Source organism: Nuphar pumila, chromosome 2, assembly GCF_984573655.1.
Source record: "Nuphar pumila chromosome 2, dmNupPumi1.hap1.1, whole genome shotgun sequence".
Taxonomy (NCBI): Eukaryota; Viridiplantae; Streptophyta; class Magnoliopsida; order Nymphaeales; family Nymphaeaceae; genus Nuphar; species Nuphar pumila.
The window spans coordinates 69,468,844-69,613,022 of NC_143250.1; the positions used below are offsets into that span (position 1 = coordinate 69,468,844).

Genomic DNA, 144,179 nt, shown 5'->3' on the forward strand with positions numbered 1-144,179 from the left:
TTGGTTATTCAGATGCAAATCTGGGAGGTTATCTTGACAGTAGAAAGTTTGTCACAGGATACATATTTCTGCTAGTCGGTGGTGCGATTTCTTGGAGGAGTGAAAAGTAGTCCACTACTGCTGCCCATACCATGGAAGCTGAGTTCATAGCTCTATTCGAGACAACTTCACAAACCATTTGGTTGCGAAATTTTATCTCAGAACTTCAGGTGGTTGAATCCATTGGGAGACCACTGAAGGTATTTTGTGATAATGAAGAAATTGTATCCTTCTCCAATAACAACAAAAGTACTACGTCTTGTAAGCATATGGAGTTGAAGTATTCTATTATAAAGGAGAGGACAAAGAATCTTTTGGTGTATATTGATAACATAAGGACTAAGAAAATGGTAGTTGATCCTCTTACTAAGGGTTTGACCCTGGGATTATATGCCGAACATGTTAAGAGAATGAGCTTGTTTGAAATCCTGTAATCATGTATACTAATTTTTTTTATGCGATCGCATTTTGGTAATAAAGATATGATTCTCTCTTTCTTTCTTTTGTTGGTTATGCATCAAGTTTGCTCATAATATTTAAGAGTTTAGCATAACAACAAATTTGGACTGATAAAGTGGACTTAAGACCTATCCACATGAACTTTCACATATTGGGGTCAAGTGGCAGAATGTTAGAAAATAAGGTGCCCCTTCGTATATGCCTATTCTCATGCATCATACCTTTTGGTATGATGCATGGTAACCCTTCGGAGGTATCCCTTTGATACCTATATATATACATCACATGATGGGCAGTGGGGTAGAAGTGAATTTTGAAGGCTTACAGAGATCGGTCTCTGCTCATCCATTGCTTGAAGGTCTGTACTCATCATCAGGAGCAGTTCGACTGAGGAAATCATCCGTCTCTCGCATCAGCGCAATGGCAGGGATAAGTATGTAACCATATCCCTCCAATTATGTGTTATACACAATGTGTATGCTCTTCTGATAATCCACATATTCCACTTCTCATATATATATATATATATATACACACATATATAAGCTTATATACAATACATATATATATATATATAAAATTACTATCAAATAAATGAAACTACACGAGGATCCGCAATTGGATCCAACCTACGGATCCATTTCATAAAGATGCCATAGATCCAAAATCTAGACCGCATCTGGATCCCAGATCCCGAACCCGGCCCGTGCCCTGTGAAACAAACAAAAAAAAAACTTTCGGACCCGGGTCAGATCCTACCCAGATCCAATAACCCATTAGGGTTATAATGCTCGATGCAGGGGGAGAGGGTTTTATTTTACCCTCTTCTCCCCTCCCTCGTGTTGCTTCCCCCTTTCCCCCTCGATTGAAAAGGGAAACCCTTCGAGGGTTTCCCCAATCACCGCTCCCCTGAGCCCTCTTTAAAAACCGCAGAGAGGAGGGAGGGTTTTCTCCTCCTCCCCTATCGACTCTGCCCTCTCCACTTGCGACGCTGGTCGCCGCCTCCCTCATGTCCTACTCGTCGCTGTTGTTGCCGCCACCGACTTCCCAGGTACGCCCCCTTTTGTCTCTATCCCTACTAACCCCCTTCGCCGACCATCAACAGGCAACTCTGCCACTCTTTTCCTCCCACATTTGTCTCCCTCTTTCCTCCGATCGTGTCTCCCTCTGTGCAAGCCATCGGTGATGCCCTGTAGCTCCGACGCTAGACACTGATGCATGCCGACCCTTGCTGCTCGCCGGAGCCTCGACGCTACGACCGACCATCGTTGTCGACCCTCCTCTGCTTCTCTTGTCGGCACCCTTCTTGCTACCCCGAGTTCACCTCCTTGTCTCTCTGTCCCTCTCGACCCGAGCTCGACAGCAGAGCAACCGATGTCAACAACCCATTGTCGGTCGTCTTCACAGCTGGCACAACAGAGTATGTTTGCCTCTGCGTGGGTTCTGAGGTACAGGTTCTTCTCTTGATCTGAATGAGAAAAAGGATACAGATTCATTTTTCATACAGTATTTTAGCGAATCCGGTGAAAAAAATAGTTATTATATGCTTGCACCATGAAAATTTCTTTTATTATACAACTGTATATATATATGTATATCGTGGACCAATATTCTTGATCAAATGGTTAAGTACATAACCTTATCTACTTTTGTACTTAACCATTTGTGTGGTGTTTTAACTGAGTCATTATACAGGCTTAAAAATTGATCCTAACAATCAAACTTGCATCATGGTAGTATCACTTGCATAGAAACAAAGGCATTTTCAATGTTAAAGTTAACGAGTTTAACAGATCAAATGGTCTGGCGTATTATTGAAAATGAACATGTTGGTTAGAAAATTTTCTTACGAAATTTTAATAGGTGAATAAATGAGAGAGAATGATCAGATGGTCCTCGAACAAACTTCTTCTAGGGCAGAGGGCCAATGCCCCATCTTTTGGCGGTAATTGATACATTGAAGGCCACTAACAGTCGATTTGATATGTGGGGTGATTTGATCATGAAATGGCAATGTAGATGTAAAATGGCATTTCAGCCAGAAGAAAGCTTGACAAATAAGTTTAGGCTTTCTGGATTCTATTGTGCGTCCATGGGTATATGCAACTTGATGTGTGAGTCCTTTCACTTTTTAGATAAAAAGCTTCTTTTTGATTACTGAACTTTGTGCTTTCATGTGCCACTTGTTAATGGTATTTTGACTGTTGAAATGTGGCCTTGTGCAAATATCATGGCATTTTTAAGTGGCACGACGTGAAGTAAAAGACAAGATCTGATTTTTGAACTTGGCCTAGTAAAATAGTTTTTGATGGTGATTTTTGGCTTTCTATTTTGAGAAACTTACTTCAATGCATTGTAATGCATGCATCGGGTAGATCAATCTGAAGGTTCACAATCAGCTCCAGCAGCTATATAATTAGTTTAATTGTTTTTTTTTTTTTAGTTTTAAATGTTTGTTATCATTGTCATCATCAAGAAGCTTCATTCTAAAGTTGTCGTTGTCTTCTTATTTTTGTTTGATGCTATAGCCTAAGCAACCAGCATTCTTTCTTGTTCTCTTTTCTGGCCAACTCAACTCTTAGTTGGCCTACTTTTCCTCGTGTTTTAACCTGAATAAGATGCCACTTATATCCTAGTGCAGTCTCATTCCTCTTGGTGACAATAAATTCATCTTAAATGAAATTTGTTATGTCATCTCTTATTAGTGCTGCCCTAAACATCCAGCAATGCTCTTATTGTCGATTCTGTTATGTTTTTATTAGCACATTCTTCGTGTTGTCTGTCAACACTATTCATTATACCCCAAATTCCTCTCTCTCTCATGCAAGATTTCACCACTAGTGAGAGTTTAACCAGTATGCCTATGTCATCTCATTGTGTTCCATCTTTTGAAGCAGATTTTCATTATTGTTCATGGTACCAAACATAAAATAATTAATCAAATATGTGGATTTAACAAATTCATGTCTTATCTGTGTGTTTTGTGGCTTTGACAGGCATAGCTTAAATGTTCCCATTTTTAATGCTTTGAAACTCTAGACACATTTTATCTTTAAGGCTTAAGCTCATGTTATCCGTGTTTGAGGAATGAGGTTGTTATATTGGTTTCAAATATTTAATGGCACGTGTTAGCATGCTTTATAGTTTGTAACATGTGCATTATTTGATTTATGTTAGTACATTATTGCAAAGTTTGTTTGGTACAGGTGCATACATGATATGAATGTGTGCAGCCCTGAAATTTAAATTTCTAGATCTGGGTTATGTTCATGTGTGCGGATGTTAACACATGTTATGAATGAAAATTTTCATGTGTCTACATTTATGGGACATGTTTAATTATCATGCATTTATGATTTGGTTTCAAGTGCATGTGTATACATGGAATCGATGTGTATTTGGCATGTACAATATTGCATAAATGTTCTCATGTACTTATGAATCATGAATGAATGCATGTGTGTTAAGTGATTTCACGAAAGTAATTTCACATGGATGGTGAACACATGCATATGACTGTGGTAGCTCATGCACATTGTTAAATTGGTATGAATGAATGTGCATTTGGAATCATGTTGGTATCATTGCATAAATTGCAAATTGTTATGATTTTTGCATACGATGCATCGATGGTTTAAATGAATCATCACAGGCCTGGAGAGCCTTGAGCCTTGGTTTGCTCTTTCTTTAATTGTTTAAATCCATCACAAAAATCATATTTATATTATGGTTTTAATTATATTGTTCTATGTGTTGCCACAACTGTTGTCCCGTGAAGAGCTTGACTTGCTGTTTTGCAAGCTTATGTTTGCATGTTGATTTGCAAATTTATGAAATTGATATTATTGTCTTATTGCATTGTTCTCTTGTTACCATGGGTAGTAGACCATGAAGAGCTGCACATGTTGATTTGCGAGCTTATGATTGCATGCTGATGTGCAAGCCGATGTTATTAACTTTGCATGTTGATTAGCAAATATAATCTTATTATTTTATATTGCACTGTTCTATGTGGTTCCACGGGTAGGAGTCCCGTGATGGTTCTCGCAGGGATAGATGCGAGCTTTTTGCATGTTAAATTGCAAAACTCAATAATTGGTTTTTAATAACAAGATAATGAATAAGAACAGTGTAATATACATTCTAGAATCTCTTATCTAGAGAATAAGGATCTTAGAGTTTCGGTCTTGGGGAGACTGTGAGGATATAAAAACTCTGTGTGCTTTACTTTTAGCCCCTGAACCCGATATTGAGGTTGTTTCTCCTGACCACGGTTTTAGGGAGAGTCTGCCGCTTTGCCTGGGGGTGGTGTGTTTGACGCAACTGTTGTTATTTTGGTACCAAGAAAGTGGGACTTGTGGGCGTGGGGTGTCCCTGGTATCTCTCACATTAGATGTGGAGGTCTAATGTTCCGATGGATGGTGTCGTTTCTTGATATCGGTCGAGGGCTAAGTTTAAAACCCAGTAATAAAATACAAATTATGTGTTAAGCTACCCTGGGGACCTAACTTAACCTCGGGGATTATACCCGTTTGGTGTATCCACGGGCAATGGTAATTAAAAAGGGAAACTTAAAGTTGTATGCATTTAATAGGACATGCATATGAAAAAGAGAAACTTAAATGAAAGATAATAAAATGTTTCATGCATTGTACATAAGCCATGCATAATCCTGCTATGCATTAGAACATGCATATTTTACCTGTTTCCTTTAATTGTGATGCATGTTGTTAAACTTATGATGTATGTTAAATGTCTTGCTTACTTAAATGGTAATCCCTACTGTTGATTAATGATCTTTCATGCTTAATAAATGTTTCATATTGCATGAATGCTAAATTGAATTATGAAATTGTCATAATTGCTTTCTTCTAAATTATTACATGAGATTTTATTTGTATTCTTTAGCTCACTTGTTTCATTAGAAGTACCTGTGCTCAGGATTTCGGTTCTGACACCCTACTTTTATGGTTTTTCGCAAAGACAAAAAATCAGTTAAGTGACTGGCTCCTGAGAGAGTTACGAGTGTCACATTCTTACTAGACGGTTCACAGAGGGACAGCGTGGCTCAGTTTTTGTTAATTACTTTTATGTCACTTAAACAACTCTGATATGTTTTTTACAATTATTGCTTAAACATTTTTTCTTTCAAATAAATGAATAATGGTTTGGCTTGGTATGGATGATAAGTGTAAGCTCTATTGTGATGTGTGGTTATCCAATTGTGAGGGGAACTATAAAGGCCCCGGATCTTTGGGAATATTACTGCAACTTATAAAAAAAAATCTGCATTTTCAAAGGGTATGATTTGAGGTCGTTACAATTAAACACTTTATAAGTGTTCTGCCTTGAACACTGGATTTGCTTCCTCCATTTTGTATCCCCTTATATGCTAGTCATATTAAAGACTTTATAAAAAATGTCATTTCTCTATATCCACACATGCATCCATGTGATAATATAGGATACAAGTGGGTTGAGTTCCTTACTCTTTTCTATGAAGCCGAGTGTCTTTGAACAAATGGACCAAGTTGACCCAAGTGCACAGTTAACTGTTTTTGCTTCTGACGAAATTAAACATGTGATGTTGAATAGTTTAGATTGTTGAGAGCCCATAAACGGAATTACTGAAATATTGATAAGCTATTTGGTGAATGGTCATTTTTATTCCTTTGACAATCTCAATCAACAAACCTAAAGATTCATGGTAGTTTTCATTAAAAAATTTGGTACATTATAAATGGTTATGAATGCAATGGTGCCTTAAACTGTTCATTTCCATCCATAATTACATCTATAAACCCCTTTCTCAATCCATTTGTATAAAGGAGAAAAAATAAGTCATGATCATCATCTTCTATTTTTTTTCATTCTTGGTCCTTTTTTGGCAGATAAGTATGGAGAGCGCGATCTTTCGGAATTGTCAGTCTTTTTTTATCTATGCCTGATACAAGCCAAGGCCCAAGTCAAGTCAACTACATTAGTTTAGTTTGGGAGACCAGCTAAGGGGGAATGAGCCTAGGCAGGTTCATAAGGATTTGGGTTGGGAAATTATGACGTATGAAGTTTAATTGGGTCATTGTACATGGGCTGAGGTGGCGAGGGTAGTTAGATGGTTGATGTGGTTATGGGTATAAACCCAAGCCACTCTCATTTGTACTCAGGATGCAATCTCTTCGATTTGGTCTTTAAGCCTCATTGACTAGAGAAGTGTCAAGAGTTTGTTAGATATTCCCATCTCTCTTACTTCTCCCCCGTAACTTCTTTACCTTGGCCAACTCTCTCTCTCTCTCTCTCTCTCTCTCTCTCTCTCAAAGTTGCTCCTCACCTTCTCTCTCCCTTAACCCATTCCCCCAAGCTAGTTGTACTCTTCCCTCTCTTCTCTCTTTCATCAACTTTATGCTACCACCCTTATCACACTTTCCCTAAGGTTTGTAACAACTTGGTATCAAAGCTACAGATCCCAATAGAAGTTTATCTCTAAACACCATCAAGAAGGCCATTTGAATGATTAAGACTTGGGTGCAATTGCACCATTAGTATCATGAACTGGTTGAGCATTCTAGTGGCTCTTGGAAGACTTCCAGTGAGTCCAGCACAAATTTCAGCCATTACAAGCCTTCATCAACAAGATAAGCACCACAGATTCTCATCTTGAAGAAAGAAGCCAACCCAATTACAAAAGTACCTGAGTTGATTTAGAACCGTGGGAGAGCTTGGTTTGCATGAAGTTGACTAGATCGACCCTTGGCACGTGTAAACAATGAGTTTGATCTTTCACTACTGTTTGGGTCATGAGTTTGGTGATTTTTTTTTTTGAATGAAATCAAAGAAATTGATTTTGTTGAGATTCATGATGAACTCATTAAAAATTCACGTGAAAGTTCAAGAATTTCCACTTGGGTGGCAAATTTTTTAACCTTGGTAAAGAATCATTGCAAATTAGTCTGTGGGTCTGATATATGTTGATTAGTTGATTGAATTTCATGTTTAAGAGTTGTTAAAAGTAGACTTTTTTGATCTGAAGCTTCTTGGGTTGAATCTGGTTAAGATTCATGTGAAAAAAAATACACTCACGATACTCCAAGATCCCCATGCAAGGTAGTGAAAGAATTGGTATTTGAAACATATTTTGTTTTCACTTTGATTTAAGTTTCATTTATGATGAAGATCTTGGCATGAAGCATTCTTGGATGTTGTTAGAAGTAATGAATTGCATGAGTAGCAGTCTTGGGTGAGATTCTTGTTGAATTCACGTGAACTATGCTTCTTGTTCATGTTGGAGTTCCAAGAAATTATAGATTTAGAAATTTTACAAAAAACAGTTTTGATAATCTATCTTGTTTTGATCACTGCAGGCTCATCTGGGGTCTGATCGGCACCATTCTTCTTCCATTGGATTCTTTGGAGTGTCTGCTACATTTTAGAACTAAGAAACATAAAAAATGACTCAAAATTGAGAGAGGGACAGTTGAATCTTGCGCAGTATATAGAGAATTTTTTTTACAGAACAGAATAATACATTCCTGAATTTTTGTGCCTATTGGGAAAATCTTCTCTCCTAACTACAACAAATTTGATCCTCAAATTTTATGATATTACATCAACCGATGAACTTCCATTTCACCAAATTTGTCCTTCATTAGAGTTTTGAACCAAGAGAAATGAATTTTTTGGTACAACCTGTTTTACCATCCCATATTTTCTTGCATTATGTAATTTCTGACAGACTCGACTTGTTCAACCTGGTTGCTCCACCTAAACTCATTTTCTTGACCTAAAATTTTGATTGAACCTAGCCAAGACATTCTATTTTAAGGTCATAATATATAAGTCATAGCCGGACCCTTTTCCTACAAAGCCCACATTACCCTACCAAAATTCAGACCAATTGTCTCTAAATTTGGTTATTCTGTCTTGAAGATAAACTCAGCACCGTGACTACTAGAGCCACCAAGAATTGGCTGGAGTGAGAGCTGTGCTAATGATTGAACTCCAACAAAGATTAAAAACTTTAGAAGCGAAATTTGAAGAGAGATTTGCAGAGATGATGCAGTTGTTACATAGCCTTGAGAGTACATAAGGCCAAGAGTCCCAAGGACCCTCTCCACAAGTCCCAAACATGCAAGTAAATAATAAAGACAACTCATTAGCCGGTAGGACTCCCTCCACCGGTGTCATTTACACTAGACAATCCAACTTAGACTTCTCCAAGTTTAGTGGAAAGGACACTACAAGCCGGTTATTCAAGGTGGAACAATATTTCAAAATTGGGAATGTACCTGAGTCATGGTATGAGTCTCAAATTGGGTCTCCATGATCCTTTGGTACTTGACATCAAGGATTTGGGGAGATTATGATACTTTCTAGGCATCAATGTCCGCCACTCTAAGAAAGGCTTGTTCTTCTCTCAAAAGAAATATGCCCTAGACCTCCACAAAGAGACTGGTAAGATCAAAGTCAAGCCCATCAACACCCTCGTTGAACCTAATCCAAACTCATCTATCTTACCTGATATCACTCATATCGTGTCTTGTGAGTCAGTTCATGTATGCCCGTTAATTGCACTACATGAATGTAGTGAAATGTATACTAAGATATATTAAAAGGACTCCTAAGTGGATGAATAGAAATGGACACTACGAAGTAGAGGGGTACTCATATGCAGATTGGGTTGTACAAAAAATCCACCATTTGGTATTGCATATTGGTAGTTGAAAATCTAACTACGTGAAAAAGCAAGAAGTAAAATGTCAACTTTCACTCCAACATGGAAGCAAAATATCGTGCAATGACTATAAAAACTTGCAAAGTTATATGGACGAAGTATAGAGATAGCTGTCAATTCAATTTTTCGCAAAAGAACCAAGCTCAGAGAAATAGACGGTTACTATATCATAGAGAAAGTTCAAGCTAAGGAGATATGCACTCCATTCACTAAAAGCTCAGACCAACTTGCAGATATCTTCACAAAGATGGTTCCTAATGCTCAATTTTATGATGTCCTAACCAAGTTGGGTTCAGTCTATCTTCTCTCCAACTTGAAAGGGACTGTTGAATAGCTCAAGCATTGCTCCCTATGGCAGCTATCCTCTCACTTTGGCAGGTGATTCCCTACAACAAAAAATCCTCCTCAGCTTATACTCTATTCAAGAAAGACGCCATGCTAGGAAAGAGAATATCCTCTATCCCAGGCAAATCTCCACTAAGGAAAGTGCCATCCCAGGCAATTCTACATTCAAAGAAGGTGTTGCCATGGCTTGCATCCTCAATGACTCATTTTAAGAAAAAATTGTAATGCAATCCTATCCAGTTGAGGCTATATGTATTTTCAACCATTGTTTTTCATTTTTTCCAGCTGCTTAAGGTGTTTGGGTTCCTACAGTGGACGTAAGCTATAATGGCCGAACCATGTTAAATGTCTTCTTCCCCTTCCTTCTTCCTTATCACCTCTCTCCTCACTCTAATCTTAATCTTAACACACTGGAAACAATTAACAATAGTTGTGTGCATGACTTGTCATCTTTAATTATGCAAGCATCACCATTGTCCCATTAGAAGAACTAGATGCTTTATGGGCCTTCACTGAAGAGCACTTCTGTCTGATGTTAGTGAAGGATGTCCTGAGCCTGTCAATATCCTTCTCTTGCATCCACCTCGCTACCTCCTATCAAGTTGGTGCTTGGGAGTTCGAAGGAGCGGAATCCCAGGAAGAAGGAATGGAGTTGTTAAATGTTTCTATGGGTGTTCAATTTTTCTCTCTTGTTAGTGAGAACTATCTATTTGTCATTGGTTGGGTGTCTCTACTTTTTGTATTTTAGTAATATTCTCCTTTCTTTTGCTTCGAAATTGAGAACAAAAAAAGAGTTGTCAAGCGGGTGCTTCATATGTTGGTGGTATCCAAGCAGGTACATTTAGAGTATAATACATGTACCTGCTTGGATACGTGGTGGAACATGGATATGTCATGGATCTGACTCTTTTTTTTTGAAGAATGATTAAATATTTTTTTTTAGATGGCGTAGCCAATATGAGATCCATAAGGGTGTCTCATTCCATTTATTTTTTGATGACTTTGCTTTTAACTTGTTTTTGTTTGGCTGGTGAATAGTTCCTACTTTTCCTTTTGAATTAAATTCTTTTTGTTCTGGTGAATGAAACTTTCTTTCCTTTCCTTTCCCTTCCTTTCTTTGGAAACAAAGGATGGCAGAGCATGCAATTGAGGTTACACTTGCTGATGTCGACCTTGTCAGCATTGTGTGTCTAGATTGTTTTAAGGTAGCCTGTTTTCAAAATAATCTTGATATTTTTCTTGTTGTTCAGTACATGAGAGTCGAGAAGCTGTGGCTAGCAAGCTCTTGGAGTATTTCAGATGTTTTTTTCTGATTAACATTGCTTTTATGTTATTACTTTTTTACATTTTCTTCCTGATCATCTGATATCTAGACATAAAAGTTATTTCATATGAAAAGGCTTTAAGGTTTTGTTGTTTATTTTAAATTGTTAATTGTTCCTCTTTTGGTTCAAGTTTCATTTTCATTTAAAAAAAGGGTCCACAAGAGTCATATTTTTTGTCTTTGAGTATGGTTCAATGAGCAATGCAACTCTCATTGTGAGCCGTTACTAAATCTTCTTCGTTGCTTCTAACATTCAATATTTGTACCTTCAAGTTTTTTGTAAGATCTTATATGCTTGCAACAGGAGAGGGGCATAGAGGGATTTTAGCACTGCAATTATGGAGCGTAAAAAGGCTCCCAATAGGCTTATTGTTGATGAAGTTGTGAATGATGATAATTCCAATTGTTTTAATGAACTCTGTGACAATGGATAAACTTCAATTTTTGAGGGGAGATAGCATTTTGATTAAGGTATTAAGTTTGATCTTTCTATTGCTGTAAAATTCGTCACTATGCTCCTTACATGCAATCTCCTTTACAGGATAAAAAGAGGAGGCGCACAGTGTGCATTGTTCTTGTTGATGACACTTGTGCGGAACCCAAGATTAGAATGAAGTAGTTCATGCCAACCTAAGGGCATGTTTGAAGCCTTGTCTAGGATTGGATGAACAAAACAAACAAAATATACAGAATACTTGTTATGTTTGTTCTGTAACAATTGTACCAAGTTCAACGTTTATTTGGAGTGTTTACGGAGGTTGTGTTCCTTATGTTCATTATTTGATTTAAGTTGTGTGAACAACTTGAGAGCACATGGATAATGGGTCGAACAACTTTGTTTTAGATCGTACGACCCGATCCGCCCACCAATATTCATGTTTTAACATATTTGTTATAGATTTTAACCCTAGATATTGATCTTGAATCGGATCCAAATATCAAAACAATATAAAACTTGTATAAAAACAATATAAAACTTATGCTGATGCCATTTTTTCAATATCATAATGTTATAATTGTATCATATTGGATCCAATTATGAATGTTTGTCAAAAGTCATGGTTTCTTCGAATTGGATTCCAATACCAAAACAGTATAAAAACTTGTGTAAAAACAAATACGCAACCATTTTTTTGATATCCCAATGTTATAATTGGTATTATATTTGATCCATTTATGAATGTTAGTCAAAAGTCATGGATTTTTGCCCTGAATATGGATCTCAAATTGGATCCAAATACCAAAACAATGTAAAATTTGTGTAAAAACAAATACACAACCATTTTTGTATATCCCAATGCTATAATTGGTATCATATTGGATCCAATTATGAATGTTTGTTAAAAGTCATAGATTTTTGCTCTGAATATGGATTCAAAATTGGATCTAAATACCAAAATAATATAAAACTTGTCTGAAAACAAATACACAACCATTTTTTTGATATCCCAATATTATAATTGGTGTCATATTGGATCCAATTATGAATGTTTGTGATGAAAGTATTTCTTGCTTTTGCTAAATTCATCTAGTGATCTACGTCTACAAAAAAAAATACAAAAAAAGTTGTCACAAGAGATGGATGAAAGAATGGCACGTTGTGAAGCAGGCATTTGTATAACAAGAATGATACAAGATGAATCATGAAAATTCCACCTAGAGTGTTGCAAATGTCAACCAAGCCCCACAACAAATATGACAACAGTTTATTCACAAGAAATGAATGAAAAGTCCTTTTGTACCGCTTAAAATTACATTTGTTGCAAACTTGAACAAGAAACTTTACAGTCAATTTTTCTCTCTCTTCTTGAAATTTGAACAAAAGGAACTAATTGCGTAACAAATCCATAGCAGTGGACCAATAATGTAACATCTATGAATTATGTTTATTTTAATTTTTAAATTTGAGCAAAATTTAAGTTAAATTCAGGTTAAACTCGAGTGAAATTTAAGAGTTCTAATTGAACTAGGATTCTAGTTAGATTTGTTATGAGCCATAGATCTCGTAGGAGATCTGATTTAGTAATTTTGGATTTGTGTTGGTTCAAAAAATATATTTTTCAAAATGAATCGACATCCATTTTGGGTTTTTAAACTTGGATCTGGATCCAATCCCTAGTATTTGGATCTAATGTCGGTTTAGATAAGCTTTTGGGATTGGATTTTTAATTTAAGGAGTTTGGTTTGGATTTGATTAGGGCTTATGGATTCAATGTTGATTGGATTTGGACCATAAGGTGGGATGACCCATGTGGGACCCACTTGATGCCTTAGAGTCCATATAGATGAGAGAGGGTGGGTCATCCCTACCTCTCTAGCTCTCCTAATTAATTATGTAATTAGTTATTTAAAAACAAAGCTAATTAGAAGACTTAGTTTAATAGGAGTTTTAAAACAACTAAAAAGCTTAATTAAGTCAAAATCTTAAACTTATTGGACTCTCTTCCAAACCACATGGTTTTGGAAGAGAGAGGCCAAACCAAGTGGGAAGGAAGGAGGTGTGGGCATGTATAAAACCTCCCACATGCCCTCACTTTTCCCATTTCATTCAAAATTCCCCCCTCTCTCTCTCTTCTCCATCTTCTATCTTTTCTTCTTCTTCCCTAACTCATGACCATAGGAGAAAATGTCTGGTCTTGTGGCAGCCATTAGAGCTCCCTTATGAAGGTGGTGAAGTTCCTAATCAATACCGAACATATGATGATTTTTTGATCTATGTGATTCAGGTAGGATTCTTCTCACCCATAGTTATAGATCGACTGCAAGCGCATAGATCATGAGTCTTGTTGATTCTATGGGCTGATCCATGGTAGATAAGACTTGAAACAAGTTAGAAAAGTGTTATAAAAGTTTTTTGAATCAATATCATACTTTGAAAAGGATTGAAAAACATGTTTTTGGTAGAACTATGCCCGAAAGCCCAAAAATAGAAATTTGGGTCGTGTTCCTACATAAATTTACATTGGTTTTTATATAAACCTCGATGTATTCAACATGCATTAGGTTCAATAAATTATTGTTTGTGATTTATTGTGTTCTTGCATGATTAAAATGTGAAAATTACATGTTTTTTCTTGAAAAACTACATATTCATGCCTAGTTTATGTTATATCTTGACATAGAATGATAGATCTCATTTTGGTTCAGCATGATCAAATGAGTATCTGTTATATTTCATGTGTTTACAACATGAATCTTGGTTCTGCAAGTTTATTTCATGCATTCTATAATGACCATGCTAGCATCTTAAACTATGTATTTTATGCACAAATAATGAGTTATATAAATAGTTTATGATTTGTTGCATGTTTTATGATCATGTGATGATTGTCGTGAGCCAAATCGTGAGTAGGTACTATTTATAAGGTTGTTGCTTGAATGTCAACTAGTAAGAGAAAGGGAGAGAAGTGGGACCCATTAAAAATAAAAGTTTGGATGAGATGAACAGATGGAGGGAAAGATACACATATCATAGACTTGTAATTATTACAACTCGTGCAAATTTTTTAGCTTAGTATTTTGTTATCTTAGAAATAAAATTATTTTGTTATCCTATAAATAAAAATTATGAGATGTTTTTTTTAGGTCAAAGGAAAAACTCATCAGTGTCTGCACAATGGCAATCCAGTGGTTGGTAAAACCCTTGAGGTCCTCTGCTCATAGGGAGTGCATCAAGCTTTGATCTTGCACCAAGAGATGCTACACTAAGTTTTGAACCATGATTTTCCCATGTCAGGTGACATTATGATTGACCTTAATTAGGAAGGCAAAACTCTTGTGGGCAACAATTAGCAATTTTGAGTTTATGCGCTTTTGTATATATATTTTTAAGCAAGTTGGAGTATAGAGATTCAAACATGAGGACCCTAGTTATCATATAGCAACTTAAACATCTAATTATCACATTTGATAGTGTGGTTTTTGTACTCATATTCACAAAAACTCATAAAATTAGTATTTTCTCAATCTTACTCCAAGTTACAAGAGAGTTATAAGGATTTCATGCTTGAATCTTCTTGTGGGAGCCCAACCACAAACCTGGTTTTAGGCATTTCTTCATAAGAAAATAGTTCACAAAATTTAAATTCTTAAAAATTAAAGATCTTAGGGATGAACAAAATACATGTACATAGGGATGCACAACGAGCCGAGCTGGCACGAGTTCAGGCTTGGCTTGGTTAAGCTCGGCTCGAATCATTAATGAGTCGAGCTTGTATAAACTTTTAGGCTCAGACCGAGCAAATGAGTCGAGCCTAATTGACTTACTGAGCTTGACAAAGCTCCGACGTATTTCAAATCCGCCTTGCCTCTCTAGCCCAGTCCCTGCCCCTCGAGTCTAGTCCTTGCTCCACTCCTTCTCTCTCTCTCTCTCTCTCTCTCTCTCTCTCTCTCTCAATTGAGCCCGAGCCAACTCGGTCAGTTGTGATCAAAAGTACGAAACACTGAGTGACTCGGGCTTGGTTCAGTTAAGCTTGATCCGATTAAGGCTCGGCTTGGTTCAGAAATAGGCTGAACTCGAACTAAGCCTGTACACCAGTTCACTAGGGTGAGTGTCTGGTTAAGCTTGGCTTGTTTAAGGCTCGGCTCGGTTCAGGATTAGGCCGAACTCAAGCTGAGCATGTACACCAGTTCACTTGGGTGAGCTGAGCTTGAGCGTGTGCATCCCTACATGCATGTCTGGGTTAGATAGATCATCATAGTCGAAAGATCTTGAGTTCGAATCTCATAATGGTTAACCCCCGGCTTGCTCATACAAAAAATCATTGTATAATTGAAAATAATAAATAACAGTATCAAAAATATGAAACATATACATCAAACTGGAACTCATTAATATTACAATAAAATCTTGTTATTTTGAATTTATCATGACTTTTAAAAAAGATTCTCATTTTGTAAAGTTCTTACAATAAAATCATGTCAATTGAAAATAACGGTGAAGGTTTCAAATCCAACTCATTTGGGGAACTGCAAATCCATGTTTTATTGTGTGTGAACCCTTTTTTTTTCAGTTGGAGAGATCTCAAATGTCCACAAGATTCAAATTTCAAATAGATGATTAAAACACCCTCTTTAATACTTATGCTAATGGAAATAAGTCAAGAATAGCGTATCCCTTGTCCTCCTTTATGTCATATCCTTGGGACATAGATAACGTGTTTGTGCAAACCAAGCAGAGTCCATAGTGACAAAAGTTGGAAATGGCAAAATCTCGGGAGTCAAAAACTCAGAAGATTATTAAAAGTCTAATATCGTTTTTGGCTCATCTAGTATTCCTTTTCTCAATGGTTCTAACTTCTCAGAATGGAAAGAAACAATTTTATTTACCTTAGGGTACATGGATTTAGACCTAGCCCTCAAGAAGAAAGAACCTGCTAAACTAACACCTACTAGCACTCCAAAACAGAAATTCGATTTTAAAAAGTGAGAGCATTCTAACCGCCTCAGTCTGCTTTTGTTGCGGTCTAGGGTGGCTAAGAACATAAGAAACGTCATTCTCACATGTAAGACTTTCCTTTGCTAATCTGTCGCTAATTAGTGACTAATTTTGCTGCGATAATATTTCATCGCTAATTTTTTATTTTAACGATGGATAGTTTTTTCTCGCTAATCTGTCACCAATTTGCGACGGAAAAAATTCATCATAAATTTCCATCGCTACTTAGCATTTTTCTTGTAGTGATAATTGATTGATCCAATTACGATATTTGTAATGAAGACCGCTTTGATTCTATGATGACATGATTGGTCCCCAAACCATATATAATAGTTATCTTCTTTTGGTTCCTCGTCATCATCAAAAGAAAATTGTCCCTCTCTTATTAGATTTAGAGAAGAAGGCAAAGCCACATATAGAAGTTTTAAAAGATCATACCCATGAAAATAAATCTATCTGCTAATTCATGGAATTAGTTTAGAATTAGTATGTTCCCTACTAATTTTCATTTAAATATTGGTTTCATTTTAGCATTCGTATTGTATTTGAGGCGTTTTCATTTTATTCGATCTAGACAAGTAGAAATAGTTTTTGTTTTGTCAATATTGATTAGATTTTTGTTTTAACAACATGTTAGCAATAGTTTCATCACTAATTAATGAATTAATCTAGTGTGTCGCTAATTCATCGCTAAATAACAATAGATTAGTGAAGGAAAAAATCGGTCTGAAACTTCGTCGTAACTTAGCGATGGATTAGCGACAGAATTTTTCTGTCGCTAAATAGTGATGGATTTTTCTATCGCTAAGTCGTCGCTACTTTTTGATATAAAATGGCCCATCTAGGGCACAAAATTTTTTCCCTGCTCTCTCTCTCTCCCCTCTTCCGCCGATTCATCGCCTTTTCTCCACCATCGCTCGATCCTCCTCTTTGTCGGTCATCCTTCGAGCAGACTCCAGCTACCAAAGTTGCCAAACACCACCATCGCCTCCTTCTTCTTTGCTACCACCGACGACACCGACCGTCGGTCACCCCGCATCGCTCCCTCTCACCGCTTCATTTTTCAGCCAATCAAACGTCAGCAGCCACATCGCCGCTACTTTCCTCTCTCCCTTTTGCTCGTGTTTTGACACTCAACGTCAGCGACCACAAGAACACCCTTTTCATCACTTGCTCCTGCGAGTTCCAGTGACGATACCCTCCTACTTCTCTCGCAGGTAACCGCTACCCCTCATTGTCTTCTTCTTCTTCGTTCCTTCCTTTTTTGGCAGGTCGGCAGAGGCGATTTCCCCCTGTCGCCTGTCTCTTTCCAGCAAGGGCAACGCCCCTACCATGTGTCCCTTGTCGGTAGGGGCTTTTGCCCATGCCTTTTTTCCCCTATAATAGGCAGGCAGGGCAAGGCCCTGCCTACCCTCACTCTGTCAGGCAGGGGCTTCGACCCTTGCTGCTCATTTTTCTGACAACAGGGCAAGGACAGCGCCTATGCTCTTTGTGTCTTTTCCGATAGGCAAAGGCAAGGCCTCTGTCGCCTTTGAATTTGTCGGTAGGGGTGATTCCTCTGCCATCATTGGGGTTACTTCAGCAGGGGCTCTGCCCCTGCCCTTCTTTTTTCCTCGATAGACAGGGGTTCGCCCCCCTTGCCATTGTGTTTAAGCAACAGCGGCAGGGGGATCCTCCCCCTCTGTCGTTGTGTTTGCTCGGCCGGCCCTGCTGCTGGTATTTTTTGGTAGGAGGAGTGGAAGAACCGAAGGTAAACCAAGGATGTGGTAGCATGAAGCAACCAAAAAAACACCAACGGTAGAGTGAGGCCAGAAGGGTGAGTCAACTAGATCTTCCGGTTTAAGGTGACTGACCAAATCCATAAGAGTCAACCATTGATCAAGAACAATGGATGAAGGATTTATTCTAAATTGAATATCCCACCCAATTTCATTTTTTCAAAATTGACATATCATACCCTCCTTCCCTTTGGCTGCCCAATACAAGCTATGAAACATGTCTTTGAAACACCTCAAGATACAATAATTGTTTTTCCAAAATATAGTTTTGGCCTCATTACCCAATTTTACATGAAATGACTCTAAAAATAATGGTATCAACTTAGTCCATCCCTTCCAAATACTGGAACCATTAATCCACTTAGAGCCACCCATTCATGCCTAACGCCAATGCTTCAAATTGTATTTTTGAGAGACTAGATTGACCCAAGCCTTATTAACATTTAGCAATAGCCCAACCCACTTGAGAAGGAGAGCCTTATTCCAACCCCCAATTTCCCTAATACCCAAACCATCACCTTCTTTAGGTCTAGAAATAAGATCCCAAGAAACCAAGTGGATTTTTTCCTTATGATCCTTCCTAGGCCAAAGAAAGAATTGAAGTGCTCTATTGATTCTCTTCCTAGTTTTGAAGGGGATGGAAAATTTTTGGATGAAATGAAGCAAAGTAGGATAAGACATGCTTAATAAGGGTTACCTTCCCTACTAGAGCTAGGTTAAAGCCAATCCAGGAGCTAATTTTCTTGGCAACTTTAGCTTCAACCTCATTCCAATAATTATCTTTAGAGACCCCAAGGTGTAAAGGTAGTCAAAGGTATTTAGTAGGAAGAGAACATGTTTGACATCCAAAGAGTTTAGAGGGAAACAATGGCTCCCTATTTGATTTAGCTAGTGGGATGTAGCATGATTTTTAGACGTTAATGGATAACACCGAAATTTTCAAAAAGAGGCGAAACAATGTCCACAAATTTAGTATGTTGAGCATGGATGCTAGCCCAAATATGAGGATATCATTTGCAAAAAGGACATGAGTGAGATAAGGATAACTCGGTAAGTTGGCACCAACAAAAAGACCACGAGAGGAAGCAACACATGGCATAGAGGATAGGACCTCCATCACCATAAGAAATAGTAAGGGAGACAAGGGGTCACCTTGACATAGCTCCTATGTAAATCAAAGTTCATACCTTGGGAACCATTGATACAAATGAACATATTTGAGATTCACAGTAGTTCCCTTATCTATTGACACCACTTGTTACCAAAATTGAGTCTCTCTAAACAAGCAAGGAGAAATTTCCATCGCACTATATCAACGGCTTTAGAGAGGTCCAACTTGAGTAGGAGGAATTTACCTTTCATGTGGTGCATAGAATGAATTGCTTCATGTGCAATAATGAACCCCTCATTCACTCTTCTCCCTTTAATGAAGGCATGCTGGTTGGATGATATAATTTCATCCAAAACCTTTTGTAACCTTGCTGCCATAATCTTGGAGATGAGCTTGTATATGGTACCACTAAGAGCTATGAGCCTGAAATTGTCAAAGGAGCTTCTAATCTATTGTTTAGGATAAGCATTGTCATAGATCTCCCCAATACTTTTGGTAAGGAGGCATATGAGTAAAATTCTTGAAGAAGGTTGCACAGGTCATTCTTGCATACATCCCACAATGCTTTAAAGAACTCAATTGAAAATTCATCCAGACCCTCCACTTTGCCTGTAGGCATGGACCACAATACAAGACGAATCTCTTCTAAGGCAAACAACATACTGAGTAAGGTTTGTTGTTTATCATTTAGGGCAGTTAGCAAAAATTCAGTCAATGTTTATTATGATTGTTGATACACTACTATATCTTTTCTTGAATATGCTAGAGAAGTATAGTAGTAGTAAGTCGCCTTGAAGATGCAATTTTTTATGAGTGACATAAGAGATGTGGTTGAACCTTCTTCTATTGGATGCATATGAATGAAAGTATCTTGTATTTTGATCTCCATCTTTAAGCTAAGAGACCCTTGCACGCTGCCTTCATCTAATTTCATGCCTTTTGCGCCACTCCTTTAACAAGAAAGCAATGCGGACATGCTCTGTGACAAGGATTAAAGCTTGAGATAAATTTTTTGTATTGGCCATAGAGACTTGAAGTGCAGCTAATTGTTCCCTCCAATAATGCATGTCTTTGAATTTGGCTTGGCCTTGTTCTTTTGTCCAAGCAATGATACCCCTTCTCACATAATCAATCTTTTTGAGACTGCGTTGAGCGGCCCATTTTCCTTCATGGTCCTCCCACTACCAAGAGAAAATCATGTAAATAAATCTCGGTACACGAAGCCACCAAAGCTCAAATCTGAATCTGTTTCTCTGAGATGGCCATTCATTATTAAACTTCAATATGATGAGGACATGATCTGAAATTGTGAAGTTACCAATACAAGAGTGCACATCATGTGAATAGTTGAGGAAGTCTTTAGAGAGCAAAAACCGTTCTAACTTCCTCATGATTGGGGGGCACTGCTTGTTTGTCTATGTGAATGGACCGCCTTTCATGTTGATTGCATGCAGATTATTGGCAAGAATAAACTCATTAAATTTTCTTGTAAATCTAGATAAGAGTTGCATTTGATTTGAGTCCTCACTTGACAAAAATAGCATTAAAATTACCTCCAATAACCCAAGGTAGGGTAGATTGAAGTGCTAGGCTATCCAACTCTTTTCAAATCTTCTTTTTAAAATTGCAAGTAATGAGACCATAAAAAAATGTAAGCCTGAAAGTAGTAAAACCTTTTGGTGTTCTGAAATCAAGGTGATTGAGAATTCATTGTACAAGACGTTTTCCACCATCACATTCTCCTTCTACATAATAAGTAAAACCTCTGAACGCCCCTTATGAGAGAAAGAGAATCTGGCTCCTCTCCAAACTGAGCATATAAAGGCTTCCTCAATAGTCTCCATCTTTGTTCACATAGCCCAACAATATTGAAACCCTTTAATTATATCCAATTGGCTAGGAAAGCTTATTTCGCCTGACTCCCTAGCCCTCTGATGTTCCATAATACCACCCAGGCAAGAAGACACTAAATCTAGGACTTGCGAGATGCCCAACTTTGGGCCAGAAGACACAATGTGAGTAACAAAAGAAGTAGGTATATTGGCATCCTCCAATGTCGAGCTGCAATTGTGGTGGGGGGTCCCTTGCTGCAGAGAGACAAATTTGGATTAGGATGTCCCTGCCTTCATTACCATTGTGGGTTGTAGACAACACTAGTTTGTTGCAGCCAATTTTTCCATGGAAACATCCCCCACGCCTTGACTGCAAAAGCCCTTCTCACTTGTCGAGATCCAGATACTTCCTACCTTGAAGGCTTGAATATGTTCCGACCCTGGTTATGCCATTGAAGAAAACATGTCCTGCAAGTTTCTGGCTTTCCACGGTAACGACAATTGGAGATCCCAGACAAGGCTCTCTGCTTCTGTCTTGGGTACCTTATTCAACTCATAGGGACTCTTCAATTGGAGCATCAACAAAATTATGGTTTTGTGAGTTGGGATGCAGGTCGTGTTTCCGCCTTTCTCCGACTCGAGTTGAAGGCTTGACTTGATACTCATGCTCTGAGTCCTTCCTATCCATGTTCCCCGTCGTCTTCCACTTGCTTTCTAATCTTCAGTGTGTTTGGGAAGGGGTTTCCGACGTACTATGCCACCAATGACTTTGAGTCTCGCTCCTTGCCACCCGCAGCTTATTGACGTTTAGGATCCTGGTTCGAGCTTTTAAGCCCATGCTCCTTCCTTCTCAACAGATGGTTTTATATTTATGAAATCAAGAGATCCATGAATCTCTTCTTTTATAAGTCTTTGAAGTCTTTTTTAAGATGTATCCTAACGTTTGATGACAAAGCAAATAGGATTGATGATCCTTTAGGCTACATTTATTATTAATCATTATCTTCTCAATAAAGTGAGATTCTCGAATTTTAAATTTTGTTTTCAAATGATATCAATCATCACACATAAATGCAGAACCTATAAGAATAAATTTTTTAACAATAATAAGCTTAGAGTTTTCAAACTCAAAAGCAAAACCAAACTTATCAATTTTTGAAATAGAAATAAGGTTTCAACTATAGGATAAAATATAAAAAGTATAATCCAAATCCAAACTCCAACACAACTTTGCAGGTCTCAACATTCTTGACATATGAACACATCTTATTTCTTGAGGATATGCTTCTTTCATGCTTTGTTGATTCTTTTATTTTTTTTAAATGTCTGCAAAGAGTTGACAATATGCACTGTAACACCAAAATCAATCTAGCAACTATGCAATAGAATATGGATTAAATTGTACTCATGTCAAATGAATGACTCATTACCTCTATTCTCGAGTCATTTCTTATGCTTCAGGCAATCCACCTTCTTGTGTTCCTTCTTCTTGTAGAAGAAACACTTTATAAAAGAACCTCTTGTTTAGGATATGGCTTTCGCATGAGAGTTGAAACTTTTCCTAGAGGTTTTCTTCTTGTTCTTTTTTTTGAATGAACCGTTCTTTGCCTTCGACCTATATTTTTCCTAATAAGAAGTCATATATATACTTGACATCTTTTTACCCTTCAATCTTTCTTCCTCTTCAACATACTTGGTCAATAGATCATTAAAGGACCACTCATCATTATGTGTGTTATAAGAGATTTTGAAGGGTTTGTATTCAATAGGCAACAAAATCAGAATTAGATGAACTAGAAAAGAGTGAAATGGTGAACTTTATATCATTCAACTGAGATGCAATGTTTCTCATTTCCAAGATGTGTTGTCGGATGTGACTATCACTAGAATATTTTATAGACACTAAATTTGAATATCAGGATTTTTCATCACAAATTTTCATCGCTAATTAACATTTTTCTTGTAGTGGTACTGACCCTAGCCTTACTAGAACTGACAAACTGAGCATCAATAACTCCAATGAATTCCTTCATTGTCCTACACTAAGGGATGATGTCTTAAATGTTTTTAGCCACTCTTAATTGCAAAAACAATAGGTTAAGTCTATTTGAGTGCTCCTACTTTTCAGAGGTACCCTTTTGTTTTGTTGTACTCTACTCTGTAAGAGCAGGATATTCATCAATTTTAAGAGTTAAATGTAGGTCTATGTAACCCAGAGTGAATAACACTATTTTTTAAATCCAAAAAAACAGATTCATCTAAGATATAGATATTATTAAAACCATCAATAATCAAAGAACTTGGTACTGCAAGAACGAAAGGAAAAGACCTTATAAATGTTCAAACGAGACTCATATTGAAAATGTAAAATTGATACTTTTATTATTCACTTTTTCTAAGACAAACATAATTGAGTCATTATCATTCCACTATGGTGAAAATGATAATACTCAAAGTTGTTTCGTCTCCTCAATTCTCAAAAAATTGACTTCAATTGGTAAAACTAGCAGATTATTTAACCAAAGACAATTCAACAGTGTACCTTTGGGTACAAATATGCTTCATGGGCTAGTATATACATTTACTATTACATATTGTGTGAATTTAGACCTACCTTTAGGTAAAATCATTGTTTCATAAAATCACACACAATAATAATATTGAATTTTAACATGGTCCAAACAATCCTCAATCAACACAACTCAAATCACTTTGGTGATTGTATGAGTTAGTTAATCGAGTTCTTTTGCCGTAAACATATTCGTATTATAGAGCATGCCCATGCACACATGATAATGCATGTCTGTTTATGATAAACTATACATTATATCATCAAAAACATAAATTCATGCTTCATCTCGTATGCATAAATAAAATTTTGATTAAACACATCACATATGTCATAAATTTAGTCATAATTCATGTTTAAATATCACAAATAACTTAAAATAACATAAAATGCATGCATGAGACATGCAAAAGTCATACATCTATGATAATAAATACACATAAAATATAAAAAAATGATAAAAACATGCTTTTATAGGTAATACCCAGACTTCTTATATAAGAACCGACCAAAAAGTACTCTGAACTGGTTTAAAACGACCTCAAACCACTCAACCCAAACCCTGAACTGGTCTTGGAATAGTTGAACAAGTCCAAAACATGTACTAAAGCCTATAAACCCTTAAAATTGAATGAGAAAACTCATGTTCCTTCATAAAATCATGAAAACATGGTCTCTACTTATAAGAACCGGTGAAAACTGATTGGAATCGATAAAAAAGGTCTTCAAACCGATTCTAGAATACCCTGTATCGGTCACATAACCAATTCAGTTATTTAAAGGAGTAAATAGTGTTTGGACCCAATTTCAGACCAGATTCGATCTAGTTTGGATCTTGATCCTGATTCAATGGATCCAAGGCCAGATCTCAAGATCCAAATATGATCTGGACCTAGGCTCGATAAAAAATGAGTACCTGGTTGGATCTCACAATCCAAGCTTGATTCGGATCCCAGGTTGGATCTAACGATCAAAACCCAATCTAAATCCAGACCTGGTGGATCATGAATTGGATCTCATGACCTAAACTCGATCCACTCAAAGGATCTGGATAGTTCGAGTCCTTCCTGGGTGGGCGTAGACACGATCCACCTAGACCCGAGAAATAGTTTCGGGTTTTGATCGGGTCCCCGACCGCCACCCACTCTACTTTTTTTTTATAGGCGACCTCCGCTGATTGCAGTCGCTATCGACGGTCGGGCTCTAAAGCTGACAACGACTAGAACCACCATCGTCGCTAGCTGTCGATCCTGGATGCTGTTGGCAATGGCCAGCCAACGACAGCGCCAGCCATCGATGCCCTTGGCCAACCATTGGCGGCTGCGATGGTAGAAGGCTGTAAAAGATGGGGTTGATGCCTCCCAGCTAGGGATGGCAGTGGACCGGGGGACAACGGGGCTCCGCCCCACCTCACCTCGTTTGGACCAGGGATGAAGGGCATGAAATGGGGATGGAGGCGGGGATGAAGGTTAAAATCTATCCCCGTGCGGGGATGGACTTACGCTTTCCCCTGCCCTGCCCCGCCATGCCCCGTCCCCGTCTCAATCCCCGCCCCGTTCCCAATTCTTTAAGGAATAACTATAGACCGAGGGGAAACGGGCCCCCGCCCCGCCTCACACCCGTTTGGACCGGGGATGGAGGACATGAAACGGGGGTGGAGAATGAAATCCATCCCCGTGCAGGGATGGAGGTGGGGTTGAAGGTTCAGATTTTGAAACGGGGCGGGGGTGGAGACCTTGTTCCCCGCCCCCGCCCCGGTCCACTGCCATCCCTACTCCCAGCTGCAACCAAACAACGGCGGCAGTGGAGGGCTGTAAAAGATGGGGTCAAGGATTGTTTGAATTAGTGAGTTCCGAACCTACATCACCTAAGTATCAGGTACCTAGTGTAGCTGGATTGGGCTCTTTCGTTAACTTATTGGAGGATGATGTTATAGATTTTGGTGGATATGCATGTTAGTCGTCCACAAGTGTATAAGGAGTCATGACATGAGCATCTTTGGGCTGAGAGCATCAAGAAAAGCCTAATCCCTGACATTAAACAAGCATGTTGCAAACGCCTACACTCAATGACAACACCCAGCAGCATGGAACTGAATAAAGCCCTTTCAAGTGTAAATAAAAAACACTCCAACAACTTCGCATTATTAACACTTTTCTTAAGGTCTAATATATATATATATATATATATATATATATATATATATATATATATATATATATAATCATTCTTGCTCATGCAGTTTCCACTTTACTTATATAAGCTATGACCCAGAAGAAGAGGCTACAGAAGACTTGAGAAAATATTTTCTGGGCTTTTATAGTGTGATGACATTTCCTCTCAATATTTCTGGCATTGCTTTCCACAGATCTTTAAAGGTAGGGGTGGCAATCGGGTCGGGTTGGCGTGTCAGCATACCTCAACCAGAACCGGACCCGTTTATTAAACGGGTCAGCTGTGGCAAACACGAACCCGACCCGTTTAATAAACGGGTAACCCAACACGACCCGCCAACCCATTTAATAAATGGGTTGGGTCGGGTAAACGGGTTTTCAGGTTCGCGGGTCGGGTTGGCGGGTTGACGGATCGGGTTGGCAGGTAGGCAGGTTGGTGGGTCGGGTTGACGGATCGGGTTGGCAGGTAGGCAGGTTGGTGGGTCGGGTTGACGGGTCAGGCAGGCGGGTTGGTGGGTCGGGTTGGCGGGTTGACCCACCCGCCTAACCCGTTTATTAAACGGGTTGGCGGGTTAGCATACCCCCAACCCGAACCCGACCTGTTTAATAAACGGGTTACACGGGTCGACCCGTTTATTAAACGGGTTGGATTAAGCCCAACCCGAACCCGCCTAAGAGGCGGGTTGGCGGGTCGTGTCAGAAATTGCCACCCCTATTTAAAGGTGAGGTTGAAATCGTTGCTTTAAGACACACACCCCACTGCGGTGGTTACCATGTGGTGAGGGGGGTCCTGTGTCAAGCTAAAGGCCCAGGATCAAATCCTGCTGGCGCATAACCGGGACTCCTGCTTGTAAAACGAGCCCGTACAAGCGGAGTTACTTGTACGGATCACCTATAATAAATCAAATTTTATAGGAGAACATCTCAAGGATGAGAGCCAATCCGAGGATTTTTCCTCTCAATACAACGAGTCATGACTACGTAACAAAAGTAAAATATAATCTATGGGGTCCGGATATAGTTATAAATAAGAAGACCCAATTAAGACCCGGATCCAGACCTGAAGGTCTTTATAGTTTGTGAAATTTTATACCAGACCCAGGCCCGACCCAAGTTTCGATTAAGACCTGCAATTTTCAATGTAAAACTGATAAAAAATAGTATTTTACCAGGTACGGCCTTGATCTGGTTGATTTAGTTCTTATCGGGTATGGTTTCTCTTACAATGGATCCCATTAGACCCAATACCATACCCAAAAATTGGGTCCAAGTCTGGTTCCACCTAAGTCAGAACCAAACCCAACCCATTGGCTCCCCTAATTGAGACTCATCGCTGCCTCCAACGTCCTTTCAAGGAAATCTACTTGTTGCCTGTAATAAGCACCTCAGAATCCTTTGGTAGGTCATCAGCAAAAATCTGCCAATAGCAAAACTAGGGATGGCAGTGGACCGGGGCGGGGGACAAGGTCTCTACCCTTGTCCCCTCTCAAAATCCTACCCTCTATTCCCGCCTCCATCCTCGCACAGGTTTTGATTTTAACCTCCATCCCCGTTTCATGCCCTTCATCCCCGGTCCAAATGGGGCAAGACGTGGTGGAGCCCCATTTTTCCTTCGTCCACTGCCATCTCTAAAGAAGGATCAGGGACGGGATGAGGCGGGAGAAAGCATAAGTCCATCCCCACACGGGTTTTGATTTTAACCACTATCCTGCCTCCATCCCTGTTTCATGCCATCCATCCCTAGTCCATACGGGGCAAGGTCGGGGTGGGGCCCCATTTCCTTCTAGTCGACTGCCATCCCTACGCAAAACACTTTTGAAGCTTACAATACAAAGAATCGAATAAATATGCAGTGAAGGCCACCTAGGAGTCTGTCCATAAGTATAGATCCTGAGTCTTCATACAGAACTAGTCCAGTGGCGTAGGTAGGATTCATGTGAGGGGGGGGGGGAGGCAAACTGGGGTGTAGCAAAAAAAAAAAGGCCCCCGATTTTTTTTTTTGAGATAAAATAAAAAATGGCTATAACTATTAATAAAAAACTATTTCATATGGACGAATCAAACTATTTGCTGTAGTCAGGGCTGGGCTACAAAAATGGATAAAAATCTATTTCATATGGAATCAGGGCTGGGCTAGGACTGGGCTTTTAAAAAATATATATATATTTTTTTAACTGTTTCGGGAGGCAGGCCCCCCAAGCTACGCCTTTGAACTTGTCCCACAATAGGACCACCTGCAGCAAGTAGTTTTATCATAGGGATCAACTCTAAGGGCCAATTGTGGGTCATAAAGCCTTTAGCACAGGCATGCCACACACTACTAATAACCTGCTCCTTTGAGAACACTATGTTGATATGCCGAACCCCAAATCTTTTACAAAATAATGTGAAAGATTGTGTCCCAGCATCTTTGGACCCATGGCTGACCATAGGAAATGGATGCTCACCACCAGGGCTCTGAAAATAGAAGAGTGGGGAACTCTTCTCCATCTAAATCTGCTGCAAACAAATCACTATATTGCTTGCAAAATATGATATGAAAAAAAATAGATACCTGTGATTTTTTTTCCTTTTTACAACACAAATAGGGAAAGATTACCTCAAATCTTCATAGGTCAATGAAATTATTGAGCTCTCTCACTATTCCTGCATAGGCAAGAGCTGAAATACTTATCCTCTCTTGGGTAGCCATTACATCATGGCATCTCATTGAATTCTCAGACATACCATGAATTCAATGTGATTGTGAAGCCCACCAATATCTTAATCTTAATGATTAATGACCCACTATCATTAGATTCTTGACCCACTAGGGATCATTGAATTTAATACTTATATCCATATTTTAAATCCACTGTTTGGATCCAACTTTAAATTCAACATATGAGTTCCATGTGCTATACTCAATGACCCCACAAGATCCAACATTGTGCACATGTTCTGCCAGCATATAAAACAAAGGGAGAGAAGAACTTTTATGTGCACTTTTGCAAACTTATTTTGATATATAAAACAAGGAGAGAAGAAACTTACGAAAGAGGTAATCCATAGGAGAGAGATATAAAGAGACTTGGGGAGTAGGCAACCTACCGAACCAAAAGGGAGAAAAAGTGGGACCTCCTCCTCACCCCCACCCATAATGTTCGGTTCGAACCATAGACATCCAAACCCAACCTAGATCTGAACCGATCACAGACCCGGCAGGCCGATCTCTAAGCGGAGTTCAATGTAAGGCAAGTCTAGCAACACGCGCTTGGGCAAGATTTGGGTCCGGCCCAACGACAGCCCTTAGTAAACTCACCACAAAACGTTTTCGGGCTATATTACGGTCCGATCCACGAAGATACTTTTCCCGCTTGGTAGGTAAGGGCAGGCACCGCGGTATCTCTTTCCGCGCCTAATAAATGCATGCCCTCTCCTGCCGCTGCGGATCTTCTTCTGTTCCCTTCGTTGCTTCCTGTTGTACTCCTTTCTCTCCCTTCGTTCTGGTCTTTAGGGCTTTGGTTGAAGCCCTAGAGATTGTCATCCATGGCGGAATCGAGCTCTGACGCGGCGGGCCCTTCATCCGAACCGTGAGTAGCTCGATCTCTCCTCTCCTCTCCTCTCTTTGCTTTCTCGAGCCCTAGATCGCTCTACCGGTGCTTTTGAATATCTGTGAGTCGTGGAGAGTAGGGACGATTCATGAAGTGTGTAATTAGGGGTTTCGATCTCCGTGACTACCTGTTTTTTATGTGAATTGGGATCGACAAGGGCGCTATGTGTTGAATTTTGTGAAGTTTTCTTATGCGTGTGATGTTCTGTTTTGTTTGTTTGAACTTTTCTCGTTATGCCTATTTTTTTTCGTGTTTCTTCTGTTTTTTTTTTTTGCGTTTAAAGCTTGGTGTTTTATCTCTATGTGTTGGTGGATTGGGTTGGGAGGGGAGGGGGAGATGACAATGAAAGTAAGTGGAGAATGGTTAATGTTGCAACCGGAAATTCTGCCTTCAATTTAGGGGAATCATGTTGTTTCTAGGAAGAGATAGGGAAAAGAAGAAAAGTGACTCATGCACATGGAAGTTGTCATTGTAATTACAGTAATGCAACTATGGAATTCATGGGAGATGCTTGAGTGATCGTTTGATGTTAGGTAACAAAGCATTAAAGCCAGTTTTTTTTTGTTCCTGTCGGCCCTGGATGCCCCTTCTTCCTAATGAGATTCTGAATCTTGGTGTTAAATTCATCCAATTGCTTACTCAGGAGGTTTTCTTGGTGTTGCTAATTACTTTCTGGGGATGGTTCATTGTAGTGAATGGAGACACGTAAAACGAGTAACTTGTATTTTATGGTATTATGTTGGTTGATAATTTTAGTTTTCGTAAGTGTGGGTCTGATTTGTCGCATCTATATGACTAGATGTTTTCTTTTCTATTCTTATGCAATTACATCCCTGATTCAAAATCCAGTTTACATTGCTTTATTGCGGCTGACTGTATGAGCTTGTTCCTCATAGCCCACCTGCTTTGAGGCTTTGAGCCCAAGAGGGTGTTTTTCTACACGTCTTGTTTTTTGAATTCATAACTACCCATTCAGCTATCACGTGTAATTTTACTTTTCATTTGAATTTTTTAGATGTAACAAGAGGCTTTTATATGCGTTGACTTATGTCATATTGGTACTTCGTTTATCATGCATGTCTTGTGTGAGCATAATAGAACATTAACATAGACACGGCGCACCTCAATGCTTAGTGGATGCACATAAATCTGGCTTGATTACCGTAACTTTATTTTCTTATGTTTTTATCTGTTAATTTGGACTTTCTTGCTTTTTGCTTTTTGCTTTTTAAAATGCCTTTAGTATGAGTACATTTGTATTTATTAATAGTATTCGATTTTGACGGCAACTTGTAATTTTGCATTAAGAATATATGTGTGTGTGTGTGTGTGTGTGTGTGTGTGTGTGTGTGTGTGTGCATACTTTTGTTTGTGTGTGTGCACGCTCAGTGTGTTGTATGTCATCTACCTATCTGTACCTACCTGACACAGTTAGCAGCCAACAAGTTTCTCTTCCTATCAAGTCCTTGATCCAAAGATCATTATGCTTCCTGGTTTTAATCTGATTTAAGTGCAATCCATTTATGCATATCCAAGCACTATATTCTAACTTAGAAACCATGACTCCAATCATGCATATCCAAATTCTGAACGCTATCTTCTAACTCAGAAACCATGCATATCCCGGTTTTATTTTTGGTGTTGTTATTGGGTCAGGGTTAGCCGTTGAGGTGAGTTATGTGTGCAACTTATGTTATCTTACCAGTGTAGATTCCCAAGGGTTATGAGTGACATATTTTCACTTATTTTGGGTCTGATTGGCCTCTTGGTTCATGTTGGCTCGGATTCAACCAAAGATGTTTGTTGGGGTGAGTTTGTGCACCTCATTTTTTGTCAGTTTAGATTATTGACTTATAATTCGGATCTAATTGACAATTGTTGTATCACTCATTTGTTTATTTGGCTATTATTATTATTATGTTGGATGCTTATAATTATGTTTATCTGTGATGGCTATTTACTATTTATTTTTGAAACCATGATGTTTCAAAATATTGTTAAAATTGATATCTTTATTCTTCTTTGTGACATTAGTTTGTTTTCATTATAAACTCTCTTACCTCATGTGTTTTCTCCTATCATGCCTCTTCTTTAAGTGTCATTTTATGTAGACAAGAGATGATTTTCACTATGGTGAGTTATGTGCACCTATTGGTTATTCACACTTTTTGTGTGTTTGTTTGGCCCATAAGTGTAAGGAAATGACACAGATCTAGAAAAAATTACATAAGTTCCTCACTACACAACTCTCAAAACACACATAAAATACCTAATACTACCCATCACTTTCTCCCGTTACAAAGACACACACTCACACCCTTTTACATAGAAAAAGAGAGGAATAAGTAGTGTAGAGAAGGAGAGGGAGCCAAAGGGAGGAGACTCCCAACGGCTATAAGGAGCTAGTCAAACAGGTTTGACTAGGTCCCAACGGCTATAATTTTTAGTCATTGAGACTAAGTCAACCTATTTGACTTAGTCCCCAATATGTGTGTGTGTATATATATATATATATATATATATATATACATATATATAAGAATACATTACTCTTAACACCTCCCTTTAAATGTACAGTGATTCACTGTAAGTTTGCAAATACAAATAAGTAACCCATTACACAAGATATCATTTGTCTTCATCAATTTCTTCCATTTGTTGCTTTCATCAAGAGGTGCTTCATTATATGCTCCATTACACTTTACACAAGAGATCTTTATTTATCATCAATTATTGAAAACCTATAAATAGGGCTAACAAAAACATCCAACTATACAAAAGTATATCTTAAGAAGATTTCAAATGATAATTATGTTAGTTATATATTATGGAGAGGGGATGGTCAAGCACACTTACAATATATAAAGTTAATTTAACATCATTTAACGTAAACAAATCATACGATGAACCTTTTTAATAATTCATGAGAACATGCATTATTTAAAGTGAATACTCATATATTTATCACATAAAAGACATAATCATTAAAGAAATCACTCATAAAAGAGTCAAAAACACAAGACAGTTTTACACAGCGGAAGACATAAAAGACAAGAGTGCTAAAGAAGCATTAATTTTTTCAAAAGATAATACCAAGTGTCAAATATAAACAATAGTCACTATGGAGGCATACACATAAGAGATTTCACTAATGAAATGCTTGGAAAAGCATGTAATGAAATATGCAAAATTACAAAAACAAAGTGCAAAAGCACATACAAGTCCAAGCATGGATACCATAAAGGCATGAAGACACAATACAAGCAAAAGGTGCATAAGCATAAGTCCACTATGAAACAATACAAAGAGCCAACAATTGGCAACACAAGCATATATATATATATATATATATATTTATTTGTTTATTGAATATATGCTTGAGAAAAAAAATATAACCTCATGCAAATTATGCAAGACAATTAATCATGCAATTAAGCATATATAATGCAAAATTCCTGAAAATATTTGAACAACCATTTCTCATACAAGAGCAAATGGGTTTAGAAAAACTACAAAGCTATGTCACATGGGTGCGGGTGCGGGTGCGGGTGCGACATGGGTGCGGCGCAATTTTAAAAATTTTGGACACGGGGACTTGGCCATATATATATATATATATTTAAAAAAAAAATTATATATATATATATATATATATATATATATATATATATATCTAGTGTGTGCATATGTCTATATAAATTTTGGACTCGGCTCGTGACTCTTCCAAGTTGTCTAAGATCCTGAACTAACTGAGTTAAAACTTAAAATAGTAGTATAACTGGGTTAGAACCAAACTAGGCTGAGTTTATCATTGACTCAGCCGAGTCTTAGCTACCATGGGAATAAAACATCATCAAGGTATTAATTAAAAGCATTAACTAAAAGCATGTTCTGGTAAATCATTAAATATCTTTTGCTAAAATTCATAACATTAATTAAAAGCATTAAAAGCTTTTAATTTTTCAAAGCTAGATTTGAAAAAGAGAGAGAGAGATCTCGGTGGATGAGAAAGTGTTGCTACTCGTGGATGAGAATTTATTAGCTTTTATAAGAGAGAGAACTTGGTGGATGAAAAGTGTTGGTACTCGTGGATGAGAATTTATTAGCTTTTAAGATTGAGAGAGAGAATTAAATGATAATATTTAAGAATATTTTTTTTTCTGGGCCTAATGTTTAAGACTCATGCTATATATATATTTTTAAAAAATATATAAAAAGTTCTTTTTTTTTGTTTTTTGTACTAAAAATGGACATTTTTGGACTCGGTCAACGTTGACCGAGTCCAAAATTAAGACGGACTCGGCCTGGACTCGTTGACCGAGTCCGACTCGGCGTTGACCGAGTCCAGGCCGTGTCCGAGGCCGCACCCGTGTCCGCACCCGTGTCGGGGCGTGTCGACTCGGGTGCGGCACCTCCCTAGCCGAGTCCGTGTGACATAGCTACAAAGAGATTAAAAATCTCATACATAATGAAGTTTGCAAATTAAAACACTAGTTTGACCATCACAAGCAATCACCTCAGTAGATCTTCAAACCTCAAAATTTAAGTGTATAAGCTAATAGAACAAGAACATAATTAAAAATGTCAGCAACAATCATCTTTGTGACCATGCACAAACAATATAGGGCTCCTTGACAATACAAATTAAGAGATTAATCACAAATGTCAACAACAATTATCTTTGTGACCATGCACAGGCAATACAAGGCTCTTTGACAATACAAAACAGCTACAATCCATAAAAGGTGCACATAACTTACCTTAAAAATGATTGTAAAACTGTAAACAACATCAATTTCAACGGGTGCACATACCTCACCACACTAATAATCCAAAATCTCTTATAAACAATACATATAATGACACTTAGATAAGAGGCGTAACAAAGAGAAGACACGCGAGGTAAGAAAGTTTATAATGTAAATACACTAATGTTACTAATAAGAATATCAATTTTAACAATCTTTCGAAACATCATGGTTTCAAATAATAGATTGCCATCACAGATAAACAGATTTATTAGCATCCATAATAATAACGATGGTTACACAACAAATGAGTGATGCAACATACTCACAAATCCAGAGATATAAACAACTGCCAGTTAAAGACAATCCACAAGTTGATAAACTAAACTGACATAAAATGAGGTGCATACAACTCACCTCAACAAACATCTTAATCAAATAACAAGGCCAAGAGAAATTATGCATCATGTAAAATTCTGTGATGGATAATCCAAATGTCATAAAAAGACAATACATACATAATTCATTTTCCAAATAGGTGAGTTCATATCAAATATTCAATTTGAAAAATAAATAAAATCCAATAAAGTTAGGTAAAAACCTTAGCATAAAAACTTGTGCAATCATATGCACAATAATATTTCAATTGATGCAATTTTATGCAATACATGATATCTTATGACGATTTTCACAAATTTTAACGAGTCATGCCCAATATAGGCACTCTATATAAAGAAATAATCATAAATCTATCAACAATAAACAAGTGCATTGAGCACATCACAACCAAAAGGTCAATAAGTCTCATTAAAGAAACAAGAGCGCGCATGATAAGAGATTAAAGCTAAATCATAAGTCTATTGTGAGACAATTGAAAGCAAACATGTAGAAATTCATAAAGATCTACATATACAAATAACATACATAACAAATATGAAATTTCTAAGTAAAATATCAAAGCGTAAGAGAGAAATCACTAGGAGTTGCAAGAGTGCACAAGTTCTCGAATCAATAAATCACCAATGGATAGAAAACACATAAATCCACCAAGGACTAAATGATAAGTATAAAAGAAAAAATAAGTTTTAACAATGCTTAAGAGGAAGCATAAGCACAATAATTCACTAAGAGAAACACATTTAATATTTTAAAAATATGCATTCGAGTATATGATGACAAGCCATGCTTAATAATCGTAAAAATTACTTGAGACATATACCATGTAAGGAAACAAGGTCCTCCAAAATATATTCACCAAAACAACAAGAGTGGACACTCAAAGAGTTCCACTAAAGCACCAAAGGAATACACAAGCCACAAAATGGGCTTACACACAAACACCTACTAAAGGGGCAAAACATAAAGAATAAAATAATATTTTATTGATCAATTTATGCAAGAAGGCATATACCATGAGATTTCACAAGTCATTAATTTTGAAAATAATCTTACTTAATAAGTTGTATAATGATGGAGCCATATCACTCACACGTACATGAAATAACACATTCATGTGATGATAAAAAGGACCTCTATGAGAGCATAATATCTTGGTCTCATAATTAAAAATAACCTAAAGAAACATCATAATATATTAACAATTCCAAGGTGGTCCATGTATACACATACATTAAGGAACATTCAAACATGAAATTTAATATTTTGCAAAAAATAAACACATATAAGATTTTAAAAAATCATATATATTTGTAAAAATATAATTTTTCATTATATATTCATAATTCAAAAGCATATATTTCATATATCAAAAGATAACAATCTCCACGTATTCTAATTTCAAAAGAAAACATGTAATATTAACATAACCCATTTAGAAAAACCACCTACCATACATATAAAGGTAGAAAGCCAAAGATACATATCGAAATGCGAAATCCTTGAGTTCATACTATTCATAAATATGAATCCTTTATAAGACCATGATACCAAGGCTCTAATACCATGTAAGGAAATGACAGGGATCTAGAAAAAAATACATAAGTTCCTTAATACATAACTCTCAAAACACACATAAAATATGTAATACTACCCATTACTCTCTCCCATTACAAAGGCACACGCTAACACCCTTTTATATAAAAAAGGAGAGGAAGAAGCAGTGGATAGAAGGAGAGGGAGCCAAAGGGAGGAGCCTCCCAACCGCTAGAATTTTTTAGCCGTTGGGACTAAGTCAACCTGTTTGACATAGTCCCCAATATATATATATATATATTACTCTTAATAATAAGTGGCATTGTTATTGTGCTCTTGCTCTAGTAGTTGATACACTTGAATTTTTAGTGTCATTTTATGTAGACAAGAGATGTTTTTCAATATGGTGAGTTATGTGCATCCATTAGTTATTTATAATTTTTTGTGCGTTTCTTTAGCCCATAAGTGGTATTGTGATTGTGCTCTTAATTACTAGTTGATACACTTGAATTTTGATGTTTAAAGGTCTAGTGAGATGATTGCTTATGGTGGTTGAACTATTGTTGAGTATTGCAAAATATCACTTCTTGATATTATGTAGAATTTTTAAAATCTTTTCATGAAATTTCTAAATTTTTACTACTTGTTTTTCCTTGTATGGAAAAATGTTTATTTATAACATTTCATTGATATATATATATATATATATGTTTTAAAGATTGTTATTTGGTCCTTTGTACTTGAACTCATTCTAGGTTGTGTGAGTGAATTTTAATGGGTTGTGATTTATGAGATTGCAATAATTCATTACTATGTGCATTAAAATTATTGCATATATATATGTTTTATATTGATTTTCTTGTTCACATTGTTGAATGCATAAATTTAACTAACTCCTCTTTTCTTGAGGGTTCTTTTTTGAAGTGTTATACTTTCTATGCATGTTGTTTTTAGTATAAATTGATGATTTGTTTTATTTGAAGTGTTTTTCTAAAATTTTGGGATATTATTAATGCATGATTGTTTATCTTTTCTTGATAATTTATATGTTTTTTAGTGATTAAGTTCCCTTTTGATCAATGTTTATGTTTTCTTGAAAAATATGTTGATTTTGGGTTTATAATTATCTAAATTTGATTTCATAAAATTTCTCTTTGAAGTATGTTCCTCTTATCTGTCTTAATGAATATCTAATGTTTCTAGAATTATTGCTTAAGGTGCATATCTTACTCGTTTTTTAAAATTGTGTAGTTTATAGTACCTTTATATTTTGTTGGAGAACTTAACCATCCTCATTCCATATGTAACACCCCGAAATTTAACCCATATTTTCTAAGGGATTTTTTTTTCATTTATTTTTAACAACGGAAACAAGAGGTACTATAGGGTTAAGCATTCCGAAACATTACAACCAAATCCTTTATTTCATTTCAACATTTAATGAAAATTACATCAGAGTTTTAAATGATATAAGCAAATAAATGACAAAGATCCCAAGCGATCCTGGGAACAATAAATCCAAAACCTTGATGCCGCTCATATACTTTATTCATTACCTGAAAAATGGTAAAATTATAGGAATTAGGCTACAACTGTCTAAGTAGGAAATCTTTAGCTTTTAATGCAGGTATATCATGAATCTAGTATGTGATGTGAGTATCATGTGTGATTTTCACCATATACAAAAGCACACGAAGCAGACTATGCAACAACAATAACAAACATATATCTAAGCAGGTAAGCGGATTATGCAACAACTGTAATTAATCAAGTAAAGTATATTATGCAGCAACAATAATTAAGCAAGGAAGGCATATTATGCAACAACAATATCAGTAACATACATAACTTTCATGTAACAGTTGCAATATGAATTCAATTATCTCATACCTACACATTTCAGGATTTGCTTTTCATCATAAGCTCAAAATATAAAGCATGCTGGAAGAATATGAAAATGTCTCTCTAATAACTTCACTCGTTGTGATACCTCACTGTTCTAAATAGTGATTATTTTATCTTATCTCGCGGGTACACACGGGCTGAGGTAACCATCACAGAAGAGAACGTTCGGGGGTATATTATTAAATGTTGTTTTATTAACCCGAATATTTTAACTGAGACTGAAAATCCTAAAAGTGCAGGCAGTGATCGAGAGAACCTCCCAAAGGCCAAAACCAAAACAGGATGCATCCTTAACTTTTGCAGAAGAACATGGAGCTACCACCTATGACACATTTGGTAGTCCGGGTCCCCCAACTCCGAGGACTGGGGACCAACGAGTCACTTTAGCTCGAAACAGTAAAACACAGGTCTCCGGAGTTTTGTATCACCTACCCTCTGCAGGATAAGCCTGAATCTGATTGAGTTACTCTTTTCATTTAATTAAGTTACCCAAAGTACATGAGCATTTCCCCAACTACCTCCTACTATCATAGTAGTAGAATTCTCAACCTTAGTCATTTTACCAAGGTGTATAAAACAATCCCAATCCTTTGTCATATTGATTTCATAAACCCACTCAAAGTGCTCCGGTGCCTTTAAACCAATCAAGAAATTAAATTTAAGTTTCTCATCAGTATTATGATCATTATCCAGAATACTTCGGTACCTTTAAACCGTCAAGCACCAAGACCCCGCTACCTTTAAACTGGTCGGGCACACAACATTTACGATTAAGTTTTCATCATTTTTATTGTCATAGCACACAATCTAATAGCCCAAGTACCCGCACCGGGTAATTCATTCATATTGCCCATTAGGCAAAGCACATATCCATATGTCACTAAGTGCACCATCATATATTTGTAACCAATATAACAACCTTATTCCTCAAACACAGATAACAAGCTGCATAGAAGCAATTCAATTTATACATTTTCTGACAAAAAGCAGTTTAAGCACGTGGTATGTCATGTAAATCAGTTACAATACTAGAGAAACCTGGAAGAATGCAATTTCAAGAACCCTATATAGCCCAAACAGCAATTGGGTGCAGCAATAATCTTTTGTCATATATATTTCAAGTTTACATGATTTCATGATTCTACCCTCAGAGACACTTTGGAATAGAAACTCTTAGTGTAGGATATACCTTCAATAAATGTGAGTACAACCCATATATCTGACAATCAATGTGGTGATGCAACAATGAAAAATCCAAAGTTTATACTGATGTCATTTCATAAGAACAAGAGAATATAATTATTTCATTTTATCTACATAAACAAGTGTATCTGAATGTACTATTATACCGTAATTTACACTCATTAAAGAACGACTGGCATCTTAGATATAAGTATATATTAAACAAAATTTTTTGTGTATTATATATATATATATATATATTTTTCATTCGGTGTGCAACCAATACTTGTCAACACGTCCAGATACAAGTGTCCGGTAATTACTTAGCACCCATTCATCCTGTTGGTCAATATAACGAGAGAGCATGCATACACAGGTTGGTCAATATAATGAGAGAGCATGCATACACAGAAATGAAACATGCATCATTCATCGGTGAGTTCATCACAGTTCCCAAATCAACTATTCAGGGAAAACCCCGATTCAAGTGTCTACCGAACACCCTAAGGTTTCAGACCTTAATCATTTGAATGATTACCATAAATTCTTAAAGTATACATGCTTCACTGACATACCAATATGTAAGACTTTAAATGAATACATGGAATCGGATAAAAAAAATTGAATAGCAATCAAGTTTGATAACAAGTAATCAACACATAGGTGTTCAGACTTAATGTCGATTAATAACGGCACAAGAATGAATAGAAAACAGGTAACTAGATCATATAGATTCTGACTGAATGTTAGTTAATGACAACACAGGAATAACTAAATGGATAGAAATCAAGTCTGTTAACAGGTACTAAAACATAAGGATTCAAGCTTATTTTCAGTTAGTAACAACACATGAAAATGAGTATAATTCAAATATGTTAACAGGTAACTAAAATACAAGGATTCAATTTAACATAACCGGGGTTATATAAACAATGCTATGTAATATTACATGGAATAGACTCAAAAGATCGGCTAACAACAATTCACAAATCATGCTATGTTCTGCTAACCTGCTACTAAAAGGGTTACAATTAATTTATGAACGTCTTTACGTCTAACAATGTATGCAATAAAAATAGTGACAGACAGAACTAGGTAATTCTATATTATATTACTTTGTACAACCAAGAATCGAATTCTCCTCAAAAATCTAGATTTATCGGCTCCAAAATAGGAAACCCCCAAATATGGGGTTATCCAATCCAAGAAACCGGAAACCCCACGACTGGGTCATCCCATGCTTCAGCCAAGAAATCCCAATAAACTCGATTTGGGGGTTTCCAGATTAATGTTAGGCAAGTGAAACTCCAAATCATTTCGATTTGGGTTCACCGGGATAGGGTTAGACCATGACCCCCCCTCAAATGGGTCATCATCCCTATCGGAAACCCCAACTCACAGAGTCGGTTTTCCGGTAGCCAAGATTCCCATAGGAACGCCTGGAATGTAAGAAAAATCAGGGTATTCCCCTTCCCTTGACTGATCCCAATCACTACCGGATTCAGTCCACACCCAGCCAGAAAAAGTAAACAACATCCTACCTGTTTCGACGAGGAGGCTGCCGCTGCTAGAGGAGAGGTCCGCCGACTTCGACTGCTCCGCCGCCGTGAAGGGCTTCGAGAGGGAGAGCGAGAAAATGAGGGGGGAGAGAGAGGGAAAGAGAGAGCGTGAGAGGAAGAGGGGTGTGGGAGGAGTCTTTGTAGGCGGGTGCCCCGAAACGGAAGGGTCGTTATCACCACCCCGGCGGCTGCGCAAACACCTCCCTCAAGTCTCCCTTCACATCGTGTTAGGGTTCCTTTAGAACCCTAACAGTTTTTATCGGCCTTCGTATGCCCCCTTACTTAAAACCCCTTTTATTTTATTTTATTTTTCATTACATGGGGTGCGGCCTGGGTTCGGGTCCGGGTCTACGACCCGGGATCCAACCGTGTGGTGGATCTGCGGTTCCCTGCGGTTTGGATCCACAGGATCCAACTGTGGATTCATTTGATAAATTTTTATATATTTATTATATACTTATTTTTATGTTGCTATTATTATTATTATTCATTTTTCTAATATATATATATATATATGTGAATCTTGGATCCGAAACATGGATTCCAACAAATTATTATAGATCAACAACAACTACGCCTTCATCTCAAAACAATTGGGGTCGGCGATATGAACCAAAAAAGAAAATCATTCTGGGTCTTTCACATGAATCCTTCTCATCCAATCATTTCTATCCAACATTAAAATTTTAATTGGATCCATACTACATTTAAATCTTCGAGGTCTAGGATCCAAATGCAATATTGTGGATCCGAACATCGCATAGACTATTACGAATCCCCATCAGGTGTTATAGGTTCGATATAGAAGTTTTCTTATGCTTGGAAGATCAACTAAGAAGCTATACATCTTCTTAGACAACTTATTGAGAGAAGTAGAGAGAGGAACAAAGATTTGCATATGGTTTTTATTGATTTGGAGAAGGCATACGATAGAGTACCTAGGGACGTTCTCTGGTGGACAATGATGAAGAAAGGTGTTTCTCTCAAGTACATTAGTATAATTAAAGATATGTATGAAGGAGTAGTAACCAATGTCCGCACTATAACGGTTGGGTTATATCAAGGATCTGCTTTAAGCCCTTTCCTATTTGCTATAGTGATGGATGAGCTTACGAGATCAATTCAAGAAAATGTGTCGTGGTGTATGTTGTTTGCTGATGATATTGTTTTGATTGATGAGTCTAGAGCTGGGGTTAATGCTAAGTTAGAATTATGGAGACAGACATTGGAAGCAAGAGGTTTTAAGTTGAGTAAGAGTAAGACAGAATATATGGAATGTCGGTTTAGTAAGCAACGAAGTAGTGATGGGAGTGTAGTGAAGCTTGGTTAGCAAGAAATATCGGTAGATGATTGTTTCAAATGTTTGGGATCTATCATTCAAAAGTATGGAGAAATTGATGGAGATGTAAATCATAGGATAAAGGTTGGGTGGATGAAATAGAAAAGTGTAACTGAAGTGTTGTGCGATCATAGAATGCCATTGCGGCTGAAGGAAAAGTTTTATAGGACGACTATTAGGCCCGCTTTACTATATGGTACGGAATGTTGGGCTTCCAAAAGACATCATATTCAAAAAATGAGTGTAGCTGAGATGCGTATGCTTAGATGGATGTGTGGAAATACAATAAAAGATAAGATTCAGAACGAGGAGATACGTAAGAAGGTAGGCATTGCACCCATTGAAAATAAGGTGAGAGAGAATCGTTTACGGTGGTTTGGACATATTTGGCGAAAGCCTAATGATGCTCCAGTTAGAAGGATGGAGAAATGGGAAAATATATTAGTTAAAAGAGGTTGGGGTAGGCCTAGGAAGACATGGATGAAGATGATAGGAAAGGATATGCATGCTTTGAACCTCACCGAGGATATGGCATTGGATAAAAATGATTGGAGGAGAAGGATTCATGTGGAAGACCCAGAATGATTTTCTTTTTTGGTTCATATCGCCGACCCCAATTGTTTTGGGATTAAGAGGAAGGCGTTGTTGTTGTTGTATAGAAGTTTTCTTATTAAGAATCTGATTTAAACTTTGTGGATCCACTCCATTCGTCCTGGATCCAATATCCAATATGACCTTGATACTGAGGATCCGAAACCAAAGACCCGATCCATTTGACCAAAATCTATTATTAAATATTCAATTTAAGGTTCACGATTCGATATCCAAGATCTGAATGGAATGTCGGAGTTCTGAACAGGATATTAGGGATCCAACATTAAAGATCCAAATAGGATATTCAAGATCCAATTACGAATAAACAATTAAAACAATAAAAATAACCTCGTATCAGCTTAATGACCTAAATTTCAAGTTTATTTATCTGATAAAATTCATGGGTATTACACCATATATATATTTATACTTTAATATGTGTTATTCCTGGTCAAAATATATTTTGAAACTATTTACGTAACTATTTTTTAACTATTGTGTTAAAACTTTTTCTTTAAAAATCATTTGATTAGGATATCTTCCTTTGTGTAGTTGGAACCTTTGTTTTTGTTCTCTCTAAAGGTTCTTAAAGATGATATGGGTTGAAAAAAAAATTATGTTTTTGATGCATCATCTCATGAAGATAGAGATAGCCGATGAAGGCATTTGGTTAAGATTGTCAATGAAGACTTGTATTTAATGAAGACTTTCAAAGACTTGTATTTTATTAAGACCTTCTAGGACTTGTGTTTTCAAACTTTAGTTTGAGGGAGAGTGTTAGGTTGTGTATATATATTTATAATGATGTAATAGGTAAATACCCATTAGGGGTATTTTGGTTATTGCAATCTTTATAATAGCCTCTGCCCATTAGGGGCACATTAGTATTTTTATTTATTTTATTTTTTTTGTCATTTTCTGTTTTTAAAGGGACTATTTGGTCAAAGACCAAATAGAGCTGTTGGGTTCTTTTTGGACTATTCAATATAAAGTTGACTAGTCAATAGAGCTGTTGGAACAGTCCAACAACTCTATTTGAGACTACCTCTTGGATATAAATAGTGGTGAACCCCCCTCTTGTTCTTTAATGCTCTTCTAATGCACTCTAACTCATTTTATGAGTATATTATGAATAAAATGTTATTTATTTTTAATCTTGCTTTTGTGCCTTAATGCATGGTATTGCCTATGTTGACACCTTGTATTGTCCCTTGGTGGACTTGTGCATGTGCACTATGTGTTTATGTTATGGTAAGCCCTTTGAGGTTCTTGTTTTATTCTTCAGCATGTTTCATTATAGGGAGCTCTCATACATGCTGGTTCCTTGGGCAATGGGATCATGACGTACCTGCAAAAACTCCCATTCCTTATGTCCGACATGCACTTACCCAGCACACTTCCACTTCTTTAACTGCTATTTTTGGAGTACGTATTTTCTATTCTATTTAGACGGTGAAGGTGGTCTGCCTCAAACATCAAATTGTAATGAGATATTGCGAAAATATAATGAGTGCATACAAGCACTTACAACAATGAATAAAAAGAGACAATATCACAAGTCCACAAAGGGACAATACAAGCACAAGCCTTTAAGAAGGCAACAATATAAAAAGCCTCTTGTTGAGAAGAGAGAAAGATCTCAAGAATGAAAAATATACAAGGGGTTCACTCCTATTTATACAAGAGGGAGAGGAGAGAAGGGATGGCCAAAGGCCTCAAAAGGAGAGCCCAAAAGGGGGCTCCCATAGAGTCGTTGGGAGCCCCCAACGGTCACATTTGTGACCGTTGGGGGCTCCAACGACTCTATGTTGGGGGCTCCAACGACTCTATGGTTGGAGCCCCTTTTAGTCCTAAAAAAATACAAAAAAGAATTCTAAAAAATAAAAAAAGAAAATTACATTTTATGAAACTTGAAAATAGTTGTTTTCTAAAACAATTATATGAAATTACAAAAATACCCCTATCGAGTATTGATGTAATATACAGTATATATATATATATATATATATATATATATATATATATATATATATATATATATATATATATATATATATATATATATATATATATATATATATATATATTAGATACATTTTAACACCCCCCCCCCTCAAACTTTACGGGGAAATGACGGAAAGTTTGCCAAGAAGAAACATGAAGCGAGGAGCTGGAAGAGCTTTAGTGAAGAAGTCCGCCAACTGATATTCTGAAGTGACATATGGAAGAGCAATAGTTCCTCGTAAGAATTCATCACGAACATAGTGGCAATCCATTTCGATTTGTTTTGTACGCTCATGAAAAGTATGATTGCTCGCAATATAGATGACACTCTTGTTGTCGCAACATAGTTTTGAGGCTTCAGTAATATCAACTCCCATGTCTTTAAGCAGACTGCGAAGCCATACAAGTTCCATTGTCGTGGTTGCCATAGCCTGATACTCAACTTCAGTGGATGATAGTGAAACTTTCTGTTGCTTCTTGCATTGCCAGGCAATCAAAGAGTCTCCTAAAAAGATACAAAAACCAGTAGTTGAGACTCGATCATTGGGATTACCTCCCCAATCTGCATCAGTATAAGCAAGAAGATTCAAAGAAGAAGAGGAGGATAGAAATAGCCCTTTATTGAAGGTATTCCGAATGTAGCGGATGATTCGGAGAACAGCACTCATATGCACAGTTGTAGGAGCATGCTGAAATTGGCTAACTAAGTGAACCGCATGAGTGATATCTGGTCTGGTGATGGTTAAATAGGTAAGAGACCCAATGAGTTGTCTGTAAGGTGTGTGATCTTCCAGAAGAACCCCATTCTCCAACCGTAATTTGGCATTAATAACCTCGGGAGTCTCTACTTTCTTATCATCAGAAATTCCAGACTTAGAACATAGTGACAAAATATATCCTCTAGGAGAATATGCAACTTTAATTCCAAGAAAATATCTGAGAAAACCTAAGTCAGACATATCAAAATTATTTTTTAACATATTTTTAACATTAATAATACTATTTTGATCATTCCTAGTGATAATCATATCATCAACATAAAGCAACAAAATTACGATACTAGAACCTACATGTTTAACAAAAAGAGCAGTGTCAGTATAACAAGAGTGAAATCCTAACTTTATCATGATATCACTGAAACGATCATACCAAGCCTTAGGAGCTTGTTTAAGACCATATAATGCCTTCAAAAGTCGAAGTGTTTGACCTTGCTTAATATTTATTCCGGGTGGCGGATCCATATAAACTTCTTCACTTAAACTTCCATTTAAAAAAATATTTTTTACGTCAAGTTGATAAATAGGCCATTTTTTGGTTGATGCGACAGCTATTAAGGTCCTGACACTAGTCATTCGAGCTACGAGAGCGAATGTTTCTTCGTAATCAATGCCATATTCTTGGGAGTATCCCTTAGCAACTAATCTAGCTTTATATCGTTCTAAAGAGCCATCACTTTTAGTTTTAACTTTGAAGACCCAGCGACAACCAATAGGTTTTTTGTGTGAGGGTAGATTAACTACTTCCCAAGTATTGGCCTTTTTTAAAGCATTTAGTTCAACTTGCATTGCTTCAACCCAATGAGGTATAGATTTAGCTTGATTATAGTGGGCCGGTTCAAAATAAGAATGTAGGGTTATTAAACATGCCCGATAGTTGGGAGTTAAGGAATCATAGGATACAAACCTATTTGGGGGTATTGATATTCTAGAAGAATGCCTAACTTGTGGTTCCTTAGTGGATTCAGAAATTTGAGAGTATTTTTCGAGGGCACTAATAGGATTTTCTTGATTTCTTCTTGAGTAAACATTTATATTGGTATCACTATCATGAACATTTATATTTGAATCACTATCATTTGAGGGTGTTATGTCAAGAGGGGACACCTCACGAGTATCATCTATGTTTTCAAGAAAATCTTCTTGTATGTCATCAATAAGATCATATAAGAATATATAATCAATTTCATTTGTTTCTTCTATTTTATCAAAACCGTTTTCTTCTTCTAGAAATGTTACATCTTTTGAAACATATAGTTTATCATTCTTAAAATCATAACATCTACCCTTTTTGATTTTCACCATATCCTAGAAAAGCACATTCAATTGCTTTTGGAGATAACTTATCCCTTTTATATAATAGGACAAAACATTTGCAACAAAAAATACGAAGACGATTGAAATCAGGTGAAAATTTAAAGAGTTTTTCATAGGGAGAAGCATTTTTTAACTTAGAAGAGGGCATTCTATTGATTAGATAGGTTGAGGTTAGAACGGCTTCGGCCCAAAACTTCTTTGGAATATTCCTAGAAACAAGTAATGTTCTAGCAGTTTCTATAATGTGCCTATGTTTTCTTTCCGCTAAGTCATTTTGTTGAGGAGTCCTAGGACACGACTTTTGATGGCAAATGCCATTTTGGGTTAAATAGTTTTGGAATTCGTGAGATAAGTATTCGCCATCGAAATCGGATCTTAAAATAGATGTTACTTTGAAATTGATTTTGAACCTTTTTATGAAAATCTTTAAAGAAAGTAAATACTTCCGACTTATGACTAAGAAAATAAATCCAAACATACCGAGTAAAGTCATCAATAAACGTAACATAATATGAATAGCCCCCTTTAGACATAACCGAAGAAGGCCCCCAAACATCCGAATGCACCAATTCAAAAGGCCTTGATGAGAGAAAAGTTCTAGTTTGAATTGGAATAGACTTCATTTTTCCAAAAATGCAATCTTTGCAATTAATTTCTTTTTCCTTACAAAATTTGTTTCCAAAAGGAAAGAGATACATTTTGGAATAACTTGGATGACCAAGTCTTTTATGCCAAGTTTCCATGTTTTTTTCTTGGACATAAGAACAAAAAAAGTTTGTAGGGAGATCAAGATGGTCCATATGATAGAGGTCTCCCTTTCTATGGCCTTGCCCAATCCGCTTCCCGGACCGGAGATCCTGCACAAAGCAACCATTAGATGAGAAAGATATTTCACATCCATGGTCGGTAATTTGAGAAACCGAAAATAGGTTTAAGTTTAGTTTGGGAACAACTCTTACTTTTGGAACACAAAAATTTTGTGAATCTTTAAAATAGCCAATACTTGAAATTTTTAAAAAGGTTCCATCGGCCGTAGAGACACAAGAGTCCTTTGAATTGGTGCAAACATCACTAAGTGCATTTTCATGAAGGGTCATATGAAAAGAAGCTCCGGAGTCAAGGATCTAAGAATACGTACCGGGTGATGATGTTGAAGCAATAGCCGCACCCGATGTGGAGGAAGAAACTTTTAACATTTGTTGGAGAGCCATAGATATTTGTCCAAGAGTTTCTTTGATGTCATGGTTCTTGCCTTCATCTTCTTTGGTGGTGGTTTCTTCAAGAGAGGCCACTTTAGGCTTGAAGGTTCCAATAAGCTTTGGACAAGCGGGTCTAATGTGACCCGGCTCATTGCAATAATGACAAACAATCATTTTTCTTCCTCCATTTTAGTTTCCTTGTTTCCCAAAATGAGGAGGCTTATAGGTTCTAACATTGTTACCCGGTTTGGATACGGCAAGGACTTCATCAACATGCTTACTCATGCCAAGCCTTGTCTCCTCTTGAGTGATTTCGGCAATAGCATCCTCAATAGGAGGAAAAATAGATCTATGGAGAAGTGAAGATCTCACTTGCTCAAATTCGGGACGTAGCCCAAAAAGAAATTGAAACAATCGCTCTTGTTCCATTTGTTTTTGCCTTAAATCAATATCTTCCATAAAAACCCATTTTGGCTCCAAGAGAGCCAATTCATCCCATAGTGGGTTTAGGGCACTATAATAGTCTTGAATGCTAGAATCACCTTGCTTGGTGGTTCTAATCTTTTCTTGCAAGAAGTATGTTCTTGCAAGAAGTATGTTCTTGCAAGATCCTTTTGGGTATACATACCCTTCATAAAGGACCAAGCCTCATTGGCTCTACGAAATTTAGCTATATTAGCACATACCTTAAGCTCCACATTGTTCATAAACCACGCAAGGATTTTTGCGTGATTGTTTTCCCAATCTTCCACTTTCTTTTGATGACTTTCAATGGCCTTGAGGCGAGCATCTCCTTCAAGAGCCTTTTCTTGACCTTCTTCTACCTTCGTGAGCATAAGCTTAGGTTCCGGAACGGTACTCATGACAAAACCCCAAAGCTTCTTTCCTTTGAGATTATTTTCCATTGCCGATGCCCACATCATATAATTCTTTCCATTGAGCTTGAAAGATAGGTCAATATTTGTCTCCATGATGTTGCCAAGAAGTGAGAAGATGTCCACTAAATATGAGATACACGAACCACACCTTTCTTTCAAGAATCGAGTGGCTCTGATACCATGTAATGAGATATTGCGGAAATATAATGAGTGCATACAAGCACTTACAACAATGAATAAAAAGAGACAATATCACAAGTCCACAAAGGGACAATACAAGCACAAACCTTTAAGAAGGCAACAATATAAAAAGCCTTTTATTGAGAAGAGAGAAAGCTCTCAAGAATGAAAAATATACAAGGGGTTCACCCCTATTTATACAAGAGGGTGAGGAGAGAAGGGATGGCCAAAGGCCTCAAAAGGAGAGCCTCAAAAGGGGGGTCACATTTGTGACCGTTGGGGGCTCCAACGACTCTATGGTTGGAGCCCCTTTTAGTCCTCAAAAAATACAAAAAAGAATTCTAAAAAATAAAAAAAGAAAATTACATTTTATGAAACTCGAAAATAGTTGTTTTCTAAAACAATTATGTGAAATTACAAAAATACCCCTATCGGGTATTGATGTAGTATAGAGTATATATATATATAAATATATACATATATATATATAAATATATATATATATATATATATATATATATTAGATACATTTTAACACAAATATGTATTTGCATCTCATGAGGCTCAAACCAAGAACTTCTTTCTCTCATCTATCCTCCCCTCTCTTGATTCTCCACCACCAAATGAGCTTAGCACCTCTAATGTCCTTTGTCTACTTTCATTTTCCCCTACTGATATGCTTTTTTGGCACACTTTTGTACAATTGTCCTAGATTCTCACTTGGTTTTGGTTAACCTCATGGAAGTGGTTAATGTGATGCCACTGGAAACAATTAACAATCACTGTATGAATGACTTGCCATCTTTAATCAGGCAAGCATCACCAACCATTGTCCCATTAGAAGAACTAGATTCTTTATGGGCCTTCACTAAGAGCACTTTTGTCTGATGTTAGTGAAGAATGTCCTGAGCCTGACAATAATCTTCTGTTGCATCTACCTTGCTACCTCCTATCAAGTAGGTGCTTGGGAGTTCAAAGAAGCAGAGTCCCAGGAGGAAGGAATGGAGTTGTTAAATGTTTCTATAGGTGTTCAATTTTTCTCTATTGTTAGTGAGAGATATCTGTTTGTCATTGGTTGGGTGTCTACTTTTTTGGACTAGTAATGTTTTCCTTTCTTTTGCTTCATAATTGAGATAAAAAAGAGAGTTGCCAAGCAGGTGCTTCATGTGTTGGTGGTATGCATGGGTTGAGAGGGTTGCTAGAATCTTCAATGTTTCTGGGTTATGTTGGAAGGTTACAAGTGTTCTTCTTTAGAGTATAATACATGTACCTGCTTGGATACATGGTCGAACATGGATATGACGTGGATCTGACTCTTTTTTTTTGAAGAACGATTAATTTTTTTTGAGATAGTGCAGCCTATGTTGGATCAATAAGGGTGTTTCCTTCCATTTATTTCTTGTTGTCTTGTAACTTGTTTTTGTTTGGCTGCTGAATAGTTCTTCTTTTCCTTTTTAACTAAATTCTTTTTGTTCTGGTGAACAAGACTTTCTTTCCTTTCTTTGGAAACAAAGGACGGAGTCACAGGACACATACAAAGCATGTAATTGCGGTTACACTTGTCAGCATTGTGTGTCCAGATTGTTTTCAAGCAGTCCATTTTCAAAATAATCTGGATATTTTTCTTGTTGTTCAGTACATGAGAGTTGAGAAGCTGTGACTAGCAAGCTCTCTGAGTATTTCAGATGGGTTTTTTTTCTTGACATTGCTTTTATGTTATTACCTTTTAACAGTTTCTTCCTGATCATCTGATATCTATACATAAGTTATTTCATATGATAAGGCTGGTTTTGTTATTTGTTTTAAGCTGTTAATTGTTCCTCTTCTGGTGAAAGTTTCCTTTTCAATAAAAAAAGGGTCTACAGAGTCATTTTTTGTCTTTGAGTGTGGTTCAATGAGCAATGTGACTCATTATGAGCCCTTACTGAATCTTCTTCGTTGTTTATAACATTCTAGTTTTGTTCCTTCAAGTTTTTGGTAAGATCTTACGTGCTTGCAACAGGAGAGGGGCAAAGAGGGATTTTAGCACTGCAATTCTGGAGCGTAAAAAGGCTCCCAATCGGCTTGTTGTTGATGAAGCTGTGAATGATGACAATTCCGTTGTTTCAATGAACTCTGTGACAATGGATAAACTTCAATTTTTCAGGGGAGATACCATCTTGATTAAGGTATTAAGTTTGAGCTTTCTATTGCTGTAAATTTGGTCACTGTGCTCTTTACATGTAATCGCTTTTGCAGGGTAAAAAGAGGAGGGACACAGTGTGCATTGTTCTTGTTGATGACACTTGTGAGGAACCCAAGATTAGAATGAACAAAGTTGTTCGTGCCAACCTAAGGGTACGCCTCGGTGATGTTGTTTCTGTGCATCAATGTCCTGATGTGAAGTATGGAAAACGTGTTCACATACTGCCAATAGATGACACAATTGAGGGTGTTACGGGAAATCTGTTTGATGCTTATCTGAAACGTGAGCATAATCTCCATCCATCTTTTCTTCATATTAGTTTTATATGGTAAGTTAATCTTTTTCCTAATTTTGTTTCTTATTTTTTTCAGCGTACTTCCTAGAATCCTATCGACCAGTGAGAAAGGGTGACCTTTTCCTTGTGAGAGGCGGGATGCGGAGTGTGGAATTTAAAGTCATTGAAACCGATCCTGATGAATATTGCATTGTTGCTCCAGATACAGAGATCTTTTGTGAAGGGGACCCTGTCAAACGGGAGGATGAAGAGCGATTGAATGAAGTTGGTTATGATGATGTTGGTGGTGTTAGGAAGCAGATGGCTCAGATTCGGGAGCTGGTTGAACTTCCACTGAGGCATCCACAACTATTTAAATCCATCGGCGTTAAACCTCCAAAGGGTATTTTGCTTTATGGTCCTCCTGGTTCAGGGAAAACCTTGATTGCCAGAGCTGTTGCGAATGAAACTGGTGCATTCTTTTTCTTAATTAATGGACCTGAGATTATGTCCAAATTAGCTGGAGAAAGTGAAAGCAACTTGAGAAAAGCATTTGAGGAGGCTGAAAAGAATGCCCCGTCCATCATCTTTATCGATGAGATAGACTCAATAGCCCCCAAAAGAGAGAAAACACATGGTGAGGTGGAGAGGCGTATCGTTTCCCAACTTTTGACTCTAATGGATGGTCTTAAGACTCGAGCCCATGTTATTGTTATTGGTGCTACTAATAGACCAAACAGCATTGATCCAGCTCTTAGAAGATTTGGAAGATTTGATAGAGAGATCGACATTGGTGTTCCTGATGAGGTTGGGCGATTAGAAGTTCTTCGGATACATACAAAGAACATGAAGCTTGCAGATGATGTAAAGACTCCTGTTTTTCTTTTCCCCCTTAATGTTTATGCTCCATTGATTTGCTCTGAAATACTTCGAATTTACTCTCTTGTAATATCACATTAGGTCGACCTGGAAAGAGTGGCAAAAGACACACATGGTTATGTTGGAGCAGACCTTGCTGCTCTTTGCACAGAAGCGGCCCTTCAGTGCATTAGGGAAAAAATGGATGTCATTGACTTAGAGGATGAAACAATTGATGCTGAGGTCCTCAATTCGATGGCTGTCACAAATGAGCACTTTCAAACAGCTTTGGGCTCTTCCAACCCCTCAGCTTTACGTGAAACTGTGAGTCTTGTCTTTTCATTTCTTCTTCCTTCATTTTTGGCCATAAACTTTTATTAATATTATTTTAACATGATGGTGCATGCTTTATTATGTTTACATTTGTCATTGGTAGGTTGTGGAGGTTCCGAATGTCTCATGGGAGGATATTGGTGGCTTGGACAATGTCAAAAGAGAACTTCAGGAGGTAACTGTCTATTTCCTTTGACATTTTGTTGTTTGTATGCTATTTGCAAAGGACAAGATGAGTGTTGAATGCCCAAATTGTTGTGATGATCTTTTGTTAACATTTTTTTGAAGATTCAGAAATCTCTTGCTTAAAAATTGCTGATTGCAGTTGCTTAAAAAGAACATTCCATCAAGTGCTTCAATGCTGATTGGTTGGCAAAATTTTATTTGCTTTTCATACATCAACTTCTATTGCCAGTCATCTTGATGGAATGTTCTTTGAAAGTTTCTTGTCCTGGTAGTTGGTATTCAATGTGTTTAACGATAGTTTACTTATGATTGTTGTTGTGCTTACAGACGGTGCAATATCCAGTTGAGCATCCCGAGAAATTTGAGAAATTTGGCATGTCACCATCAAAAGGAGTTCTGTTTTATGGTCCTCCTGGCTGTGGTAAAACTCTTCTTGCCAAGGCTATTGCAAATGAATGCCAGGCCAATTTTATTAGTGTGAAGGGGCCGGAATTGCTGACCATGTGGTTTGGTGAGAGTGAAGCTAATGTTAGGGAGATCTTTGACAAAGCCAGGCAGTCCGCTCCATGTGTCCTTTTCTTCGATGAACTTGATTCCATTGCAACTCAGGTAAACTCTTCTGAGAATTCATATTTTTATTGTTCAATATTCTCTGTTTTACTTTGCCTGGTATTTGAGAATGGAGAAGATTATCTCCAAGATGATCATTGTTTTAGTTAGTATTTGGATAAAATTAGCCTCTTCCAGTGGTTTTGAGTCTTTTGACTAACCAAATTGTTTTCACCATTCTTATCATCTTTAATGTGGAAGTTTTGTAAGATTCTCTTGATTTAATATTTAAATAAAATAGGTATTTTCCAGTGTTTGTGATTAACTAATTTTGCTTTCACTATTCTTATCATCTTACAGCGTGGAAGTTCTGTTGGTGATGCTGGTGGTGCTGCTGACCGTGTTTTGAATCAGTTGTTGACTGAAATGGATGGCATGTCGGCAAAGAAAACCGTCTTCATAATTGGTGCCACAAATAGGCCAGATATTATTGATCCTGCATTGCTTAGGCCAGGACGTCTAGATCAGTTGATTTACATTCCCTTGCCAGATGAGGCTTCTCGCCTGCAGATCTTCAAAGCTTGTTTGCGGAAATCACCTGTTTCAAAGGATGTTGACATTGCTACTTTGGCACGCTATACTCATGGTTTCAGTGGTGCTGATATTACTGAAATCTGCCAGAGAGCTTGCAAATATGCTATTAGAGAAAACATTGAGAAGGCAAGTTTTTTTTTTGGTTGAGGTTTCTTCTCCATGAACTTCCTGTCAATTTTTTTTTTCCAGATATGAACTCCGAGTCTAATTACATCCTTGAAAATTCTAGTTAAATGTTTATAAGAACAACCAGTCTGTAGGTTCAAACGGACAGCTGGCGGTTAGTTCCTTTAAGTCTAGGTCCTCATAGAAAGCATGTTATCATGGTGTTGGCTATGTATGGGTGTTTTTTTTGTGGTTTAATTGCTTGTGTGTTAATTGCTGCTGCCAATCTTTTAGTGGTTTGCCTCTTAGATCATCCTGATCGTTCTCTGCACTGTTTATCCTTTTTTAATGAGTCACTAAGTGATAATCTGTAATAATCTTTTGCTTGAAATATATATCATGAACTTTCGGGCTGTATTGCTTTCATAATAAATTCTTGCAACTTTTCTCTGAACCTTTCTCTTGAAACTGACAAACCATCTTGTTGGAGAGAAAAATTTGCTTAATACAAATTCTAAAACAAAGCATATGAAAGCCTGATGGATGCATAAAAGACCACTGGTTTTCTTCTTATCCGATAATGTTATCTTCCAACATTTTCCAGTTAAAAGTCATGAATGGTGTAAAGCTTGTTATATAATTTGAGATCTTTTTCTTCTTTTTCATTTTCTTCCTCTTCAAAAGAAGCCAGCAACCTGGATAGTTGTACTATGAAAAGTTAAGAAGAAAATTGCTTAGTGGAGCATTTAACTATTGTAAAATTGTCTACGAAGAGACAATACACATACAAGCACAAATACTTTATGAAAGAAGTGCACGAAAACACTCTCACAACACTTGAACAAAATACGCAAAAAGCGTATAAATAATAAACATGCAATAATGCATGTATTTCATAAATAAAAGCAAATGCTTGAGACTCTCAAGCTTAGGTTACAACAAGGGGGAACACCCCTATTTATACAAGAAAGGAGGGGTGCAAGGGGGCTCCCCAAAGGAGTCGTTGGGGAGCTCCCAACGGTCACAATTGTGACCGTTGGGGGCTCCCCAACGACTCTATTGGGGAGACCCCCAATGCACCTTTTTGAAAAAACAAAAAGGAAAAAATAAAAAATAAAAAATAAAGGAAAAATTACAGCATATTCCAAATGGAATATGCACAAAATGTAAAAGGACTAAAATACCCTTTTCGGGTAAAAAGGGAAAAATGTATAAATATATATACTTATATATAGAGATACGTATACATATAACATATGTATACGTATCTCTAGTTATATAAGTATATATATTTATACTTACAATAATGTTCTTGGGTATACATTTTAACAACTATGTCTTGGTGAATGGATTGTTGTTGACCAGAATGCTTTGCTCATGGTATGGAAGGTGTTAGGTCCTACAACCAACGTCATGAAAATGGTCATAATTGCCTACAGTATGTATTCTTTTAGAAAAAATAAAAAACAACTCTTCTAAAAAAATGTATCACTTATTTGGGCGCATCTCTTTGTAGCCCATTTGCAATTTGTGGAATTGCTCTCCTGTTTTTGTTTGTTGTACAAATTTTTGTGTTCTCTTCTTGCATTTATATTGGTTGTTCATGTTAGCCATTTATTTTGTTAATTTTTTTTTCGGTAGGCCATTTAATTTGTTCCTGTGGAATTACTTTCCTATATGTTGTGCTGTTAGAAAGTGACTTTGAATACTTTAGGTTCGATAATGAACCCATACACATGCACATTAAGTGCGAATATACCCATTCAAGGGAACAACACAAGCACATCATGTGCTAATACATAAACCCATAAAAAGGGTAAATATGACATAAAGTCATAAGTTGAATATTATTGAAGAAAGAGGGTAAAAACCCTATACAATGGAGCATAAGCTCCTCCAAGGAGTAAAGAAATTACAAGGGGAACTCCCCTATTTATAATACAAGAGAGGAGCCACTTAGGGGGCTCCCAAAGGAGTCGTTGGGAAATGTGACCGTTGGGGGCTCCCCAACGACTCTTTGGGGAGCCTCCCTAGGTGGCGCAAACCACTAAAAAAGAAAAAGAAAAAGAAAAAAGAAAAATTACAAACATATTCCAAATGGAATATGCGTAAAACTGTGAAATGACTAAACTACCCCTATGCCTATAAATAGAAAAATATATATTTTATATATATAATTAGGATAATACATATGCATATATACCATATATGAATATGTATTATCCTTTATATATATAAAATATATATACGATTACATATGTTGAATGATACATTTTAACACCCCCACTCAAACTTTGCGTGGGGGAACGAAAAGATTGAAGAAAGCAGGAGGAAGACTCTCAAGGCTTCAATAGCCTTCCGTACGAATGCCATTGCAAATGTCTTCCTCTAACGTCTTTAACGATGAGTACCTTCCATGATCTATCCAAGGTACTTCTTTTCCTCTTATCTTCAAGATCCTGTGGAACAACAACAAAGAAACAAGTAAAACATATTTTTGCACTTTACCCAATTGGAACATTTCTAACAAGCTCAATTGAAACCATATCGGATGACACATCCGCAAAACAATGGTGCAAAAATATAACTTATGCATAGAAATTTGAAGCACATGATAGGATAATTATTTTAGCATGAAAAGTAAATTTAGAAGACCAAAGTTTCAAAAATCAAATATCATGTTAAAGAGTGAGCGAAAGCAAATTATGCGGAAATGAATTGCAAGAATGCATAATGCATTCATAAGGTCCATCATTGGACAAACATAACCCCATAATGGGGAAAAACACAATGTTCCCCTAAGGGACACCACAGTAAGCCTACGAAGAGGCATAAGTTACATATGCTTTATTGAATGAGATCCTAAAAGGCCTTAAAGAGCATATGCATATATTATCATGAAATGAATTAATACTTAAAGGAATCATTAATGAATCATGCTTCAAACATGTAATGAAGTGCCAAACAAGAGAAGCGAAGTCTCCAAGCATACTTTAGACAAAATAATCACAAGAGTTCACAAGGTTTTAAATCCATTTACGAGGCAAAATGAAGAGTGTTATTTGAATAGAGAATCTTACCCATTTAGGAAAATCTCACTCAATTGACAAAAAACATATTATGCATACAAAAGTGGCCAAAAGAACCATAAGCACTTAATATATAGATTAAATGCCAAAAAATCAACTTGATTTTCAAATATGCATATCAAAAATATGATTCACTTGAATATCTTAAAACACAAGTCATAAATAAAATTTTGCAAATTTCAACAATAGTTCATCCATTACAAACCACTACCTCATTAGTCCTCCAAAACCCATAAATCAAGTGTATAAGCTACTAGATCAAGAATATAAATATAATGTCATTAAAGGCCAAAGACACACACAAAGGTGTGCAAAAGAACCTCTTGTCTACATATAATAATACTTGAAATGAGTGCATCTACGACAAGAACAAGAGAATACACGCCAACATGGACCAAAAGCATCTCTTGTCTACGTAAAAATACACTCAAACCAAGTATGTTCAGCTACTAGAACAAGAGTAACAAGCCAACCATGGGCTAAAACACAATACATCTCTTGTCTACATAAGATGACACTTGAAATGAGTGAAATAAGCCAACCATGGACATACATCTCAGCGACTAGAACAAGGACACAAACGCCAACATGGACTAAAATCACACACCATGGTGTGAATCAACGTGCCTTGTCTACATAAAATAACACTCAAGACAAGTGTGTTCAGCTACTAGACCAAGAGAGCAAAAGCCAACAAAGGGCTACCAACACACGAAGGTGTAATAAAATTCTTGTCTACATATGATGACACTTAGATAAGGGGCATAAAAGGAGAAGACTTTTGAGGCAATAAAACTTGTAATGACAAACATATAAATAAAACCTTGAAACAATATTCTTCAAAAAAGAATACCCATAACAATATAATTTTGAAATAAAATGTGTGAATATATACACACCAAGAACACTTGTGCACAAAAGCACAAAACATAAATGTGCAAATGCACTCATATGATTCATAAACAATAAAAGGTTGGGCAATAACCCCAAAACCTTGATTTCAATATACCTTAAAACATTTAAGGTTTTAAACATCATATATCCATCACATTTATATATAAATAAGAGCATCTATAAGATCAATGGCCAACATTAAACAAGTGACACACTCATATACCAAATCATTCTAGAGTCCCAAGGTGCCCATAACTCACCTCAACCACCATCTATAATATGGTAAGTGGACAAACTAAAATGACATAACAATGAGTGACACACTCATAATTAAAGATCATATACCAAATCATTCTAGAGTCCTAAGGTGCCCATAACTCACCTCAATCACCATCTATAATATGGCAAGTGGACAATCTAGAATGATATAACACGAGGTGCTCATAACTCACCTCAACAAACATCTCTAATAAAACAATAATAAGGCCAAATAAATGATGCATTAAATAACATGTGATGGGCAAATATAAATGCCACAAAAAGGCAATAAACACTTTAGGAATCATTTTTCAAAGAAAAGAAGACCGATTAAAAATTGAATCAAAGGTCCAATATAATCAATCACAATAATATGCTTTATAACAACAATTTTGCATAAATCTGAATTATGCTTAATCTTCAAAAGAAGTCATTTATACAAAAAGATTTATTATGCAACTAACACAATTTATGAAATATTAAGCAACATCATGATCATTATCAAAAGACTCAATAAACACAACATGAAATACTTAAGCTATGTCATGTGTGAGAAAGGAATTGAAATCATCCAAGAAACAAATCAAGCCTTTATAATTTGCAATTATATGTATACCAAGATGTAAAATGGCAATATTCTTAAATGTGTAAATTTAGGACAACATGTACCAAGATATTGCAGAAGCATTCATAATGATAAAAGAAACAATCTTACAAGTTCATAAAAAATAAACACAAGCCCTAAAGGAGGCAATAAAAACATCTTTTTATTGAAAATAGAGTATCATGTGAAAATGTCTACGAAGAGACAATACACATACAAGCATAAATACTTTATAGAAGAAGTGCACGAAAGCACTCACACAACACTTGAACAAAATACAAAAAAGCGTATAAATAATAAACATGCGATAATGCATGTATTTCATAAAATGGAAGCAAATGCTTGAGTCTCTCAAGCTTTAAATAACTCCGCCTGTGTAGTTATACACTGCCGGTCCCAAGCCCGGATAAAGGAGGAGGGTTGCGGTAGGCCTGTGACAGCCAGCATAAAAACTTTGTCATATCCTATGAAAATGAACCAATATGAGAATTTCGTTGGGGCGTTCCCTACTGAGCGACGCGCTGTACTCTCTAGGCCCGGAGGCAGTGATAAATGTGCAAGGGTTGCTAGGTCGTCGCCCAGAAGCGACGCGTCACACCGGCGCCCGGGTGTGGTGTCAAATAGGCAAGGGTTCCCTCACTTTGTTGGACGGGTGGGGGTAAAGAAGTTAGTCCAAGACCATAAAATTAGGTTAGCCACTTGGAACATAGGGTCTTTAACTGGTAAGTTGGTAGAGTTAGTAGATGTTATGTGTAGGAGAAAGATTGATATTTTATGTCTTCAAGAGACCAAATGGGTAGGTGAGAAAGCTAAAGTGATAGAACCTTGGGGATATAAGATTTGGTATACAGGAATAAATAGGAATAGGAATGGAGTAGGGATTGCTATGAGTCGTCAGTTTATAGATAATGTAGTTGAGGTCCGTAGGAAGGGTGATAGAATTTTACTTATTAAATTAGTATTAGGTACGGATATTATTAATATTATTAGTGTTTATGCACCTCAAGTAGGTTTAGATGATTCCATTAAGCATCAATTTTGGGAAGATTTAGATGGAGTAGTACAAGAGACATCTTATGGAGAAAAGCTTTTCATCGGCGGTGACCTTAATGGACATGTAGGCATTAGTAGGGATGGATTTGAGAATATCCATGGAGGCTATGGTATAGGAGAAAGAAATGAAAGTGGAGAAAGGATTTTAGATTTTTGTTTGTCCTATGATATGATCTTAGCAAACACTTGGTTTAGGAAGAGGGAGTCTCACCTAGTAACATTTAAAAGTGGGGTTAATACGAGTCAGATAGATTTTTTCCTACTTAGAAAGAGAGATAGGGGTTGTTGCATCGATTGTAAGGTTATACCAGGAGAAAGTGTAGCTACACAACATAGAGTCTTAATTTTAGATCTTAGAATTAGACAATGCCGCAAAAGGGATAGACATAGGATAGATCCTAGAATTAAGTGGTGGGCACTGAAAGGAGCTAAACAAGGAATGTTTGTAGCGCAGGTAGTTAAGGAAGTTGATTGGTGTCTCGAGGAGGATTCAGAATCAATGTGGAATAAGATAGCGGGTGGTATGAGAAAAGTAGCTAAGGAGGTATTGGGTGAGTCTAAAGGCGGTGCACCACTAGGTAAGGATACATCATGGTGGAACGAGGATGTCAAATTAGCTATTAAGGTTAAAAGAGAGTGTTATAGAAATCTAAGTAAGAGTCGTGATAATGAGAATTTGGAGAAGTATATGATAGCAAAGAAGGAAGCTAAAAAAGTTGTTCGAAACGCGAGGGCTAAAGTATATAAGGAGGTTTATGACAAGTTGGATACCAAAGAAGGCGAGAAGGATATTTATAGGCTTGCAAAGATGAGAGATAGGAAATCGAAGGATTTGGGTATGGTTAGATGTATCAAAGATGAAACGCAAAGGGTTTTAGTCAAAGATGAGGAGATTAAGGAGAGATGGAAAGATTATTTTGATAAGCTATTTAATGATAGTCATGCTCAAGATCTTGGAGACTTCCCCATTCCTTTTCATGAGATAAATCGTGACTTCATGCGCAAGATTCAAAAGAAAGAAATTGCAGAGGCTTTGAAGAAAATGAAATCAAGAAGGGCAGTTGGCCCAGATGGTATACCTATCGAGGCTTGGAAATGCTTGGGAGAGAAAGGTTTAGAATGGTTGACAAATCTTTTTAACTTGATTTGGCGAACAAATAAGATGCCTAATGAGTGGAGGAAGAGTACTTTGGTGCCTTTATATAAGAATAAGGGTGATATACAAGATTGCACAAACTATCGTGGTATAAAACTCATGAGTCATACTATGAAACTTTGGGAGAGGGTGATTGAGTCTAGGTTGAGGAAGGTTGTCATGATATCGGAGAATCAATTTGGTTTTATGCCTGGAAGATCAACTATGGAAGCTATACATCTTCTTAGACAACTTATTGAAAGATATAGAGAGAGGAACAAAGATTTGCATATGGTTTTTATTGATTTAGAGAAGGCATACGATAGAGTACCTAGGGACGTTCTCTGGTGGACAATGATGAAGAAAGGTGTTTCTCTCAAGTACATTAGTATAATTAAAGATATGTATGAAGGAGTAGTAACCAATGTCCGCACTTGTGGAGGGGTGACAACCAATTTTCCGATAACGGTTGGGTTACATCAAGGATCTGCTTTAAGCCCTTTCCTATTTGCGATAGTGATGGATGAGCTTACGAGATCAATTCAAGAAAATGTACCGTGGTGTATGTTGTTTGCTGATGATATTGTTTTGATTGATGAGTCTAGAGCTGGGGTTAATGCTAAGTTAGAATTATGGAGACAGACATTGGAAGCTAGAGGTTTTAAGTTGAGTAAGAGTAAGACTGAATATATGGAATGTCGGTTTAGTAAGCAACGAAGTAGTGATGGGAGTGTAGTGAAGCTTGGTGAGCAAGATATACCGGTGAATGATTATTTCAAATATTTGGGATCCATCATTCAAAAGTATGGAGAAATTGATGGAGATGTAAATCATAGGATAAAGGTTGGGTGGATGAAATGGAAAAGTGCTACTGGAGTGCTGTGCGATCGTAGAATGCCATTGCGGTTGAAGGGAAAGTTTTATAGGACGACTATTAGACCCGCTTTACTATATGGTACGGAATGTTGGGCTGCCAAGAGACATCATATTCAAAAAATGAGTGTAGCTGAGATGCGGATGCTTAGATGGATGTGTGGAAATACAATAAAAGATAAGATTCGGAACGAAGAGATACGTAAGAAGGTAGGTGTTGCACCCATTGAAAATAAGATGCGAGAGAATCGTTTACGGTGGTTTGGACATATTCGGCGAAGGCCTAATGATGCTCCAGTTAGAAGGTTGGAGAAATGGGAAAATATATTAGTTAAAAGAGGTCGGGGTAGGCCTAGGAAGACTTGGATGGAGATGATAGGAAAGGATATGAATGCTTTGAACCTCACCGAGGACATGGCGTTGGATAGAAATGATTGGAGGAAAAGGATTCATGTGGAAGACCCAAAATGAATTTCTTTTTTGGTTCATATCGCTGACCCCAATTGTTTTGGGATGAAGGCGTAGTTGTTGTTGTTGTTGTTGTATGCTTGATAAATGTAATTTAAGACAAAGAAGACCATATTATGGCCAATGTAGGCATCCTTAGAGATACAATCAAGAGGTTTTGAAACTTTATATGAAAAATACAAACAAACATGTTTATAAAGTTGTATCATTAGACGAAAACTCAAAAATTAATGAAGTCTTTTATACCAAAGGATGCAATAGATACACTATGCATTCTATATAGCGTGAGAAGATTTTAATAGATCTTTCCTAATGAACACAATGGTTCATACAACATATTTATCACAAATAATTTTTCAAAATCCTTTAACTAAACCAAAACCATTGAAACATCATTGACAAGAACTACTTAGGATTCATAACAAAGATTTAGATGTGAGAGATTCTTATACAAGAATTATATCAAGATTTTTCAAAAAAATGCACTAAAATCCATAAACAAGAGAAGAACTCAAAACCAATTAGACTTTATGTGAGAGAAAAGATTTTTTAAACAAAGATCATTAATCAAGAGATCATATATAATATTTAAAAGTTAATTTATGAAATACTTATGTAATCATCATAAATCTCACATAATTGAAGACAATTTTAAGAAAGAACATAAATTACTATTTATATGTGATGAGTAATCGATAAACATATAAACAAGAATTTATATATTTGAATAGCAAAACAAGTTTACTAAATTTAAAAGGAGATATTTTTAAAAAATTTTGAACATGCGAAATATGAAAAGAGGTGATTCAACTATTATAAACACTTCATATGCAAAAAATAATTTCATAATGCATAATATGTTAAGAAAAGAGATACATATCGAAAACTTAAGAAAAAAGAGAAGGACAATGAATACTTCACCATTTCTTGATCAACGCGCTTTCCGTTGCATCAAAGGACAACCTCATCGTGACCACGCTCTGATACCATGTTAGAAAGTGACTTTGAATACTTTAGGTTCGATAATGAACCCATACACATGCACATTAAGTGCGAATATACCCATTCAAGGGAACAACACAAGCACATCATGTGCTAATACATAAACCCATAAAAAGGGTAAATATGACATAAAGTCATAAGTTGAATATTATTGAAGAAAGAGGGTAAAAACCCTATACAATGGAGCATAAGCTCCTCCAAGGAGTAAAGAAATTACAAGGGGAACTCCCCTATTTATAATACAAGAGAGGAGCCACTTAGGGGGCTCCCAAAGGAGTCGTTGGGAGCCCCCAACGGTCACATTTGTGACCGTTGGGGGCTCCCCAACGACTCTTTGGGGAGCCTCCCTAGGTGGCGCAAACCACTAAAAAAGAAAAAGAAAAAGAAAAAAGAAAAATTACAAACATATTCCAAATGGAATATGCGTAAAACTGTGAAATGACTAAACTACCCCTATGCCTATAAATAGAAAAATATATATTTTATATATATAATTAGGATAATACATATGCATATATACCATATATGAATATGTATTATCCTTTATATATATAAAATATATATACGATTACATATGTTGAATGATACATTTTAACATGTGCAACTTTTTGTATGTGCTGCGTGTTTGTGTTTATACTGGTTTGCTCATGTTAACCGTTTATTTTGACAAGTGTCTGAAAGTTAATCATTTTCTTGTGAAAACAGGATATTGAGCTGGAGCGTAAGAGGCGTGAGAACCCTGAGGCGATGGAAGAGGATGACACGGACGATGTTGCCGAAATAAAAGCAGCACATTTTGAAGAATCCATGAAGTATGCTAGAAGAAGTGTAAGCGATGCTGACATAAGGAAATACCAACTCTTTGGTCAAACGTTGCAGCAATCTCGAGGGTTTGGATCAGAGTTCCGTTTCCCGGAGAGACCCGAGTCTGCTGCTGATACTGGTGCTTCTGATCCATTTGCTGCTGGTGGTGGCGGTGGAGATGACGATGATCTGTATAACTGAGCTTTAAACTGGTAAACTAGAGGTGTTTTCTCTGACGTAGGAGCTGCTTTACCTTCTGCATTGTCTTCATTTTTGTTCTGAATCTTAATTTATACTTTGGCCATATACAGTTTGTTTCCTGTTTAATACTTCATTTACTCTTGTAGAAGAATCATCTTGTGATATGATAAAATTAAATTCAAAATCTGAACAATCGAAATGTTTAAATCTATCATGTGTTTACAATCTTGAATGCACTCATGCACGTACATGCTCTCTCCTGTTTGAACCCCACAGGAAAATGATAACCGTCTCTCCTATGTGAAATTTCATGAACTTGGGAGTGTCGATTTTCCGGTTATGTGCGGATGAATTTAAAGCCATGAAGTTGTTTTTAACGGGCTTTCTTCTCAGGTGTAGTGATCTGCTTGAAAAAAAAATACAACGAAATAAACAGAACATTTTCATTTTTTTTTCATTAGTAAATTCCTATTTAGAGGTCCAAAGGGGTTTGTCATAGTGGAATGGGATCTAGGCCGCTAGTCTGGTGGTCTAGGTTCAAATCCCATGGCATTGCCCACCGTTCCCAATCCCCTCCGTTTAGGTTAGAAAAGATGTGTGGAGGCTAGCTGGGCAATTCGGTGTAATGGCTCATGGAAAGAGTGGTGGCTTTATTATTAAAGGAGACAAAAGACAAAGAAGTTCCATTTCTTCTACGATGTTTCAACAATGTGTTGCCCAGATATGGCCTATGGTGTTGGGTATGGTCTGTGTTGTTTGAATCTGGGTCAGATCTGTTGCATGTAATGTTACTGGTTTCAAGCCTAGATTGTGCGAAAAGTGATCTAGCTGGATCCGAGTTTGGAGCCTGGACGAGGATGGTCCAAGCTGGAGTCAGGTTTTACATGTTTTACAGGATCTGGCAAAACATAATCGAGAGCTGGATATGGGCCTATGTTATGAGACCAAAAACAACAGTTGCTGATCTATATGTATTTTGATAATGGTCACGAGTCATGCGTGACATGGCCCACAAAGCTGCAAACAACTGAGATTCAGATTGTGTTGTCTCAACTTGCGGGCGCTCAATGAGTACGGATCCTATCAACTGGCATATGATGGGATCCAATAATACCCATCCATCTTATATTCAATCATAACCGTCCAAACAATGGCTAGAAATTAGTTCACATTCTCACCTGAATAGGTATTGGTCTTAACCGTGCAGATGAATCAGTTGAACAGCTAGGATATCTTGTTCTCAGTCCAACCTGAGCTTGAGATAAAAAACATTACCAGTCAACTGAACAGAGCCCCCTTTGTCTCTGCTTATTGGGTTGGTTGACAGTCCTGACCGGAGATCACAGTGGGAAGATTAACAAGTGAGTGCAAGGTCCGAGTGGTTGATTGTGACCAACATTCATGATCTTCAAGTTGAAAGAATTTGGGCACTCATTTAGATGTGCAGTTGAACCCGGTTACTGGTTCAAGTTCAGTCTGGACTCTCGATGTTTACTTTTATGGTGGACGTATCTGAAAGTTTGCTCGGGGAATAGAACAATGCCAGTGTATGTGGTATGTGCATGCCATTGGCAGGGTTTTCCTCCCCTAGTTTCACTTGCCAGTAGAAAAGGGTTTAAAGGTTTGAGGAGGGAAGGCCAAAAGGGTATTTCGGTAATTCTCACTATCTCTAGTTCATAGTTAGCCTGAGTTAAATGGGCAAGGGCAACTGTATGTCTTTATTTTATCCTAAACGCAAGTTAAATTTATAATACGAAGTGAGGTGACATCATGATTCATGTCTCTTTCTTTGTTGGGCATTCCCCTTTCTATAAAACTTGCTTGCAACCTACGCTCGGCCATTCATTCCAAGTTGAGGAACCTAGGTCACCTACTGGACGCTGTTCAAATAGCGGAGACTCTAATAAATAAAACTGTATAGTTTTGCAGCTTAGGCAAGTCGGACAAAGATAGAAAGAAATCTAATAAATAAAACTGTATAGTTTACAAGCCCTTGTTCACAAATTGGCACACTCTCACAATTTATTTTTTTGCATTTTATTTTTCCCAAGGTCTTTCTGATAAAGTCGACGAGGGCTCCGCCTTCCTGGTTAGAGCAACCTTGGTTCTTAACCTAAATTAGGATGTAAGTGGTTTGAAGAACACAATCTACGAAACCAACTTGTCTAAAACAAAAAGCTGGCCTGATTACTCATGCATCAACTTGAGTTTAATTGTTTGCGCAAGTAGAAAATGACTTGTTCTTTGAGTTTTAACTGTATATATGTTTATACAGTTTTCAAATTGGATTCAATTAGTTCTTCATTGTACGTTTCATGCAAGTTTGGTATCCACAATAAGGTATAATCTTGGATTAGTTCTTTGAGTTGTATCTTGCAATTTCTTCATAATACCTTTCAAATTGGATTCAAGTTTGGTATCCACAATAAGGTATGTCTACAAACTAATTTATACTCAAACTGCTAGGTATTTAAGGTATGATCTTGGACATGCAAGTTTGGTATCCACAATAAGGATGGTTCGTGTTAGGAGTCTTAGTATGGGCCAATGGGAATTAGATTTAGTCGTGGTCGGGTCTAGTAGAATCCACATCTACAAATTGATTGGGGGCTTCATTCTTCCACGAAAAGGTGTGTGTTCTCTCTTTTTCTTTCACGTCTTCTTTCCTTTTCTTTCACTTCTCCCATTTTGTTTGCTTCTCTCTCTTTCTTGCCTAACCCCAGCTTGCCTTTAAAAAAAAAACTAACTAATTTTTTTACAGTTGGATATTCAATGGAGCTAGCCTTCACTGTTTCACCGTTGGAAACTAACGGTTATACGTTTATTTTTTATGCTTATACTTAGAACCGATATATAATATAGAAAGGGAACCTTTAAAAAAATATAGCTCCTTCGTTCTATCATGTCTCTTCTCAAGCTTCCTATCTAATGCACACATATATATTTCTAGGCAAATTCTCAAATTTAAGACATCAACCTAAACACAATTCATGTCAGTTGGGGTTTGGGTTTACTTTTTTTATCCAACTCAAAATCAGGTCTGATAAAATGTTATTTACCTATGTCGAAATCAGAAACTGATTCATATGTTCAGATTTGAGTCTAATTTTAGAACACGATCTAAGTTTAACTTACAAAACGTGATCACTTTGCACCTCTGGTCCTCTACCTATAGTTAGAGTATCTGGGTTCGGTCAGATTGGAGTCTTGGACCATTGGAGTCAGGGAAAACCAGGCATGAGTTCGGCTCATTCCAAGGTCTTGTAGGTTGGGCTGGGAAATGCTTGTAGACAGGCTCATGTTTGGCTCATAAAAAAAAGCTTGTTCGAACTTGTGAATCAGGCTCGGCAAGCTCGAGCATAAAAAACCAATGTTTGGTGTATTTAGGCTCGCTAATTAATGACAAATGTTGTAAAATATATTTTTATATCATAGAGTGAAGATGGTTGAAGCGTTTGAGTTGAAAGCAACAAGTTTAAATTAAGTTCAAATCCTATTGCTTACAACTTTGAAACAATTATCTATTTTGTAATTGAGCCAGCTCAGCTTAGCTTAGCTTAGCTTAGCTTAGCTTAGTAGGTTTAGGGTCGAATTCTATTATTTTCAACCACTAAAAGATATTTTTTTGGAACTGAGATAGTTCGTTTAGCTCGAGCTTTTCATGAGCTCAAAGCTCGGCTCATCTCGATACAAGAAATGAGCCGAGCTTGCACACTCTGTGTTCGGTTGGTTCAGCTCATTTACTAGCTCTACTTATATAGGTTTAAGCCTTGGCCCAATTCTAATCATTAGCAAGTAGCAACTACAAAAACTGGGCTCATTGCATACGTATTCAAGTAGGCCTTGGAGAAGGGTCAAGTTGGCTTTGACCGGCTAGGAATAATAGGGTTCTGACACTCGAATCCAAAATAATTGAGCTTCGTGCCACATGAAATGGATCAAGAGGCAGGATCAGGTCCCATCACATGGCACACTTTGAGTGTGCCTCTGACATGACTGCCCTCCATCTGCTTTTGGGCCCCACAACTGACAGACTGTCAGCCAAAAATGTTGGGCATCGGCACACTCAAAGTATGCCCACCTGATCCTGGCTCATCGATCAAGGCCTAGTCAATCATACCCTGGCCGGTTAAAATATATGAGCGTAAAAAAAAAAGAAAAAAAATTTAAAAAAAAGTATTTAACTGGTTAATAGCAGAAAATAACTGATATATTACATAATTGACAGCAAAAATTGCAGATGGGCTTAATAACAAGCTCAGAAATTTTATTTTATTAACGTGATATTTTGGACTTTGAAGGGGCCGCAACTCCCAAACTGAGTTTTCAGGCAATTTGGGTGCATTTCGTTGCTCATATCTCAAACTTTAATTTGACGATTCAAGGATTGAACATGTAATTCCCCCACCTCCTCCACCAACCGAGGGCTCGGCTTGTCTGGTAGGAGCAGCTAGTGCACGTCACCTTGTGTTGGGACATTGCAGGTTCAAAACCCAATGGTATAGTTGTGTAACTGGTAGAGGTCTGCCTAACCCCAGCCATCCATGTCCCTCCAAAAACTGCTGCAAGCAAGAAAACCAACGCTTGTACATCCGCACCCATCCATGATTTGCTGGTAACAAACCACTTGTGGAAATCCAGCATGTCTACGCCTTTTGATGCCTCCAATGATATGTAATTCGTGAAAGGAATAAATAGAATATGTCACCCAACGAAAACTACCCAAAACCAGTGGACACTATACTAAGAAGACAAGAATCCTAATTAGCCTATAACGGTGATTGTCCCATAGGACCTGTAAAGTTTGCTATTTTTTTAGAAATAATAAGGGGTTATCTTCGTATTTTTTTGGATAATTAATTGACCGATGAGATTTTGGATTTTATCAAGTTATTTAACACTTATTTAAAATTTACTAATTTTTAAAACATATTTAAATTTAGATCTTAATGGGGGATCTACGAGGATCGACCCCCATGAAATCCAGTTCAAACTGTTTGACTTAAATACATGATCCATTTGGATCTTATAGTTTAATTGAGTTTAGATCCAAAGAGAGATTCAAACTCATAAATGACCAGGATTCAGATCCATTCGATTGGACCCAATCCAAGTTAAAAAGAAACTTCGAATTTGGATCTAGAAAGGGATCCAAGTTACTCAAACCATAGGATTGGATTTGGATCCATGAGGTATATCTAATCTCAAAATAAGTTGGATCCAAAAGAGATCCAAAGTGTTAAACACATCGGGTTTGGAATTGGATCCATTTAGACAGACCAATTCTAAAACTAATAAATAAATATACAAGATATATGCATACATAATATATATATATATATATATATATATATCATTACTTAGGATCGCTTAATTTGGATTGGATTCATTGGATGGACCCAATCCACATTAACATAAATCTATGTATATATATATATAGTTGGATCCAAAATCCAAATGAGATCCGAAGTGGGACTCATTTAATAAACCCATTACCAATCATGAGATCCAACCCACATCATCCCTCTCTCTCTCTCTCTCTCTCTCTCTCTCTCTTAACCGTGTTTGGGTTGGATCCATTAGGATCCCACACAACCCAAATGTGCCCCATCGCCTTACGCTCTCCCACTTGTCTATTTAAACCCCCCTTAAAAAATTTCATTTAAAACCTTACCCACTCTCATCTCTCGAAAAACTCTCTCCCCCTTCCTCTTGGTTCTCTCCCTCTGTCGTGCATACCCCCACACCACTGCCTCCCGTCTCCTCAGTTGCAGGTCACCTCGACAGAGCCGCCCCACACCCCCCTTCTGAGGTGGTTTTCTCCCTTGCGCCCTCTCCTTAGTCGGAGCATGCCCCCTCCCTCCTCTCTTTCTTTTTAGGTTGAATGGAGGCATAGCGCCACCGTCCTCCTCTGCCCCTCACCCATGTTGCCTAGCCCTCTCCACCTCCCTCTATGTGTTTTTGTTGGACAAACCTTCCTTCCCAACCGCTTCCTACTTCTTCTTTCCTCTGCCTTTGTCATCGCCATAGCATTGGGTTACGCCGCTTCCTTGTGCCCTTCCTCTTATTCTTTCCCTTCCTGAAATTCTGACTAGAAAGGGTGGTCAGAACCACCTCTCTCTCTCTCATATATATATATATATATATATATATATATAGATATATATATTGTCAGTCGTGAAGAGGGAAGAAAAAAAAAAGAAAGGAAAAAAAAAACAAAGAAAGAAACAAAAAAGAAAAGAAAAAAAAGAGCGGTTTGCGAACTGTCGCCACTGGGTTGAGTGGGTCATGTGGTCACAATCGCTTTGGGAACCATGCCACCATCACCTTAGCCATAGTGTGATCCACTACCACGACCAATAGACATGCATAATGGTGCAAAACCACACACATCTCCATTTGAGTGGCACGATTTATGAGGCACGACTGAACCTTCGCCTACGTTCTGATTCACCAAGGAAACACACATATTTTGAGAAAGAAAAAATACCTACGGTGTTCATATTCGTACGATTTTAATATACTTATTTAATTACATATATATATATATATACAAAAATATTTTAAAAATACACATGTCTGTATCTCAATATATGAACACAAGTTTTATATATTGATTATGATGGCATGCTTTAAATTACACGTATATTTATTGACATGTACATACCTTAATTTATGTATGTTTGCTTTATCTAAATAAAATGTGCATCTATTTTCGTAAGCAGTTTTGCATATGCTTATTTTATTTAAATTATGCGTGCATCTATTTACGTATGCAGTTTTGCGTACTCCTGCTTTATTTAAATTATGCATGCATCTATTTACGTAGGCAGTTTTGTGTACGCTTACTTTATTTAAATTACATGAGCATTTATTTACGTACATATTTTTTTATATGCTTGCTTTATTTAAATTATGTGTTTTACTTACGCACGTGTTTTAATTCACTTTTCAAAAGCATATTCGTATTTCAACATATGAACGTATGTCTCATATGTTGGTTTACGTTCGCATGTATGAGAGATTTTTTTACGTTCGCATGCATCTGATATTTTATAAAATAATCAAGAGATTTATGTCTTTATGTATGCGAGATTTTATCTTCGTATGCATCTTACATTTTATGAAATAATCAAGAGATTTACGTCCGCATGTGTGCGAAATTTTATGCTCGTATGAATTACAATAATATACAAACTTAATAATCTACTTAGAACATGTAGATAATGCCTACTAGTATGAGGCATGTACAAATATGGTAAAATCTCCTTAATAAAAGATGACTAATTATAACTCATTCACACTTAATTCTAACTAAGAGAGAGGATAGGAGGTACAAGCTCTGATGGATAATGTTGTTAACAACTATACACCTCGAGTAGCAATGACTCAACATTCTCAGTCATCGGAGTTAAGGGATAAAGCTACCAATAATTATCCTAGGTGTTAGATCTCACAACTTTTGCAGTAAGTTAAAATGTATCATTATTTATCTCAACCTCTTAGAAATTTTCTCTCGGTAGCTATATCATTCCCTTTGAAATAGATTCAACTAGTCATTCAGGGTATCAACTTACATGAAATAATAAACCTATGAATGTAATGCATCTTCCTCATAGGAAAAGGGAAGAGGAGGGTCAGGTGCCCAACATTTGGTTTGGTTTCTCAACTACGCTCAAAGTTGCAAGAAAAACACCACCAATTAGGGGAAACAACAACACCTACTTGGGCGACAACAACCACGATGGGAGGTATCCAACCACAAGGTTCTGAAGATCGATCGGCCAAGGGTCGACGATCTCACATGCGAGTGACAACGGGGAACCTAGGAGAGACAAACTCTAGCAGAGCTTCATTTGAGTATGAACTTGGTTTTGTAGGGATCAACCCTTGAATTACGCTCTTTGATGTAAGGGTGTGTTTGATTGTTGAAGATAAATTACTTCTTGAAGATAAATTCTTCCATGATAAAAACTTCCTAAGTTTCAGTCAGAAGAAAATTTATGTTGTGTTTGATGAAATTTGATGAAAAATGAGAATGGATTTATCTTGTGCTTGATTGTATAAATGAAAAAAGTTAGAATTTACTCCAACCCCTTTAATTTATAAATTGGATTTAAAATAACCAATTTCAAATAATGACAAATACCCCAAAGAAAGCTTAGATGGTTTAAGAATCCACCGACCATCTGGTAATGTACATTTTTTTTCAAAGTTGTCAGTTGAAGAAGCATGAGTGAAAGCGAAAGTGAGAAGCGAGGCACTTCTAAAATTTTAGGAAGTGGAAAGCACAAAACGACTTAAAAGTGAACAAAAAATCATCTCAAAAGCGATAAGATAAACGACCTAAAAATTGATCCGAAAGTGAAACATGATTCGAAGGAGAAACAAAGAGCGAAGTAACCTAAAATTCGAGTGAGAAGTGAATAGGAATCAAACAAGAAGCAAAAATATAATTATATTTTTCTTAAAAGGGAAACCTCAAGGCTCAAACTCATATACTACTCATACGAAGGATTATTTCAAAACAATGCATCCCACATCCAACAAATCTCAAAGAAAGAATAAAAAATGAAGAACACATCCAAATGGATCTAAACCTAACCATAATACAAATTACACCCAACAGACACAACTTCTTTTTCATTAACTAAAACAAATACATACGCAATCGACAAGTTTAGTAGCATGCCATTTCAGTATGGGAGATCAAAGTGGACCAAAAAAATCAAATAAAAAACTAAAAATGGCATTATCCCTAATTCTAGCAAGTAAACTCAGAATACAAAAAACAAAAATAAAATAATATTTGAATTAAATCTAATTTCTAAACTATGAACTACTGCATGTAACACATGCATTTTTTCCAATTGAGCAAACTTAGACTAGAACAACAACAACAAAAAAACTCTAAAAACCCCAAAAAGATCAATTGTATTCCACATCTCATTAGACAAAATCAAAGATAACAGTCACAATATTCAGTGCCAATTCAACCAATACAATAAGAAAAACAACATGATCAATAAAATATTTAAACCTAAATTCTAGAATCTAAAGACAATATTCAGCCCCAAATCAATCTAAAATTCCTATTTTTTTATTTAAATCTAAAATTAAATAAAAAACAACAATATTCAATCTCAGTTTAATCAAAACAACAAAAAACAACAAGATCAATTAAACCTAAAATCTAAAATTTAAAGACAATATCCAGTCCCAATTCAATATAAAATTTCTAGTTTTTTATTTAAATCTAAAATTAAATAAAAAACCAACAATATTCAGTCCCGTCTAAAATTAAATCTAAAATCTAAAATCTAATTTGAGAGAGAGAGAGAGAGAGAGAGAGAGAGAGAGAGAGAGAGAGAGAGAGAGAGAGAGAGTACCTTAAGTTAAGGACGCCCATGGTTGAAGCTGCCAGAGATGGTCCAAGTTGCCAAAGAATAAATGAGAGGGACAAGCACCACCACAAACCCTAATACCTAAACACTCGAAAAACCTTGCCATTTTCCTCCCCTTGCCTTTTAACATTGTTTTCACGAGTACGATTTTGCTCTTATAAAAACATAAAGTTTTTTTTTTATATAAAAATAATTAAATAAGTGGCAAAAATGCTCGAGCCCCAAAATACTTACCAGATCTAAAGAAACACATGGGAATCATGCTTCTCATTGCAGAGAGCGCTTCCCATTATCGATAATCTCACTTCAAATTGGGAAGCTCGCTTCCCATTTAAAAAGTATGCTTCCCCAACGTTTCAGAAGCAATGCATTTCTCACTTTCCCGTGCCCACTGGGGCTTTCGGTAACCCTGGTTTTTCCAACTTATCTTCATAGTGTCTTGGCAACTGCGGCCTGATGAACTTCAAGTCCTACAAACTTCTTTCTCCAAGGACCTACTCTTGGTGCCTAAATCGTTTGCCACATCCAAACTATGCGCTTACAATTGGCGCTCTTGGCTGCCGATTACTTGGTGGGCTTTATGGATGGAGTGCAATAGTAGAATATTCAACAACTCAGCATCTATGCCGTGCTGACTACTGGCGGGTGTTTTTTCTACATTGCTATATATATCTAAATGGCCGAGGCATGATCTTCGCTGGCTCAAACCTATTTTTCTTTTTTGAAAGGCAAGCCCGGTTAAGCAGACCCCTACCACTTATACATCTATACCAGTGGGTTTTGAACTTGTGACGTCCCAAGACAAGGTGACGTGCACTAGCTGCTCCTACAAGACAAGCCCAGCCGAGCCCCTGTTGGTGGCTCAAACCTATTTACTACACATGTTCTAAACTACTTTCCAATCTTATGGCCGACCCCTCACCCACCTAAGAATTTGTAATCCTTTTTCCTACTTAATAAATAGGTTAAATACTCTCCCTAAAAACAAAACAAAGTGCCCACGGCATGAATTTGAATTTTGGATCTAGATTCATATCCTAATAACCAAAATGCAAAATTCATAGAAAATACTTGAGCTTTGCTTGTTTAACTTTGCCAAGTCATAAATCAAAACAAACAACTATTTGATACAAATAAATTGCATAAAAAAAGAAAATAGATTTTGATGCACTAGATATAGACAAAATAAAAAAATATATTTATTTATAAAACTGTTTACTTTCTTTTGAGCTCGACTATAACTCATGTCATTTTCTTTTTTTCTAAATAAAATTATTTTTTACATCAAACCAAATCTATTTTTTAATCTTTTTATAGTATTTTGTCAGTAGGTTCATCATAGCATTTTTTGACAAAAAAATGATTTAAATTTACAAAATTACCTACCAATATTATAATGCATTACATATAAAAGACCATAATAAAACATTTAAATAAGGTTATAATTGTAATTATATAAAAAATAATTTTTACTTAAAAAATGTGATTGTTTTCACCTATCATTCAAATAATTTTAAAAATAAAAAAATTACATATTACAAAAATGTCATCACTATTCACCTTTTAATTTTATATAAATAACAAAAATGTCATTTTATTAATTTATCTATATTGTATGTCATTTTATATTATGTAATTTATGTTACATTATATAGAAAATATTTTAACAATTTATTATATAAGTATGAATTAAAATTATATTATATTATATATTCATATATGTATAATAGTTCTGTTATAATATATAATTATATTATATATTTTATGATGCCTTTCAACTAAATGAATTTTTGAAAATATTCTTTCAATGAGTCCAAAATTTTAACAATATTATTCCAATGAGTCAAAACTTTTAAAATATTTTTTTACATAAAATAAATTTGTAAAAATTCTTTTTTAGAGTCTTTATTTTTAAAAATTAGTTTTGTCAATGAATCTGCATTTTCTAGAATATTTTTTGCACTGATTGAATTTTTAAGAATATTTTTTCAATTAGTTTGGATCTTTAAAAATGTTTTTCAATGAGTCAGGATTTTGTAAGATATTGCTTTATGCTAAATGAACTTTTAAAAACATTTTTTAGTGAGTCAAGATTTTTTTAAAATATTGTTTGGTTCTACTAGTGATTCTGAATTTTTTAAAATAATTTTTATATTTTAGTGCGAGTAGACGAACCTAAACAAGCAACCGAGCTCGAACAAGTTTGCAAGCATTAGACTAGCCGAACAGCTCGTAAATGGCTTGTTAAGTTGCAAGCGTACCAACCTAAACGAGAAACCGAGCTCTAACAAGTTTGCGAGCATTAGACCAGCTGAACAACTCTTGAATGGCTCGTTAACATGCGAGCATACGAACCTAGACGAGCAATCGAGCTTTAACGAGTTTATGAACATTGGACGAGCCCAACAACTCATAAATGGTTCATTTAGATGACGAGCCTAAAAGAGTCAAGCCGAGACGAACATGCACTGTTTGTGCTTGTCTCGGTAAGTATGTGGAGCCAACTCATGATCGTCTCATTGGCTATATGGGCCTATCACAGACGAGCTTTGAACGAGCCAAACCGAGCTGAACGACGAACGGCTCGGTTCATTTACCAGCCCTACCCGGGACCTATATGTTGCGCAGAGGAGCGACGCCCATGCGAATCGAATCTTGACTGCCCGTCCCGTCTAGCAGCCAAGGCCCACCCAATACGCCAACCCCCCTCAGGGCTTGAAATAAGTTTCTTCGTGGCTGCTTCTCCAGTCATCACCCGTCATCACGCACCATCATCATCAATGAAGATGACGAGACAGTTCAGGGATGAATTCTCTCTAGGTAAAATTCCTTCAATTTATTCCTTTTCTTTTTCCCTTTGATTTCCTCTCCGTAGCTTACCATTCCTACCTTTTCGTTTTCTCGTTGTGCAGAGGAAAGGAGAACCGAATCTGAAGAAATCCTCGCTAAATATTCCGATCGAATTCCGGTAAAAGTTCGGTTCTTTCACTCTAACTTGGTGATAATTGCGACGTTCGTTACTTAATTTCGTGTTTTTTAGCTTGTTTAAGCCGAATTCTTGTCAGTATAAGCCCAATTTGGATACAAATTGTTCCGTTGTGTTGAAATGTCCCCTTATTCCTATTCTAGGGTTTGATTTTCGCATCTGTTTTGTTGTGTTTGTTACATTGAAGATGTCGTGGGGGCGGGGGGGGGGGGTTAAAATCTGGGGCTATGGGAGTTGTTTGGATCTTGATCTTGTAAAATATCGTTTTGTTTTTGTTGAGATCTTTATATTTCTAGGTTTTGATTATTGCGATCTTCATGGAGACTTGGTTGAAAACCTGAGGAGTGTTTTGAACGGGTACAACAATTCCATCGAAACCAATTGAATTTCATTTTAGTTGCTCTTAGTCGTCGTACAACAACAACAACAACAACAACAACTACAACTACAACTACGCCTTCATCCCAAAATAATTGGGGTCGGCGATATGAACCAAAAAAGAAAAATCATTATGGGTCTTCCACATGAATCCTTCTCCTCCTCGTTCCGAATCTTATCTTTTATTGTATTTCCACACATCCATCTCAACATACGCATCTCAGCTACACTCATTTTTTGAATATAATGTCTCTTGGCAGCCCAACATTCCGTACCATATAGTAAAGCAGGCCTAATAGTTGTCCTATAAAACTTCTTCAACCGCAATGGCATTCTACGATCGCACACCACTCCAGTTGCACTTTTCCATTTCATCCACCCAACCTTTATCCTATGATTTACATATCCATCAATTTCTCCATACTTTTGAATGATAGATCCCAAATATTTGAAACAATCATCCACCGGTATTTCTTGCTCACCAAGCTTCACTACACTCCCATCACTACTTCGTTGCTTACTAAACCAACATTCCATGTATTCTGTCTTACTCTTACTCAACTTAAAACTCTTGCTTCCAATGTTTGTCTCCATAATTCTAACTTAGCATTAACCCCAACTCTAGACTCATCAATCAAAATAATATCATCAGCAAACAACATACACCACGGCCTATGTCACATGGGTGCAGGTGCAGGTGCGGGGATTCGGCACTTCCAAAAAACCCGGGTGCGGGGGTGCGGCAGGGGCAAAAATGTAAAATATATATATATATACATATATTTTTTGTATAGTGTATATGTATGAATGTATGGTAGTTGTTAAGGTCCATGACATTTATGCATGTTAGCACGTTCACCCCAAAGATGAAAGTGATGAGTTGTGGAGCCTGATTCATTGTTTTTGCCCTTGCAGGAAGGGGGGTCTGGGGGCTCCCCCCGGCGCGGGTCCCGCTGTGCGGTCAGCGGGCGGGGGTCCAGGGGGGGCCGCCCCTGGCGGGGGGGGGGTTATAGGGGGGCAGCACCCCCCCAAAGAATTTTTTTAATTCCGCAGCCCATTTCATAGGGCAAATTTTTTTAAAAAAAAATCCAAAAAAAATTGAACAAAAATGACCCTGGGTGCGGTCAACGCACCCAGGGTTGGGTTGACCGCACCCGGTGCCGCACCCGCATCGAGTCGCGTCGACGCGGGTGCGGCACCCTGCTAGCCGAATCCTTGTGACATAGACCACTACACATTTTCTTGAATTGATCTCGTAAGCTCATCCATCACTATAGCAAATAGGAAAGGGCTTAAAGCAGATCCTTGATGTAACCCAACCGTTATAGGAAAATTGGTCGTCACCACTCCACAAGTGCGGACATTGGTTACTACTCCTTCATACATATCTTTAATTATTCTAATGTACTTGAGAGAAACACCTTTCTTCATCATTGTCGTCGTAAATTAGTAATTATCATTTCTTTTCATTTTGATGACTACGAGCTGCATAGAAGTTTCAGAGCCATTCGAGTTTAGTTTTAGATTTATCTTTTCTTTGTACACATCCCCCGTTTCTAATGAATTTTCCAACTTCTAACTTCTAAGTGATGCTATTGCATTATTTCGTCTCTGTCTTGATGAACATCACTTGTGGCAATCATCTACTTGCTAAACACCTTCCATTTATTAACCATATGGATCATCATGCTAGCAGATTCTGTACTGCTGTGAAAACTCTTAGCATGTCTTCTCACTGATGCATTACATGAAATCTCTTGCTAAATATCTTCCACTTATCACCGCAAGTGTCTTACATGGCAAGTAAAATGCCTGTGATTTTCAGTGGTGTGCCCTTATTTTGGAAAGTATCTGCAAGGTTCGCAAGTCTCTATAGCTGCAAGAGCGATATATTTCTTGCAGTCTGTAAATAATTCTGCTGGTCGGGGAAGCACATGTTACTTTAAAAATGGGGTAGTTCGAGGTCATATATTCATCTCCACTCTTCACCTTGTGCGATCTGTTCATTTAATTTGTAGTGCTAGCACATACAGGATCTCTTGGTTTTTCCGTGAGGGAGATTTTGTTTGAAGTTTGTCACAGGATGCTCATCATGTTTGTAAACTGCAATGTGATAAATAAGGAGAGCTAAACTTGAATGTGTTTTGAAGCTATGATGACGTTTTCTTAGTCACAATTCTGCAGTTTTTGGAGAGAGACTATATAACATATATACCATTCCTTTTTTGGTATTGCCATACCTTACTTGATCATGACGTGGTGTAGTTTTTTCTTTTTGTTTTTTCCTGTGTATTAGGTGATTGTTGAAAGGTATTCGAGGGCTGATCTTCCTGAATTGGAGAAGCGAAAGTAAGTTCTCAGCTGCAAGTACTCTATGACCATCTGAATTGGGCCTTTCTATGTTGGAGAAGTGAAATGTTCTTTTTCGTGAACCTCTGAATTCTTGATAAAGATTAAGCTTGCAACAAACTCTTCACTCTACTCAATGGACTCTCTACAAAGCTATTTTGATTTATAGGTCTATAAGGGCTAAAATAACGACCCCAGCCCTTGTATGGAATCTAAAATCTATGCAATTTATGCATTATCAGGATTATTAGCACCACTGATTTCCATCTGGACACAGGCATTTCACAAGGCACGGCATAGGATACTTGAGTGAATCTTTAATGCTTAACGTGTATTGAAGAAAAAAAAAGCAGAAGAAGAAAAAACCAAAGGAAACACATTATTGCATTAAGTCTAGTCTGACATAAGTTGCATCAAGCAGTGACAAGGTTTTTCTTTTACCTTTAATGAGTTATTAATAATCCTACTCATCTGTGGTCCCCAATTCAGAATCCTCCATCTGCAGTTTTCATTTCGTGTCTTCGGCTTGGTTTGTATTTGTGCATGCTTAGTTGTGAAGTTTGCATTAATGTGCATCTAGTATCTGGATGGTAAATTGGTAGTGTCTTAGCCATAGTCAAGGTTGTATTTTTTTTCCTTGTTACTGTGTCTCTGTGAACTGATCTTCAAACAGAATAATAGAAATAGGCAAGGAAGAGTTGAATGGATACACTGCTGTCAAATACTCAACATTGGTGTCTGTGATTTAATGGACATGGCTGCAAGCCCAGCATCATGCTTGTGGCAAAAGTCCCATGGTGTAGGAACCTCAAATTAAGGGTTTCATAGGATTAATTTAGTAGTTTGTGGCTGCAGTCCTGAACAGGTCAATAGGCTGCTGAGTTCTGCAGAGATCTTCCCATCCAATTTAAAATGGAAAATAAAGTGAGAAGCCTGGTATGGTGACTTAAGAGTGAATAGGAATGAGATTCCAGTGATGTCACCTTCATGCTTTCACATCTCACCAATATTCTTGAGAATTTGCTTCCCAACATAAGTCCCTTTCTCAGTGATGCCATAACAGAATATATTACTCCTGCCAATTTTATCTTTATCTTTAGTCTTATTTATAATTTTCCTCTGAAATTCCTTAGTCTTATTTGGTAGAGTTGTGTCATTTTATCCTTAGTCTTAATTATTATTTTCCTCTGAAATTCCTTGCATCATTTTCTATGAAGTTTCTCAGTACTCTACAAAGGTCTATATAGTTTTATATGTTGTGCTTCCTGTTGAAGAATGTCATGTACATGTTATTAGATTTTTTTTGTTACTTGATAGGGTTACTTTTGTCTTTTACCCCTATTTTGTGCACTTGTTAGAAATGATAACCTTTTCATTTTGCCAATAATGCAGTCTTTACAAGAAAAATTTTCAGAATTACAAAATTTTCTCAAACTTGGAAAATATTGAATTTTAGACATGAGGATGGCCAAGTCTTTTGTGCCATAAATCCAATTCTAATTTCTGAACATTATAACAAAATGCATTCTTGGGTAATTCCAAAAAGTCCATGTAATAGAGTCCCGTCTCTATGGCCTTCTCCAATCATCTTTTCTGACTGGCGATCCTGTACTCAACAACTATGAGAAGAGAATGAGATATTATATCCATAGTCAGATATTTGTGAAACAGATAAGAGATTCAAATTAAGTTTAGAGATATATCTAACTTCTGGGATAATTTTTTTTGGGATTTTTGAAGATTTTCAAAACATTCTATTCCTTTTCCTTCAAGAGATGTGCCATCGGTTGTAAAAACCTTTAACATACTCGAGTTATTTTTAAGACATTCGGATAGACTATTAACATTTGGGGTCATGTGAAAACAAGCACCAAAATCTAAAAGCCAAGGAAAGTTACCTGGTTCGGAAAAAGATGCAACTGCCGCTCCAGTTGAGGCTTTGGTTGATGATGATACCCCTTTGAAAAGAGGTTGAAGGATTTTCATCAGTTGAGCCATAGATACAAGTGCATCTTGATCTTTTGACTCGGATTCAACATATGCAACTCTTTTTGCTTCTCTTTTTTTTAACTTTGGACATTGAGGCCTATAATGCCCCGGTTCATGACAATGATGACAAATGGCTTTTCTTTTATCAAAGTCCACCGTTTTGCCTTCCAAAATGAGGCGGCTTGTAAGTATGAGTATGAATCCTTGTTCTAGACACAACTAAAACTCAGTCATCATTAACTTTTGAAGTACTTTTTCTAAGTTTATTTTCCTACACAGTGAGCTCTTCTATAGTATCAACAATAGAAGGAATTTTTTCACAATGTAAAAGGGCCGATTTGGTGGATTCAAACTTCGGCCGTAGACCATTCACAAATTGATAGAAATGTTCCATATTGAGTTGCTTTTGGCGAAGCTCGATATCTTCGGCACAATGCCATTTGGGCTTAAGAAAAGCCAACTCTTCCCAAAGTTCGGACAACTCATTGTAATATTCTCGAATAGTTTTATCTTTTTGAGTTATTGTCCGAACTTTGTATTGTAAATTGCACACATGTGCAATATCTTTAAGGGAATACATGTTTTTGAGGTATTCCCAAGCCTTATCGGCATGCTCAAACTTAGCTAAACTAGAGCATTTTTTAATGTCTATGCTATTGATGAGCCATGACATAATCTTTGCATGCCCTATCCTACACTCTTTCCATTTCTTTTCATAAGTGGCTAACGCCTTACTCTTCTCTTCTTCCGTTAAAGGAACCTCTTTATCACCCTCTTTCTTGGTAAGAGATAGTTTAGGTTCCGAATCGGAACCATCCACTATACCCCATAAACATTTCCCCCAAATGTGGTGCTTCATAATTGAAGCCTACATTACATAGTTAGTATCATTTAGCTTCATAGGAATGATGGTGATCTTATCATTGTCATCCATCTTTTACAAGGGTAATAGAGGAATAGATTAGGAGGAGAGAGCAAAAAAAAAAAGAAAAGAAAAGAAAAAGAGTAGACAAGGGAATAAGTGAGGATACAAAACCAATTTTTTTTAGCACAAGTTCGCCTTTCTTCAAACAAATCTTCTTGAGCCAAGAACAAGGTGATGAAACACTTTTTGTAAATGTGGCACGAAAATCGAGGTGAAGGCACTTCAAGATCTAAGGATTCTGTAGCTTTGATACCATGTAATGAAATTGTGGTCTTCAACAAATGCACGAATAACTTACAAACAAGTGTCTATTGGAGACACTACAAGCATGACCCTTGAAAGTGTATAAAAGAAAGAACACTTGAAAAATAAATAATACCCCGGTTGAAGGATTTTCATCAGTTGAGCCATAGATACAGGTGTATCTTGATCTTTTGACTCAGATTCAACATATGCAACTCTTTTTGCTTCTCTTTTTTTTAACTTTGGACATTGAGGCCTATGATGCCCCGATTCATGACAATGATGACAAATGACTTTTCTTTTATCAAAGTCCACCGTTTTGCCTTCCAAAATGAGGCAGCTTGTAAGTATGAGTATGAATCCTTGTTCTAGACACAACTAAAACTAAGTCATCATTAACTTTTGGAGTACTTTTTCTAAGTCTATTTTCCTACATAGTGAGCTCTTCTATAGTATCAACAATAGAAGGAATTTTTCCACAATGTAAAAGGGCCGATTTGGTGGATTCAAATTTCAGCCGTAGGCCATTCACAAATTGATAGAAATGTTCCATATTGAGTTGCTTTTGGCGAAGCTCGATATCTTCGGCACAATGCCATTTGGGCTCAAGAAGAGCCAACTCTTCCCAAAGTTCGGACAACTCATTGTAATATTCTCGAATAGTTTTATCTTTTTGAGTTATTGTCCGAACTTTGTATTGTAAATTGCACACATGTGCAATATCTTTAAGGGAATACATGTTTTTGAGGTATTCCCAAGCCTTATCGGCATGCTCAAACTTAGCTAAACTAGAGCATTTTTTAATGTCTATGCTATTGATGAGCCATGACATAATTTTTGCATGCCCTATCCTCCACTCTTTCCATTTCTTTTCATAAGTGGCTAACGCCTTACTCTTCTCTTCTTCCGTTAAAGGAACCTCTTTATCACCCTCTTTCTTGGTAAGAGATAGTTTAGGTTTCGAATCGGAACCATCCACTATACCCCATAAACATTTCCCCCAAATGCATTGCTTCATAATTGAAGCCCACATTACATAGTTAGTATCATTTAGCTTCATAGGAATGATGGTGTCATCCATCTTTTACAAGGGTAATAGAGGAATAGATTAGGAGAGAGAGAAAAAAAAGAAAAGAAAAGAAAAAGAGTAGACAAGGGAATAAGTGAGAGGATACAAAACCATTTTTTTTGTAGCACAAGTTCGCCTTTCTTCAAACAAATCTTCTTGAGCCAAGAACAAGGTTATGAAACACTTTTTGTAAATGTGGCATGAAAATCGAGGTGACGGCACTTCAAGATCTAAGGATTCTGTAGCTTTGATACCATGTAATGAAATTGTGGTCTTCAACAAATGCACGAATAACTTACAAACAAGTGTCTATTGGAGACACTACAAGCATGACCCTTGAAAGGGTATAAAAGAAAGAACACTTGAAAAATAAATAATACTTTATTCATGCACAAAATGCTTAAAAAACATAGTTATTTACATTGAAGGGGTTCACCCCTATATATACAAAAAAGTGAAAGAGAGAGGAGAGCTCATTTTGAGCTTTCCAAAAGAGACGTTGGACTAGTCCAACGACTCATATTATAACTGTTGGACTACAATCCAACAACTATTTGCACAGTCAAGTTCCAACAGGAACTTGACTGGATCAAACATCTAGTTTTTATTGAACTAGATGCTAAAAAAGAAAATAAAGGAAAATAGAAAAAGAAAATAATAAAAGGAAAAATATAATAATATTAAATAATATATGTATTACAGTTTACATTTTAACAGTATATGCCATAAGGGGCATTTTTGTCATTTCACTCATGTAATAAAAACTGTTTTATTAAAATAGTTATTTTCATTTCTTTTTATTTTTCTTTATTTGTAATATTGGAGGACCCTTAGGGGCTCTATGGTCAAAATGATCGTAGAGTCGTTGGGGTCTCTCAACGACTCCATTGGGAGCTCCCAATGGTCCTCTCCTTCCCCACTTTTGTGTATAAATATTTGTCAATTATCAAACTAGATATCACTCATATCGTTCACTTTGCTAGTTAGTTTTAGCATGCTCCCATAAGTGTACGTGTGAGTGTTGTATTATGAATCATCAGATATATCAAGAATACCTTAACCAATGGGTTGTTTCTATCTTCATCTTCGATCTTTAAATTTACTTTCTTATATTGATGTTGATTAAGGAGAAAATCTCAATTATATAATCTCAACTACTGGTTTTTGTGTCTTTTTAGGAGATTCTCTGATTGCCTGGAGATGCAAAAAGCAGCAGAAGGTCTCGTTGTCTTTCACTGAAGCAAAATATAAAGCTATGACCACTACAACTATGAAACTTGTATGATTAAGAAATCTTTTTAGGGATATGAGTGTTGATGTCTCTAACCCTTCGAAGATGTGTTGCGATAATAAAAACACAATTTACATTGCCAGCAACCACACCATTCATGAGCGCACCAAGCACATCGAGCTGAACTGTCATTATGATGAATTCTTGAGAGGAACTATTGAGTTGCCTTTTGTCACTTCAGAATTTCAACTTGCGGACCTCTTCACTAAGCCTCTTACTGCCCCACATTTCCTTTTTCTTCTCAACAAAGTTTTGATGTTTACACCGTAAGTTTGAGGGGGGTGTTAAGATTGTATACACACACACGGTTATTTCCAATTTTATAGGTATATACCCTAAGGGGCATTTTTATCATTTTACTCATGTAATAAAATTGAAAATCGTTTACGGTGGTTTGCCTAATGATGCTCCCGTTAGAAGGATAGAGAAATGGGAAAATATATTAGTTAAAAGAGGTCGGGGTAGGCCTAGGAAGACATGGATGGAGGTGATAGGAAAGGATATGAATGCTTTGAACCTCACCGAGGACATGGCATTCGATATAAATGATTGGAGGAGAATGATTCATGTGGAAGACCCATAATGATTTTCTTTTTTGGTTCATATCGCCGACCCTAATTATTTTGGGATGAAGGCGTAGTTGTTGTTGTTGTAATAAAATTGTTTTATTAAAACAATTATCTTCTTTTCTTTTTTTTATTTCTTTTTTTTTTCTTTATTTGTAATATTGGAGGACCCTTAGGGGCTCCCAACGGTCATAAATATGACAGTTGGGAGCTCCCAACGACTCCATTGAGAGCTCCCAATGGTCCTCTCCTTCCCCACTTTTGTGTATAAATATGGGGGTTGTTCCCCCTTGTATATGAAGCACTTTATCAATAATAAGGTCTACATTTTTTTACTTCTTGTGTACTTTTTATGTGTCTTATTGATCTTTGTATTCTCCCATGGAGGACTTGTGCATGTGCACTTGTATGATTGTAATCTTGTAAAGCCTTCAAGTGGCTAGTGGTTTCGTGCTTACGCATATTTTCTTATAGAGCCATGATCCGGAGCATGGCTGGAAAATCCTGGTGAACTTCAAGATCCGATCTCTCTTTCCTTCAAGTGGTAGTTGATTCTTCTAATCTTCTTCTTCCTCATTTTTTCATTCTTCTTCAGGTGGTAGTTCATTCTTCTAATCTTCTTTAAGTGGCAGTTGGTTCTTCTAATCTTCTTCTTTCTTCTCATTTTTTCATTCTTCCTCAAATCTGCATTTCTTTTCTTGAATACCTTTCTCAAATATGCTTTTCTTCTCGTTCCCTCATTCTTCCTCAAATCTGCATTACTTTCTCGTTTTATGTTTTTCTTAAATCAAATTTGCATATTGTTTGATTTTCTCTTTCTTGAACTCGTCTTTGAAGTTTATTCCATCGACCCTTATTGAATTGTATTTGGGTCACATTTTTTGTCTCCCTCCCTATTCTATTCCTTCTTGGTCAAATCTAGAGTTATTGGAAGCCCCATAGGGAGTGGGGAAGCACGCTTCCCCTAAGCATAATAAAAAATTGGGAAGCACACTTTTTCTTTTTTTCTCTTTTTTCGCTTTCCCCTTGCTTCCTAGGTCGCTTCAGAGATGATTCCTGGTTCACTTCTAAGTCGTTCCATGCTTCCCACTTCCTAAAATTTTGAAAGTGCCTCGCTTCTCGCTTTTGCTTCCTCGACTGTCCACTCTGGTCAAATATGATCCATCAAACCTAAGAATCGGATTGACGTCATTCTAAACCTCTCATTTTCTTTTTTAATTTGTGATAATCGTGAAAATTCAATTCAAATTTGATCTTGATATCTAGTCTTGCTAAAAAAAATTATTTGTGACAACTACCTTTTATTGTTAAGTTCACGTCCAAAAAAAACATGACAAATTATTGCTTCTTATTGTTGCTAATTTCCTGTATTCCCTTTGTCAAGTGATATTGTTTCTTATTGATCATTGGCCGCCTTGATTCAACCTTCGTGTATCGTCTCTTCGTTCATTCTTCATAGATTCAAGTTCTTCTTTAGGATCCATCTCTACCAATTTTCTCGGTAAATTGATTTCTGAAAAATTAAGTAATTCATACTGTAAAAACCAGTTATAAAAAAAAAAATTAAAAAAAAGATCGGACCCGGGTCGGGTCCAGACCCGACCCGGATCCAACCCGTGCCAGCCCCTTTAAAACCCTTTTCGAGGGGACTGGCAGCCCACAGGGGGAGGGGAGCCTCCGGCGACACAGGGGGCAGGCCCTGTGTGCGCCCCCTCCCTATTAAAAGACGAGAGGGGAGAGGGGAGGGCCTGTAATGAAAAGAGGCGGAAGCACCAATAGAGCAAATGTCACTCTTAAAGAGTGACCACTAAAGCCAAGAACACAAACACCAAATGTGCACACACAAAAACTCTCAAATATGGAAATGACTTAAAGTCATAAGTTGGATATTATTGAAGAAGAGAAGAGAGAGAGGGGTATAAACCCATACATTTAAGAGGGGAAGACCTCCTCTATTTATAGAGGAGGGAAGCACTAAAGGAACCACAAGGGGGGGGCTCCCTTGTAGTCGTTGGGAGCCCCAACGGTCAGAAATCTGACCGTTGGAGCCCCAACGACTACAAGTGTGGGGCCCCCTTGTGGTCTTTACAAAAAAGGAAAAATAAAGAAAAAAAGAAAAGGAAAAAGGGAAAAAGAGAAAAAATAAAAAAGAGAAAAATACATAAGTGGTTTTACAAGAATACCCCTATCGGGTATTTATCTAAATGAGAAATAATATATATATACATATATGTATATACATATACTTATATATATACGGATGTATATATATATAAGTATATATATATATATATTTTTTAACACGCCCCCTCAAACTTTACGGGGAGAAGACCGAAAGTTTGCTAAGGAGGAACATAAATCGTGGAGTTGGAAGCGCTTTGGTGAAGAAGTCAGCCAGCTGATATTCTGAAGTAACATATGGTAACGAAATAGTCCCTCTGAGATATTCGTCTCGAACATAATGGCAATCCATCTCGATATGCTTTGTCCGTTCATGAAAGGTGTGATTGCTGGCAATGTATATCGCACTTTTGTTGTCACAGCAGAGCTTGGTAGGAGTGGAAATGAGAACGCCCATGTCGGCAAGGAGACTTCTGAGCCATACGATTTCCATAGTTGTCATCGCCATAGCCCGATACTCAGCTTCAGTAGATGATAAGGAGACTTTCTGTTGCTTCTTACATCTCCACGAGATGAGAGATTCTCCTAAAAAGATACAAAGACCCGTAATTGAGATACGATCATTGGGATTGCCTCCCCAGTCAGCATCAGTAAAAGCAGTCAATTCAAGAGATGAGGAAGAGGATAAGAAGAGTCCCTTTGAGATGGTATTTTTGATATATCGCACAATTCTCATTACGGCCGCCATATGAACTGTGGTAGGTGCGTGCTGGAACTGGCTTGCTGCATGAACCGCATGAGCTATGTCAGGACGGGTGATGGATAGATAAGTGAGGGATCCAATTAATTGACGGTAGGGAGTTGGATCTTCAAGAAGAACACCATCTTCAAGTCTAAGTTTTGCATTGATAACTTCGGGAGTCTCAACTTTCTTTTCGTCAGATATTCCTGATTTGGTACAAATTTCAGCAGCTAACTTCATCTGAGATAAGATGTATCCACGTTCGGAATAAGCCACTTCAATACCTAAGAAATATCGTAAATAACCAAGGTCAGACATATCAAAGGTATCTTTTAGCATAGACTTAACATCATTTACTCCCTTTTTGTCATTCCCAGTGATGATCATATCATCAACATACAACAGAAGCATAATAATGGAGTCACCTATTCTCTTCACAAAAAGAGCAGTGTCAGTATAACAAGAAGAAAAGCTTAAATTTATTAATACGTTACTAAACCTATCATACCAAGCTTTAGGTGCTTGCTTAAGACCATATAAAGCCTTTTTTAATTTCAAAATTTTTCCATTTAAATCCATACCTGGAAGTGGTTCCATATACACTTCTTCATTTAAATTACCATTCAAAAAGGCATTTTTAACATCAAGTTGAAAAATTGGCCATTTTTTAACTGCGGCTATAGCAATAAGAGCTCGAACACTAGTCATTCGAGCAACGGGAAATTCGATTTGACCTTCTTTGAGAAGTCTCTTCGATGGACTCATTTTGGGAAAATCTTTCAAGGGCACAAGGAGGATTCCTTTCATTCCTTCTAGAGTAGACTTGTATTTGTCTTGAACCATTTTCTTCTAAGTTTTGATCATCGCTTGGATGTTCAACAAGATCTTCACTAAGGAATTCATTAGGATCAATATGATCATCTTTAGGCAATAAGTCAAATAAGAATGAATAATCAATATTTTCATTTGGTTGGGGCGAAAAACCACTTTCCTCTTCAAGGAATGTGACATCTTTAGAAATATAAAGCTTGTTTTTAAGTATGTCAAAACATCGATATCCTTTTTGTTTTTTGCCATATCCCCAAAAAAATGCATTCAATAGCCCTAGGAGAGAGTTTATCATTCTTGTGGGTTAAAACAAAGCATTTGCATCCAAAAATTCTTAGTCTTTTATAATCGGGAGACATATTGTAAAGTTTTTCAAAAGGAGAAAGATTTTTCAAGGAGGACGAAGGAGTTCTATTGATAAGATACGAAGAGGTTAGAACCGCCTCGGCCCAGAAAGATTTTGGAATGTTTCTTGAGATTAATAACGTTATTGTAGTCTCTATTATGTGCCTATGCTTTCTTTCCGCAAGGCCATTTTGTTGTGGAGTGTTGGGGCAAGAACGTTGGTGAAGAATTCCATTTTCTTTCAAATAGGTTTGAAAATCATTGGACATATATTCGCCTCCCGAATCGGATCTAAGAATAGATAGATTTCCCAAAACGCGAGAGAGGGGGAGCAAAGAGGGGCTCGGCCCTCTCCATGCAAACAAAAGGACCAGGGAGGGGGGCTCGGCCCCTACCTTGTGGAAACGAAAGGCAGGGAGGGGCTCAGCCCCTCCCCTACGGAAACAAGGCACCAGGGAGGGGCTCAACCCCTCCCCTATGAAATTAGGACAACAGGGAGGGGCCCAACCCCTTCACAGCGAAGACGGGGAAAAAAGAAGAAGAAGCCAACGAGGAGGAGAGGTGCTCAACACCTCCCTCCGTGGTAGACCCAGAGCCACCCATGATGGTGGCTCTAGTCCACTGCCAACAAACGGGAAAAGGGGGAATTACCTGCGAAGACAACCACGACGGGGGAGTCCGGGGACAGCACAAGCGAAGGCGATGGCGGTAGCGTCAGGACCTCCTTCGATGGGCGAAAATGGATGAAGGAAGGAGAGGTAGCCGACGAGGTCGAAAACGGAGGGTCTCATTGTCGGGACTCGCAGGGGGAAAGGCTGCGGTGTAGCAAGGCAAACACATAGAGAGGGAGCGAACGACAGAGAAGATGCTCTCGGGTTTGTCGACGTTAGGTGGCCGGAGAAGAGAGGAGTCAGTAGTCGCTTCGCAGGGGGTTGTCAGACTGGGGTGGTTGCCGACGATGGCGATCTTTGTCGGGGCCTGCCGAAACACCAGGTGCAGGGCTGCGACGAAGGTGGAAGGTCAGGGTGAGGATGCCAATAGCACTGTCGCCGGAGGCCGCAGTCGTTGGCGACGATGATCGTCGAGAAATCTCAGAGGGAAAAAGGGGAACGTGATACATGAAGAGAGGGAGAGAAAGGCGATAGGGAGGGTCGCTAACAGGAGATCACCAGCGCTCGGAGGTCACCGACGTATGCAAGGGGCCGGAGACGGGAGACAGAGCAGAGGAGAGAGAAGGGGCGAGGGTTTTGCCCCTCATCTCACAGCCTGCGTCTTTAAAAAGGTGCAGGCTTTCAATCCTTCGAGAAGCCGGGTCGCGGGTCGAGCTCAGGTCCAAGTCGGACTCGGATCTAACACGGCAGACCAACCCCCAACACGTGTCTGACATGTGCCCTACAGTGAATGTAAAAACTCCCATTGCTCTATCAAGAGACAATAAGGCAGTCATTCAACTAGCCTCTGATCCAATTTACCACGAAAGGACAAAGCATATAGATATAGATTCTCACTTCATAAGGGAGAAGGTTGAAGCCAAATTATTCCAGGTGACATATGTGAGGTCACATATTCAACTTGTTGATATTCTCACTAAAGTTGTTTGCAAATATAGACTTAAATGGCGACTCCCTAGGGGCAAGGGGTAAGCCCACAGAGGTATATGCTGTTAGGACAGTGACCATAAGTACGGCAAGCAGAGCTAGGTCTCTGTTCTTGGGGGTGGTTTCTCTGTGTAAATATAAAAAAAAATACAGACTTAAAGATATTGTAAGCAAAGTGGGAATAATCGATACCTTCTCCCCAACTTGAGGGGGAGTGTTGAAGAATGTCATTTACATATTAGATTTTTTGGTTGCTTATAGGGGTATTTTTGTCTTTTACCCCTATTTTGTGTAGTCTTGTTATTTCTTTCTTGATCATTATGTAAAAAGGGAAGATCCTTTTTGTGTAGTCATGGGCTAGGAATTGAATGAAAAAAGGTTTTTTCTTATTTTATTTATTTTCTTCCCAACAATCTTTCTCTTATTTTCTCACTGTTTTCTCACCAAAAGTGACAAAAATGTAGCCCCTAACCATTTAAGACTTCCATCATAAAATGCAACTGGATGCAACTAAGATTTTTTTAAACCTCCTACTAGTGACTTTGCCTTTCAATAATTAAGTTGTTCTCTCATGTCTACTTTAACGACCCCAACTCATACCCCTTGAAAACACATTTTTTTTAAACCATTGCGGAAACTTTTCCAGAAACCCGAGGCCTTTACAATTCCACTTCCAATTGGATAAAACAACCAACCACAATAGAGCTTACATTTATCATCCCAAACCATAGCAACTCATTATTTATTAATCATGAAAGAGAGAGTATCTAACATTAATTGCAAAAGACATATCAGAGTTATTTTAATGACATAAAAGTAAATAAAGAAAAAGACTTAGCCACGTTGTCCCTCTGTGAACTGTCCAACAAAAATGTTGTTAAAATATGTATATATATATACATATACTTATATATATATACATCCGTATATATATATAAGTATATATATACATATATGTATATATATACTATTTCTTTTTTAGTGAAATACCCGATAGGGGTATTCTTGTAAAAACAGCCAATGTATTTTTGTTTTTTACTTTTTACTTTTTACTTTTTTTCTTTTTTCTTTTTTCTTTTTTATTTTGTCTTTTTGCAAGACCACAAGGGGCCCCACTCTTGTAGTCGTTGGGGCCCCAACGATCAGATTTCTGACCGTTGGGGCTCCCAATGTCTACAAGGGAGCCCCCTTGTGGTCCCTTCATAGTGCCTCCCTCCTCTATAAATAGAGGAGGTTTTCTCCTCTTGTAAGCATGGGTTTTACACCCTTCTCTTCCTTTCTTCAATAATATCCAACTTATGACTTTAAGTCATTTTCTATATTTGAGAGTTTTGTGTGTGCACATTTGGTGTTTGTGTTCGTGGCTCTAGTGGTCACTCTTAAAGAGTGACTTTTGTTCTATTGGTGCTTCCGCCCTTTTTCATTACATGGTATCAGAGCTCAGTTGGTGATTGGGCTTTTCTTTGGAACGTGTGCCTCTCAACTTTTGAAGAAAGAAAGGACTTTTGGTGCCGATGGAACGTGACTCTAAAGTGGAGCTTTCTTTTAAGCTAAATGGGTCCAACTATCTCATGTGGGCCTCTGCTATGGAAAATCATCTTAGAGGTAAGAAACTTTGGGGTTTTGTTATGGGAACTACTCCCGAACCCTCTCTTGTTCTCACCAAAATTGAATATGAAGTTGAAAAAGCTTTAGATGGCGATGAGCGCATCAAAACTATTAATGATCATCAATCCAAAATTAAGGATTGGGAAAGTAATCATGCCAAAATTTTGGCATGGTTTATGAATAGTAGACCTTAAAAATTGTGCTAATATTGCCAAATTTAGAAGGGCCAATGAGGCTTGGTTTTTTCTTAAGGGTATGTATACCCAAAAGGATCTTGCTCGACAATTTTTTTGTCAAGAAAAAATCCGTTCCACCAAACAAATGGATATGAGTGTCCGGGACTATTTTAGTTCTCTAACTCCTCTTTCGGATGAACTTGCTCTTCTTGAGCCTAAGTGGGTGGCTCCAGAAGATATTGAATTAAGAAGGGAATAAATTGAAAAGAAACATTTTTTCCAATTTCTTCATGGTCTTCGCCCAAAATTTGAACAAGTAAGGGCATCTCTTCTCCATAGAAGCAAAGCCCTACCTATTGAAGATGCACTTGCCGAGATATGTCAAGAAGAAACTCGACTTGGCTTGAGCATTAAGAGTGATGAAGTTTTTGCCGTTACTAGGCCCGGATCGAATGTTAAAGCATATAGACCTCCCCATTTTAACAAAAATAGTAATGGGCCTAGAAAGGGAATAATATGCCATTATTGTAATGAATCGGGACACATTAGACCGGTTTGTCCAAAACTCAAAGGGAAGGTTGCCGCGGTTGGAGAAAATTCTCCAAAGAAGGAAGAAAGTACCAAAGAAGGAGATATCAAAGAAACTCTAAATCACATCTCCGAAGTTCTCCAACATCTTCTCAAGACTTCTCCTTCAACATCCGGTGCCGCCATCGCCTATTCTTCATCACCTCCAGGTATGTGGATACTAGACTCCGGTGCTTCTTTTCATATGACATCTCATAAAAACTCTCTTTCAAATGTTTTTTCCGAACCCATATCCTCTTGTGTTTCAACGGCCGGTGGTACATCTTTAAAAATTGAAAGTATTGGAACACTTGATTTTAAAAACTTTTTCGTTCCTAAAGTAAGAATTGTTCCTAAAATTAATTTAAACCTTTTTTCTGTTTCTCAAATCACCGATCATGGATGCCAAGTCTCTTTCTCACCTAAAGATTGCACCGTGCAGGATCTCCAGTCAGGGAAGCTGATTGGGCAAGGCCATAGAAGGGGTGACCTCTACTTTATGGATTTTTTGACTCTTCCATCTAAGTCATCTTGCAATCTTGTTAAAGACAAAAGTATTGGAATATGGCATGAGAGACTTGGTCATCCAAATTTTGTAAAAATGTCTCTTTTTCCGTTTTTGAACAATACTTGTAAAGACAATTACATGACTTGTAAATATTGCATTTTTGGGAAATCTAAAGCTACTCAATTTCCTCAAAGAAGTTACTTTACCACTCAGCCATTTGAACTTATTCATTCCGATGTGTGGGGACCTTCCCCTATTTTGTCTAAAGGTGGTTTTTCGCATTACGTGGTCTTTATAGATGACTTCACTCGATTTACGTAGATTTACTTTCTAAGTCGCAAATCCGAAGTTTTCTCCTTCTTTAAAGAATTTCATGCAATGGTCAAAAATCAATTTTTGGTAAATCTATCTATTCTTAGGTCCGATTCGGGAGGCGAATATATGTCCAATGATTTTCAAAACTATTTAAAAGAAAATGGAATTTGTCACCAACGTTCTTGCCCCAACACTCCGCAACAAAATGGTCTTGCGGAAAGAAAGCATAGACACATAATAGAAACTACAAGAACGTTATTAATTTCAAGAAATATTCCAAAATCCTTTTGGGCCGAAGCAGTTTTAACCTTTACATATCTTATCAATAGAACTCCTTCATCCTCTTTGAAAAATCTTTCTCCATTTGAAAAACTTTACAATATGTCTCCCGATTATAAAAGACTAAGAATTTTTGGATGTAAATGTTTTGTTCTAACTCATAAAAATGATAAACTTTCTCCTAGGGCTATTGAATGTATCTTTTTGGGTTATGGCGAAAAACAAAAAGGTTATCGATGTTTTGACATACTTAAGAACAAACTTTATATCTCTAAAGATGTCACATTCCTTGAAGAGGAAAATGGTTTTTCGCACCAACCAAATAAAAATATTGATTATTCCTTTCTATTTGACTTGTTGCCTCAAGAAAACATCATAGATGATCATATTGATCCTAGTGAATCCCTTAGCGAAGATCATTTTGAACATCCAAGTGATGATCAAAATTTAGAAGAAAATGTTTCAAGACAAATTCAAGTCTACTCTAGAAGGAATGAAAGAAATCCTCCTTGTGCCCTTGAAAAATTTTCCCAAAGTGAGTCAATCGAAGAGACCTCTCAAAGAAGATCAAATCGGATTTCCAAAATACCAAATAGATTTGTTTCGTATGATTCCTTTTCTCCTAACTTTCGAGCATGCCTACTTGCTCTTTACTCTTTTCATGAACCATCTCATTACAATGATGCTAAGCAATATGCTCATTGGAATGAAGCTATGAAACTTGAACTTAATGCTCTTAAAAGGGCACAAACTTGGGAAATCATTGATCCTCCCAATGGCAAGAAACCCATTGCTATACTGACACTGGTCTTTTTGTTAAAAGGACAGGTGACTCCATTATTATGCTTCTTCTACTATATGTTGATGATATGATCATTACTGGAAATGACAAAAAGGGAGTAAATGATGTGAAGTCTATGTTAAAAGAAACTTTTGACATGTCTGACCTTGGTTATTTGAGATACTTTTTAGGGATTGAAGTGGCTTATTCCCCGCGTGGGTACATCTTATCTCAAATGAAATTGGCTGCAGAAATTTGTACCAAATCAGGAATATCTGATGAAAAGAAAGTTGAGACTCCCGAAGTTATTAATGCAAAACTGAGACTTGAAGATGGTGTTCTTCTTGAGGATCCAACCCCCTACCGTCAATTAATCGGATCTCTCACCTATCTATCCATCACACGTCCAGACATAGCTCATGCAGTTCACGCAGCAAGCCAGTTTCAGCATGCACCTACTTCGGTTCACATGGCAGCCGTAATAAGGATTGTGCATTATATCAAAAATACTATATCCAAGGGACTCTTCTTATCCTCTTCCTTATCTCTTGACTTAACTGCTTTTACTGATGCTGACTGGGGAGGAAATCCCAATGATCGAATCTCAATAACGGGTCTTTGTATTTTTTAGGTGAATCCCTCATTTCGTGGAGATGCAAGAAGCAGCAGAAGGTTTCACTGTCATCCACTGAAGCTGAGTATCGGGCCATGGCAATGGCAACTATGGAAATCGTATGGCTCAGAAGTCTCCTTGCTGACATGGGCGTTCTCATTTCCACTCTTACCAAGCTCTGTTGTGATAACAAAAGTGCGATATACATTGCCAGCAATCACACTTTTCATGAGCGGACCAAGCATATCGAAATGGATTGCCATTATGTTCGAGACGAATACCTCAGAGGGACTATCTCATTACCATATGTTACTTCAGAGTATTAACTAGCTGACTTCTTCACCAAGGCGCTCCCAACTCCACGTTTTATGTTTCTCCTTAGCAAACTTTCGGTCTTCTCCCCGTAAAGTTTGAGGGGGCGTGCTAAAATATGTATATATATATACATATACTTATATATATATACATCCGTATATATATAAGTATATATATACATATATGTATATATATACTATTTCTTTTTTAGTGAAATACCCGATAGGGGTATTCTTGTAAAAACAACCAATGTATTTTTGTTTTTTACTTTTTCCTTTTTTCCTTTTTGCCTTTTTTCCTTTTTTCCTTTTTCCTTTTTTCTTTTTTATTTTGTCTTTTTGCAAGACCACAAGGGGCCCCACTCTTGTAGTCGTTGGGGCCCCAACGGTCAGATTTCTGACTGTTGGGGCTCCCAACGTCTACAAGGGAGCCCTCTTGTGGTCCCTTCATAGTGCCTCCCTCCTCTATAAATAGAGGAGGTTTTCTCCTCTTGTAAGCATGGGTTTTACACCCTTCTCTTCCTTTCTTCAATAATATCCAACTTATGAATTTAAGTCATTTTCTATATTTGAGAGTTTTGTGTGTGCACATTTGGTGTTTGTGTTCGTGGCTCTAGTGGTCACTCTTAAAGAGTGACTTTTGCTCTATTGGTGCTTCCGCCCTTTTTCATTACAAATGTGACACCCGTAACTCTACCAGAAGTTAATCGCTTCACTGGTCTCCTGCGGCTACGAAAAACCATATCAGAAATTCGAAGAATTCTGCGTATGAATCCCTCTAATAAAATAGATGAGTATAAAAAATACAGATAAGATTTCATGCAATAATTTAGAGGAATGCAATTATGACAATTACATAATTCAAGTAAGCATTCATGCAACAGAGAGCATTTATTAAGCATGAAGGAACATTTAACAAATAAAAGAGTCACAGTTTAAGTAAGCAAGACATTTAATATACATTATAACTTAAACATCATGCATCCACCAACATGTAATAATTAAGGGAACAGGTAAAATGCGTATGACCTAATGCATAGTAGGAATATGCATGATTTATGTGCAGTGCATGAATACTTTATTATCTTTCCTTAGAGTTTTCTTTTCCATATACATGCCCTATTAAATGCATACATTTTAAGTTTTGTTTAATTACCGTTGCTCGCAGATACACCAAACGAGTAAAATTTTCTGAGGTTAAGTAAGGTTCTCAGGGTAACTTAGCACACAAATTGTATTTTATTACTGGGTTCTAAACTTAGCTCTCGACCGAATCACCTTCGGAACATTAAACCTTAACATCTAATATCTGGACACTAGGGACCCTTCACGCCCACAAATGCCACTTTTTTGGTATACCAAAACAACAACTATGTCGAACACAACACCCCCAGGTAAAGTGACGGACTCTCCCTAAAACCGTGGTCAGGAGAAAGAACTTCGATATCGGGTTCATGGGTCAAAGTAAAGCACACGGAGTTTTTGTATCCTCGTGGTCCCCCAAAACCGAATCTCTAAGATTCTTATTCTTCCGATGAGAGATCTCAGAACATATATTACACTGTTATTATTCATTATCTTTTTATTAAAAGCCAATTATTGAGTTTTTGCAATTCAGCATGCAAAAGCAAAGGCAAAAGCTCGCATCTACCCCTGCGCGAGAACCATCACGGGACTCCCGCCCGTAAAAACAAATAGAACAGTGCAATATAGTGCAATAAAAATAAATGTGATTTTTGTGATGCATTTAAAATACATAAAGGAAGAGCAAACCAAAGCTTGAGGCCCACCAGACCCATGATGATTCATTTCGACCATCGATACATCCTATGCAAAAATCATAACAATATCAATTTATGCAATGATACCAACATGATTCCAAATGCACATTCATTCGTACCAATTTAACAATGTGCATGAGCTACCATAGTCATATGAATGTGTTCACCACCATCCATGTAAAATTGCTTTCATGAAATCATTTAAGACCCATGCATTCATTCATGATTCATAAGTACATGAGAACATTTATGCAAGATTGTTCATGCTAAACACACCTTGATTTCATGTATACACATGCACTTGAAATCAATCCATAAATGCACGATAATTAAACATGTCTCCTAAATGTAGGCACGTGAAACTTTTCATTCATAACATGTGTTAACATCCACACACATGAACATAACCCGGATCTAGAAATTAAATTTCAGGGTTGTATGCACCTGTACCAAAACAGACTTTGCAATAACATGTTAACCGGCATGCATTCATATCCAACATGCTAAAATCAAACTAAAACATAAAAAGAATTTCATTCATCAGATTAAGTCCACCGTACTTCAGCAAAAATCTGGAAAATAATCACATGACTAGGCACATTCTTTTTAAGTGTACACGAGCACTAGGAATCACTTGAAATAGTATATTGCTAATGCGTATCGTATCAATTCCGAGCATATGAAACCAAACCCCACTCTTTTATACACAACAAGCCAACCTTGGTTTAATTAACAAAGCTTGAAATAAATTTAAAAAGCATAACTGAATACCCATTTTTTTTTGAAGACCCAATCAGGCATATTCGAACATGCTCACATTCACGTATAATCGTAAACAAATCAAATCATGTGCGTGTTCAAAAGAATCTAACATGAACATTAAGCCTATTTGTGTATACTTATTCAACAATATATATATATTCAATGGTTTCAATAAGTACACTATTACACATATTTTCTGAAAAACATATTTATACAACATGATTTCAAATGCATACTTTCATGCTTTTACACAGCCCATATCAAAACCCTCCATTGGAAATCGATAACAGGTAAAGGGGTCCTAAAAGAACTCCTCCCATCAAGAATAAAAATTTTGTTATACTAGTACAAAATTTCTATTTCATAAAAAGGATAAAGTATACAAAAAAAAACACAGCCATGAGTCATCCTCCATGGGATCTTTAAGAACACATACTCTACACGTTTTTCCCATGGATTTTCCAACCAAAATATTACATAAAATCGAACCGACATTTAATTTCTCACTTGAAATCAAAAGAGAAGACCCGTACCTTTGATAAAAATCGAAAAATAGAGAAGAATGATGGTGGAACAAGGGCTGTTGGAGAAGAGCAACCCTCTTCCTCTTCCTCCTTTCTTCCTCTCTTTTCCCTACCTCAGGAGGTTACGTCGCCGCGTGTGTGTACGACTGTAGGCGATGTAGGACACGGGCTGCGGGGCACGAGCGGGATCCGTCACGCAAATCTGTGAAAGTGTGAAAACTTATAAGGTTGTAGCCATACTAAAGAACAGAAAGAGACAGGGGTACAACCCCTGTCCGCTTATCAATAATTAGCGAAGGGACAGGGGTGTAGCCCCTGCCCGCCATACTACTGGTAACCCTAAGAAGGGGGCAGTGGTAGGGCCTGCTCTGCCGACGGAGGGTATGAGCGGTAGGGGCCGAGGCCCCTGTCATACCGAATCTGACGAGTGGCGGGAGCCCAAGGCCCCTGCTTACCGGAGAATAATGAATGGCAGGGGCCCAATGCCTCTGCCTGACAAACCTCAAATGGCAGGGGGCCCTGCATGACAGAACTAAACGAACGCAGGGGCCAAGGCCTCTGCCTGACAATATAGCAGACGACAGGAGCTGAGACTTGTCAGACATCGAATGGCAGGGGGGCTCGATCCCTGCTTGAACAAGACGAACAGCAGGGGCCTTGGCCCCTATAGATGGACCTCGAATTGCAGGGGCCGAGGCCCCTGCCTAACAAAAACGATGAAGTGGGAGGAAGCGCATGGCAGGGGTTGTCAGCCTTCCGACAGTTCAGAGACAAAAAGGGTGGTGGGGGTGGGGGGGGGGGGGGGGGGTTGCGGCAGGGGGGTGAGCCTCTGCCTGACATAAACTCAGGAAGGAGGCAGGGGCGAGCCCCTTGCCTGCCATAGATTGAGAGGCAGCAGGGGGCAAGTCCCTGCCTGCCGAAATCAGAAAGGGAGAGAGAAGGGAGGCACGACAAGGGGTCGTCGGCCTCCTACCGACCTTCCGGCGTACACAGAGAAAGAGGGGAGAAGGGGAAGGCACGGTAGGGGCCGTCGGCTTCCTGCCGGCCCTTCGACAACCCGAAAAAGAGGAAGACGAAGAAGTAAAAGAAAGGAGAAGAAGAATACCTGGGGAGAGGCGTTGGCCGGCATCGGCCAGCGTCGTTGGTGCTGCCGCATGCAGGGAACGAGAGAGGAGAGGAGGAGGAGGAAGAGCGCACGGGTGAGGGCTCCTCCCTCACCCTTGCGTGCTCTTAAAGGAAAGGGGGTGCGATTCGGGAAACTCCAAAGGGGTTTCCTTTTTTTCAGTCGAGGGGGGAAAGGGGAGAGTGGTGCGGGGAAGGAAGAGGGTTTTAAAAACCCTCACCCCCCTGCGTCGGGTGTTATAACCCTAATGGGTTATCGGGTCCAGGCCGGATCTGGATCCGACCCTGGTCCAATTTTTTTTCATGGGTTTTACATCTACATCATGAAATATCTGAGATTCGGATAGTCCACAGATTAGGGAATTACCACCCATCTGATCCCACACTGATTGACTCCAGCTATGACTTCTCTGCTGGCTTGAACCTGAATCAGCTATTTTTTCCTAGCATTGCAAACATCTAATACCTGCCCCTCTGGGATAACTACCAATACCATATACTGGCAACCAGCATTTCAGGATGATGCATCTAGTTTGTTTATGAGTTATTTTCTTCCTCCGCTGCATTCTCTTCTTGGCATAGGCTTTTAGGCTTTAAACCAGGCCTTCCCATCCATGATAACAATCACAGGTATTTCCTATAGGAGAAACAGTAACAGTAAATGGGATTGGATTGGCTACACAGGAAAGCTTGTTGATCTCAACTTGTACTTGGCTTGTATCTTTGATTATGTTCCAGCCTTCTGTTATAACTTATAACATGGGTTACACCACCATGCCATGCTAGCGAAGAGTTATCGGCGATGGTAATGGTTAGGGGCTTCTCGTGTGCTTAAAGGATTAGAATGAGGGAAAGATTTGGTTCTGGGGAAGTAAAGAATGGAGGGAAGAGTAGCTCTATCAAACTTAGAATCATAAAAAAAAAGACCACATAGGCATATATTTTCTGCAAAAGAAAAAAGTTTGTTGGCATCATTCATATGCTTATCATCGTTAAGAGTTGTATACCTACGAAATGAACAATAAAAACAGATTAAGGAAAAAGAGGAAAAGAAAAGACCCAAGGGGTTTGGCGTAGTGGGATGGGGCCTGGACCATTTGACGGGCAGTCTAGGTTCAAATCCCATGGGTGTCACCCCTGCGTAAGCCAAAGCTTGGCGACTCCCTGGGGTCGAGGAGTAAGCCCTCAGAGTTTTACGCTGACATGGACAGAGACCGCAGTACGGCAGGTTGAGCCAGCGCCGCTAGGTCTCTGCGCCTGGGGCGGTTTCTCTGATTAAAAATAAAAAAAATGAGGAAAAGAAAATGAAAGAAAAAGGGAAAACAGATTATATATTTCTGCAGCAGTATGTGAATGTAATGAGCAACATAATAAAACTATATTTCTGTTTTCACAGATACTTGGTCCCATGTGATATGGCATTTGGGCAATTTATCCATGTTTTGAGTGTTAGGCTTCATCTTCCCCCAGGAAAGGCTCTCTTTGTGTTTGTCAAGAACACCTTACCTTCATCAGGTATGTTCTGCTCTCAAATTGTGCTTTTTAGGTCGTTTTACTAGAAGAGGCTTCATTTCATTGTGTTAATCCCTGTGAATCCTATATGTGGTTTTCGACAGCTAGCCTGATGGGTTCCATCTATGATTCTTCTAAGGATGAAGACGGTTTTCTTTATATGTGCTACAGCAGCGAAAAAACATTTGGTTAAGAAGAGGCTTATTATTTCTGTAAATATATGTATATGGATGGTTTCATTGTGCACTATATCCTGGCCATGATCCTTGTAATCAGCGCTCATATTTTATGTAAAATTTGTAAGATTTACATAAGAATTATGCAGATGAGGTTCTGCAAACAAAATTATTGGACTGCGCTGCACCCTCATTCTTCTGTCTTAATTAAATAGAACTTATGAGACAAAAATTACGTTAATCATAAATTTCTTTTTCTGGAAGCCCGACAGAAAAAACTATCAGTATCTTGAGGGTTGTATTTAATTTTGTGATGATATACTTGAGTTCTTTAATTGGTTTTCAACTTAGAGCAGATTGAACTTTTCTTAATGTTCCTCACCTTCATGCTTGAGACAAGATCCGGTTTTCATGATCAACATTGTATTACTATTTATTGTTTATTACAAAAAAAAACTATTTTGTTTACTTTTGATATAATAATAAAAAACGTTTTATTTTAGATTGAAATAATTAAGTACATATGAAAACTAATTATTTCTCGTTGTTTTCACAAACTGGATTATCTCTATCCTAAAATCTCTCTTAATTATGACATTTTGTGCAAAATCAAGGAAAAGTAATTACCAAAACTATTGACAATTAAACCCTTTTTTAAATCCACGTGGCTACCTAGCACTCTGGAAAACATCTTTTTACCTTATTATCAAATGGTGCAATAAACATTTCCTACATCTTGGATGTCGGCTGGGAGGTACGACATTAACCACGGACCTGTTTCGGCATCTGCAGTAGGTGTGTGTGGATTGACCCGGACCCAACCTGTACAAAACCCTGTAATGTCAGGTTAATTTGGTGATAAATAAGGTCTGATTAGAATCCGGGTTAAAGGTCCTATATATATATATATATATATATATATATATATATATATATATATATATATATAATGGGTAGGTGCCTAATGCTTTTTATACTTACTGCATGCTTACCACCAGTGGATAAGAGTTTTCAGGTTGTTTTTCAAAAATCTGACCCTACAGATGTGTTCTCATACTAGGATTCACCCAGCTGATTAAGACTTTAATCAATTTGGTTAACTTTATGGTAGAAATATAGTCTGTTGTATTGTGTTTAGAATAGTTTTGTTTTTTTTGATGAGAAACCCTCGTCGAAGCTGGGAAAATCCTGGGCGGGGCTCACGACCACCCTGCCTTACGTGGCCCACCTCTGAAAGCTGCTGACACACCAGTGTGCCGGCAGGGTTTGATCCGGCGTCTTCATCTCAATGCCCTCACAGCCACCCCGCTGGCCACGCAATATCTAATGATCTAATTAAATATTTTTTTATCCAAGCAATCCTAATCTATTGGACACAAACCTAGTTATGGTCCGAATAAAATTCGTACATGATATAGGTGAGTTAGATCCATATGAGATCTAAAAATGTTTTATAAGACTACATATTACTTTATTGCATGTGTATGGATAACCCTTGTTTGATTCTATTATGGGTCTATTGTGATTCCAAATTAGAATAATAGCGTTCAAGTTTATTTAACTTTTCTAAGTCACAGACTAGTAACAAACATTGCTACCGATTTTTGACCAAGAAAACGGAAGAATCTGAGAAAATATAAAATAAATCAGAGATTATAAATTGAAATATCTTTCTAACAGTACTTTACTTGCTGAAAACTGATGAACTGGTGCTGAGATATAACCCTAGGAACGCTCTTAAAACAAATGATAAACAATCCCAACGACGCCTATGTTGTCTAATCTACTCTACTTGCACTAGAAGTCCAAAGTAATAACAAAAATAACAGAGAAATATCATGATGTTATCTTCCCAATGGCACTGAGATGTCATCAATCTAATAAACGGTTAGAGAAAAATGCCTTCGGGAAGGCAGACTTGTCGATTGTTAGATTTTGCAGAATGTTTTTCTCATTTTGGGTTTTTATCTTAGAAATGAGAACCCTAAAGGGGTTATCAATTCTAGGTCAAAATTGAAAAGTTTCATATATATTTCTCAGCTTTTCAATGAATATGAAAACATGAATTTTTGTCATCAGGTCACAAAGATATCGGCATGAGAATAGAAAATATTCAAAAAAGTCATTGTTTCTTCTATTTGAGTGCCTTTTTAGAGACTGTAAAATCAGAATTTAAAAATATATTGAAAATGAGAATCAATGAGTCGACTGTTTGATTTTCAATGAGTCCTAGAACATTAGAAAGAAAATCACGGCTCTACCAGTCTGTCAGTGTTAGGGAAAACATAACACAAAAAAACAAGATTTGGATCTTAGGTGTTTCCCAAATCTGAAAATCTAAAAAAAACACCGAAGCTAATAACCTCGTAATGCCAAATCTCAAAAATGTGGATCTTTGAGACAAACGAATTGTCCCACTATGATCATCAATCTATGGATCACTCTGGATTTTTTTAAATAAAAAATGATAAGGTTTTCACAAAAAATAATGTTTTTTTAGAAAATAGATTCAAAACTTGGATTCGAACATGAGATGTGGGGGTTGTTCTTCAAGATCTTACACATTTTTTCATCAGTTGAGTAGGGATTAGCCAAACCAGGGTCCTCTGATCTTCGTTTTTTGAGTGATAGCATCATGAAAGTATGTACCTCTGGTGCAAACCTGTGGAAAATATGAGTTTGGTAGTATAAACCACCAAAATTTGAAAAAAAAAACATGAAAACAAAAGCATACAAACATTAAGGCTATCAAACTTAAAAAAATGTATTAAACAAATATAAAAAATAACTAAATCTCACATCGAGCTCAGTTAGCCCTTTCTATATTTGATAAGTGCAAGAACATGGGCGACACTTTGGCTAGAAACAAGCTCAAAATATGTGTGAGATTGGAGATCTAGATCTTAGACTAGGCTTGATGTGGGTTAGAACTAGGCTACGTCTGCTAGACTAGGTTTGATTTTGCAGAGATTCTGGTAGAGCAAGGGTGCTAAGAGCGATAAAGACCATATCTTTTATAGGGGTGTCCTACATATTTATAGTTTTTTTTAATGGATCTAGATATGTTTCTTGTGTATTCAAGATCCAAATGGATGGATGGTTCCTATTGGATTGATTCAAAATAAAGGGCTAGAATTTATCCAAGGCATGTTGCCTTGAATAAAGGTTTTATTTTTGTAAATGGGATTTGGAAAGGAGGATATTCTAATTTAATTTTAGAAGGCAAATGGCACAGATGAGGGATGAACATGCTTTCTGAAAAATGCTTAGAATTTGTTGATGACAAATTGTTTCATCATTACAAAAGGCGGTTGAAGGCACATTTTGTGTTAACGACAAACTAATGTGTCATTAATCCATCTAGTGATGACATATCATGAGAAAGTGATAGCTATTAACTATAATTTATGGAGAGTGATAACTCTTAATAATAATTAAACGTGTCATTAAGGGATGTTGATGTCACACCCCAGAAGACAATTGTTTTTGATGATTATTCAAAAGGGTTGATGACAATTCAAAGAGTGGTTACGACAATTTAATTTATCGTTATCACCCAAACACTTGTTTTGGTTATAAATTTTGATTACGGTATTGGTTTAACTTGATTTTTGGCTTGTTGAAAAGCTAAATACTTCCTCTTTAATTTATTTTGGTCAAAAACTTTAAAGAAATTATTTTGAAGGTAAAAAAGTATATTGAAGTTAGCCTTGGTGATAAAATTTGAGGGTTTTGATATGAAAACTATCTTGGTTCAAAATGGGGTGTCTACAACATTGCATCAAGTATTTATTATAGATGAATTATGGTTTCTAAACAATCAATCCTTGGTAGGAAACAAATTAGAATATCATGTTAGATCACGTAATATTTATCTTGACAAGAATTGATCTTGGTTCAACCTCAGACCCACTTGAATGTCTCGAACAAGAGTGGAGCTTAAAATGTATATTCGAATTATAGGAACTGGTAATTACCGATATGCTCATGTCTATAATGTTATTGTTGCCATTGTCACAAACGCAATGCCAAATATGACTTTGAAAATACCAAAACAAATCAAAGTTGTAATTGCATGTACATGTAAAGGACTCAAATGCAACAACAATGTGATAACACGGTATAATGACACTGCAACAATTGTCATTGATCAAGAAGAAAATTCAAAAGGCACTTGATTTTTTGGTTTGATTGCTACTCCATTGTTCATTCTAGTTTCTACCATTTTTTCAGTTATCTACATAAAAACATTAAGCCAAAATAAATACTTTGAATGAAACTTGGGTTTGTCTTATTTTATCAGTTCAATTAATTTCTAAGTAGTCAAAAGCACTAGTCAGCCCCTAGGCCACTAAAAGTCCTAGTCGGTGACTAGGCAGGAGTAGTTGTAATGCTCCAAAATCTTAATCCAAAAAATACACACATTTTTTTAATATACAGCGAAAACATAACTTAAAATAGTTGTGGGTTATGATGTGATATGAGCTATGTAAGATTGGATCCAACTTCCTCTTAGGACTTGAATCCATGCCCAATAATAAGGGTTCTATTTCAGAAAAAAACCTAAATCAAACCATTCATAATTTCAAAGTTTTGTTATGTAAATAAAAATAATTACCATTCCATTCAAAAATTCAATGTATCAAAATGAAACAACTAAGTACTTAGGAATTAAACAAGTATAAAACATCCTGAGTAAATCCCAAGGATCCTTGAAGTCCTGCTCCATAAGTCTGTGCCTTGCTTCCCGCCATTAACAACTCGACATTTCATTCATCACTTAAAATATGTGATATATAAGGGGTCAAACTACAACTAGTTTGGTAGGTATACACCAAATCATAGAGAATCAAACAATATTATGGCATACATTCTGATTCATGATAGAACATTACATTAATGCAGATATTCACGAAGCATAACATGTATGAAAGGTTCAGAGTATTTGAAAGTAGTACAACATGCTATTATTATTTAATCACATGATATCACATTACTATAATTCAGATATGTATGAAATTAATCAATATGATAGACATAAAATATGCAGAATATTCGAATACAATATGCTAGTATCAATCATGATCTCACACATAGTTTACATACAACTTATGAATGCTAGGTAATAATATTCATATCATGATCATGCTCAATTGTTTGAATTAATAAGAAATATTTTTAGTATAATCTGTGTGAATAAAGAGGTCTTTGTTTCACTTATTACCATCCACCCAGACACTTGGGGGACAATCATCGCAGACAACCGCGACATCCCAAAGGTATATTATTCTAATGAGTTGTATTTTACCTGGGTGACTAAGTGAAGCTGGCCCAAAGCGAGTGATCTATGATTAGGAGGTAAACCTCGATAAGGCGTAACATAAAGTATAGGATGCATCTAGAACTAGCTACAATAGTTGCAGACCTATCACTTAGGGCGCATTGATAGCCATGGTCTCCTAACCTACGACTGACTGATTGTTGCTCCCATAATATAACAATAGATTGTCACTCGAGGTTGTACTCCTTACCCTCTTCAAGGTAAGTAATTCACTAAATGGGCTATTGGGTTAATTAAATTAAGGCTTGTTCATTACAATGTTGATGCTTGCTATACTTAGAAATCCCAGGGCTTAGCAACTCAAGTACCTCTTTAGGGTACTATCAGCACTGTCCTTACAGACATGAGCATTTATCTCTCCAGGGTAGTTACATGTCTTTAAATGTTTAATCTTTTATAACTCATTCATTATACTCTGATGTCTGAACCGAGCGAACAACTTTTTTGTGAAAGCATCAATATCATTAGTTTTGTGTGCATATTTTGGTTCATAAATCAGTGCACCTTACACACCCAACTAAGTTCTCAACAACTCCTTGCTCGATCACATATACATACATGCCCTTACATGCCTTAAAGTATAATCTACATGTCACACATCATGATTATCAAGACATAATCTGGTTTCTTGAATCATAGGTTCTAACATGAGTCATAAATATTTCATGCATATAAATTAACTTTGCATCATGTAGCATCATACATGAAAACATCATAACATACATCAAATACAAACATTCAAGTTTTTCAAAAGTTTCTGCATCCATATTTAAAAAGCAACAAAGGTATAACAGAAAACTAGTGTAATCAAAATGTTTATCTTAAACAATACTTGAGCCTTAAGTCAGGATAATCTAGATTTCCTAGATGCATATCAAGAGACTCGATTTATGTGAAACCTTAGTACACATAATTGAAGTCCTGCAATTGCATAGTCAAAACCTTACAATTGTGTATTTTAGAATTTGCTTATGCATCAAAACTCATTTTTGAATGACTTAAAGTTCGAACAAGCATGTTTATTGATTCGAAACATATAACATTTCATAACATTCATAATTCATGTATACATTTATCAAATTCAAGTCATGCATGTGTATTTCATATTAGTTTTTGTTTAAAACCTACAAGAAATATCGGGAACACAAAGTAGGGTATTTCCAGTAAAAGGGCAATATTCAGTGGCGCAACTTGGTAAGCCACTAAGAATTCCCCAAACACTGGTGAAACTCTTTTTGTGCCAAGGAAGAGCCTCTTATCTAGCGAAGACTTAAGGAGCTCCAGAAGAAGATCATCTACACCTAATAGATAACACTTTTTATGTAGCAGTGTTGTTGGTATCCACTGTCCATCTCACGCTTTCTCGAGATAGGTGGTGACAACAACTCTTACAGGGTAACTGAGAAAAATTGATAAACCTAAATTACAAAAAAATGGAAAATATGAACATGGTCTGTGTGTGTGTGTGGTGGAGGATTTGCGAGTTCTCATTAGCCATTGGCTGGAGAAGTGCCTCCTCATTCACCTTCTCTAACTGCAACTAAAAAATCCTAAGCCACTATGATGGTGATTATTTGTGGATGACAATCCATTGGGCTTGGCGTTCTCCCACAAGATGAATGATGTGACCCTTGCTTTATGTGTCTCTCTCTACTATTAACCATTGGTGGTGATTTTTTTTTCATAGAGAGTAAATAATGTTAAGAAGGATGATTATGGTAGTTGTGATCCAAGCCTTATCCAATCCAACACTCATCCAAAGCTTATCCAATCTAATGTTGTGAAGAGTCCTCTATCCCAAACCAAGGAGTCTCCTACTGTAACTCACATACCAAATGTTGGAAGGCGACATGTAATACTTGCGATTTTTCTGTAATTATTAAATAATTGAAATATGAATTTTATGTCTTATTTGGGTGGAATTAGAATTAAATATGAATATCAATTCAAATTTCAATTATACGTTAAGTTGAATATTATTTTAATGTGAGTTTGGAATTTGATTTGAATTTAAATTTAATTAAGTGTGAATTTGAATTTAGAATTTAGAATTTAATTTAATGTGAATTTGGATATGGGATTTGAATTTGGATTTAAAAGTCAAATTTGGAGTGGATGTGGATTTACCTAAATCAATTTGGATCTAAATTAGATTTAGAATCCAATATAGATGTCAATTAGAATTTTGAATAGGAAATTAAATGGAATGAAAATCTAAAATTTAAATAGAATTGATAACACAAGTAGGAGTCCAAGAGGGTGATACATCCCCTTATGTGGGCCCATTCTACTTGACAAATCTCTTAGCTTGATATTTCCTAACTTCCTAAGAAAATATCTACTTTGAAATGAAGTAAAAAAAAATATTAAGTTTCCTAAATTAAACTCTGTGCTAATTAGCAATAGACATAAATGAAAATTTTGTTTTGTTTAATAAGGTAAAGAGGATCCCTAGGGTGGGACGTCCCTCCTAGTGGGCTCCTCTTTGTTGGCTGGAGCTTCTACTATGAAGCAAGTCAGAATGAATAAAAAACTTGCCTAAATTCTAAACACGACCCTAAGCCTAGATACTTTGAAATTTTCCTAACTGCATTAAAAGGCCAATTAAGCCTAGAATTTTGGGAGAATATTAAAAAGAAAATTAAGTGCTGAAATTTGAGTATTGGAAAGGGGATTTGAAGCTTATTATATGGGATTTGATATCCCTAAACACTCAATAAAAGAGGATGCCTACACGCCCCCTATCTCTTCTTTCTTCTTATTCTCTCTACACTCACTCTAAATTCAATCCCTACTTCCTCTCCCTTGTCTCTTCTTCTCCTTCACGTGTAAAGAGGACTCCATAGAAGGGGTTGTGCTTATGTTAGGAGGTGGATTAGCCTGCTAATCCAATCAACCCATCCAATACACCAATGTGAATTGGTTCTCGGCTTTATTTTTGGATTTTTGAGGTAGTGATACTCTAGCCCATGTGTGTGTATAGGACTAGTGTGCATAATAAACATACTTTAAAGATTCTAAATAGTGAAATACATACCTATATCGGTCATAAAATTTGTTAGACTGATTTGATATGGATCTTGGAGGAGTTGCATCTCCAAAAGCATTTTTGATAAAAACTGATTTTTGAGAGATCAAGCTATTTGGGAAAAACATTTTTGAGGCTATGGTAGATCCAAAATTTTGCGTGATTTCTACCTATGACAGTCCAAAGAGACCTTTGGACTGATCACACATGGTTCATAGTGGTATGGGACTCCAAATAATTTCGTGTAAATCGATTTTGGAGAAAACCATTCACACGATTTTTGGAAAAAACATTTTTGAGTTTTTGAAATGCATGTTTAGCATTGAATCAGGTATGACTTGTATTTGCACACATAAAATCAGATTCATGGTGAATCTGAGTATTTTTAATATGTCATATAAAAAGAAAAGAAGCCTCCTTATGAAAAACGTTGAAATTATGATTATAGTCAATAATTCAGTTTAGATTTTTTTGATAGTGGTAGCAGCATGATTAGCATTGTAATTAGTGAATGTTAAATTTATGCAAATGGTATGATTAGGCCTGAAAATTTATTGAATGGTATTTGACTTGTTGTTGCAAGTTAAAAAAATACTTTTATAATTATTTATACAAAACCGTGTAAATTGGGTGTTGTTCATGTTAAGAAGTTGATTTTCTTTATTTTAGCATGTTTAGTAATGATATCAAATACTAATGAATCATGTATGCACCATGTTTAGGCGTGTATCATTGAATGTACATGTTTTAATTTGTTCTTTGCATGTTAAAATGAATTTAGTTACTTAAATCAAGGGACTATATACGGTTTTGGGTTTTTAGACCATACCAGTCTTGAAGATTGATGTAGAACTCCCAAACCGTGAATCCTATAACTATAAAAAGTTTTGGGGGTCTTCTATACACATAATAGATGTTTCAAAAAAAAAATTGGACCGAGGGGTTATGAATACCCTAATTTTTTCAAAATTTTGTAAAAATTCTCTTTTTTACCCCTGGCCCCCATTTTCTAAATAATTGAGTCAGTTTTGATCAAAATTCCAGTTATTTCTTAGATTCACTGGAATCCAAATCCATTTTATGTATCTGACTCAATTTCGGATGCAGATCCAGTACCAAAACCCAATTCTGAGCCCCGTTATCCAACTTTTTATTCAAATTTATAAAAAATCCAAAAATAATTTCTGAAAGGCTCAAATAGTCCATCTGGTATCCGTTTGGATCCACTGCACCATATTTCTCGATTTGAGGTCCAAAACTCGAATATTTTCTCAAAACTCTGGATCCAAACCCATTTTCTGAAGAAAATTCCAAAGAACAACCTGAATTCTCAGAAAACCCTTCTTTTGTAAATATTTTTGAATTTTGTAAAACTAGTTTTAAAACCCCTTATTTTCCCATACTTTTAGAGTTTTATTCCAAAAAAAAAATGTAGAAAATACCAAGAAAAGAACAAAAAAATCAAAATAGAAAAGAAAAAAACACAAAAAAATATAGTTTAGAAACCCCTCTTTGGAATTCATTTTTACTAAGAACCCCTTTCCAAAAAGCGTTGTAAAATGCAACCCTCATTTTGAAAATTTTAAAGAACTTGGGGGTCCATTTTCAAAAAATACCTAACGATTTTTCTCTCATAAAAGAAAACCGCATGAGTCCCCTTCGATCCATCTATTTTCCACCCCCGCACCTTCCTTTCTCTTTCACTGATCCGTTTTCTGCTTCACCATTTCACGATCCTTCTCACTTTCTCCTTTTCTCCACTACCTCCTTCTTCTGCTTCTTCTGGCCTTACGAAAGAGCTCTCTCTTACAGTAACACTCTGAAAAGGTGTTCCTCACACACCTCCCTCCTTCAAAAATCCATCAATCAAGTGACTGGGTGTTGTGTTATATATTCTGTATTTTATCCACCCATCAACTCATCTGCAATTTTCCATGATCATCCAACATTCTCCTGTAAGTTGGGGTTGATATGCGATCATTGATTTGGCTATAGGTTTGCTCCTTTCACCCGATTGATCTTTTTGGATATATTTTTCTTTTTGTTCTCTGTATTGTATTCCTTCTTTTATTGCATTTTTTATTGTTCATCATACTTGAGTTCGATCTTTGGTTTCATTGATTGCCAATATGCTTTGTTGACATTTTTTGCTAACACAGGTGTCTCTGGGGATATGCATGTAGATGTTGCCCTTAACTCAAAAAATCCCCCTAAGTTGTCCCCAAGCTTTGCTAACTCTTTTAATAAACCCAAAAATAGCATTAAAGCCATTGTGCTCCTTCATTAATTTTTTAAAACAAAAAAATGCATAGCTCCATCCCTGGAAAGAACAGATCATCTAGCAGAGGGAAACCAACTTTTTCGCTTATTATTGCTCCTAGCAAACAGAATTCTCCCAAAATCGAAACTTATGTCAATGTAGCATTAGGCTCCTTATCAATGGATGGATCGGGTGACCACAATATGAGTACTAATGGTGTTGATATGGATATTTGTAAGAAAAACCCTGCGTCTGAAACAGATGACTACATAAGAATGAAGACAGTTCCCCCATCTAAGGAGGTGGATTCATCTCTTAAAAGGTTTTGGTTTGGAACTAAAGGATGATGACTCTGAGAGAAAGATAGACTTGCTGAACAACAATATAATTCTAAGAAGGAAAAGCACTCTATCGTTAAACAACAGGGTTCACAATTTGATTTACTGTGAGGATGGGTTTTATGTTGATTTATCTTCTTTCCAAACCAAGGGTTAGCATCACTTTTTGTTTCATCACGTCTCATGCTCTTGTCTACGTATCTTTTTTTTATATTAATCCCTGCATTATATGTGTTTAGGTAGAGAATTATACTTTCTGTATCTCACTAAGGTCTCTTTCCATTTGCGATCTACTATCAACATACATACCCAATGACATGAGCATGTTTGTCACTCCCTGCATCTCCATTTTGCATCATGTTCCTGTTTGATATCATTATACTCATCATAATCCACCTATAACAAGCATGGCAACAATATCTCTTATACATATCTGTCAATAAATCTCATACTTATATCCTGATATTTTGTACTTGATTGATTACATTTCTATGAAATGAGAAGTTGAGCTGAGTATTTGAATGGTTGTGCCTCAACCCCTTTTATAAGTTTTGATGCATTTGAAGAGGTCTGGGCGAAAATGGTTATTACCATAAGAATGATTGTTCCTCTTAGAAGCTTCGAGGTTGAGAGTTGCAGAAAAAAAAGAAAGAAAGAAAGAAAGAAGAAGCAATCGTTGAAAGAGTTAGTGGCTTTGTTGTTCTTGCTACAACATCATAGATTCTACTGGTACAGGAGAGCTGGCTGAAGGATTTGATCCAGAACTTCCTCTGCTAAACTCTTCTAACACCATTCTCATTTTTTTTGTTGTTCCCAATTACGACTTCACCTTTATCATCACTTAGCATTCCATCTGAGCATCACCTTATACCTACACTCATATTTCTAACCCTCACCCTGCTAAAAGCATTGTTTACCATCACATTCATATTGCATCCTATTACTAGCACCCACATCTCCAATATATCACACCACCACTACTATTATGCACACATCCCCAGCATTGCCTATGATCAACATTATATCCCCTAAGCTATTTGTTGTATCTGCTATAGCAGAATAGCACCCATTCACCACTTACCTTCATCGATAGTACCTATCCAACAACACATCTCCATGCCTCTCTTCCTATCACCTTCATCCACATACAGGCTATCCCTTTTTATAGCCTCCTGTAGCATTCCATCCATATCAACACCCCATTGCATCTGTGATCAGTATTTGCAGCAACTTCAAGACCACACCTCACTTCTACCTTATTGAACCCTACAACAACTTCCAATGTATATATCTGTTGTAGCCTATATACCTTTACATTGTCCATCTCCACTTGGACACCTTGCTGCATATACACTTCAAACACCAGCAGAGTCATCTCCCTCCCCATCCTCTTTTCAGCAATCATGTCCAAGTAAGAGCTGGGCATGCTATGTCCTCAATCCAGCCGCCCATCATCATTTAGGGACCTATAATCTCCAAGACAGAAACCAGTTAGAAGTTGTGAGTCCCCTTTCTCTCAAGACCGGGTCTTCCATCACCTTTCCAAGGCCACTATCATGCTTAAGAAGTTCTGTTGTTGCAACAACTTTTTTTGTTACAATCAATGCCCCTGCATGTCTGTGACAGATTCATGGGCTTTCTTGTATCTTATATGTATGCATTGTCATACACATTTCATCCCATCCATAAGCACCCTATATAAGCACGTCATGTAGGAAAAGCATATGCAAATTTCCCTTTTGTGAGCATATCACTTATGACATATATATATATATATATATATATATATATATATATATATATATATATATATATATATATATTAGCATATCACTTAGGATATACATTTCTCATTTAACATAGGCAATTTTTTAGCATAAACGTAGCATTTCTCATTTCTCCTGTTTTATAGGAAATGTATGGAAAAGGTTATTTCCTTTCTTAGTTCAGAAATTGTAATTCCGATTTCAATTTCAGAGTTGTAATAACTAGATGATAATGAGAATTCTTGACATTTTCAGTCCTAGATTAGAATTTATGAGCATACAATATTTTTCATAGAAATGTTTGTTTCATATCATTTTTCTCTTTTATTTCAAAAATCCACAGTGTTGAAACACGAATGACACGTGCATCATTCTAATAAGAGGTAATTAATCCTAAGCAAATGACCCACATTGATGGCCATAGTCAAAATGTGGACAATGCTTAGGATTTTTATCTTTTATGGAATAACATTGGATCCACACTGGATCTCTTTTAAAAAATCATCATGTTTTTCTAAATATTTTCTTTCTTTATCAGAGTTTAACTTGAAATTAACTAAAAATATATATCAATGGCCATAGTCAGGATATATTGAGAGTTAATTTCATTTCAAACTCTATAAAGGCACCAAAATGTGTTTTATTCTTCATTTGAATTTAAATATAGATTATTTTCTAATACATTTTATGACCATAGTCAGAAATGTATTATATCTTCAATCTTATTTCAATTCATTTAAAGAATGAAATATGCTTTTCAAAAACCCAATTTCAAATTCTTTTAATTCATTCATCATGTAGGATAGAATTACATCATATTTTCAAAATTCTTTTCATATTATTTCAAAATCCAAGTGATTTTGAGATAATCTGTCAAATATCTTCTTCATTTCTCAAATCAATCTTCAATTCTTATTTCAAATTCATCTTTCTATTCTCAATTCTATCTCATTTTAAAATTCAAACTTCAATTTCGAAGTCCAATTTGACTTCAAAATTTCGGATTCACTTCTATATTCAAAATTTAATTTCTTATTCAAAACCAATTTCAAAGATCAATTCAACTTTGAAATTTCAGATTCATTTCTATTTTCAGGATTCAGTTTTAAATTCAATTCAATATCCCAAATCATATTTCAAAGTTCAATTTAAACTTTGGAATTTCTAGATTAATCTCCTGATTTTAAAATTCAAGTTTAAAATCAAGTTTATTCTTTATTTTTTAAAATCTCCAAAGTTCTATCTAAAGATTGGGTCTTGATTCTCAAATCAATTCATTTATCCAAAATCAAGGTTTTGAGATTGATTCTGAATCTCAAAATTTGATTTTCCATAAATTTAAGCCCACCTTAAAATTCAATCTTAATTTCCAAAATTCAGATTCATCTTCAAAGTCCCATTTGGATTTTCAAAATCCAATTCCATCTTGGATTCTAGATTTAGAACCCAATTCTACTTTGGATTCAGATTTTCAAATCCAATCTCGTCTTGGATCCCAGATTGCAAAATACAATTCCATCTTGGATTCCAGATTTTGGATTCAATTCCATCTTGGATCCCAGATTGCAAAATACAATTCCATCTTGGATTCCAGATTTTGGATTCAATTCCATCTTGGATTCCAGACTTCAGATTCAATTTCATCTAGTATTCCAGATTTCAGAACAAATTCAATCTAGGATTTCAGATTTCAAACTCAATTTCATTTTCAAATCTCACATTGATTTTTAAATCTGGATTCCAATTCCAATTCTATTTTCTAAAACCACTTTTTCTCCAAGTCTAAATTCAATTTCCAAATCAAAAATTCCTATTTCAGGTTCTAAAATTCAAAATTCAAAACCAAAGATCCCTTTTCAAAAACGATTCTTGAAAATTAATCCAAATTCAAAGTTCATCTTGACTTTGAAATTTCATTCTTACTTCAAAATTCTAAATTCAAATTTCAATTCTCCTTTTTTCTTCATTCAAAATTTATTTTCTAAATTTTGATTATTCCAAGATTTGGAATTTCAAGTCTCTTCTCCCAAATCCATTTCCAAAATTCTAAATTAGATTCAAAATCTAACTTTTTCAAATCAAATTCCAACCCTTTGAATCATTTCTTCACTACATTATCAAATTTATTTCAGAATTACTTGGAAAACCCCAAAAATTCTAAATAATTTTTCTCAAAAGCATACATTTTTGCATTTGCATTGCATAAGCATAATTCTTAGTGCATTTTAGACTTAGAATAAATTCTTAGATAATATTTAGGTAAAGCAAAAGGCATAAGTTCGATTACCCTTGGTAAAGGCACCAGGAACGGTCGAACCTCGTACCGACGAGCGAATCCCGTCTCTCAATTTTCCCACAAATTTTTCAAAATACGAAGGCAAGTAATTTCAAAATATTTTCAAAATTAAGGTCAAGTAAGACATTTGCAAAAGAGTTCCTCTTTCTTCTTCCTTTGATTTTCTCTCTTCTTTTCTATCTTTTATTCCTCTTCAAAAAAGGAATAGAGGCCAGAAAGGGAAAGAGAAGGAAAAGAGAAAGCAAAAAGGAAAATTTTTGCAATGATCACAGGGGTTCGCAAGGTTTGAGAGAAAAGCTCATTGCAAAACAAAACAGAAAATCTGCTCAGTTTGCAGAGAGGTTCTAACATGTCTATTTGTAAGATTTTTAATTCTAGAAATGTTCATCATCTAGGGTCAAGATTTTTACACGTTAGAACACATCTAGTATGACACAAGATAAAAAATCTTGGATTTTTTCTTATTTCTAATAAGCACCAGAAAATCATGCAAGTCTATAGAATTTATAGTGATTACAACTTTGAGGAACAATCCTATGCTAAAAACTGAACCTATTGCATGCACTTTTAAAAATAGATTTTGGTTTTTGACATGTATTTTACAATTTACTATGAATTTAAAAATAAAGATTCCGTAGTTTGAAAGCTAACACATGGTGTATCTCCAATAAAAATTTTGGACCCAGACTCATGTTGTACAATTGTGAATAAGTGTTGTAATAGTAGAGAAAAATTTGCATAACCAATCTCGTGTTAAAGAGCTGGCCAATTTTTGTGTATGAGATGCATGTGTTCTTATACTATATGTCATAAATTATCAGCATGATGATATGATACTATGTCAATTATTAATGAGTAATGTGCATGCATGTGACATGATAGATTATATGTACGCTAATGAACAATGCATGATATTGAAATATGCAAATGATTGCTAAAAGATTATGCTTATGCATAATATTGTGATATGCTTGGCATGCATATTGATAATGTATGAAATCATGCATGATTATGCCCAAATTGGAGGTATGTAACCTTAAAAATGGTTAATTGTGTTTATGCATGTATGGCAATAGAATCAATGAAATAAGATTTATACATACTTTAGTTTTATTAATGCTTATAGTGAGAGGGTAAAAGGCACTTCTAGCTCTATGAAAAGTTTATTTAAAGCAGAGAAGGTTGCTTCTCCCCCACCATAGAGATATGAGAATTGACTACCACTATAATTGTGGGATGGTATGTATATAACTCATGAGTGAAGTTTGATATCAGGTTAGAGGTGTTGGGAGCTCTTTCTTGACGTTGGGCGTCTCTCACACACTATTAGTGAATGGTGCATGATCAGGATAATGCCACAAATTGTTTGAATATACCCCTAAGTCATGTTCTAATCTAGGAGATTGATATATGTTAGTACCCATAGATTTCAGATATCGAAACAATTATAGATTGTAAATTTAGTTTAAGTATTGCATGCATCATTTAAGCAAGAAAAATCTAAGCAAAAGTCATCCATGTATGAAAGAGATGTCTAATTCATACTGGTAAGTATAAGCATCATTTAACTATTTATGCATGATTATGATTTATGCATGTGAGTTGAATTGCATCATGCTACTTGTAGTTGATATTGTGTTTGTAATGAGATAATTGCTTAATTTTCACATATGAAATGAATGCATGTTCTATCTATATTTGGTTCTACTAGTATACACTATGCTATTGTATTATACTACTAAGACTCGATGAGTCTGACCCCATTTATAAAACATTTAGGTAAATGTTAAAAGGCCGAGGTGATGACGGAATGTTGCGGGCAGAGTCGAGAGCCACTATTTTCTTTTCCCTATATTACATTTTTGAAAGACATTTATTATTTATTTTGAATATGAACTACTATGTTATTGGGATTGAATTAATTTAAATGATGAATGATATTTCTATTTAATTCAGTTGTGTTGATTGTATGATTTGTAACTCACCTAAGGTTTTAACCAAAGGTAAAATGATGTTTTCGTTGTTTATTAAAATATTTCTTTTATGTAATATGGTCAAGTCGGTTTTGCCTTTGGTGGTTTCATACTGGATTTGTTACTTAGAAGCTAAGACGCGCTCACGCTTGCACTCGGATGGGTTATTTAGTATTTGGTACGGTTGAAATATATCCATTAGAAAGCATATTTTACCATTACATATTGGAATTAATGTTTTAAAAAAAAACACGTATTTTCTGGTTAAAATTTTGGGGTGATACAACTTTGGTTTTAGAGCGGGTTGAAATGTTGGCTCACGACATATCCAACAATCTGACATCGCTTGTAAGTTTTAATTTATTATTTGATGCAATTATGGTGTTATTGTTTAATAAAAATCAAGTTTGTGCAATTAAGAACCTAGAAATGATAGGAACATCATATGTATGTAATTCAAAATAGGCCTCGAACTTACGTAATTTTTTTAAAAAAAATAGATGGCCGCACCTCAGCCTCAGGGTTGAACCATGCAGAGACTTTCTATTGGGAGCTCTCAATATGTTTACTGAGACTTGCCAAAACCTCACCAGTAATGAAGTCAATGGCAATAAGAACCACAAAGGAAATCATGTTGGGAACCATAGAGGGAGCTACAAACACTTCATGGAGATGGATACCCCATCTTTCATAGGAAAAGAGGAGCTTGATGTTGCACAAGACATATTACTTGTTACTATGGGGTATATATTGGAAGTTGTTACACCTTTGAGTGATAAGACTATTGTTCAAAATTATTTGCCCAAGGTAGAAGTCATAATTGTAGGGAAGAACCTTTCTACCAACCTAAGTATTCTTGATATAATTGTGTATGATTGATTTTGGGAATGGATTGGCTATACGAGCACTATGCGTGTGTGAATTGCCACAAGAGATGGATAAGTTTTATTCATCATGACCAACCTATTTTTGAGTATAGGACCAGTAAGTCAGTGAAGAAGGAAAGAATGATTACAACACTTAAGGCACATCATTGTATTGAGAAGGGGTGTGAAGCCTTTCTGACCAGTGTTTCTTTGGTGAAACCCAGTACGACCCCTATGGAGGACTTGGTCATTGTGAAAGAGTTCACAAATGTATTTCTTTATAATCTACCTAGATTATCCCTTGTGCATGAGATTGACTTTTTCATAGAATTAGTGCCTAATATGGCCCTAAATTTTAAAGCTCCTTATCGGATGTCACCCATAGAGTTGGAAGAATTAAAGAAGTAGCTTTAGAAACTGATGGATAAAGGGTTTGTTCGACCCAGCGTATTACCATGGGGTGCACCTGTCTTATTCATCAAGAAGTAGGATGGATCAATTCTCTTGTACATTGACTATCAGATGTTGAACCAAGTGACTATCAAGAATAAGTATCATCTTCCATGTATTGATAATTTGTTCGATCAACTTTGAGATGCGAAAGTTTTCTCTAAGATAGATCTCAGATTTGGTTACCGTCAGTTGAGAATCAAAGAGTCAGATATGCAGAAGATAGCTTTTAGAACGCGTTATGGCTACTACAAGTTTTTGGAGATGACTTTTGGATTAACCAATGCACCAACAACTTTTATAGATTTAATGGACAAGATATTTTGGCCATTTCTGGATCTATCTATAGTTACTTTTATTGATGCTCAAAATGTGAGGCAGATCACAAAGACCACCTATGGATTGTTTTAGAGACACTTAGAAAGCATAAGTTGTATGCCAAGTTTTTTAAGCGTGAATTCTGGTTAGAGAAGGTCATATTTTTGGGACATGTGATCTCAAAATGTAGAGTATCCATGGATCCTACTAAGATAATATTTTATTAATAAATTTTTGAAAGAATATAATTGATTTTTTTATTTTAATGATTGATTTGGATTCTAATAAATATATTTCGGCTATCTTAATAGATGGAGGCGATTTTGGAGTGGAAGTAACTAAAGAATGTTTCAGACATTAGCAGCTTTTTAAGACTTGTTGGATATTATAGAAGATTTATTCAAGATTTTTTTAAGATTGCAACCCCAACGACTAAATTGCTTCATGAGGGAGTCAAGTTTGTGTGCGAAGAAAGCTTTCAGGAATTAAAGGAAAAACATGTTGCATCCCCAGTGCTTACTCTTTCATCAAGCCATGAAGGATTTATTGTATAAAGTAATGCTTTGGGTACAGGTCTAGGATGTATTTTAATGCAACATAGGAAGGTGATTGCATATGCTTCTCACTAGTTAAAGGTACACGAGCATAATTATTTCACTCATGGTCTGAAATTAGCTGTGGTAATATTCACTCCGAATGGCGATATTATTTATATAGAAAGTAGTTTGAGGTATTCTCTGACCACAAAAGTCTCAAGTATATTTTCTTCAAGAAGGATCTTAATATAAGACAACGAAGGTGGTTAGAATTCCTTAAAAATTATGATTTCTCGATCTCTTACCACCTGGGAAAGACAAATATTTTTTGCAAATGCCTTGAGCAGAAAAGCAAAGAATTTACCATGTGTTATTAGCAGTGAATGAAAGCTTCTTAAAGACCTTATTGAATAAAGACCTTCGACCTTATTGAATAGAGACCTTTTGATTATGATCCTAACAGGATCAAGATAGCTAGCATGGCTATTAGGATGGATATCATGTAGCGGACCACAACTAAGCAAAAGGCTAATCCAAACTTTTTCAAGATGATAGCGACTTGCCAACATGATGAGTTTACTTGACACTTAGAGGAAGATGGTAGCATATGGTTTGAACAGAGGCTATGAGTACCGGCGGATCCACAAGTGAAGAAGAACGTATTTGACGAGGCAGATAGATCAAAGTATATCATTCACCCTAATAATACTAAGATGTACAAGGACTTATAACAAAATTTATGATAGAATGAGATGAAATGTGAGATTGTTGAATACATTTCAAAATGCTTCGATGCAGGAGGATCGGGATCCATGCCCAACATGCGAGGAGTGGGAGCAAGATCCAAATACAGAATTTTGATCCAAAATGCAAAACCAAATTTACCTGATTTGTTTTTTATCCATTTGGGCCAATTCAGAACTCAAGGGTATTCTGATAATTTTATCCATAGTAATTTTTTGAGAATTTTGCATAATATATATTAGAAAATTCATTCTTTGTACTTGGTTCTTATTATGTGAATTTTGAAACTTTGAACAATGTTGTAATATTTTTATTTGATTTTAAATTTTTTTTTGGTAGGATAAATGTTTTAGTACTCTATAGGATCTGTTTTGTGGTATTAGAGGGTACAATAGGTTAATGGGTAGATTTTCTTCTTCTTTTTTATCCATATCCGGATCCAATTTTTTAGAGAGAGCCCTACTTAAACAAGTGGTCTATTTCAATTGGGCCGTGAGGAAGGTGACCACCTAAGTGGCTAACCAAGGTCTAACCTCCTCACCCCAATCCTCATTGGGTTGAGATGGAGGTGCCACCCAACACATCCACTCCTAACGAGTTTAGTGGCTCCTCATTGGCCATGTGGGAGGAGAGTAGTACAAACATTTTGAATGTTGGCTCCTCATTGGCCACCAAGGAGGTGGCCGGCCAATGAGAGGCCATGCTACAACTCCACATTTAAAACCATTTGCAGAACAGTTTTTGGCATCTTGAAAAGAACATGAGAGAAAAAATGAAGAAAACGTGTGTTTGTGAAGTCTTTGTACATCTGAATTCTTTTTAAAATAGCGTGAAGCTTGAAGGAGGAGGATATTGTGGTTTGAACTCGTGGGTTTGAGAAGAATTCGTTTTTGTTGGTGGTTTGGAGCAAGACTTGGACTCGTCCAAGCTTGAGAGAAGCCTAGGATGCCTCTCATTGTGGCATCATGGTGTAGCTGGGCGTGAGGACCAGCTCATTGTGGAGTCTTGGCATAGCTAATTGTGAAGACCAACCTTGCAGCAACTTGTGGCACTGGAGTGAAGGCTGGACATGAATCGAACCAGCTGCAACCATTTTGTGGTGTTGTACATGGTGGTTGTGGCATGGAACTTGAGGTTGGGTGTGGCCGGAGCAAATATTGTACCAGATCGTGTTTGTTCAGTTGTGGGGCATGGTTGATGCTGGAAACAATTTGGGACTGCGCCTAAAAATCAGACACGGTTTTCATTTACCCAATCTAAAATCTGTGTTGCATGTAGCAAAAAAAAGTTTATATTTTTTCTGTTGATTCAAGTAATTGACTCTTAAGGAAATCATGTTTTCTAGTACTTGGTGTTTGGATTCTATACGAACTTGTGTACGACAGCATGCAGTGGCATGAGTGTTCTGTTTTTAAAACATCATATCTGACACGATTTGTTGTTTGATGCGTTGTCGTAATCTACGTTGAAGTTGTGACTGAACTCATTGACGTGTGTTGAGCAACTATATCTCGAATATCGGTTGTTGGTTCCTGAATTCATATAAGGTCGTTTGCCGCTTTGCTGTGTTAACAAACTCTTGCAAAATTTCTGGATAGGCGTCAACGTATTGTGTGTGTGTTTTTTTTGGGCGAATATAGTCGCCCAAGGACAGCGAACAACACTGTACTGTTACAAATTTTTTTTTCTGTTCTCTGCTAGGCGTCACACATAACCTGAGCATTTTTGGACTGCCACGCTGAACTGGGTCAGTGTCAGTCAGTCCCAAGCTTGAACCCGTGCACAGCTGGGTTTCAGACTGAATATCAACAGTGGAACTTTTTCAGCAATGTGTGAATTTTTCGCACTATTTTTGTTACTTCCGTACAGACTGCAAATATGAATAGTGACGATTGTATATTTGTAATGCCCCAGATTCCCAAAACAACACTTGTCCAAATTTTATAGATTATTTTTTTTGTTCTTTGCAGCAGAATTTAGAAAAGACTTTAGTAGCAAAAATAAATTATAGGTAGTTGTCAATTTTAGAAGATGTCGGGCAGGTCATGAGTATGTGACTAATCATTCATTGTCTACCAAAATATTTTATTTAAGCATACCACAATAAGTTATTTATTACAAACAAAACTGCTCAATAAAGCAGTAGCTAGATAAACTGAGTTTGTAAATAAAATATCTAACGAAGTCGGAAGAAACCCTAAATCTTGATGTTGCCCTGCTCTATATCTCACATCGCAAGTTCAATACATGTATCTCCCATAAAATGGATTAGAATCATTCCTAGTATGGTAAAAAAACATTACAATTCTAACAAGTATAATATTTTGAAGACATAAAGGACCACTTGAACGTTGTAGTTGAAAACATCGTAGCCCAAGTCTCCACAACTTAGCGCATAAACATCCTATGAAGTGAAGCAGGAACTCCTCGAGCCTAGCTTAGCCATACGGATACAATTTGGGCCATTCACTCGATCGGTCTAACAATGTATCAAGATTAGTGTCTTATATAAGACGATGCATGGGTAGAACTAACATACATTCATTTTTTTATCCATTCATTAGTGTACCTATGACTAATGCATTGTTTCGATAATTATAAGTTCACCCTCTGGTACATGGAAGAACCTAACTTTGGCATCAAACAAATTCATTTGGGTGTTTCTTATACTATGTATTTTTTTGCCCAGATGCCTAAATGACCATGTTTGTAACAGAGCAAAGGATTTTTGTAAAAAAAAAAACCCGCTAGGACATTTTTGATGCATCCTACTACTACAGTAGCGGGGTCAACCCCTAGGTCTTAGGAATAACCCGAGTGCCTGAAAGACTGCATGAACTCTTTGGTTTATAAGATAAAGTAAGTCACTTGAGCTAGTACAATCATCGTTTTTCTCGATGAGCGTAAGTCCTTAAGACGTTCGACCACATAATCTTTATTATTAGAACATCACTCTTGGCGCCTACGGCCTTCACAAGCGCTTCACCCCTTGCGAGTGGATAACCAATTCTGGCACAACGGTACTTACGAGTAGTATTTTTGTAATAGTAGTTTACAAAGACATGCATAATCAAGATGCAATAACTACTCTGGTGTAGCAGTCCTCATGAGTATGATGCCTTTGAAGGCAGAAATGGAATGAGCCATCTTGGTAGAGTTCCAACAACGAGGGCATCATCGTGCCATCCATACTAGCTTAGGTGAATATTTTGCCAAAAATTTTAACATCTTTTGTGTTTAATAGAAAAAATGTTGCACTTGTTTGAGGGCACAGACATGCCATTTAAGATTCGAATAATCATTTGTCAAAAATTTTGGCAGCACTTTCCATGTTTAACGAGAAAAACACTACATTCTTTTTAGCTCTGAGAGCATCTTGTCAGAAATTTTGGTAGCATCTCTTCTATTTTAACAAAAAAAATGCTACATTCATTTTTGGATAGATATGCACTATTATGCGTACGTTGCATCTCTCATGGTTTATTGAAAACCTAGGCCTTAGTTAGGCCTTATGCTGGTGACTTAGATGTTTACGTAAATGTAGTTTTTTATAAATCCAAAACCTTTTCAATAGAGGCTTCTTCTCCAAACAATGTTTTGAACATGATATGGTTTTTGAATCGCTTTGAGCGATAGAGATTAGTCATCATGTGTGCGTCTATTACAACGCAGTTATATTTATTAAAAGCATGAGTCTGTGCATATAACAGTGTGACAACAAAGTAAAGTGCGTAAAGAAAAGCCTGATGCATGAAACCATGCAATGAGCTAAGTAACTTGCATAAAAGAACATATATATAGTAAATAGGGAAGTAGTCACATGCATATGCACATGAACACCGAAGCAAGCTTTCTATGGCTTAGAGGGTGTGAACCAATGACTAGAACCCATGGCACCTAATTCACCATAAATATCGAGAAGTAGTCACAAGGATATGCACGTGAATACAGAAGCAAGTCTGGGGTGACCTAGAAGGCATGAACCAAAGACTATGACTCAATATCGTTTAGAAAGGTGTACGGTGAGAAAAATCTCACCGTATACGATAATTATTTCAACAAATATAACTTAAAATAGGAAACAACATGCAAACCTACCAAAAATTTGATAGAGGTGACTTAGCGCAAGCGTAGAGGCACTCCTAGGTCATGGCCAACACGTCCTTACGTCCAGTATGATCACAACCAAGAGTGTCTCATGTAGAACTCGTCGAAGAGAAGAAACACAAAAATATCTAAAGAAAGATCTTTTCTAGAGAGAGCTCTTTTTTAGAGAGAGCTCTTTTTTAGAGAGAGTGCTCTTTTCTAAAGAGAGAGTCCTATTCTAGAGAGAGAACCCCAAAATCGTGAATGTTGAAAGAGAGCCCTTTTCCTCTATTTATAGACCACTAAGTGGATCATGGGCCTCGGATTTGGATATGGATAAGATTTGATCCAAATCCAAATCCAAATCTAAGAGAAATTACTTAAGAGAGAGGTAAAATAATGACTTCTATGTCTTTGTGGGACCCACTAGTTTGCTTTTATGGGATATTTATATAGAAGCCATGAGATATTTTTGTGGGGCCCATGATTATTTTATGGGACCTACATATTTTTTAGATTTTGTCGATATTTTTCTCAAAAAAAGTGAGTACACCATTCTCTTTGTCTCAATGAGACAAAACAAAATTTCTCTGCAAAATTCTCTCATTTTGCCTAATAAGCGCGACATGCCCCCCTAAACATTTTGAGCATATATCTCTGAGGATATATGTGTCTTAAGTATAATTGACTACATGAAATCCCTTTATTTTGCACTTTAGGTCAATATGATGAAATTACGTAAAAATATCTCTTATTTTTATTTAGAAGTTTACTAAAAAATTATAGATCTTACATCATTACCCCTTTAAAAGAATTTCATCCTCAAAATTTTGTTGTGGGTACTACATGAATAGCTTAGGATATTTCTTACGTATATTAGATTCAGGCTCCCATGTGCAATCATCTATTCCATGATGTTATCATCTCACTTTAACAAGTGGGATGACCTTCGATCTAAGCACATGTTCCCAATAGTCCATGATCCTTACAGGTCTTTCTTCCACAATCATGTCTTCCCTGATGTCAATATCCTCATATTGAATGACATGAGACGGGTCATGAATGCATTTTTTAAGCATTGATACATGAAATACATTATGCATTTGAGAATATTTGGGTAGCAATGCTATCTAGAATATTGTCTCTCTAATTCTTTTCAAGATCTCGAAGGGACCGACGAATCTGAAACTTAGTTTTCCCTTCTTTTTAAAGGGGAAAACACTTTTTGTTGGAGAGACTAACAAAAACCTTATCTCCAACCAAAAAAATGAGTTCTCTATACCATTGATTTGCGTAGCTTTTCTGTTAGCTCTAGGCGGTGAGCAGTTTCTCTTGAATCATGTGCACTTGCTGAGTGTAGTGTTGAAGCATAATGGATGAGTCAAAAATTCCCTCACCAACTTCATCTCAGTGAATTGGTGATCAATAAGGCCTTTCATAGAGGGCTTTGTATGGTGTCATCCCGATGCTAGCGTGATATCTATTATTGTAGGAGAACTCTGCCAATACTAGGTGTGAATCATAATCTCATTTCTATTCTAACATATAAGTTCATAGCATATCTTCTAGAATATGTAGGGTGCACTCATATTGTCCATCAGTTTGGAGATAAACTGTCATGGTAAACTTCAATTTTGTTCTCAAGGCTCTTTACAACTGCTCCCAAAAGTGAGAGATAAACTTTAGGTCACGATCAAATATAATTGAGACTGGCACTCTATGTAGTCTAACTATCTATCTAACGTAGAGCTCTGCCATTTTTTTCATTGAATGCTTGGTATTGATTAGCAGAAAATGAGTAGACTTGGTGAGTCTGTCTACAATCACCTGGATTGAGTCGTGTTGTCTCCTACATCAAGGTAATCCTATAATAAAATTCATCGTAATGTCTTTCCATTTTCATTATAAAATTTTGATATGTTGTATCATACTGACAGGTCAATCACTTTGAGATGTACGTAGCCATATTTTTTTTCATACCGCTCCACTAGTATTTTCTTTATAGATCTCTGAACATTTTGGTACTTCTTGGGTGTATGGTATATTTGCTATTGTGCTCCTTATAGAGTATTTTTTTCTCTTAGCTTAGGGTTATTTGGGACACATATCCTTTTCTCCATCTATATACTCCTATCTTTAAATGAAAAAAGGCATCATCTTTTCAAGTCCTTGCTTTCAACTCTATGTACTGGTGATCCATGATTTGTTCGGATATGATTCGGGTGAGGATCTTAGGCTACATTGTTAGATTCGACAGTTGAATCTTCCCTTGATATGCTAGAAAAGGCTTTCAGTTGGCGAAGTCTTCCATCAACTTTCATTGTCCTACGAGGCTGGCAAGAGTGCCAACAACCTTATAGCTAAGGGCATTGGCCACAACATTTGTCTTTCCATTGTAATAGAAAAGCGTAAATTCGTAGTCTTTAAGAAATTTCAGACATTATCATTATTGCATATTTAACTCATTTTGAGATAAGAGGTACTTCAAGCTTTTATGGTCTGACATAACCTTAAACTTCTCTCCATATAAGTAGTGTCATCATATCTTGAGTGCGAACACTATAGAGGTAAGCTCCACATCGTAGGTTGGATAATTTTTCTTGTGAATCCTTAGTTATTATGATGCCTAAGCGGTCACATTTAAGTGTTGCATTAATATGCATACTAGACCCATTCTCAAGGCATTAGTGTAAGCCACAAAGCCTCCCTAACCAAAAAGTAAGGCAAGGACAGGGGCTGAACTAAGCCTTTGCTTAAGAATTTGTATAAGTTTTGAACTCAATGATCAAAATAAGGGGAATTTCCCTAATAAAAAAAGATTGAAATATGGACACATGGGCACTATAATCCACCATGAGCAAGATAAAAGTTGCAAGTATTTATAAAGAGAACTTCTTGTATTTTGGTCTGATGCTTGCAGTTAGAACTAATATCATTTTCATATCCTCTTTAATTGTCCATACCATATAATTAAACTTATTGTGATTGGAAACAACAACTTGGTATCTTGGCTGAAAGGTAGGTAGTGGATCCCATGTGGTACTACCTTAACACATATTAGGTTGGTTCACTATCTGGTTGTCTAATTATACTTTCCTGCCTAGGTTTCCCTAGAACTATTATGAAACTTCTCGAGGATTTCATAGGGTTAAGAATATAGAAAATGCATGTTTGCTATTGTTAAATATGATGGTTGCTCGTGAACTCTGTCGTTAGCCATGTAGCAAAACAAACCAATTATAGCAAAGAGTTCATTCATCAAAGCAACTGTAGCAAAGTGTTTAAATTAAAACAAAGAGTAAATTCATTAAAAATTCATCAAAGCAATTGTAGTAAAGAGTTTAAAAAATTTAGATCTAGGATGGGGGGTTCTGTCTTTGCGCATTTACAAAAGCCTGCATTTCTTTTTTGTGGTTCCTAGTTGCTTCTCTCTTTCTCTCGTACCATTTTATCTCTTAATTGTTGGACCTCTGTCTAGGTCATTTTCAGCTGAGTAGATAGTTGCAAAATTCGGGCATGACTAGAGTAGGATGATTTGGAAGGAGAAAAAAATGCACTTATCCCTTTCACATATATGTACCACTCCTCTACGACCTTGGCAAAGATGTCTCGTTGCATCATCGATGGGATTTCTTGTGGAGAGGATATTGAATTTTCAATCTTCACAGATTGCAGCTTCATTTGCACATCGTTAATAATTAGTTATCAATAATTAATGATAATATATAAAATAAAATGAATGAATGGGGCACTACAAAGGGTGAGTTACTTACAAAGGTCTCTTCTGCTTCATTACAGATGAATGTCGTGCGATCTGAATATGTGTGTTTCTCTTTATAGAATGCACTCATTGTCGGTTATTGTCCATGTATTTTAGTTTACAAATAACAAATTATGAATTTATTAGATCAAACATATTTAATACTATACTATATAAAAAAATAAACTTAGGAAATAAGAAACTTACCCTCGTATGATATCTTTGGAGTTACAAAGATAATTCACTGGTATGTTGAACCGTATGCTTTGTTCTATTGGCTAATTTTTTCTTCGACACTCACTGTTAACCAAAAGAAGATCAATTAGTAGACAAAAATCTAAAATTTTAAATATTTATTTACTTATAAATATACATCCAATATTTGTCGTTCAATAGTTTTTAATGAAAAACATGCAAATTCATTTCCACACTTCAAAGTTGAATCTCTTGAGAGAATGTTGTTCCGCTACATCATGGTTTTGAAACTTTTGGTAATGCTTGTAAAAACCTTTTTGCACCCTTAAGTATGATAGCTAAAGTTGTTTTTCCATGCACCATTGATTTTCAGGTATATATTTATCCAAATAAAACTCTTTCTGCACCAAATTATCAAAATATAGTTAGTAGCACTCATTTTATGGATTAATCTATTTATTAAAATATTGTTAGGCAATATACTTACATAAACTGTTAAACACAACATCATCTTCTCATCGTATGGGACCTTCTTCCATGAGTTGTGAGTGAGTATGGTCATTTCTCTAATGATGTATGGAAGCCTCCAAGAGAATACAGAGAAGCCCTCGCCCATGACACAAATTTTATAACCTTTAACTAAGTTCAATTCTCATTCAAAAATAAAAGAAGAGTTCATTATTCATTTAATGCCGCAACCTTCAGGCCTTCAATTCATTTAATGTCCACCAACATAAAAAAGATAGTTCAATAGACGAGATAGCTATGTACAAATCACATTTCATAAGAAAACTCTATGTTCATGGAGACAAAAAATATTTTTTTTTCTAAAATTGAATCACATAGACAATTCATACTTCTCAACACAATTTTTTTTTCTAAAACTGAATCATATAGGCAGTTCATACTTCTCGAAACAAATTTTTTTTCTAAAACTAAATCTCATAGTCAGTTACTACTTCTAAGTACAATTTTTCTTTTTTCAAAAACTTATCACATATGCAGTTCATACTTTATAATATAGAAAATTTTCTGAAAACTAATCAATTGGTAGTTCAAATTCCTCAATATAGACTTTTTTTTTAAAACTACATCACATATGCAGTTCATACTTCTCAATATAGAAAATTCTTTGAAAACTAATCACATAGGCAATTCATATTCATCAATAGAGATTTTTTTTCAAAAACTACATCACATATGCAATCCATACTTCATAATACAAATTTTTTTCTAAAACCTAATCACATAGGTAGTTCATAGTCTTCAAAATAAAATTTTTATTCAAAAACTATATCACATATGTAGTTCATCCTTCATAATACAAAAACTTTTCTAAAAACTAATCACATAGGTAGTTCATATTCCTCCATACAATTTTTTGTTTCAAAAACTACATCATATATGTTGTTCATCAATACAAAAAAATTTCTGAAGACTAATCACATAGGCAATTCATATTCCTCAATACATATTTTTTTTCAAAAACTACATCACATATGTTGTTCATACTTCATAATACAGAAAATTTTCAAAAAATTAATCACATAGGTAGTTCATATTCGTCAAAACAGATTCTTTTTTCAAAAACTACATTGCATATATAGTTTATACTTCATAATACATAAAATTTTCTAAAAACTAATCATATAGGTAGTTCATATTCCTCAATACAGATTTTATTTTTCAAAGCTACAACACACATGTAGTTCATACTTCTCAATACAAAAAAAAATTGAAAATTAATCACATATGAAGTTCATATTCCTCAATGCAGATTTGTTTTTCAAAAACTGCATCACATATGCAGTTCATATATTTCAATGCAAGAAACTTTATAAAAAACTAATCGCATAGATAGTTCAAATTCTTCATTACAGAATTTTTTGAAAAACTACATCACATATGCAATTCATACTTCATAATATAGATTAAAAAAAAGAAAAAACTAAACACATACGTAGTTCATATTCCGTAATATATAATTTTTTTTTTAACTAATCATATAGGTAGTTCATATTCCTGAATATAATTTTTTTTTTCAAAAACTACAACACATGCAGTTCATACATCTCAAAACAAAAAATTTTCAGAAAACTAAACACATAGGCAATTCATATTTCTCAATGCAGATTTTTTTCAAAAACTACATCACACATGCAATTCATACTTCATAATACAAAATTATTTTCTTAACTAATCACATAGATAGTTTATATTTCTTAATATATAATTTTTTTTCAAAAACTACATCATATATACAATCCATACTTCTCAATACAGAAAATTTTCTAAAAACTAATCAATAGGAAGCTCATATTCCTCAATACAATTTGTTTTTTCAAAAACTACATCATATATACAGTTCATACTTCATAATACAAAAAAAATCTAAAATTTAACCACAGAGCTAGTTCATATTCCTTAATACAGAATTTTTTTCAAAAACTACTTCACATATACAATTCATACTTCTCAATACCAAAAATTTTCTCAAAACTGATCACATAGGCAGTTCATGTTCCTCAATAAAGACTTTTTTAAAAAATCACATTACATGTATAGTTCATACTTCATAATACAAAAAATTTTCTAAAAACTAATAACATATGTAGTTTATATTCCTCAATATAGATTTTTTTTTCAAAAACTGCATCACATATGCAGTTTATACTTCATAATACAAAAAATTTTCTAAAAACTAATCATATAGCTAGTTCATATTCCTCAATACAGATTTTTTTTTCAGAAGTTACAATAAATATGCACTTCATACTTCATAATAAAGAAAAGTTTCTGAAAACTAATCACATATGCAGTTCATATTCCTTCCTTAATGCAACACTTTTTTTTTCAAAAACTACATCACATATGCAGTTCATACTTCTCAATGCATAAAATTTTCTTAAAACTAATCACGTAGATTGTTCATATTCTTTAATATAATTTTTTTTTCAAAAACTACATCACATATTTCATCCATACTTCATAAAACAATTTAAAAAAAAAAACTAATCATATAGGTATTTCATATTCCTTAATACAATTTTTTTTTTTAAAAACTACATCACATATGCAATTCATACTTTTTAATACAGATTTTTTTTTAAAACTAATCATATAGGTAGTTCATATTCCTCAATTCATTTTTTTTTCAAAAACTACATAACTTATGAAATTCATACATCTCAAAACAGAAAATTTCTAAAAACTAAATACATAGGCAGTTCATATTCCTCAATAAAGATTTTTTTCAAAAATTGCATCACATATGCAATTTATACTTTACAATACAAATTTTTTTTAACTAATCACATAGGTAGTTCATATTCCTTAATACATATTTTTTTTTCAAAAACTACATTATATATGTAGTTCATACTTCTCAATACAAATTTTTTTTTGAAAACTAATTAATAGGCTGCTCATATTCCTCAATACAATTTTTTTTCAAAAACTATATCACATATGCAAATCATATGTCATAATACAAAAATTTTCTAAAAACTAATCACATAGGTAGTTCATATTCATTAATATAGATTTTTTTTCAAAAAACTATATCACATATGTAGTTCATACTTCATAATACATAAAATTTTCTAAAAACTAATTACATAGGTAGTTCATATTCCTCAATACAATTTTATTTTTTCAAAAACTATATCACAAATGCAGTTCATACTTTTAAATACATAAAGTTTTTTTAAAACGAATCACATAGGCAGTTCATATTCCTCAATACAGATTTTTTTTCAAAAACTATATCACTTATGAAGTTCATACTTCTCAATATGCATTTTTTATGAAAACTAATCACATAGGCAGTTCATATTCATCAATACCAATTTTTTTTTAAAAAATTGTCACATATGCAGTTTATAATACAATTTTTTTTCAAAATAATCACATAAGTAGTTTATATTTTGTAATACAATTTTTTTTCAAAGACTACATCACATATACAATTCATACTTTTCAATGTAGATTTTTTTTTTTTAAAACTAATCACATAGGTAGTTCATATTCCTCAATATAGATTTTTTTTTTTCAAAATCTACATCATATATGTAATTCATACTTTTCAATACAAAAAAAAATAAAAATTAATCACATAGGCAGTTCTTATTCCTCAATACAATTTTTTTTCAAAAACTACATCACATATGTAGTTTATACTTCGTACTTCACCATTGTAGAATATAACAGGGATAATTAATTCACCATTATATGCTGGCTATAACGGCAAGAAAGGGATCTTGCTTATAACGGCGAGACAAGAATGTCATTGTTAGAAGATATAAACCTGCAAATTAAAAACTACCAATTAGTTTTAATTATTTTTTAAATTCAAATACAAACACTTCAAATATACACTTCAACAAAACTTTAAATATGCTAAGATTAACAACTGAAACTTACATTCAACAAAAACAACATTACACTTCAAACATACATCCTCAAACATTTAACACACTTCGAACTGTTGACATACACTTTAAACATACATTCAACAAAAACTTTAAATACACTTCAAAACACAAATACACACTTCAAAAAACATACACTTCAAAAATATAAACCTCCTTCAAGCTTGCAATAAACACACTTCAAATACAAACTCACTACATCCTCTCTAAGCCTGCAAAAAATACATTTCAAATATAAACCCCTTACATTCTATTTCATCATCTGCAAGCCTACAACAAACATATACACTTTAATATTCATATAAATCAAAATTTAATTATAGCAATTATAGCAAATAGTTAATTCATCAAAACATATGCACTTCTCATATAAGTAAAGAGTTTAAAAATTTTAGAACTAGGATGGGGTGTTCTATCTTTGTGCATCCATGAAAGCCTATATTTCTTCTCTAAGCTTCCTAGTTGCTTCTCTCTCGCATCATTTTATCTCTTAATTGTTGAACCTTTGTCTAGGTCGCTTCCAACTGAGTAGATAACTGCAAAATTTGGGTCTGACTGGAGTAAGATGGTTTAGATGGAGAAAAAACAAGCCCATCCCCCTCACATGTACATACCACTCCTCTAGAACCTTGGCAAAGATGTCTCGCTACATCATCGATGGGCTTCTTTGGGAAGAAGATATTGAATTTTCAATCTTCACAGATTACAGCTTCGTATGTACATCATTAATAATTAGTTATAAATAACTAATGATAATGTACAAAATAGAATGAATTACTGAATGTGATACTGCAAAGTGTATGTTACTTACACAGGTGTCTTTTGCTTCACTACAAATGAATGTCGTGTGTTCTGAATGGTTGTTTGTCTCTTTATAGAATACACTCACTGTCGGTTATTGTCCATATATTTCAGTCTGCAAATAACAAATTAAAAATCTATTAGATCAAATATATTTAGTACTATACTATATGAAAAAAATAAACTTAGGAAATAAGAAACTCGCCCTCGTATGATACCTCTTGAGGTACAAAGATGATCCACTGGTATGTTGGATTGTATGCTTTGTTCTATTGGCCAAATTTTTATTCGACACCCATTGTTAACCAAAAGAAGATCAATTAGTAGACGAAAATCTAAAAATTTAAACATTTATTTACTTATAAATATGCATCCAATATTTATCATCCAATAGTCTCCAATAAAAAATGTGTAAATCCCTTTTCACACTTCAGAGTTGAATCTCTATGGAGGATGTTGATCTACTACATCATGGTTGTGAAACTTCTAGTAATGCTTGTAGAAACCTTTTTGCACCCTTGAGTATAATAGCTGAAGTTGTTTCTCCATGCACCACTGATGTTCAGGTATATCTTTATCTAAATCAAACTATTTTTGCACCAAATTATCAAAATATAGTTAGTAACACTTGGTATTGTCCCACCACTTTTGTGCATTATCTTTCAGTCGGTAGGTGCCAAAACTGGATTTTCATTCCTATGGCACTACTAGCACTTGGAATGTACACTCACTTTCTTCAATTTGGCTCTCTGTGAGTTTTTGGTCGGCTTTGCCAGTGAAGACCTATAGGTCTAACTTGAGAAATTTCTCATAAGTAATTCCTTTGATGTTCTCGTTATAAGGTGGGATCAGTTCCTACCTTGTCTCACAGATGGCCATGACTAAATTGTTAAAGATTTCCAAAAGGAATCCTCGAGTGTTGGACTCATCGCTTGGCATGATTCTCCTTATTGTAGGAGTCATCCATCTATTCACAAATAATTAACATGATTTAGTTCCATTGATTATATTTAAGGAAGCAAAAAAAAGGTTTAATTTATAATCATATTGTAAAGCAAGCAAACACACATCTTCCTATTTACAAAGGTCATGTACCACTTGCGGACATAGGCGGCGAAAGCCTCACACATGAGTCCATTGACTCAAAACACAATCAGTTTTTAGATCTGGGTTTCTTTTTCAAAGTAAATAGTCTTAGATAGGACTGTTTGTTCCCACATCGACTTGGCTTGGGCACAGAATGATATGTCAGAGATGGTATATTTGGAGTATGCTCCAACGATATTTGCATATGCTTTGGTGAAGTTGGGGTGTAGATCAACGAAGCTTGTTCATACTGAGGCATGGTGGAATGATAACTCGGGGAATCTGAAATATCAATCGGTGAGTAGAATGAGTTGTATGCCTCTTCTAGACTGTAGGCATTGTTGGGTGGTAACTTGATGAATCACGGGCTGCAGTAGTGAAGGTCCGTTCGTCTCCTCCCAAACTCAGTATTTTCACCGAAGCTGATAAGGCACTATGCCCTTTAATGGAGTTTTAAGGTCCACTGATGTGCGAGGTCATGTCCTTAAGGCCACGTGATGCTCATCGAGCCGTGTTATGTCATGGGTGTGTTTCCTCTAGCATTCATTGGCAGGATGCCCTTCCTCTTCGCAGAATTAGCAATCCTCAAAATCAAAGGGACAAAGCCATTGCCAATGTATAACTTGACACTGGTAGCAAAAACCTCCTAGGTTGTGAGTTGCCATCTATATTTGACAAAACATTTTTCTTAAGGTTAAAATCTTGAAAGTAATACTTATAGCGTGATATCATGAGCATGGTGGATCTTGAACTAGGTTTCCCAGACGTAGGCTCAGATACCAACTTTATAACACTCTAAATTTTCAAAACAAAACTTTGTTCCAATTTTATAAATTATTTTATTTATTTTTTCTTTGTTTTAATGGCAAGATACCCTATAACAATGAGATCTCTTGATCACAGTTATAGGCTACCTATAGGTTATAACATTTTAGTGAAACTGTTATAGCCTATAGCAACAAACATTATTTCACTATTGTAGGCTATAACAGGGATAATTAACTCACCATTATAGGTTGCCTATAATGACGAGACAAGAATGCCACTATTATAGGACATAAACTTGTAGATTAAAAACTACCAATTAGTTTTAATTTTTTACATTCAAATACATACACTTCAAATATATACTAACAAAAACTTCAAATATGCTTAGATTAACAATTGAAACTTACATTCAACAAAAACAACATTACACTTTAAATATACACTTCAAACATTCAACACACTTCAAACTATTGACATACACTGCAATCATACATTCAACAAAAACTTTAAATACACTTAAAAAAATAAATATACAGTTTAAAAAACCTACACTTCAAAAATATAAACTCTCTCCAAGCCTGCAACAAACACACTTCAAATAAAAACTCAATATATCCTCTTCAAGTCTGCAACAAATACATTTCCAATACAAACCCCTTATATTTTATTTCATCCTCTCCAAGCCTGCAACAAACATATACACTTCTAATATTCATATAAATCAAAATTTAATTATAGCAATAAGTTAATTCATCAAAACATATACACTTATCATATAAATAAAGAGTTTAAAAAAATTAGATCTAGAATGGGGGTTATGTCTTTGCGCATCTATGAAGGCCTGCATTTTCTCTCTGAGCTTCCTAGTTGCTTCTCTTTCTCATGCCATTTTATCTCTTAATTGTTGGACTTCCACCTGGGTCGCTTTCAGCTGAGTAGATAGTTGCAAAATTCAAGCCTGATTGAAGTAGGATGGTTTGGATGGAGAAAAAAAAATCACCCATCTCCCCCACATATCCGTACCACTCTTCTACAACCTTGGCAAAGATGTCTCACTACATCATCGATGAGCTTTCTTGTAGAGAAATTGAATTTTCAATCTTCACAGATTGCAGCTTCATTTGCACGTCGTTAATAATTAGTTATCAATAACTAATAATAATATATAAAATAAAATGAATGAATGTGGCACTACAAAGTGTGAGTTACTTATAAAGGTGCATTCTGCTTCGCTACAGATGAATGTCATGAGATCGAAATGCGTATGCTTCTCTTTATAGAATGCACTTACCGTCGGTTACTGCCCATCTATTTCAGTCTACAAATAACAAATTAAGAATCTATTAGATTAGACATATTTAGTACTATACTATATAAAAAAATAAACTTAGAAAATAAGAAACTTATCCTCATATGATACCTCTGGAGTTACAAAGATGATCCACTGGTATGTTGGACCGTATGCTTTATTCTATTGGCCAAATTTTTCTTCAACCTCGTTGTTAACCAAAAGAAGATCAATTAGTAGACAAAAATCTAAAAATTTAAACATTTATTTATTATAAACATACATCCAATATTTACCATCCAAAAGTCTCCAATAAAAAATATGCAAATCTATTTTCACACTTTAGAGTTGAATCTCTCAGGAGGATGTTGTTTTGCTATGTCATGGTTGTGAAACTTCTTGTAATGCTTGTAGAAACCTTTTCTCACCTTGAGTATGATAGTTGAAGCTTCTTCTTCATGCACCACTAATGTTCAGGTATATCTTTATCTAAATCAAACTCTTATTTTACCAAACTATCAAAATATAGTTTGTAACACACATTTTATGGATAAATATGTTTATTAAAATATAGTTAGACAATATATTTACATAAACTACTTAACACAATACCATCTTCTCATCGTTTGGGACCTTCTTCCACTAGTTGTGAGTGAGTATGGCCATTTCTCTAATGATGCATGAAAGCCTCCTAGAGAATACGGGGGAGCCCCCACCCACAACTCAAATCTCATAACCTTTAACTAAGTCTGATTCTTATTCAAAAATAAAAGAAGAGTTCATTATTCATTTAATGCTGCAACCTTCGAGCCTTCAATTCATTTAACGTCCACCAACATAAAAAGATAGTTCAATAGGCAAGATAGCTATGTACAAATCATATTTCATAAGAAAACTCCATCTTCATGAAGACAAAATAGTTTTTTTTCTAAAATTGAATCACAGACAATTCAGACTTCTCAATAAAGATTTTTTTTTCTAAAACTGAATCACATAGGAAGTTCATACTTCTCGATACAAATTTTTTTTCTAAAACTGAATCTCAGAGTCAATTCACAGTTTTAAGTACACGTTTTTTTTTTCAAAAACCAATCGCATATGTAGTTCATACTTTATAATACAAAAAACTTTCTGCAAACTAATCACATTGGTAGTTCATATTCCTTAATACAGAATGTTTTTTTAAACTACATCATGTATGCAGTTCATACTTCTCAATAAAAAAAAATGAAAACTAATTACATAGGCAGCTCATATTCATCATTAGAGATTTTTTTTCAGAAACTATAGCACATATGCAGTTCATACTTCATAATACATAAAGTTTTTTAAAAACTAATCACATAGGTAGTTCATATTCCCCAATACAAATTTTTTATTCAAAAACTACATCACATATGCAGTTAATACTTCATAATACAAAAACTTTTCTAAAAACTAATCACATAGGTAGTTCATATTCTTTCATACAATTTTTTTTTTCAAAAACTACATCATATATGCAATTCATCAATACAAATTTTTTTCTAAAAACTAATCACATAGGGGTTCATATTCCTCAATACATTTTTTTTTCAAAAACTACATCACATATGCAGTTAATACTTCATAATACAAAAAAAATCTAAAAACTAATCACATAGGTAGTTAATATTCCTCAATACAGATTTTTTTTCAAAAACTACATCACACATGTAGTTTATACTTCATAATACAGAATTTTTTTTAAAAACTAATCATATGGGTAGTTCATATTCCTCAATACAGAATATTTTTTCAAAAGCTACAACATATATGCAGTTCATACTTCTCAATACAAAAAAAATCTGAAAACTAATCACATATGCAGTTCATATTCCTCAATGCATATTTTTTTTAAAAAAATTACATCACATATGCATTTCATACTTCTCAATGAAGAAAAATTTCTAAAAACTAATCACATAGATAGTTCATATTCTTAAATACATAATTTTTTCAAAAACTACATCACATATGCAATTCATACTTCATAATACAGATTTAAAAAAAAACTAGTCACATACGCAGTTTATATTCCATAATATAGATTTTTTTTTTCAAAAACTATAGCACATATGCAATTCATACTTTTCAATACAGAAATTTTTATAAAACTATTCATATTGGTAGTTCATATTCCTCAATATGATTTTTTTTCAAAAACTACATAACATTTGCAGTTCATACATCTCAAAACAGAAAATTTTCTAAAAACTACACACATAGGCAGTTCATATTCCTCAATACATATTTTTTTTCAAAAATTGTATCACATATGCAATTCATACTTCATAATACATAATTATTTTTTTAACTAATCATAGAGGTAGTTCATATTCTTTAATATATAATTTTTTTCAAAAAGTATATCATATATGGAGTTCATACTTCTCAATATAGAATTTTTTTGAAAACTAATCAATAGGCAGCTCATATTACTCAATACATTTTTTTTTTCAAAAACTACATCACATATGCAATTCATAGTTTATAATATAGAATTTTTTTAAAAACTAATCATATAGGTAGTTCATATTTCTCAAAATGGATTTTGTTTTTCAAAAAACTATATCACATATGCAGTTCATACTTCATAATATAAAGAATTTTCTAAAAACCAATCACATAGGTAATACATATTTCTCAATACATTTTTTTCAAAAACTATATCACATATGCGATTCATACTTCTCAATCCAAAAAGTTTTTTGAAAATTAATCACATAGGCAGTTCATATTCCTCAATATGATTTTTTTTTTAGAAACTACATCACATATGCAGTTCATACTTCTCAATATATAAAATTTTCTAAAAATTAATCACATAGGCAGTTCATATTCATCAATATAGAATTTTTTTCAAGATATGTTGTTCATACTTTATAATACAATTTTTTTTTAAAGTAATCACATAGGTAGTTTATATTTCTTAATACAATTTTTTTTTCAAAGACTATATCACATATACAGTTCATGCTTTTTAATACAATTTTTTTTTTTAACTAATCACATAGGTACCAAGGAGAGGAAGAAAGGGCGTGGGGAAGAAGGAGAGAGCAAAAAGTGGGAAAGAAGAGGGTTTGAGAAAGGGAGAGAAGGTGTATGCATGAAATAAGAGAAGAGGGATTTTTAAGGGGGGAATGGGTATGGGTCTAGGCGGGTCTAGGGTTGATCCAGTATTCAATTGGATCCCAACCCAAGAGTGGCATGAATGCTCTGGTTAGCCGACTTAGTTAGCTAACTAGGTTTAAACCTAGTTGGTCCAACTAAGTTAGAACCAACACCCAAGAGGCATACCACCTGGTTGGGTCCAGTTGACGCTGACAGGGTTTGAACTGTTGGGGTTGGCTGGACTGGGCGGCAGCTCAGGCCCGACAAGAACCAAAATACCGTTGCATGAAAAAGAAATCTCAAATGGGTCTTTTGGATCCATTTCTATCCTCTCCAAGCAGAAAATCAGATAATTGCCACTCCAACAAATTGAGAAATGCCAACCATGTCCCTCACATAATGGATTGAGCTGGGTCAACTTTGGGTTGGACGACTATGATTGTCAAAACACAAATGCCCTTAGAACAATTCTAAATTAACCACAATGCCCTTAAAACTTATCAAGCATGCTCCAGACTTGTTACAATTCTGATTTTGACAAAATAAAGACATTTTTGAGAAATCCATAAAAATACAACCAAATATACGAAAGACATGAAAAATACCTCGAAATTGTCATTATCCAGATAATACAAAACCCAGACTCGAACTCAAACCTGACTCGTAACCAAACCTGAACCTAAAGTCTATCATGTTCCAAACCAAAATCTGGCCCAAACCTACCCACTTTTTTGGGGTTTACAATTTTGTTTCTAAACCCAAAAATATGGATCTGGGTCAGGCAGGTACTCGAGCCTTAATGTGACCCGTTGACAACCCTAAAATTGATCACAATATAAACAACTCTAGAAATTTAAAAACAACAAAATAAGCTACATGGTATATATATATATATATATATATATATATATATATATATATATATATATATAAAAATGTTTATTCCTCAAATATTTTCATTGCTTCTTATATTGTTCGCAACTCATAGGCCTTATGCTTCCATGCAATATTTCTCCATCAGACTTTCACTTATTGCATAAAATTCTTCTTTGTTGCCTCTCTTAGGAGTCTGCATTATGTCTCAGTCTCAGTGTGGATTAGACACGAGCCCCTCCTTGAGTGGATTCCTCCATTTGCTCCTTAGTTCATGGACATTAACAACCATTTCTAGTTGGTGGCCCTCTCCCAAGGGTAGGTTTTTTGTGTTACTCATTTGTCACTCATAGAAACCATTTCTCGTCTGACAATACATACACACAAATATATATATATATATATATATATATATATATATATATATATATATATATATATATATACACATTACACACAAATATATATAAATAAATAACTACATATATGTGTATAGAGAGAGGAGTACGTGATAACAAAACTTAAGGTGCCTACAATGAGTGAATTTGGTTTTCTAACAAATTTAACCCAAAATGAGAGTAAATGTTAATGAAAGTTTGGTGCCTACAACAAATAAACAGTTGTTTTCAGGGTGCTTTTCGCTAATTTGACCTTGTAGGTATATTTGGCATGGTCAATTTGCCAGGAAATAACACTTAGATCATGTTTTTTTATAAAAATAATGTTATTTTAAGTCTTCGATATTTATGAAAATTTTACATCGTCAATTTGTAACCCTTATAAAAACTTACCTATGCGTTGGAATTGAACAATCCAATAGTCAGTTGCTACAAAATCATATAAAGCAAATCTGTATGATTGGATTTGATAAAAATGTGGATAAAACCTCTCAAAATCCTTGTATGATGGTTGTAGGCACTGATAAGTCTCTCTCTCTTTATATATATATATATTTATTTATTTATATATATATATATAGATAGATAGAGAGAGAGAGAGAGAGAGAGAGAGAGAGAGAGAGAGAGAGGATAGCTGCCTATTATAGCCAACAATTCTTGACCATCCGATCTAAGTGACTGTGGACCCCTATTTTTTGAAAGATTTTGAAATGGATATTTAAGAAAATGGATTCCGATATAGACTTTGAGAGACAAGGGTTCCGTTCTTCAAGAATACAAGCCTTTCATCAATCGGTGAGCGATCTTTTCAAGTGAAAAGTTAGACGTGTCTATATGAGAGAAAGAGATGTTATGGTGCTTTGGGAGCACCTACTCTAACCTTCTATCAATCATATGTATTGGGTGCCTCTTCTCAATTATACCTCATAGATGTGTTCAATATAATTCAATAGGAATTTTGCTTTGGATCACGCTTTTTTGGAGATTAAAAATGTGTTTTTCAAATCATGAGATTTTGGTACATTTTGAGCCATTATTTTTGAAGATCTGGAAAAGCCTGTATGTACATCACAATCACATGAACCATAACTTGTTCTCTACTAAAAA

The 144,179-nt window shown here is 36.0% G+C and overlaps 2 protein-coding genes across 2 annotated transcripts; both read left to right on the forward strand.

Moving 5' to 3' along the window:
- The first annotated feature begins 29,206 nt into the window (after nucleotides 1–29,206).
- On the forward strand, nucleotides 29,207–64,678 carry LOC149845707 (cell division cycle protein 48 homolog). Its single transcript, XM_089995928.1, has 9 exons — nucleotides 29,207–29,368; nucleotides 51,005–51,170; nucleotides 51,241–51,469; nucleotides 51,559–52,325; nucleotides 52,422–52,643; nucleotides 52,756–52,827; nucleotides 53,166–53,447; nucleotides 53,748–54,107; nucleotides 64,168–64,678. Exons 1-9 carry the CDS (start codon nucleotides 29,325–29,327, stop codon nucleotides 64,465–64,467), a joined length of 2,442 nt encoding a protein of 813 aa, XP_089852054.1. The 5' UTR covers nucleotides 29,207–29,324; the 3' UTR covers nucleotides 64,468–64,678.
- An 11,685-nt stretch (nucleotides 64,679–76,363) lies between these two features.
- LOC149845708 (autophagy-related protein 8i-like) lies at nucleotides 76,364–102,602 on the forward strand. The gene is made up of 5 exons (XM_089989098.1): nucleotides 76,364–76,691; nucleotides 76,784–76,839; nucleotides 79,532–79,584; nucleotides 102,048–102,166; nucleotides 102,268–102,602. Exons 1-5 carry the CDS (start codon nucleotides 76,364–76,366, stop codon nucleotides 102,354–102,356), a joined length of 645 nt encoding a protein of 214 aa, XP_089845224.1. The 3' UTR covers nucleotides 102,357–102,602.
- The last annotated feature ends 41,577 nt before the right edge of the window (nucleotides 102,603–144,179 follow it).

Excerpts from the sequence above, each read along its gene's own strand:
- LOC149845707 (XM_089995928.1), top strand. The coding sequence starts at position 29,325 with ATGGCGGAATCGAGCTCTGACGCGGCGGGCCCTTCATCCGAACC. Across the intron at positions 51,171-51,240 it reads GAGATACCATCTTGATTAAG|GGTAAAAAGAGGAGGGACAC; the intron begins GTATTAAGTTTG and ends TCGCTTTTGCAG. Across the intron at positions 52,326-52,421 it reads ACATGAAGCTTGCAGATGAT|GTCGACCTGGAAAGAGTGGC; the intron begins GTAAAGACTCCT and ends ATATCACATTAG.
- LOC149845708 (XM_089989098.1), top strand. The coding sequence starts at position 76,364 with ATGTGGAGCCAACTCATGATCGTCTCATTGGCTATATGGGCCTATCAC. Across the intron at positions 79,585-102,047 it reads CCTGAATTGGAGAAGCGAAA|ATACTTGGTCCCATGTGATA; the intron begins GTAAGTTCTCAG and ends CTGTTTTCACAG. Across the intron at positions 102,167-102,267 it reads GAACACCTTACCTTCATCAG|CTAGCCTGATGGGTTCCATC; the intron begins GTATGTTCTGCT and ends GGTTTTCGACAG.